The sequence below is a fragment of the Salmo salar genome, chromosome 05 (genome assembly GCF_965601325.2).
Source record: "Salmo salar chromosome 05, fSalSal1, whole genome shotgun sequence".
Classification (NCBI taxonomy): Eukaryota; Metazoa; Chordata; class Actinopteri; order Salmoniformes; family Salmonidae; genus Salmo; species Salmo salar.
In genome coordinates this window covers 70,352,962-70,493,141 of record NC_138295.1, presented here as the reverse complement: position 1 = coordinate 70,493,141, position 140,180 = coordinate 70,352,962, and the positions used below count along the sequence as shown (strand labels likewise).

General features: G+C 43.6%; 12 protein-coding genes and 1 pseudogene across 24 annotated transcripts in view; 2 read left to right on the top strand and 11 right to left on the bottom strand.

Moving 5' to 3' along the window:
* The window catches only part of LOC106605589 (cell surface glycoprotein MUC18), a 13,400-nt gene extending 4,287 nt beyond the window's left edge, over positions 1–9,113 (bottom strand). The window contains exons 1-6 of one of the 2 annotated variants that reach the window (XM_045718678.2): positions 8,950–9,113; positions 5,357–5,478; positions 4,777–4,981; positions 3,758–3,903; positions 2,167–2,311; positions 1,039–1,223 (exon numbers count right to left, since the gene is read on the bottom strand). In XM_045718678.2, the coding sequence (XP_045574634.2) occupies positions 1,039–1,223; positions 2,167–2,311; positions 3,758–3,903; positions 4,777–4,981; positions 5,357–5,478; positions 8,950–9,007 (861 nt within the window). In that variant the 5' untranslated portion in view covers positions 9,008–9,113. The remainder of the gene's footprint in view (positions 1–1,038; positions 1,224–2,166; positions 2,312–3,757; positions 3,904–4,776; positions 4,982–5,356; positions 5,479–8,949) is intronic. The other variant, XM_014201395.3, reaches the window with a different exon arrangement.
* A 2,257-nt stretch (positions 9,114–11,370) lies between these two features.
* Positions 11,371–17,260, bottom strand: LOC106605590 (uncharacterized). The gene is made up of 3 exons (XM_045718677.2): positions 17,019–17,260; positions 16,559–16,733; positions 11,371–16,418 (listed from the first exon to the last, which is right to left on the bottom strand). Exons 1-3 carry the CDS (start codon positions 17,043–17,045, stop codon positions 14,941–14,943), a joined length of 1,680 nt encoding a protein of 559 aa, XP_045574633.1. The 5' UTR covers positions 17,046–17,260; the 3' UTR covers positions 11,371–14,940.
* A 330-nt stretch (positions 17,261–17,590) lies between these two features.
* LOC145879546 (uncharacterized) lies at positions 17,591–33,199 on the bottom strand. Of its 2 annotated transcripts, none has more exons than XM_082975471.1 (4): positions 33,139–33,199; positions 31,548–32,417; positions 21,052–22,034; positions 17,591–20,881 (listed from the first exon to the last, which is right to left on the bottom strand). In XM_082975471.1, the coding sequence occupies exons 2-4, from the start codon at positions 32,410–32,412 to the stop codon at positions 18,500–18,502; spliced, it is 4,230 nt and encodes a 1,409-aa protein (XP_082831597.1). In that variant the 5' UTR covers positions 32,413–32,417; positions 33,139–33,199; the 3' UTR covers positions 17,591–18,499. The 2 variants fall into 2 exon arrangements, with proteins under 2 accessions (XP_082831597.1, XP_082831596.1); XM_082975470.1 differs by having other exon boundaries at positions 32,893–33,181.
* A 318-nt stretch (positions 33,200–33,517) lies between these two features.
* Positions 33,518–35,495, bottom strand: LOC106605592 (uncharacterized). The gene is made up of 3 exons (XM_014201402.2): positions 35,318–35,495; positions 34,784–34,867; positions 33,518–34,639 (listed from the first exon to the last, which is right to left on the bottom strand). The coding sequence occupies exons 2-3, from the start codon at positions 34,824–34,826 to the stop codon at positions 33,642–33,644; spliced, it is 1,041 nt and encodes a 346-aa protein (XP_014056877.2). The 5' UTR covers positions 34,827–34,867; positions 35,318–35,495; the 3' UTR covers positions 33,518–33,641.
* A 66-nt stretch (positions 35,496–35,561) lies between these two features.
* Positions 35,562–46,685, bottom strand: zn576 (Zinc finger protein 576). 2 transcript variants are annotated; one of them, XM_014201381.3, is made up of 5 exons: positions 46,545–46,569; positions 45,402–45,567; positions 40,288–40,403; positions 38,698–38,841; positions 35,562–37,558 (listed from the first exon to the last, which is right to left on the bottom strand). In XM_014201381.3, the coding sequence occupies exons 2-5, from the start codon at positions 45,547–45,549 to the stop codon at positions 36,710–36,712; spliced, it is 1,257 nt and encodes a 418-aa protein (XP_014056856.1). In that variant the 5' UTR covers positions 45,550–45,567; positions 46,545–46,569; the 3' UTR covers positions 35,562–36,709.
* A 272-nt stretch (positions 46,686–46,957) lies between these two features.
* Positions 46,958–56,239, bottom strand: LOC106605591 (uncharacterized). Of its 2 annotated transcripts, XM_045718676.2 has the most exons (8): positions 56,135–56,239; positions 55,288–55,420; positions 54,979–55,152; positions 54,191–54,697; positions 49,700–53,992; positions 49,412–49,598; positions 49,058–49,280; positions 46,958–48,877 (listed from the first exon to the last, which is right to left on the bottom strand). In XM_045718676.2, exons 2-8 carry the CDS (start codon positions 55,400–55,402, stop codon positions 47,453–47,455), a joined length of 6,924 nt encoding a protein of 2,307 aa, XP_045574632.2. In that variant the 5' UTR covers positions 55,403–55,420; positions 56,135–56,239; the 3' UTR covers positions 46,958–47,452. The 2 variants fall into 2 exon arrangements, with proteins under 2 accessions (XP_045574632.2, XP_014056875.3); XM_014201400.3 differs by having other exon boundaries at positions 54,979–55,420.
* A 7,329-nt stretch (positions 56,240–63,568) lies between these two features.
* On the bottom strand, positions 63,569–81,229 carry LOC106605593 (uncharacterized). 3 transcript variants are annotated; one of them, XM_014201405.3, is made up of 2 exons: positions 80,694–81,229; positions 63,569–67,420 (listed from the first exon to the last, which is right to left on the bottom strand). In XM_014201405.3, exons 1-2 carry the CDS (start codon positions 80,812–80,814, stop codon positions 66,009–66,011), a joined length of 1,533 nt encoding a protein of 510 aa, XP_014056880.3. In that variant the 5' UTR covers positions 80,815–81,229; the 3' UTR covers positions 63,569–66,008. The 3 variants fall into 3 exon arrangements, with proteins under 3 accessions (XP_014056880.3, XP_014056879.2, XP_014056878.2); XM_014201404.3 differs by lacking the exon at positions 63,569–67,420 and adding an exon at positions 72,473–78,225 and having other exon boundaries at positions 80,694–81,213; XM_014201403.3 differs by lacking the exon at positions 63,569–67,420 and adding an exon at positions 72,473–78,185 and having other exon boundaries at positions 80,694–81,213.
* A 230-nt stretch (positions 81,230–81,459) lies between these two features.
* Positions 81,460–87,578, bottom strand: LOC106605594 (uncharacterized). Its single transcript, XM_014201406.3, has 2 exons — positions 87,136–87,578; positions 81,460–86,670 (listed from the first exon to the last, which is right to left on the bottom strand). The coding sequence occupies exons 1-2, from the start codon at positions 87,527–87,529 to the stop codon at positions 82,787–82,789; spliced, it is 4,278 nt and encodes a 1,425-aa protein (XP_014056881.3). The 5' UTR covers positions 87,530–87,578; the 3' UTR covers positions 81,460–82,786.
* Positions 87,579–87,830: 252 nt separating this feature from the next.
* LOC106605595 (uncharacterized) lies at positions 87,831–96,755 on the bottom strand. 4 transcript variants are annotated; one of them, XM_045718669.2, is made up of 5 exons: positions 96,588–96,755; positions 92,817–92,947; positions 91,804–92,530; positions 91,208–91,633; positions 87,831–91,081 (listed from the first exon to the last, which is right to left on the bottom strand). In XM_045718669.2, exons 3-5 carry the CDS (start codon positions 92,057–92,059, stop codon positions 90,144–90,146), a joined length of 1,620 nt encoding a protein of 539 aa, XP_045574625.1. In that variant the 5' UTR covers positions 92,060–92,530; positions 92,817–92,947; positions 96,588–96,755; the 3' UTR covers positions 87,831–90,143. The 4 variants fall into 4 exon arrangements, with proteins under 4 accessions (XP_045574625.1, XP_014056883.1, XP_014056884.1 ...); XM_014201408.3 differs by lacking the exon at positions 96,588–96,755 and adding an exon at positions 93,046–93,190; XM_014201409.3 differs by lacking the exon at positions 96,588–96,755 and having other exon boundaries at positions 91,208–91,606; positions 92,817–93,194.
* A 1,676-nt stretch (positions 96,756–98,431) lies between these two features.
* Positions 98,432–99,687, bottom strand: LOC106605578 (trypsin-3-like; annotated as a pseudogene). The gene is made up of 2 exons (XR_014392386.1): positions 99,448–99,687; positions 98,432–99,293 (listed from the first exon to the last, which is right to left on the bottom strand). The product of XR_014392386.1 is annotated as a trypsin-3-like (transcript).
* Positions 99,688–99,886: 199 nt separating this feature from the next.
* On the top strand, positions 99,887–101,706 carry LOC106605596 (CD209 antigen-like protein 2). The gene has a single exon (XM_014201410.3). It carries the CDS (start codon positions 100,557–100,559, stop codon positions 101,403–101,405), a length of 849 nt encoding a protein of 282 aa, XP_014056885.1. The 5' UTR covers positions 99,887–100,556; the 3' UTR covers positions 101,406–101,706.
* Positions 101,707–102,322: 616 nt separating this feature from the next.
* On the top strand, positions 102,323–103,840 carry prss1 (serine protease 1). Its single transcript, XM_014201411.3, has 5 exons — positions 102,323–102,480; positions 102,640–102,802; positions 102,922–103,175; positions 103,311–103,447; positions 103,602–103,840. The coding sequence occupies exons 1-5, from the start codon at positions 102,441–102,443 to the stop codon at positions 103,749–103,751; spliced, it is 744 nt and encodes a 247-aa protein (XP_014056886.1). The 5' UTR covers positions 102,323–102,440; the 3' UTR covers positions 103,752–103,840.
* Positions 103,841–111,835: 7,995 nt separating this feature from the next.
* LOC106605597 (uncharacterized) lies at positions 111,836–124,218 on the bottom strand. Of its 3 annotated transcripts, XM_014201416.3 has the most exons (5): positions 123,576–124,218; positions 117,678–117,798; positions 117,148–117,322; positions 116,872–117,004; positions 111,836–116,650 (listed from the first exon to the last, which is right to left on the bottom strand). In XM_014201416.3, the coding sequence occupies exon 5, from the start codon at positions 116,417–116,419 to the stop codon at positions 112,679–112,681; it is 3,741 nt and encodes a 1,246-aa protein (XP_014056891.3). In that variant the 5' UTR covers positions 116,420–116,650; positions 116,872–117,004; positions 117,148–117,322; positions 117,678–117,798; positions 123,576–124,218; the 3' UTR covers positions 111,836–112,678. The 3 variants fall into 3 exon arrangements, with proteins under 3 accessions (XP_014056891.3, XP_014056890.3, XP_014056888.3); XM_014201415.3 differs by lacking the exon at positions 116,872–117,004; XM_014201413.3 differs by lacking the exon at positions 117,678–117,798.
* Between the last annotated feature and the right edge of the window lie 15,962 nt (positions 124,219–140,180).

The window sequence follows — 140,180 nt, the reverse complement described above, 5'->3', positions numbered from 1 at the left end:
ACGTCAGCTCTTTTCTCTAACCTGTAAGTAGGTGGGACTGGGGTCTGAACGTCAGCTCTTTTCTCTAACCTGTAAGTAGGTGGGACTGGGGTCTGAACGTCAGCTCTTTTCTCTAACCTGTAAGTAGGTAGGACTGGGGTCTGAACGTCAGCTCTTTTCTCTAACCTGTAAGTAGGTGGGACTGGGGTCTGAACGTCAGCTCTTTTCTCTAACCTGTAAGTAGGTAGGACTGGGGTCTGAACGTCAGCTCTTTTCTCTAATCTGTAAGTAGGTGGGACTGGGGTCTGAACGTCAGCTCTTTTCTCTAACCTGTAAGTAGGTGGGACTGGGGTCTGAACGTCAGCTCTTTTCTCTAACCTGTAAGTAGGTGGGACTGGGGTCTGAACGTCAGCTCTTTTCTCTAACCTGTAAGTAGGTAGGACTGGGGTCTGAACGTCAGCTCTTTTCTCTAACCTGTATGTAACACAATATATGGTCTATACTTGGCATGTATGTTTCTAACTTATAGGTGGCACAAATTGGCATAGGGGAATGGGTAGGGAATATGCAAATTAAATACTGTAGTATTTACTTTAGTTTAAAAAAGTGTTGTGTTTTTGCGGACATTACTGTAGTATTTACTATAATATTCTACAACATACTACACATGATTGAGGGATACTACAGTGTGTAGTATAGTATTGTACAGTATACCACAGAATTCTACAGTAAGTACTGTAGTATTTTATAGTAAGCTGTAGTATTTGTTCATGTTGGCAGGGAAGAGATCAGGGAGGAAGTCAGAGACTGGGTCGAGCTGGTCACCATCACTGGGACGAAGCGGCCTACAAGACCACTAACACACACTGTAAATCCACCTTAGCCTTGGTACCATCGTAAGAGTCAGAGTGAAATATAAGACAATAGATATAATATATTGGCTATAACCTGGGATAAATGGAAGAGGGGAGGGGAAGGAGATAAAAGAAAGGAGGGGGCACCACACACACACAGAGAGAGAGGTGAGGAGGGGACTGTGCAACAGAGCTCAGCACTCACATGGGTCCCTTGGTGTTCTTGGCCTGCTTCGTCCTGCGGACCAGGAAGACGGTGATAGACAGGATGAGCACCAGGAGAACCGCCCCCGCCACGGAGGTCATCAACACCAGGTTGGTGGAGTCGTACCAGGCTTGGTTGAGACGGCTGTTGGTGGCTGCAGGCCGGAGAGTCAGACACACTACAGGCTTTAATAGCGGATGATTCACAGACGGTTTATTTTGTTAGCCTCGCTCCATACTGTCCATGTTGTAGTGTATCCAACTCTTCTGGATCAGATGGTTATAATCTGACCCTGCTGGTCATCTATGAACGTTTCAATGTCTTGAAAAACGATCTGTCCTTAATGGCCACATGCATCGCCAACCGGTACAGCCAGAAGAGCCTGGTTAGCTAGGTTTCTTCCTAGGTTCCTACTTTTAAGGGAGTTTTTCCTAGCCTCTGTGCTGCTCATCTGCATAGCTTGCTCTCTGCGGTTTTAGGCTGGCTATCTGTAAAGCACTGTGACAACTGCTGATGTAAAAAGGGCTGTATTAAATACATTTGATTGATTGAAAATAGTGTAAGATTTAGAGCAATTGATTGTTCACTTCGATTATTCACTTCCACTTAATACTGAAGCAGTTTCTTTACTGTTATAATTGACATGCATCCAGTTTGATTGGCGTAACTGACTTGGAGGCTAGATAATTGAAACGATTGTAATCGCAATGATTCAAATTGACTCTATATTGGCGATATGATCGTTTGGAAAAACCCGTGACCATTAATGCAGCGTAATCATCTCGCAGGTCGCTGATAAAAATGAACAATGATCAGTATGATAAATTGGATTAGCTGTAATATAATGAGTCCTCTTCTTCAGTGACATATTTAGTGTTCTAAGAGACGTCATCTGCAGTGGCCAATTCCCGCCTCCATCACATAGCCGTAAGACCCTCGCCTTGATGGGAGCTTCTCGCTAGACACTCCCCTCTACCCCTCCTCCCCATATGTGCGTTGGCCCTTATATCTGTACCTCTCGCCCTCCCTCTTCTCCTTCCTGCATTCTAACCCCTACACATAATGTCCCTCTTCATAACCCCTGACCCCTGTAGTCCCCCCCTTCCTAACCCCTGACCCCCCACCTACCTGTCAGCACAGTTATGGAGATGGTGCTGCTCCTCTTCAGGCTGGACAGGGTGGGGTGCTCAGCCATGCAGGTGTAGTCTCCACCATCCTCCATCCTCACATTCTTCAGCCTCAGCTTGGAGGAGGGCACGATCCAGTCCTCTCCCTGATAGAGGGAAGGATGGTGGGTGAGAGAGAGAGGGGGGGAGGGGGTGCGAATGGAGGAGAAAGCGAGCGAACAAGTCAAGAAAACGTTTCTCAGTGGAGTTACAGTATGCTTGTCCCTGTGAGAGAAGCGATAAACTCCCAGACAAGGTGTATTTACCTGAACAGTAATCCCACTGAATAAATTCCACATAAACCCCATTCACTGACCTAGATGGGGCAATCAGCAAATAATAACACAGCAACACTGTTAACAACACATAATGAGAAAATGGCAGGCACTGTGGACACAGAACTAGATGCTGCGCTATTATTAAGAGGGAGAGTTAGACACAGTAGGGGAGAAATAATAGGAGAAACCGAATAGAAACAAACAAAAAAAAGACATTACACCATGCAAATGATTTGGCTCCTGGGATCTCACATTTTCCTGCCAAGAAAGTACATTTCAATCTGAATGGGGGGCTGAATTAAGAGGATTTCCAGGAAAGGCCAGGTTTGGCCAAAACAGCATTCTGTATGCAAATCCACTGGCTCAGATGCATCGAGCCTCCTGCCTGCCTCCCATTGACATTACTAGAGACCAGGACTGTGCAGTCAGTCAGCTGCTGTCCATCAAATGGCCCATACTGTTTGTTTCTCTGCCCCCATAATTCCTCCCATCCCCATCCTTGAATACTTTCTACCACTTGTCTAGACCTCAAACTATTAATCCTCTGTAAGTGGGCAAGCTGCCCTCCAGAAAGAGGAGGGTCCAAACCAGGGAATACCAATGAATACTGAGCAGAGGTGCTGAGAGAGAAAGAGGAGACATGTAGAAACAGTTATGCAAATAGTTATGAATGTGTGGACAGACCGGTTCAAAAGGTAGATGGAGGACATTCACAGCGATGGATATTGGAGGGTGGAGGGCTATTCTTTCTAAAGACATTCAAATTCAGAAAAATGGATGAAAATGAGGACTAACTTGATTTTAAAGGTGTGAAATTGTATCAGGTCTGAAATAGTGGACCCACAATGTGCTGAAGTAGTGATACCTTATTTTACCACTAGGGGGCAGCAAATCAATTCACCAAGGTCTTATTGTTGCCTACATGGCCATTCGGAGTTTGACATTTAGCATTGAGAGGTCTTAATTCCCCTGGGTATTTGGTTTGTGGCTTTGGTAACAGCAAGTTGAATAATTCAACAATGGTGAACTGAACATTGAAAAATCATTAGGAATCTATCCACAGAATGGCTTTCAGGTTGAATGCCACCTGTCTAGACCTCATTAAACTATTAATCCTCTGTAAGTGGGCAAGCTGCTCTCCAGAAAGAGGAGGGTCCAAACCAGGGAATACCAATGAATACTGAGCACCTCTTATGGTGCTGAGAGAAAGAGGAGCGGGACAGAGAGTGAGAGATCGAGCGATAGAAGACCAGATCCTGACAGACCCAAACTCACATATTTCTGCCAGAAGTATTGTGGTGCCTCGGAGGCTGTGGTGGAGCACTCCACCTCCACGTCGTCGCCGAGTGTCACAAGCAGGTTTTCCTTGATGAACTTCCGGCTGGAGGAGGACACATCGTACACAGACAGCTCACGCATGTCTGAACAGGGGATCAGAAACAGCAGGTTCAGGCAGAAATCAAGAAGAATGCATGCGTGATGGTTTTAAAGAGGTTTGAGTGTGTGTGTGCAGCTGTGCGCACGGTGTACAAGCATGCATAGACATCAGTCAACAGAGCCATATCCCTGAGTATACTGCAGTATCGTGCCTCAAATCCTCTACAAATTGCCCATGAGGGAACAATCAGATAATGGTAATTGCCTTCATCTTCCTAAGTCCTCACAATGGTGCACTGTGGAGTGTGACGGTTAATTTTCTCCCGCTCTACGTCACCGGAACCATCTCCATGTGCCTTGGGTTCTCTCCTTCTGTCCACACAAATAACTCCCCATTATCGATTGCTCCACAGGCAAAGAAGCCTATCAAAAGACATGACGGACGATTTGATCCCCCCTGTAGCGGAAGGGAAAATAGGCCTCACGCTATGACCACCCTTTCATGTGCCTTGTACAGTACAATATGTCTCTTCTTCTGGTTGCTTTGTATTTCTATCTATCCGCTGTGAATTTCCGTTTCTGGAACATTGTTTTTGAAAACAACGAGGAGAATAGATATACTGTACGGTGGAGTGGATAGCAGGCGCTCCTCCTGGAGAGCTACTACTGGGTGTGCAGGGGTTTGTTCCAGCACTACACTTACCCTCCGGATTCAGCTAATCAAGGTTCTGGGGAGCAGCTGATACAAATCAGGTGTATTAAAGCAGGGTTGTACTAAAAGCCTGCATACCCAGCAGCTCTCCCGGAGGTTTGGTCTTTCCTGCAGTGCCGACTTATCGGCCATCGCGCCATTAAAAATAAATAAAAAACAGCTGTTACAGAGATGCATGTGACTATATAGCCCACCCCATACTCACAGTTGATGGTGATAGCCAGGGGCTGGGAGGAGTTGTCGGGTGCCGTGGCGTTGTCTGCGACACAGCGGTAGAGTCCCTGGTGGAAGTAGCTGTGGATGCTGTGGATGGACAGAAGCAGTTGGCTCACCTCACGCCTCAAGATAACACCAGGGATACATCGGTGGTATATGGGCTCCTCCTCCAGCCGATACCACTTATTCATGTACTGATGGAGAGTAGGAGAGAGAGGAACAGTGAGAGAGAAACAGATTTTCCTAATCTGCAAACAGCAGTCATATGGGGGACTGGCACAGTGATATGAGTAGTAGCGAGAATGATTACCTTCTTGGTCTGCACACATTGGTCATTTTATATGCAATAAAATGTTTAAAGCTGAGCCCTGTTGACATAATTAAACATACTGCACTAACTGAAGTCGAGTTCAAGTCACGTTTCGATAAGTGCAGCGCCTCAACGCGCTTTACTTCACATAGTACAGCAACAGAATCGGCAGTCATATAACCCAATTAGAAGTCAGAATCGGCAGTCATATAACCCAATTAGAAGTAAAGTCAGAGGTAGATGTAGCCTGTGTCCTGACCTTGGAAAACTTCTCAAAGTGGACTTGGCTGGTGTTGAGCTCCGAGTCGGAAAGCAGACATTCCAGGGTGACTTCATCGTTCTCCAGAACAGGCTTGTCTGGTCCCTTTATGACCAGAGTCGCTAGACAGGACAGAGGAAGACAACAGGGACCAAATCAACACCCTCATCATACACTTTATTTGTCAATGCTAGTTTATTGTTTAGCTAATCTCATCCCATGGCTGGTAGTAGATAAGATTATTGTTTTGCCCACCGATTGCTATAGTCATTCCAGTGGGGTTTTTGTTGAGAAGTATTTTGATACACTTCAGTGGATGGACTGGTGCCTAACAATCAGGCCACATATAGGGCATTAGACTGGGCTGTTGCAGCAGCTTACTGTTTGAGTGACAAATACATTGTTTTATTTTTATACAAGCTCTTCCTTTTCCTTCTTGTTGACTGATTCAAACCAGACTGGCAATTAGCCAAACACAGCCAGAAGAACAACAGGTTTGTCTACTTGACTAGGAGATGCTGGTAACAAAAGGTTAGTAAGAGGTCCCCTGCTGGACAAAGCGTTTTAGTGCAAAAACACAGACCAACCACGCACTTGCATTACTTGTCAGAGGAGCTGAACAACACGTGGAAAGCACACCATTTCACAGGGATGACTGTGGCATTATCAATCCACACCATGGACAATGCTGAAGAAAAGCAATTGGAAACATGTCTTTAGATAGTTTTTTTTTTCACTAACAGTGACTTAAATTGCTTTTCTCCACAGGCGTTGAGTCTCCAAGGTAAATCAAATCCCATGGAGTTGGATAGAGGTGCAGAGATTCATTTGATTTGTCACACTTTCAATTCGTATTCAAATAATTGGCTTTTCAGGGGAGTTCCGCTCTCAATTAATAATTGAATCGATTACCCAGGCACAAACAGAGACAATATAAAAAAATATAAAAATATATATAAACTCAGTAAAAAAGAAACGGCCCTTTTTCAGGACCCTGTCTTTCAAAGATAATTTGTAGAAATCCAAATAACTTCACAGATCTTCATTGTAAAGGGTTTAAACACTGTTTCCCATGCTTGTTCAATGAACCATAAACAATTAATGAACATGCACCTGCGGAAAGGTCATTAAGACACTAACAGCTTACAGACAGTAAGAAATTAAGGTCACAGTTATGAAAACTTAAGACACTAAAGAGGCCTTTCTACTGACCCTGAAAAACACCAAAAGAAAGATGCCCAGGGTCCCTGCTCATCTGTGTGAACGTGCCTTAGGCATGCCACAAGGAGGCAGGAGGACTGCAGATGTGGCCAGGGCAATACATTGCCATGTCCGTACTGTGAGATGCCTAAGACAGAACTACAGGGAGACAGGACGGACAGCTGATCGTCCTCGCAGTGGCAGACCACATGTAACAACACCTGCACAGGATCGGTACATCCGAACATCACACCTGAAGGACAGGTACAGGATGGCAACAACAACTGCCCGAGTTACACCAGGAATGCACAATCCCTCCATCAGTGCTCAGACTGTCCGCAATAGGCTGAGAGAGGCTGGACTTAGGGCTTGTAGGCCTGTTGTAAGGCAGATCCTCACCATACACCACCGGCAACAACATTGCCTATGGACACAAACCCACCGTCGCTGGACCAGACAGGACTGGCAAAAAGTGCTCTTCACTGACGAGTCGTGGTTTTGTCTCACCAGGGGTGATGGTCGGATTCGCGTTTATCATCGAAGGAATGAACGTTACACCGAGGTCTGTACTCTGGAGTGGGATCGATTTGGAGGTGGAGGGTCCGTCATGGTCTGGGGCGGTGTGTCACAGCATCATTGCAGGCAATCTCAACGCTGTGCGTAACAGGGAAGAAATCCTCCTCCCTCATGTTGTACCCTTCCTGCAGGCTCATCCTGACATGACCCTCCACAGCCCCAGCTCGTTCTGTGCGTGATTTCCTGCAAGACAGGAATGTCAGTGTTCTGCCATGGCCAGCGAAGAGCCCGGATCTCAATCCCATTGAGCACGTCTGGGACCTGTTGGATAGGAGGGTGAGGGCTAGGGCCATTCCCCGCTGAAATGTCCGGGAACTTGCAGGTGCCTTGGTGGAAGAGTGGGGTAACATCTCACAGCAAGAACTGGCAAATCTGGTGCAGTCCATGAGGAGGAGGATATGCACTGCAGTACTTAATGCAGCTGGTGGCCACACCAGATACTGACTGTTACTTTTGATTTTAACCCCCCCTTTGTTCAGGGACACATTATTCAATTTCTGTTAGTCACATGTTTGTGGAACTTGTTCAGTTTATGTCTCAGTTGTTGAATCCTGTTATGTTCATACAAATATTTACACATGTTTAGTTTGCTGAAAATAAACGCTGTTGACAGTGAGAGGACGTTTTTTTTGCTGAGTTTACATACACATCTGCGTCGCCTGATTTTACGCAGCACTTGAGATCGTTTCAGCGCGACCAAATAAACACTTGCAAAACCGAGAACAAAATAATCTCTTTCCCATAATACAATAATATACCAACCATGATAACACACCATGTGCAGGTAATGAGATAATGAGTGCAAGTTAAATCTGAGTATAAGCCCTTATGTGATGCCAACACAGCTGACCTACAATATCTTGTCAAGCAGTGGTGGAAAAAGTACCCGATTGTCATACTTGAGTAAAAGTAAAGATACCTTCATAAAAAATGACTCAAGTAAAAGTCTAAGTCACGCAGTAAAATACTACTTGAGTAAAAGTCTAAAAGCATTTGGTTTTAAATCTACTTACGTATCAAAAGTAAATGTAATTGCTAAAATACACTTAAGTATCAAATGTAAAAGTAAAACTATGAATCATTTCAAATTCCTTATATTAAACAAACCAGATGGCAGTGGTGGAAAAAGTACCCAATTGTTATACTTAAGTAAAAGTATAGATACCGTAATAGAAGGTTACTCAAGTAAAAGTAGAAGTCACCCAGTAAAATACTACTTCAATAAAAGTCTAAAAGTATTTGGTTTTAAATATACTGAAGTATCAAAAGTAAAAATCACTTCAAATTCCTTCTTTTGAGCAAAGCAAATGGCACCATTTTCTTGTTTTTAAAATGTACGGATAGCCACGGGCACACTCCAACACTTAGACATTATATACAAAAGATGCATTTGTGTTTGGTGAGTCACAGATCAGAGGCAGTAGGGATGACCAGGGATGTTTTCTTGATAAGTAAGTGAATTGGACCATTTTTCTGTCCTGCTAAGCATTCAAAATGTACTTTTGGGTGTCAGGGATAATGTATGGAGTAAAAAGTACATTATTTTCTTTATGAAAGTAGTGAATAAAAAAGTTGTCAAAAATATAAATAGTAATGTACAGATACACCCAAAAAACGACTTAAGTAAAAATACTTGAAAGTACTACTTAAGTACTTTACACGACTGTTGTCAAGTAAACTAACTTGAAGGACAATGCTGAACAGAGTTCACATTTGCAGTTGAATTAAAACGAATAAGCCTACATAAAATGTTAGTGTATAGAGAGAGTAGAATAAAATTAAATTCACTCAGTTAAAGTAAATACAATCATATTTACCAGTAGTGCTGTGAGCATATGCAATTACTAAAATCGCAAAGAGTATAAAACCTCTCATGTTTGTTATTGGATTCTGGGTATTGATGAGTATTCCCACTCTGCTTCACTGTCTGTATCCAAATACTGCAAATCCGTCTGACTGTCGAAAAGAACGTCTGGCACTGTACTTATTGATACTGGGGGAGGCGTGGCTTCCAGGGTTGTCTTTCTTTCAAAGTTTGGAAACAAGCTTTGTGTATATATATATATATATTTATATATACATACATACATACACACACACACACACCTCTTTCTTTCCACGAGCAGAATGTTTTTATTAAAGTGTTTTTTTTTCTGTTTGGTTTTAAATAACTGTTCTCCACTGTTGTAGATATTAAGTAAAACCAAGACTGTGTATATTGATAACAATGGGCGTATACGCTCCAATTACCAATCACTCGTTACTGCGTCACTTGTCTACGTGCGCTCAGGATGTAGGTGTACAGTTTCACGCAGGTCAGTGCTATACGGTATCATTGGAAAGTCCCTACCCTAGCCACAACCATAGCACTTACCTAACATTTTAAAATTCTACTTTAACGGGGTAGGGATGTCCCAAAGATCCCAGATAGCTCTGACTGTGTCATGCATGGCTCTCCAACCCGGTTCCTGGAGAGCTACCCTCATCTAGTGTTTCGCTCAGGACGGTAGCTCACCAGGACCATGGTTGGAGAGACGTACTGCTATCATAAAGCGCTCTTTTGTCACACACAAGAGCTTTTGCCATCTATAGGTCAATTACCTATCATTAACCAAACCTGTCCCAACTTCAGGTGGGTCCGTAAATGGTTCCGTTTACACTTAATTACATATCATGACAAGTGGAAGGACGCGGTCTACGCATGGGGTGCCGTTTTTTACCCATGTGGACTGTTCTGCGTCGCCTGATTTTACGCAGCACTTGAGATCGTTTCAGCGCGACCAAATAAACACTTGCAAAACCTATAACAAAATCATCTCTTTGCAAAAGGTACTGTGAAATGCTGTTAAGTTTCAAGGAACCATTAGCACACTTGAAACAGAGCCTTTTCATGGACACATTTTGATTAGTCAAACTTCCAAGAACGTCCGTCTCATACGTTTAAAATTTTTTCTGTTTCTGGCAAACCAATTCTGCCATTTCTGTAGTGTCATCACTAGTGGCTCGTCATGCTATATGTCTGATATAAGATCTCCCAGATAATTGTACAAGCCTTGCCTGTTGTTGGGAATCCCAGCTGACCGTGGTTTTAGTATCAGTTTAAACCAATTAGTAAACATCTGAGACACTCAGAAGCACATCTGGAGTGAAATTATCATTACAAAAGGCCCTATAGATGATGTTTTTAAACAACCCTGAATGACTGAGGCAATCATTTACTGATAACTGGTCTATGTGGAAAAATAAAAACAGAATACCAAAGAAGGGAAGTTGGCCATACAAAAGTTTCAATAGTTTCAGTGTCTGAAAAAAAAAGACCATAGGCAACAGTAGCATTTGCAAATCGTGGGTGGCAACACAGATATCTAGATCAATGGTTCCCAACCTTTTTCAGTAACTGGACCAACAGCTGAATTGTGCTCGGTCTGGACTACCCCTGAAGCACAGGAGGTTGGTGGCACCTTCATTTGGTAGGATACACTCATGATAATGGCTGGAGCGGAATCGGTGGAATGGTATCAAATACATCAAACAAATGGTTTTCATGCGTTTGATTCCATTCCATTTCATTTACTCCATTCCGGCCATTATTATAATCCGTCCTCCCCTCAGCAGCCTCCACTGCTGAAGCACCCCCTCATGCGCATTTTACCAGTAGGCCTATGGTCACATGAGTCTTCTCAAGTACCCCCAGGGGTCCTAGTACCACTGTTTGGGAACCATTGATCTAGAGAAGGGGTGTCAAACTCATTCCATGGAGGGCCTAGTGTCTGCAGGTTTTAGTTTTTTCCTTTCAATTAAGCCCAAGACAAGTGTGTGTGGTAGTTCCTTAGTAATTAGTGACCGTAATTCATAAATCAAGGACAAGGGAGCAGCTAAAACCCACAGACACTCGGACCTTCGTGGAATGAGTGACACCTGTAGCCTAGACAGACTAGCTTCAGTGCCTGTGTTTCTGCTGCTATGCTTCTAAATGTCCACTAGGTGACGATCTGAAGCAATAGAAAACAGGTCAACAAACCATGTCTGAGAAATGATCCTGATTAAAAATACCTTGTATAAGAGCTCATCTTCCAACAGTGAAGATATTGATCCTCAATAAAATCACTAAACCACTAACATATCAGTTGTCATGAAGTTTAGTACAGTGTGATTTATGCAAATATATATTTTTTATGTACTAGAATGATCTAATCTGAGATCAAAGGCACAATGAGCAAAATAGATAGGCCCGTATATACTTGTGTATATCAGTTTATCGACATACAATATCAGATTCTATTATTACAAAACATATATTACATAATGATGCTAAATACAGCATATCCTCATTTCTGCACTTACGTTTTATGTATTATTTAACCTCTATTTAACTAGGCAAGTCAATTAAGAACAAATTCTTATTTACGGCCTACCTCGGCCAAGCCCTCCCCTAACCCCTAACCCGGATGACGCTGGGCCAATTGTGCGCCGCCCTATGGGACAATGTCTTACAGTATCATACATTTGAGATGATGTTATCTGTGGATTTTGCCAAACCAGTAAAATAAATACAAAAATAATCCAAAGCTCTCAAATATCATCTTTAGTAGCCTAATCATGGTACTTGGCTTTTTGACAAAGAGAAAATTGGACTCCCAAAATGTGAACACTATCGCAAAAGACTTCCTTAGGCCTGCAGTGCATCTTTTAAAGTGGAAATTCAATCTGAAATATGTCATAGATGCCATTGATAGAGACACTTAATTTTTCACTTTATCTTCTCACCTCCCTTCACCGCCATGGCTTTACGCATTTTTCCTCCTCGATGAGTCTCAAGCTTTCAGTCTCTTCTCACCTCTCCATGTTCCCATTCCAGTTTTCCCACCTCTCACGGTCTGTGCATATTTGCAAACAACAGCTGGTGCACGGAATCTAAGGAAGTCTCTAGATTTTGCTCGCCTGAAGTAGAGTATATTGTGATAAATTGCAGGCCACACTACTTGCCTAGAGATTTCTCAGCTATACTTTTCATGGCTGTTTATTTACCACCACAGACAGATGCCGGCACTAAGACCGCACTCAGCCAGCTGTGTAAGGAAATAAGCAAACAGGAAACCACTAACCCAGAGGCGGTGCTCCTAGTGGCCGGAGACTTTAATGCAGGGAAACTTAAATCAGTTCTACCAAATCTCTATCAACATGTTAAATGTGCAACCAGAGGGAAAGAAATTGTAGATCAACTGTACTCCACACACAGAGACGCGTACAAAGCTCTCCCTCGCCCTCCATTTGGCAAATCCGAACACAACTCTATCATCCTGATTCCTGCTTACAAGCAAAAATTAAAAAGCAGGAAGCACCAGTGACTCGGTCTATAAAAAAAATGGTCAGATGAAGCAGATGCTAAACTGCAGGACTGTTTTGCTATCACAAACTGGAACATGTTCCGGGATTCTTCCGATGGCATTGAGGAGTACACCACATCGGTCACTGGCTTTATCAATAAGTGCATTGAGGACGTCGTCCCCACAGTAACTGTACGTACATACCCCAAACAGAAGCCATGGATTACAGGCAACATTCCCACTGAGCTAAAGGGTAGAGCTGCCGCTTTCAGGGTGCGGGACTCTAACCCGGAAGCTTACAAGAAATCCCACTATGCCCTGCGACGAACCATCAAACAGGCAAAGCGTCAATACGGGGCTAAGATTGAATCATACTACACCGGCTCCGACGCTCGTCGGATGTGGCAGGGCTTGCAAACTATTACAGACTACAAAGGGAAGCACAGCAGCGAGCTGCCGAGTGAAACGAGCCTACCAGACGAGCTAAATCACTTCTATGCTCGCTTCGAGGCAAGCAACACTGAGGCATGCATGAGAGCATCAGCTGTTCCGGATGACTGTGTGATCACGCTCTCCATAGCCGACGTGAGTAAGACCTTTAAACAGGTCAACATTCACAAGGCTGCAGGGCTAGATGGATTACCAGGACGTGCGCTCCGGGCATGTGCTGACCAACTGGCAGGTGTCTTCACTGACATTTTCAACATGTCCCTGATTGAGTCTGTAATACCAACATGCTTCAAGCAGACCACCATAGTCCCTGTGCCCAAGAACATAAAGGCAACCTGCCTAAATGACTACAGACCTGTAGCACTTACATTCGTAGCCATGAAGTGCTTTGAAAGGCTGGTAATGGCTCATATCAACACCATTATCCCAGAAACCCTAGACCCACTCCAATTTGCATACCGCCCAAACAGATCCACAGATGATGCAATCTCTATTGCACTCCACACTGCCCTTTCCCACCTGGACAAAAGGAACACCTATGTGAGAATGCTATTGATTGACTACAGCTCAGCGTTCAACACCATAGTACCCTCAAAGCTCATCACTAAGCTAAGGAACCTGGGACTAAACACCTCCCTCTGCAACTGGATCCTGGACTTCCTGACGGGCCGCACCCAGGTGGTGAGGGTAGGTAGCAACACATCTGCCACGCTGATCCTCAACACTGGAGCTCCCCAGGGGTGCATGCTCAGTCCCCTCCTGTACTCCCTGTTCACCCACGACTGCATGGCCAGGCACGACTCCAACACCATCATTAAGTTTGCTGACGACACAACAGTGGTAGGCCTGATCACCGACAACGATGAGACAGCCTATAGGGAGGAGGTCAGAAACCTGGCCAGGTGGTGCCAGAATAACAACCTATCCCTCAACGTAACCAAGACTAAGGAGATGATTGTGGACTACAGGAAAAGGAGCACCGAGCACGTCCCCATTCTCATCGACGGGGCTGTAGTGGAGCAGGTTGAGAGCTTCAAATTCCTTGGTGTCCACATCAACAACAAATTAGAATGGTCCAAACACACCAAGACAGTCGTGAAGAGGGCACGACAAAGCCTATTCCTCCTCAGGAAAGTAAAAATATTTGGCATGGGTCCTGAGATCCTCAAAAGGTTCTACAGCTGCAACATCGAGAGCATCCTGACCGGTTGCATCACTGCCTGGTACGGCAATTGCTCGGCCTCCGACCGCAAGGCACTTCAGAGGGTAGTGCGTACGGCTCAGTACATCACTGGGGCTAAGCTGCCTGCCATCCAGGACCTGTACACCAGGCGGTGTCAGAGGAAGGCCCTGAAAATTGTCAAAGACCTCAGCCACCCTAGTCATAGACTGTTCTCTCTACTACCGCATGGCACATGTACTGGAGTGCCAAGTCTAGGACAAAAAGGCTTCTCAACAGTTTTTAACCCCAAGCCATAAGACTCCTGAACAGGTAACCAAATGGTTACCCGGACTATTTGCATTGTGTGCCCTCCCCCTGCTACTCTCGGTTTATCTTATATGCATAGTCACGTTAACTATACATTCATGTACATACTACCTCAATTGGGCCGACCAACCAGTGCTCCCGCACATTGGCTAACTGGGCTATCGGCATTGTGTCCCACCACCCACCAACCCCTCTTTTACGCTACTGCTACTCTCTGTTCATCATATATGCATAGTCACTTTAACCATACCCACATGTACATACTACCTCAATAAGCCTGACTAACCGGTGTCTGTATATAGCCTTGCTACTCTTATTTTCAAATGTCTTTTTACTGTTGTTTTATTTATTTCTTTACTTACCTACACACACACACACACACACATACCTTTTTTTCCACACTATTGGTTAGAGCCTGTAAGTAAGCATTTCACTGTAAGGTCTACACCTGTTGTATTCGGAGCACGTGACAAATTAACTTTGATTTGATCCAACAATCTACTGCATCAAGCTTCCATCTCTCCCTCTCCCTCCTCCCTCTCTCACCCCTCCCCCTCAGTGTCCCCCAGGTCATCCTCCTCTACACCTTCTGTAGAGTAGTGCACCAGAGTTTGGTGTCTGTTTCTGGAGGGAGCGTCCCCAAAACGCAGCCCACAGTCCTCACATGTGTACAGCTGAGCCCTCCCTTCCCTGCTACTGCCTGGTTCTGCTCTCCTGGAGGGGATCTTCACACCGCTAGACTGGAACTGGGGCTCTTTGTCTGAGGTTACAGTCGGACCTGACCCTGGAGGAGCAAGGAGAGACCCAGGGGAAAGGATTTTGGTCGGGGCAGGAGTAATGCTGGAGCTCACGTCAGTATGGGGGTTATTGCGTATCCTGTTTGGATTGGCACTGAGGCGTCCCACAGCAGCTGAGCTGTCTAGACTCTGTCTCCCCCTATGGGACCCACCGGCTCCTCCACCCCCGCCCATATCCGACACCATCCCATGGACAGTGCGCTGGTGGAAGCGGATGCCGGAGCGGTTGGAGAAGCCCTTCCCACAGAGGCTGCACACAAACGGCCGTTCCCCGGTGTGGATCCTTGTGTGGATCTTCAGTGCCCCCGACTGGGTGAAGCACTTCCCACACTGGGTGCAGCGGTAGGGCTTCTCACCTGTGTGAGTCCTTTGGTGGGCCCGGACCCCGGCCAGGTGGGGGAAGCCCCTCCCACAGTAGGCACAGGCATAGGGTCTCTCCCCAGTGTGAATGCGCAGATGGATCTTCAACGCTCCTGACTGGCTGAAGCTCTTTCCGCAGTCAGGGCATGAGTAGGGCCGGGAGCCGGTGTGTACGTTGAGGTGGATGCGGAGGTTGGAGTGAGAGTTGAAGGCACGCCCGCACTCGGTGCACAGGAAGCCGCCGGCCTTGTGAGCGTGCTGGGTGCGCTGGTGCTGTAGCAGCTGAGAGGGTCGGGGGAAGGAGGCTGTACAGTGCATGCATGGGTGTAGGGTGGGGGACACTGTGGTCACCCCTCCAACATGGTTCTGGGGGGGTTTGTGGCCCTGCTGGTGGCGGAGGAGCTGGGAGCAGGAGGGGAAGGAATGCTGGCAGGACAGGCAGGGGAAGGTGCCAGGGGCCAGGCCAGGGTGGGAGTGGTGGAGGGGCAGGCAGGTGGTAAGTGGGCAGTGGTGGTGGTAGTGGGTGTGCGTCTGGGAGAATGGAAAGTCTGCTGCCCCCTGTTGGTGGTGCAGTAGCTGGGTGCATGTCTGGAAGCCCCGGCGGCAGCAGAAACAAGGGAAGGTGGGGATTTGAGGCAGGGGGCTTGGTGAAGAAGTACCCTGGTTAGTGGGAGTGGTAGGGGCTGGGCTGGGGCTCTGGGTGCTGGTCTCCTTGTCCTGACTCTGGGGCTGACTGAGCTCTGGGCTGTAGGTGCTGCTGGGCTCGGGCTGTGAGGACACAGTGCCTCTGGGCTTTATGGTCTGGAAGGAGGAAGATGAGGAGGAGTATGGGCAGCCAGGGCAAGTGCAGGTATGGTGCTGAGCTGTGTACAAGTGGGGGGAAAGACAAAAGCAAGAAAATACATTTATTATAAAGCCAGACAAGCCATTACCTACGAAAACAAAATCTGTTTCCTTAGTATTCCCTGTCCTTTCCTATTACTCCACAATGTTCTCCACTCACCTTGTTGTCCACTGATGTCTCTAGCCTCTCTAATGCTCTCTCCCTTGGCCTGGACCTGTCTGGGCTGGGCTGAGCCTGGGGCTGCTGTTGGGGCGTCTTTTAGCCCCAGAGCCCCCCCAGAGACCATCAGGTCTCCAATGAACTGGTGCATCTCCAACCAGGAGCACGAGTCATGCTGGGTGGGGGAAATGAAGAGGGAGAGGATAGGTGTCAATTGGAAAATAACAATGAGATTGCTTATACTACAACATAATATTTAGTTTATGACTTACATATACATTAGCAATAGTAATCAGTTTAACAAATATTTAAACTGTATTATATATTTTTTTACAATAATACTTTTTTTAAATCCAAGACTGTGCTTTTTGGTTCCTTTTTTATTATGGATACAAATAAGCTACACAACCATATTCACTTCTTCAAAATATGCATTTTATTGACAGGCCTATATACTTACGCTCACAGCGAACTTGTCTTTGTCCATGTAGAATAATGTGTACAGTTATACGAAGTTTTTGCCGTCTGTTCCGTTTCATCAGCCTACATTGCGCGAAGCAAGAGAAAGGAATTTGAGCTACGTAACCCAACGGTCTTCCGATCGACACTGAAAGGGATATCGATTGCAAGCTGTAGTGTATTCTTACGCCCGCCACATTTCCCTACTGTGTTATTATCTTCGCCGGATTTTACAAATTATTTCCGGGCTTTCTTACCATGTGACAGGATTTGTAGTCTTTTCTTCAACCGAGCTCTTTACTGTGCGCATTAGCACTATCCAACTGTCTCGAGGAGGTAGGCCTATATAATTATAGACCTACTTAGCCGAGTGCATAATTTATTAACATTTCAAAACGCAACACTTGAATTACAACGCTTTGGTTAAATGTTATGTTATATTAAGATTTATAACAGTGTGTTTACAGGTAGATAAACACTTACCATAGTGCCTTCCCTGCTTCCTCTCCAGCACTCAAGTAAGAGTGTTCTGTATATGTCAATGAAAGAAGGCTTTCCAAGAAAATCCCTCCATACCATTCCAATACGTTGATCTTTATTTGTATCCTTTAAGATCCCAATTTCAGAACAGAATGTTTTAAAACTCTACAAAACACTGCAACCATTCAGTTGAAGTTGGGGTAAGACATTCAACGTGATAGAAAAAGATATACAAGTCAATTTAACATTATAATTGGACAGCACATATTTCTTGCATATTTTACCCATTATGGAACTCAAATAAAACAAAAACCGAGCTGTTGAGAAACATTTCTCAGAAAGTTGACAGTACATTAAATCCTGGCTCCCAAACACTCCCCATCAGTACCTGAATAAGAAACCTTGGCGACTGAAGTCCCATACAGCAGCTTACATAGAATAGAAACTACAAAAATTACAATGACATTCAATTGAAGACTAACTAGACAACCTATAACAAAAAAAACAAATAAGTTATATTGGTATAGTCAAATAGATATGGAGTGTTTGGAAAGGTGTGCGGTAACACTGGAAGAAGTGCATGATCCTATTGCCAACATACGCAACTACTGTAATATAGAAAACAATAGCCACTATTTACCCTAATCTCAATCTCTTGCCACACAGTAACCAGCTAACAACAAGGATTGTTAGCTAGCTCAGTAAGCACTAGCAGGTACATTAAACATAGACATTGCAAGTCTTCAATAGCCAACAAAAAAAATCATTGGAATACAGGAAAGCAACCAAATCCCGAGGGCAAATTAATGTAGAGGCATGGTTTATCAAAATCACCACTAATTCACAAAATGTGTTGCTATTATGATTTCATAACAAGCCTAGTATGAATTGTTTTACATTAGGCTTGGTTATGTTGTCCTCTGTTCCTCGGGCCATTAAAAAGCAGCCTAATTAACATTGTTGTCAGAAATCTTATTTTTCACTCTGTCTAAAGTACTGCCCTTATAATAAACAGTCGTGTAGGGATCTAGGCTTTTCCCTTGTCCTTAGTGACCTTCGTCTTTTACATGGTGGTGAGGAGGGAGGAGAGGGGATGGGAGAGGAGGGGAGCTGCGTCTCTGGGTTATGGGCTGTGGGTTCATCAACAGGTGCGTCAGTCTCCTCCGTTCCATCCTTCTCCTCCTTCCTCTCCTCCGTTCCATCCTCCTCCTCCTTCCTCTCCTCCGTTCCATCCTTCTCCTCCTTCCTCTCCTCCGTTCCATCCTTCTCCTCCGTTCCATCCTCCTCCTCCTTCCTCTCCTCCGTTCCATCCTTCTCCTCCTTCCTCTCCTCCGTTCCATCCTCCTCCTCCGTTCTATCCTCCTCCCCTTTCCTCTCCTCCGTTCCATCCTCCTCCCCTTTCCTCTCCTCCATTCCATCCTTCTCCTCCGTTCTATCCTCCTCCCCTTTCCTCTCCTCCGTTCTATCCTCCTCCCCTTTCCTCTCCTCCGTTCTATCCTCCTCCTCCTTCCTCTCCTCCGTTCTATCCTCCTCCCCTTTCCTCTCCTCCGTTCTATCCTCCTCCCCTTTCCTCTCCTCCGTTCCATCCTTCTCCTCCGTTCTATCCTCCTCCCCTTTCCTCTCCTCCGTTCTATCCTCCTCCCCTTTCCTCTCCTCCGTTCCATCCTTCTCCTCCGTTCTATCCTCCTCCCCTTTCCTCTCCTCCGTTCCATCCTTCTCCTCCTTCCTCTCCTCCGTTCCATCCTCCTCCCCTTTCCTCTCCTCCGTTACATCCTCCTCCGCTCCATCCTTCTCCTCTTCCCTCTCCTCTGTTCCATCCTTCTCCACTTTCCTCTCCTCCGTTCCATCCTTCTCCTCCGATCCAGCCTTCTCCTCTTTCCTCTCCTCCGATCCATCGTTCTGCTCTTTCCTCTCCTCCGATCCACCCTCATCTGCTTTCCTCTCCTCTGTTGCTCCATCCTTCTCGCCACCCTCTAGCTCCTCCTCTACACAGTCTCCTTCCATGTTCCTTTCCTCTGCTTTCTCCGCCACATCACAACTGGCTGGGTTCCCTCCATTCAACCTCAAGTCGAGCACACAGCCTGGGGTGCCCCCATCCCATCTCAAGTCCAGCCCCACGTCTGGCTCCATCTTCCTGTTCAATGCTGTCAGCGGGCTGTACGAACAGAAGTCTGATCTCTGTGTTCCACTGTCAGCCTCTAGAGACAGTGGTTCCTGCTTTATATGGACTAAGCCCCGAAGGATTTTGGAGTGCAAAGAGCTGACTGACTCGATTTTCAGCTGATTCACTGGATCCACTTTGGCAGTGTTCTTCTGTTTGACGGTCAGGAGCTGTAGTGTTGACGGGACTCCCGGCTTTGGTGCCTTCTTCATTTGAGACTTCGCTGTTCCATCATCTCTGCTGTCATTTTGCCTGTCGTCATCTCCACTCCCTTCTCCATTTTCCCCCTTCTGAGCCATAGCCTTAATTTTAGAATCCTCCCCTGGCTCCCTCTTACTCTGAAAGACTATTCCCTTTTTATCACCTGTTAAACTTGTGAATAGTTCTTCCTCAGTCTCGTCTGCAAACCCAGGGTCTCTCGGTTCAGTCTTGACTACAAGGTTAGCAGGAGGAGTGGAGCAAGTCAACTTGTTAGACAGATCAAGAGGTAGTATATTAGCAGGCTCCTGTTCGTAGTCAGCTGTCTTTAAGGCCAGATCCAGCGGAGCATCAGAGGAGTAGCGCCGGTTTGCCCCTGCTATGAGGCTCAGACCCGGCTCAGAGGTGAAGCTGGACTGGCACAGCACCGGAGGAGGGGCTCCTGGATTTGGTGCTGGGTTGAGTACCTTCCACTGGGGCTGGGTGCCTGAGAGGGCTGGGAACTGGGGGGTGGAGGATGGGCCAGAGAGGCCAGAGGCCAGAGGGGTGTTGGCAGGGACAAACATGACCAATGACACCCCAGGAGGCGGCTGTTTGTCCAGGCTGAGCTTCCACAGCCCCTTGGTGGGTTGGTCAGGGCTCACCACGCGGACAGTGGTGGTGTTATGGACTCCCATTGTGACTCCAGCAGGGGCAGAGTCTGGCATTCTCACTGGGGTAGAAGCAGGGACTCCCATAGTGACTCTGGCAGGGGCAGAGCCTGGCATTCTCACTGGGGCAGAAGCAGGGACTCCCATAGTGACTCTGGCAGGGGCAGAGCCTGGCATTCTCACTGGGGCAGAAGCAGGGACTCCCATAGTGACTCTGGCAGGGGCAGAGCCTGGCATTCTCATCAGAGTAGGAAGTGGTGCTGACGCTTGTCTCTCTGGTTTCTTCACAGGAGCAGGAAGATGCCTTGGAGCGAGCTGGGGTAGGGGTTTGGAAGGAGCAGCAGGGGGGTCCTTCCGTGGTTTCTTTGGAGCCATCTGCCCAAAGAGAGAGTTACAACAGTGAACAGAAAGCTACTTGTACCCTTCTCTATCCAATCCAACTTAAACTAAAATAATATGAAAATACTTTTCTTCCAAAGAGCCATATACAGTGACAAACATATCAGTGTATTGCAACAGTCCTTAGGGGGGTAACCCATACTCACCACAGGAGGGGGTTTGCGTCCACAGTCCTTGAGGTGGCTCTCGTAACCCTGCTGGTGAGGGAAGCCCAGGCCGCAGTTCTTACACAGACAGGGCCTCGACCCTGCGTGGCCCCCCATGTGTGACATCAGCATCAAGGCCGAGCGGAAGCCCTTGCCGCACTCGGAGCAGGTCATCACCCTCTGGTGGGCCCCGGCGTGATTCTTCAGCTCGTCAGCCGTGGAGAATGCCTGGCCACACTCCATACAGCGGATCTCATCCCCCTTGGTCCCCTGCTGGCCCCAGCAGCCCGTCTCCCTTTTGTGCCTCTGGAAGTCGTTGTGGCTCTGGAAGACACCCAGGCATGCCACGCAGTGGAGCCGCTCCGGCTCACACTCGTGCTTACGGTAGAGCCTGGCCAGGCGGAAATGTGCGCGGCACTGGATGCAGGTGTAAGGCAGCAGGCCCAGGTGGGAGAAGCTGTGCTTGAGGAGGGCATTTTTGCGGCTGAAGTTCATGGGGCAGTCGGTGCAGCGATAGCTGCGGACACAGCCCCGCTCCTTGTGGCGGCGGAGAGAGCGGCGCAGGCGGAAGCGGCGGCAGCACTGCAGACACACGTGGTCCGCCAGCTCGCGCTTGTGCTCCTCCAGGTGCTCCTCACACTTGGTCAGGCAGGTGAAGATGCGCTTGCATGCGTCACACTCATAAAACTCCTTTTCAAAGTGGGACTTGGCTAGGTGGTCCTTCAAACCCTGCTCAGAATCGAAGCCCTTCAGGCAAACACGGCAGCGGAGCTGTACGGGTGGGACTGAGGTCTGGGGCTGGGCGTGCGTCCGCAGGTGGGAGCGGTAGTTGGCCAGCTGACAGAAGCGCTTGCCACACTCGGCACAGCAGTAGGGGCGTGCCCCTGTGTGCAGGTTCATGTGCTCCTGGAGCTGGAAGCTGGAGGAAAGGACGAGGTCACAGACGCTACAGCGGTGTTCGCCTGAACCTCCAGGCTCTGCTTCTGAAAGGCAGAGGGGGAAGGATGTTAAAGGTCCAGCACAGTCAAAACATTTTCAGGAAATTGATGATATTTGGATGAAATCAGATCAAACTAGGACACCTAAAGTATGAAAAATGACTGTTGCTTATGCATTGATAAAGTTTGATCATAAAGTTACTGGTCCCCTCCCCAATGTCAAACACCAGGATTCAAGAGGCGGGAATATTAAGAGCATTTTATGACATCACAAAATCTCAAATTTGAATACACCAATGGTATTGTCATATTCTCTTAGCTCGTTTAAATAAGTACCGCCTTGTAACCAACAATTGCAGAAGGGTGTTCGCAGAGGGGCGTGGTTTACATAGCTAGGTAACTAGTCTACTGGTGCCAAAATTTGACTCTACTGTCTTTGCTGACACAGTGCAATTAGAGATTTTCCCTATTCATCTAAGGCAAAGATACTTAGAGGTTTCTGCTTTCATCTGTGTCTTGTGTTAGCTAGTAGCTGGCTAGCTAGGTCTTCAGACAGCATGAAACAAAAGTGGGGGAAGGGTTGCCAAAAACTCAGACGCAGTTGTCATGTCATTACATCAAGAGACATGCTAAATGGAAGATTCATACACACTTCTTGACATTGACAGCAGAGGTGTGGACTCGAGTCACATGCTGTTCAGCTAGCTATAGGAACGGATGCTTCGCTAACATGCAGCTCCAAAAATGTTTGGTGATCAAGAATATTAACTGTTTACTTTGCAAGCTCACCAGCAATGTGGCTTCAAGCAACTAGCATAGGCCTACTGGTCTCTTGGTATGTCAAAATTGCTTGAAATTAATAATTTACTTGCATTTGGAATTTGTTGTTAAAATTAATAATTACATAATCAAAATATGTTAGAGACAAAATAATGAACAACTTATAGTTGAACAAGTATGTATAATTTTTTTTACTTGACGTTCGACTCAACTAGCTCTTAGAACACATGACTTGGACTTGACCCAACCCATTCTACATGGGACTCAACTTGAGAACCGGACCTTGTGACTTGAAACACGAATAATAATGACTTGGTTCCACCTTTGACTGACAGTCATGACATATGAACATTGTCTGGTAGTCAATATACAGAGTGTACAAAACATTCATATTGAGTTGCACCCCTTTTGCCCTCAGAACAGCCTCAATTCGTCGAAATGGTTCAAAATGGGATGCAGGCCCATGTTGAATCCAATGCTTCCCACAGTTGTGTCAAGTTGGTTGGATGCCCTTTGGGTGGTGGACCATTCTTGATACACAGGGGATACTGTTGAGCGTAACAAACTCAGCAGCGTTGCAGTTCTTGACACAAACCGGTGCGCTTGGGACCTACCCCGTTGTAAAGTCACTTAAATCTTTTGTCGTCTCGCCTATTGAAACTTAAATGGTACACATAGAAAATCCATCTCATTTGGCCAGTGGAGTAAAAAACCCGCATATCTATAAGTTCCATTTAGTCAGCATATAAAACCGCTTGCCCAGGCCAAATATATACACATTCCTTTTTTCTTGAAACATTAATATCTCATCGCCTATTGAAACCTGGGCTTCCTACTTTACTCGTAACATTACTAACTTTTACTTGCGTAGAAAAATATTTGTCAGAACTTGGTCAGAATTTCCTGCCTGGTAGGGAAGAGTGGGGGAAATGTTTGGAAAGTTGAATGCTCACTATTAGTATGGGGAGACCATGGGAAATTGTAAAAACATTTATATATATATACACACACACACACACATACATACATATATATATATATATATACACACACACACACACACACATATATATATATATATACACATATACACACACACATACATTTTATATATATATTTATATATATATACACACACACATACATTTTATATATATGTGTATATATATATATATATATATATATAAATGCTTTTACAATTTCCCATATATTGTAGACAAACATAAAAATGCAACAACAAAAAAATTTAATGAGGAGGTGCGTCCAAACTTTTTACAGGTACTGTCTCTGTGTGTGTGTTGGTGTACACGCGCGCCCACACACACACACACACACACACACACACACACACACACACACACACACACACACACGATCCCTTCGGAAAGTATTCATATTAAAAAAAAATAATAATCTACACACACACGCAACACCCCATAATGACAAAGCAAAAACAGGTTTAGACATTTCTGCTAATTTATAAAAATAAAAAAATAAAAAATTACATAAGTATTCAGACTCTTTACTCAGTACTTTGTTGAAGCACCTTTGGCAGTAATTACAGCATTGTGTCTTCTTGGGTATGACGCTACAAGCTTTGCACACATATATTTGGGGAGTTTCTCCCATTCTACTCTGCAGATCCTCTCAAGCTCTGTCAGCTTGGATGGGGAGCGATGCTGCACAGCAATTTTCAGGTCTCTCCAGAGATGTTTGACCGGGTTCAAGTCCGGGCTCTGGCTGGGCCACTCAAAGACATTCAAAGACTTGTCCCGCAACCACTCCTGCGTTGTCTGGGCTGTGTGCCTAGGGTCATTGTCCTGTTGGAAGGTGAACCTTTGCCCCAGTCTGAGGTCCTGAAGCAGGTTTTCACTATACTTTGCTCCGTTCATCTTTCCCTTGATCCTGACTATTCTCAGTCCCTGCCGCTGAAAAACATCCCCAGAGCATGCTGCTGCCACCACCATGCTTCACCGTAGGAATGGTGCCAGGTTTCCTCTAGATGTGATGCTTGGCATTCAGGCCAAAGAGTTCAATCTTGGTTTCATCAGACCAAAGAATCATGTTTCTCATGGTTTGAGAGTCTTCAGGTGCCTTTTGGCAAGCTCCAAGCAGGCTGTCATGTGCCTTTTAGTGAGGAGTGGCTTCCATCTGACCACTCTACCATAAAGGACTAATTGATAGAGTGCTGCAGAGATGGTTGTCCTTCTGGAAGGTTGTCCCATCTCCACAGAGGAACTTCAGAGCTCTGTCAGAGTGACCATCGGGTTCTTGGTTACCTCCCTGACCAAGGCCTTTCTCCCTCAATTGCTCAGTTCGGCTGGGCGGCCAGCTCTAGGATGAGTCTTGGTGGTTCCAAACTTCTTCCATTTAAGAATGATGGAGGCCACTGTGTTCTTGGGGACCTTCAATGCTGCAGAATGTTTTTTGTACCCTTCCCCAGATCTGTGCCTCGACACAATCCTGTTTCAGAGCACTACGTACAATTCCTTCGACCTCATGGCTTGGTTTTTGCTCTGACATGCACTGTCAACTGTGGCACCTGACATAGACAGGTGTGTGCCTTTCCAAATCAACTTAATCCATTGGTCCCGTGTGGCTCAGTTGGTAGAGCATGGTGTTTGCAACACCAGGGTTGTGGGTTCAATTCCCACGGGGGAGCAGTAGGGGAAAAAAAGGAAAAAAAATGTATGAAATGTATGAAATGCTGTAAGTCGCTCTGGATAAGTGCGTCTGCTAAATGACTAAAATGTAAGTCCAATCAATTTAATATTTACCACAGGTCGACTTCAAATCAAGTTGTAGAAACATCAAGGATGATCAATGGAAAGAGGATGCACCCGAGCTCAATTGAGACTCATAGCAAACGGTCTGAATACTTATGTAAATAAGGTATTTCATTTTTTTTTTTTTTTATACATTTGCAAAAATTTCTACAAACCTGTTTTTGGCTTTGCCATTATGGGGTATTATGTGTAGATTGCTGAGGATTTTTATTTACTTAATCCATTTTAGAATAAGGCTGCATTGTAACAAAATGTGGGAAATGGAAGGGTTCTGAATACTTACGAAAGCATACATACAGTGCATTCGGAAAGTATTCAGACCCCTTCCCCTTTTCCACATTTTGTTACAGCCTTATTCAGTTAATTCTGTATAAAAATGTTTTTGCATTGTCATTATGGGGTAGTGTGTGTAGATTGTGAGGGAAAAAAACAATTTAAATCAATGTTAGAATAAGGCTGTAAGATAAAATGTGGAAAACGTCAAGTGGTCTGAATGCTTTACAAATGCACTGTATACAGTGCCTTCAAAAAGTACTCACACCCCTCAACTTTCTACACATTTTGTTACGTTACAGCCTGAATAAAAAATTTATTAAATTTAGAATTTGTGTCACTGATCTACACACGGTACCCCATAATGTCAAATTGGAATTATGTTTTTATAGATGTTTACAAGTTAATAGAAAATGAAAATCTGAAATGTCTTGAGTCAATCAGTATTCAATCCTTATGTTTTGGCAAGTTCAGGAGTAAATATGTGCTTAACAAGTCACATAATAAGTTGCATGGACTCACATGATTTTTAAATGACTGCCCCATCTCTGTACCCCACACATACAACTATCTGTAAGGCTCCTCAGTCGAGTTGTGAATTTCAAGCACAGATTCAACCACAAAGACCAGTCAGTAGATTTTAAAAAAAAGAAGACTTCCCAGGGATATGTGACTCGTGATTAATTACATTTTGGATGGTGTATCAATACACCCAGTCACTACAAAGATACAGGCGCCCTTACTAACTCAGTTGCCGGAGAGGAAGGAAACCGCTCAGGGATTTCACCAGGAGGCCAATGGTGATTTTAAAACAGTGTTTAATGGCTGGGATAAGAGATAAATGAAGATGTATCAACAACGTTGCAGTACTCCACAATACTAACATAAAGCCATGGATTACAGGCAACATCCGCACTGAGCTAAAAGCTAGAGCTGCCGCTTTCAAGGAGCGGGACTCTAACCAGGAAGCTTATAAGAAATCCCGCTATGCCCTCCGACGAACCATCAAACAGGCAAAGCGTCAATACAGGACTAAGATAGAGCCGGTGTAGTACGATTCTGACGCTCGTCGGATGTGGCAGGGCTTGGAAACCATTACAGACTACAAAGGGAAGCACAGCCGAAGCACAACCAGATGAGCTAAACTACTTCTAAGCTCGCTTCGAGGAAAATAACACAGAAACATGCATGAGAGCACCAGCTGTTCCAGAAGACTGTGTGATCACACTCTCTGCAGCCGATGTGAGTAAGACCTCTAAACAGGTCAACATTCACAATTTGCATAACGCCCCAACAGATCCACAGATGATGCAATCTCTATTGCACTCCACACTGCCCTTTCCCACCTGGACAAAAGGAACACCTATGTGAGAATGCTATTAATTGACTACAGACAGCGTTCAACACCATAGTGCCCTCAAAGCTAATCAATAAGCTAAGGACCATGGGACAAAACACTTCCCTCTGCAACTAGATACTGGACTTCCTGACGGTCCGCCCCCAGGTGGTAGGGGTAGGTAACAACACATCCGCCACACTGATCCTCAACACAGGAGCCCCTCAGGGGTGCTTGCTCAGCCCCCTGCTGTACTCCCTGTTCACTCATAACTGCACAGCCAGGCACGACTCCAACACCATCATTAAGTTTGCCAATGACACAACAGTGGTAGGCCTGACCTATAGGCTGTCTCACCGACAACAATGAGACAGCCTATAGGGAGGAGGTCAGAGACCTGGCCGTGTGGTGCCAGGACAAAAGCCTCTCCCTCAACATGATCAAGACAAAAGAGATGATTGTGGACTACAGGAAAAAGAGGACCGAGCATGCCCCCATTCTCATCAACGGGGCTGCAGTGGAGCAGGTTGAGAGCATCAAGCTATTTGGTGTCCACATCACTAACAAGCTAACATGGTCCAAGCACACCAAGACAGTCGTGAAGCGGGCACGACAAAACCTATTCCCCCTCAGGAGACTGAAAAGATTTGGCATGGGTCCTCAGATCCTCAAAAGGTTCTACAGCTGCACCATCGAGAGAATCCTGACTGGTTGCATCACTGCCTGGTATGGCAACTGCTCGACCTCCGACAGCAAGGCACTACAGAGGGTAGTGTGCGAACGGTCCAGTACATCACTGGGGCCAAGCTTCCTGCTATCCAGGACTTCTATACCAGGTGGTGTCAGAGGAAAACACAAAAAATTGTAAAAGACTCCAGCCACCCTAGTCATAGACTCTTTTCTCTGCTACCGCACGGCAAGCGGTACCGGAGCACCAAGTCTAGGTTCAAGAGGCTTCTAAACAGCTTCTACCCACAAGCCATAAGGACTTCTGAACATCTAGTCAAATGGCTACCCAGACTTTTGCATTGTTCCCCCCCTCCTCTCTTTTACACTGCTGCTACTCTATTGTCATTATCTATGCATAGTAACTCTACCTACATGTACAGTCGTGGCCAAAAGTTTTGAGAATGACACAAATATTAATTTTCACAAAGCCTGCTCCCTCAGTTTGTATGATGGCAATTTGCATATACTCCAGAATGTTATGAAGAGTGATCAGATAAATTGCAATTAATTGCCAAGTCCCTCTTTGCCATAAAAATGAACTGAATCCCCCCCCCAAAAACATTTCCACTGCATTTCAGCCCTGCCACAAAAGGACCAGCTGACATCATCTCAGTGATTCTCTCGTTAACACAGGTGTGAGTGTTGACGAGGACAAGGCTGGAGATCACTCTGTCATGCTGATTGAGTTCGAATATCAGACTGGAAACTTCAAAAGGAGGGTGGTGCTTGGAATCATTGTTCTTCCTCTGTCAGCCATGGTTACCCGCAAGGAAACACGTGCCGTCATCATTGCTTTGCACAAAAAGGGCTTCACAGGCAAGGATATTGCTGCCAGTAAGATTGCACCTAAATCAACCATTTCTCAGATCATCGAGAACTTCAAGGAGAGCGGTTCATTTATTCGTTGTGAAAATGGCTTCAGGGCACCCAAGAAAGTCCAGCAAGTGCCAGGACCGTCTCCTAAAGTTGATTCAGCTGCGGGATCGGGGCACCGCCAGTACAGAGCTTTATCAGGAATGGCAGCAGGCAGGTGTGAGTGCATCTGCACGCACAGTGAGGCGAAGACTTTTGGAGGATGGCCTGGTGTCAAGAAGGGCAGCAAAGAAGCCAATTCTCTTCAGGAAAAACATCAAGGACAGGCTGATATTCTGCAAAAGGTACAGGGATTGGACTGCTGAGGACTGGGGTAAAGTCATTTTCTCTGATGAATCCCCTTTCCGATTGTTTGGGGCATCCGGAAAAAAGCTTGTCCGGAGAAGACAAGGTGAGCGCTACCATCAGTCCTGTGTCATGCCAAGCAGTAAAGCATCCTGAGACCATTCATGTGTGGGGTTGCTTCTCAGCCAAGGGAGTGGGCTCACTCACAATTTTGCCTAAGAACACAGCCATAAATGAAGAATGGTACCAACACATTCTCCGAGAGCAATTTCTCCCAACCATCCAGGAACAGTTTGGTGACGAACAATGCCTTTTCCAGCATGATGGAGCACCTTGCCATAAGGCAAAAGTAATAACTAAGTGGCTCGGGAACAAAACATCAATATATTTGGGTCCATGGCCAGGAAACTCCCCAGACCTTAATCCCATTGAGAACTTGTGGTCAATCCTCAAGAGGCGGGGGGACAAACAAAAACTCACAAATTCTGACAAACTCCAAGCATTGATTATGCAAGAATGGGCTGACATCAGTCAGGATGTGGCCCAGAAGTTAATTGACAGCATGTTAGGGTGGATTGCAGAGGTCTTGAAAAAGAAGGCTCAACACTGCAAATATTGACTCTTTGCATCAACTTCATGTAATTGTCAATAGAAGTCTTTGACACTTATGAAATGCTTGTAATTATACTTCAGTATTCCATAGTAACATCTGACAAAAATATCTAAAGACACTGAAGCAGCAAACTTTGTGGAAATTAATATGCGTGTCATTCTCAAAACTTTTGGCCACGACTGTACATATTACCTCAACTAACCGGTGCTCCCGCACATTGTACCAGTACCCCCCTGTACAGTATATAGTCTCACTATTGTTATTTTACTGCTGCTCTTTAATTACTTGTTAATTTTATTTCTTATCCGTATTTTTTTTAAACTGCATTGATGGTTAGGGGCTCGTAAATAAGTGTTTCACTGTAAGGTCTACACCTGTTGTATTCGGCGCATGTGACTAATAAAATTTGATTTGATAAATGACAGTGAAAAGAACGAAGCCTGTACAGAATACAGGCTTCCTGTTTGCAATAAGGCACTTAAGTAATACTGCAAAATATTTGACTAAGAAATGTTTTTTTTTTTTACATCAATACTAAGCGTTATGTTAGGGGAAAATCCAACACAACACATCACTGAGTACCGCTCTTCACATTTTCAAGCATGGTAGTGGATGCATCATGTTATGGGTATGCTTGTCATCGGCAAGGACTGGGACAGGGTTTTTTTTAAGATAAAAAGAAACGGAATAGAGCTAAGCACAGGCAAAATCCTAGAGGAATACTTGGTTCAGTTTGCTTTCCAACAGACACTGGAAGACAAATTCATCCTCCAGTTGAACAATTACCTAAAACTCAAGGCCAAATACACACGAGTTGCTTACCAAAACAACATGGGTGGCCTAGTTACAGTTTTGACTTAAAACCGTATTGAAAATCAATGGCAAGACTTGAAAATGGCTGTCTAGCAATGATCAACAACCAATTTGACACAGAATATTTTTTTAAGAATAAATGGGCAAATATTGTACAATCCAGGTGTGCAATGCTCTTAGAGACAAAGCTCTTTAATCCCTGCCAAAAGTGACTAACATGTATTGACTCAGGGGGTTGAATACATATCTAATCAAGATAGTGTTTTATTTTCCATCAAACATTTTTTGTGTAGATTGTTGACAAGAAATTACAATGAAATCCATTTTAATCCCACTTTGCAACACAACAAAATGTGGAAAAAGTCAAGGGGTATGAATACTTTCTGAAAGTACTATATGTAATGAAAAGTACCCAGACCTCCCCTGTAAAGTGAACTGAAATTGAAACTGAAATTGTCCAAGAAGAACTAGCTAGCTCATCTGATAAGCAGTGCTGACAATTCCTTTTGGGCTAGCTTGCTAAATTATACAGCCAATATTTTTTCTATATGTATGCTGTTACATAACCAAACAGTTGGATACATTTTTTTTGTGTGAAACCATTATGTGATGTATGACGGAATTTAATGTTGCATGCAATTTCAATGTTGTTTTACTTGCTTTTTGCATCAGCAAATTTGCTTGAGATAATCTCACTGCAACCATGTTGCTTGACATGTTTTAAAAAAACTTCACTCAAGGTGAGCTCCTCACCCACTCAGCCTACTAGCTCCCCGCCCACTCAGTCTGCCTTTTCAGACTTCCTGGTAGTTTGACAAATTTTGAGCACTTTTAATCAGGGGAAAAATATTACAGTTGATGTTTTAGTCACTCAAAAGGCTATTTTACAATGGAATCAGAATGACTGTATGGGTGCTTTAACAAACAACATGAATAGGAAATAAGCATAGACGTGTACTTTAACATATGTGAACTTAACTGTTTTAAGCTAAAAAAAAAAATGGTTTGACAATAAGGCAAAAAAAATTTGTTTGACAATAAGGTATTATGATTTGAGAGCTGTAGCCTACCTGGGTCCAGTTCCTCATCCTCCTCTTCCTCTTCGTCATCATCCTCATTCTCAGAAACCTCACTGTCATCTGTTTCTTCAGAATCCTCCTCTAAACTTTTTGCAACTTCTGCTTCTTTCTCTTTCGGTCCTTGCACTTTCCCATCATCGAAAACACCTTTCCCTCCAATTTTTTCTCCTGGTTCTTCTTCCTCAGCTTTATCAGCGACCGCCCTTCCTAGCTTCCCTGTGTTTACAGGTTTTGGAGTGGTCTGAAACATTGCAGCCTGGTCTGCCAGTGACAGCTCGGAATCATTCTTAACGGTTCTTAAGTGTTCAACAGGGGGAGTGAAAGGAGCTGGTACAGTAGTCAACACAGTACCAGCTCCAACACGAGACACAGATATCAGGACAGTTTTAGTTATTTTGGAGTTTTGGTGAAGGCTAGTGCTTTGACCACTTACTAAACTCTTGGGTAGCAATACGGGACTAACAGGCCGTGAAGTGTGTGGCACTGCCACCGGTTTGTGTGTAGAAGGAGGGGGCGGGCAGAGTATTGTCAGTGTCTCAGGGTGCCCAGAGGGATTTGGGGTTACTGTAATGTGAGGGCCAGTCTGTGAGGCAACCTGCTGAACTGTAGAAGCAGTCTGTGAGTCTACAGAAACCAGCTGATCTATACCGACCAGTTCTGGGTCCACAGCTGTGGGGGTGAGTGCAGCAGGAGGCGGCGAGGAACTGGGGGTTTGGAGGTTGGCCAGGGTTCCAGGGGAGATATTGTTAGAGGCCGAAGGCGATGGTGTCTCCTTCACACAGGTTGTTTCTCTGGGCTGCAAGATGTCAGGGAACCCTAGTTCTGTCAGCTGGATATCGATGGTGAAATCTGACATGGTACCTGTGAGACAAATACAATCCATTGATATAATTCTCTAATGCCACCATTTCAGGATCAGGACAAAAGCCATCAGAATTATGTACAGTAAGACCAGACCATAATACAATTAATTCCAATGTCACTAAAAGTAACTGCCATTACAAAACAAAATGTTGAATGCTTTTATGCTAATGTTGGCAGAAAACAGCTAAGACAATGTATGTTTGACACTGATTCTGAAATATAGAAAAAGTAACTAGCCATATTCAAGCAAGTGCAGTGAGCGAACTGAATACATGAACGCACTGACTGTGACGGCAACATTCACCATATTAACTTTGAATTGTAGCTAGCTAACGGTAGCTAGTTACTTAGCCAGCCTAATTAAAATCATAAGCGCAACAATGCCCTACGTCAATAAAAACTACCTAACTACGATAACTATTGACAGAATAAGCAGGTAAATTATGACGACATATGGACTTCCGCAGATCACCTCAGTTTAGATTGCAACAGTGAAGATGGCTAATTTTCAGATGCTCCACCTGGACAGAAACACCTTGTGGCCGTGGAGGCATGCGCTCTTCACTGTCCGAAAAATATCCAGACACTATCTTATGTGACTGATCTGTGATACTGTATAACGCTTGTTGCACAATGTTACTATCTAGCCTAAATACTGGTTAAAACGTATGTTTAATTTATTTTGTAACACACAATTTGTTGTAATTGAATCACTCACAAACCGCGACCGATCTGCTTCCGTCTTCTACAACAACAGTGGGACAAAAACATCCGGCACTTTACACACTTAATGACACCTATTGTCGTGGAGGGGTATTACAATAACAAATAATATTTGACTCTAAGAAGAGGCTCTTATCCAGAGCGACTTACAGGAGAAATTGGGGTTAAGGGCCTTGCTCAATAGCACATTGGCAGATTTTTCACCTAGTGGGCTCAGGATTCGAACCAACTAACTTTCAATTACTGGACAACACTCTTAACCACTAGGCTACCTGCCTGACCTGTGAATGGAACTTTGCACTGAGTGTGAAAATGCATAAAACTACAAGGGGAATATTTAATTGCAGAACATATTTTTTATTATTTTTTGGGATGCGTCTATAAAATTATGATTTCACATATTCTCAACATCTTTTAAAAACTGTATGTGCCTCCTGTTTTCTGAACAAAATGCTGCAATAAAAAAAGTTAAGATTATGATATGCAGTCCTGACAAGACTATGCAGAAGGGGATTCTGCGCCTGAACGATCCATACTCTGCAGCTCCTCCTCCTCATTGCTGGAGTGTAATGAAGAGTCACTGTGATGATGAGGAGTGGTGAAGTTTATCTCCAAGATCTGGAATGTGGCACCTGACCTCTCCCTCTGTGGGTTTGTTGAGTTTGCTCTGTGCGCTGCCTGAGCTGCTGCATATGCTGCCTGAGCCATTGCCTTCCCTATGGCCCTCCAGGAATTGCTGCAGAGGTTCTGGCTTTTGTGCTTGCAGAACAAATTATGGCTGCCGAAATAGCCCCCACAGGTGGTACACTGGACCAGCCGAGGGTTACACTTGTGTTTGTGGAGCACGCCAGGTGACCAAAACTCTCGAGAGCAGGCCTGGCAGACATGAGTAGGTTTGGGGCGGGTGTAGGGTTTCAGCAGCATATGAGCAACGCCTTTAGGCCGGCCTGGGCCACGTTTGGAGAAGGCAGGTCGAGGACGACAAGGCAGCACTAAGCTGTGCATGTTGACCTGGTGTCTGATGAGGAGCATGCCATTCTTGAATATGCGGCAACACATGTTGCATGGATGAAGGTGCCTTTCCTTGACATGATGGTGCAGAAGAATAGGCAGAGCAAACGTTTCTTGGCAGAATCGGCACAGCAAGGGACCCGGGGACACCACATCAGGCTCAGGGGTCTGGAAGACACTCTGGCTTGCCTCCAGGGATGGTGGAAAGGAGAACGAGGAGATGCCCAGATCTATGGCATCAGGAGAGGGGAGCTGAGGTGGAATATCCCAGGTGGGCTTAGCAGTGGTCTGACTCAGGTTTGGTTTCATGTCAATGGAGAGGTTCAGAACAGGATCCCTAAGGACCACAAGGCACTGGACACAGAATGATGAATTTCTAAGGGAATCTCTCCAGCCACAGTTACGGCAGTAGATCTTCTTTGGACTCAGGTCCAATGGCTCTTCCTCCTCAGGAGATGCAGAGGATTGTGGAGCAGTGGGATTTCCTGGTAGGCAGAACAAAATATATATGACAAGGACATCAAATCAGCAAAACAAAACTTTCAGTCATAGTGGGCATTCATAAAATGATGTGCAAGTCCCTGGCATAAAAGGAAGACAGAGAGCTGTGCAATAAAGATGCAAAATACCTGTAAGATCAAACCCAGGTCTCCCTCTGTTTTTTGGTGGCATCTCTAAATGTATCCACCCTCAGGTCGAATATGCTATTGAAGCTGGGTGATTGAGAACACGTGAAACAGGGGACCAAATGAATCAGGTGAGATCAATTGGATAAGTTCAATAAATTATAGGTTTACATTTATTTTTAATAGCTAGATGGCTCTATAAAAAAAAAAAATGGTTCCAATATAATAAAGACTAACTATGTGTGTAGGAAACTGTTTTACAAATCAGCAAGCTCACAAGATACTTTAAGCTTAGATCCATTTTGATAACGCAAAAAAGCAACTCAAAGGTAACTGACTATTTTAGAAACGCAATACTTTATTTTAAACAGCAGAGGGCGTAGTAAACTAAATTATGTTTATCTTGCTATCGGTACAGGGCATCTGCTGTCGTTTTAATTACTTCTTGCGCGACGGCAAAAACCTAATTTCATTTAGATTCAGTTTTTTCGTTTATCTATCATAGTCTACAAATAGCCTGTCCACTTATTCAATTACCTGCGCTAGGTGAGGGATTACGTTTGCGATTGTCCGCAGAAAGATTGGTCACCCGTTGGTTGACCTACGGTCAGTGATTTTTTTAGGGCCTACTTACTGCCTTTAAGAAAGTTTTAATTCCCGAATTTAATTGATAATCGTCTGTCTGTAGTTACAGCTGCTAGGCAATAGCGGGTGACGTCACAACGCACAAATTAATTAAAAATGGGGGTAATGAAGGACACATTGAAAGGCAAACAGACAATTGTATCATTCTGTAGCAGCCCTTGGGGCACCTTTATTACATATTGGCAGTGTCCAGGCATGTTACATGGGGAGAACAATGAAAACAAGAAAACGTCCATTCAGGCCTCTGGTCATTTCGTCATCATGTCAACCTTAAACCAAATAATTTATGTAAAGGTCATTAGAATATTTGACATTTAAATTAAGTATAACAAATCAGAAATACAGGTGACAAGGTGTAGCTGGTGGCCGGATTATCCTAATTCGAGTCATTGATTATTAGTCTTCATTACTACCATTGTTTAGGATGACATTATGTTAAAATCCATGCATGACTCCAAAGAAGAACCATTGGGCCTAAACCAAACGAACTTAAGAGGATAAATACACTGATATTTTTTATACCCTGCGCATTTAACAATAGCAGTATAATTTAGAAGTTAATCATAATTGAAAGTTTGGCATTACAATGCACCACTACATGAACCAGAAACCGTATATAAATAGATGCAATTTCTAAGAGACGTTATGTAACTCCCAAACATTACAATCCATGGTTCACTTATCACAAGAACCTCTTTCAAAAAGTAAATATCCAACAGGTTTTATAAAATGCACGGTGGTTGCATTTCATCTTCTACTACAGAAAACGTACTTAGCAATATAAAAATCATAAAACAAACAAGAAAAGCTCCATGTCAGACAGCATGAAAGCCATTTTACATACAGCTCTAAAAATAATGTAAAAACAGTAACTCAATTCTCATGATCATCATTTAAAGATAATCAAAACAGAGGGAACAAACACGATGCCCGAAACTAATTATTGTCGTTCTTAGTCCAGATAAGAAACAGATGGGTTTAACAAAGGCTTACATCTTTTGGTTAGTAAGTCAGTCAGTCCAAGTGTGATGTGTGCCTTGAACATCCTAACAATCCAAAAATGGCAAATGCTGAACAATCAGTGGGACGCCTCAGGTCACCTGTTAAAAATCCTGCAAGAAATTCCTCACATTCTAAAAACACCTCAAACTTATGATCTAAATTTCACACCCAACCTCAAACCAACAAAAACCCTTGACCAAATTCTAATTCTTTAAAACCCCTCTGATACTTCGTCCCCCCTCCCCAATCACTTTACAGAAAACCCCCCTTCCCCATTCTGAATTATCTCTTGCTGCGGCCCGCCGCCTCTTGCTTCTCCTCCTCCTCTTCCTCCTCTGGGTGGCTGCTCTGCTGGTGGCCCTTCAGGTTGCTCTCTCGGCCAAAGCTCTTTCCACAGGTAGGGCAGGCGTAACGCCCCTTGGTGTGTGCCCGGTTCTTGTGGGCTTCTAGCTGCTCGGGACGGGCAAAGCTCTCCTCACACTCCTCGCAGGGGTGGGCCTTACGTGGGGTGTGCTTTTCCTTCTTGTGGGCGCGGAGCTGGGCCAGGGCAGGGAACGTGAGCTCACACTCAGGGCAGGGGTGTTGCTTGGGCGGAGTGGGAGCCGCTTTGGGTTTCTTCTCCTCTGCTGGGGCTTCACTGTCATCGTCTCTGGCCTCCTCGCCTGCTGCTGCTTTAGGACGGCCCCGCCTGCCACCCCCTGCTGCTGCCGCTTTCCCCTTGGTCTCAGCCGGAGCTGCTGCAGCCTCCTCTGCATTGTTTCCAGTCTCCGCCTCCTCTGTGCCCTCTTCCTTCTTCTTTCTCCTCTTCCCTTTCTTCTCTCCGACCGTTGCATCCTCTGCTTTAAAGGGCCGTCCGCGCTTCTTGGCAGGCGAAGCGCTGCCGTTGCAGTGCTGGTCACCGGCGTGGTTCTCCTGGTGCATTATTAGCTCAGACTCTGTCTCGAAGCCCCGGTTGCACTTCCCACAGCGGTGGGTCTTGGTAGGATCATCTGGCTCATCCACCTCTGCCTCTGGACGGGGGTGCTGGGCCAGGCGGTGGGTACGAAGGAGGGCAGGGCTGCGGAAGGTCTCACTGCAGTCCTTACACACAAATTGCCTCTCTGGACAGACCTGTCTCCTGTGGGTCGTCAGCTGAGGGGGAACAGAGAATGAACAGAACGGAAATGTGAGTCAAGGCTGAGGGAAGAGTCCTGTGATTGACATTAACTGTTCTAGCCACAAGCAGGACTGTGGTTTCACTTGTCTGAAAGCTCAAGTCGCAAAAAAAAAAAAATAAATAGGATCTGTAACACCATGGGCTAAAAGGGTGACTGAAAACTGTGTTGAGTGATGCAAGGAACCACTTCACAAAATAACATTAATTATCAACGCTGGTATTGACAATAGAAGGCCGCTGGTCTCCGATCCCATGTACTACATCTCCTCCTAGTGGCCTTGAGCAAGGCACATAACCCCCCACAAAGTAAAATACTGCACTGATATAAAAGGCTACTGTATGAAATATGGTCCGTCAACCCTCCATCTAGAGAGCTACTGGGTGTGCAGGCTTTTGATCCAACCCTGGTCAAACACACCAGAGTCAAGGTCCTGCTGAGTAGCTGATGTTTTACAATGTGGTGTGTTCAAGCAGGGCTGGATCAAAAGCATGCACTCCCAAGTAGCTCTCCAGGAGGATAATTGGCCACCCTGCAACGTTACAATTACAACCAAATACTTTTTGATATCTTTACAAAATAATTCCCTCCCTCAATGTACCGGGGATCAAATGGCTAAGGTGGGAGAGGTAGTTAACTAAGATGTTTAACTATTTGTAAGGTTCAAATATTCAGTGTTCGGGGAAATGTTGCCAGCATTGGGGTTACTAATCAATTACTTATTTTTATTACTTTGTCAGAATTTCATGGCCAGCATTGAATAGAGAATCCTAGCCAATTTTGAGCTCGAGAGACGGTATTACAAATGGAGTAGGCAGCATTGGTTTCATCAACTGTTTTGTGTTTCGAATACCCGAGCAGACAAGGTGAAAACTGTCGATGTGCCCTTGAGCAAGGCACTTAACCCTTATTTCTCCAGGGGCTCCGTACTATAGCTGAGCCTGTAAATCAACACATTTCACTGCACCTATCCGGTGTATCTGACAATAAAAACACATTTATTTATTTATGTCGAGACCTTGAGTCTGACACTTTACTAGTTTATTTCAAACTATTCAAGCAGTGTTACACTAAACATATATTGGTTCAGAACCTGTGTCCCTCTTCTGCACTCACCTCAGAGAAGGTACGGAAGCTCTCCTGGCAGTGGGGACACTTGAAGGGCTTGTCCTCCTTGTTGTGTGAGCCCTGGTGCTGGGTCAGCTCCTCCGAGGATGGAAAGGTACGGTCACACACATAGCAGGTGAACAGAGTATCTCCCTGGGAAGAAAATACAGACGTGCATAAATTATGATATGCGTTTGCTAAATTGGGGAGGGGGGCACCGCAAATTCCTACTGGTCTAGTATGGAAATAAGCATTTACAGTTGAAGTTGGAAGTTTACATACACCTTAGCCAAATACATTTAAACAAAATTTTCACAATTCCTGACATTTAATCCTAGTAAAAATTCCCTGTATTAGGTCAGTTAGGATCACCACTTTATTTTAAGAATGAAATGTCAGAATAATAGTAGAAAGAATGATTTCTTTCATCACATTCCCAGTGGGTCAGAAGTTTACATACACTCAATTAGTATTTGGTAGCACTGCCTTTAAATTGTTTAACTTGGGTCAAACGTTTCATTTCAACCCCACAACATGATGCTGCCACCCCCCATGCTTCACGGTTGGGATAGTGTTCTTCGGCTTGCAAGCCTCCTCCTTTTTCCTCCAAACATAACGAGGTTCATTATGGCCAAACAGTTCCATTTTTGTTTCATCAGACCAGAGGACATTTCTCCAAAAAGTACAATATTTGTCCCCATGTGCAGTTGCAAACCGTAGTCTGGCTTTTTTATGGCGGTTTTGGAGCAGTGGCTTCCTTGCTGAGCAGCCTTTCAGGTTATGTCGATATAGGACTCGTTTTACTGTGGATATAGATACTTTGTACCTGTTTCCTCCAGCATCTTCACAGGGTCCTTTGCTGTTGTTCTGGGATTGATTTGCACTTTTCGCACCAAAGTACGTTCATCTCTAGGAGACAGAACACGTCTCCTTCCTGAGCGGTATGACGGCTGCATGGTCCCATGGTGTTTATAATTGCCTACTATTGTTTGTACAGATGAATGTGGTACCTTCAGGCATTTAGAAATTGCTCCCAAGGATGAACCAGACTTGGAGGTCTACAATTGTTTTCTCCCGAGGTCTGGCTGATTTCTCTTGATTTTCCAATATTGTCAAGCAAAAAGGCACTGAGTTTGAAGGTAGGCCTTGAAATACATCCACACCTCCAATTGACTCAAATTATGTCAATTAGCCTATCAGAAGCTTCTAAAGCCATGACATCCTTTTCTAAGTTGTTTAAAGGCACAGTCAACTTAGTGTATGTAAACTTCTGACCCACTGGAATTGTGATAGATTATTTCACTTAGAATTCACTGTGTCTGTAAACAATTGTTGGAAAAAATACTTGTGCCATGCACAAAGTAGAAGTCCTAACCGACTTGCCAATACTATAGTTGGTTAACAAGACATTTGTGGAGTGGTTGAAAAACAATTTTTAATGACTCCAACATAAAAGTGTATGTAAACTTCGACTTCAACTGTATGTTGGTCTGAAGCTTATGATATGACAGAAAACATTCTAAGGTAAAAACAGGGCTTCAGTAGGTAATACCTTCTAGAAAGTGTTTTGATTGTTAGGCAGGTTGTGTAGTAACATACCTGCTGGAGCTGCTGCTTGTACTCCTCACGATGGCTCTTCTTCATGTGCCTCTCCTTGGCTTTGGAGTTACAGAAGGTGATGAAGCACTGGAAACACTGCAGGTTCTCATGCTGGTCTGTGAGAAGAGGTCAGCGATATGACAGCTGACGATGCATTGCCTTCCCTAACTACCAGATTGATTTCATTCAACCCAAAGAAAACCTGTGTCTATGTGTAGGGCTGTGACAGTCATTACATTTTGTCAGACGGTGATTAGCAAGCAAATGACTGAAGATCTCAGTAATTGACTGTTAATTAACACACACATTTAGCATCTCCTACAAGCCACTGATGCAGACCTTTGGAACAACTACATAAAAAAAGTATTTTTTAAAAGTCTAACAAATCCATGTAATATCACAAAACCATGACTTATTTTAGACAGGTCTAAAGAAACATGAAGAGATTGTAGTCTAGTTCAGAAGAACAGAAAATCATACTCAGAGTTCTCCTTATGTTAGGCCCTGATCTGGCTATGCCATATGGCCGTGGGCTACACTAGATCATTTGGGAGAAAAGATTTTCTTAGAATTCCATGGCATTATTTTATAGTATTCAGAATACAATTGAAAATAGCTTAACAAAATTGAAAGGATATTTACTCCAAATTATTTGAGAGATTGCGCACATGCGGCTATTCTGTGTCGAACGGTTAACAACAACAAAAACACAGGCACTCCTATATGATTAATTTAGAGTAATGTAACTTTAGTTGCAACAAATGTTGGGTTGTGTTTTGATTTTTAATACATTCTTGGCTGCATGATGCAACTAAAGATTTTTTTTTGAATTTTTTTTTTTTAAGTTGCATGAAAGGCATGAGCTCTGCTTAGTTTTTCTGGCAAGGCTGTACACACTTCATCAGTCCCTCATTCACAATTTGACAAGCACTTGATAATGCCTCGAATTTCCCGGCTGCATCATGTGTGGCCGTAATGCCCCCTAAAATAATCCATGCCTTTTGCAGCCAGTGGCCTTTGTGCCCTTGGGCTGAATATAATAATTATAATTCCCTTCTGCCGGCTGTGTGTCGAAGCACCTCTCACTCGCTCTCCGTCACGTGATCAGGTCTTTTCTCACAGGCAACTGTGCGTGTCCATATCCAGTTCGGAAGTGCATATTGAAGATATTGGAAGAAGTGTCCAAATTTACTTTTCGTCAGCCAACAAGATGAGTAGACCTAACGAACAGCAAACGCACTAGCCTATGTCAACCGACTATCGCCCATAATACAAAAGTTGACCTATTCTATTCTGTGCGAGAAATACATATTCCTAACAGTCTGGGACAGCTGTGGGATGCAATAGATCCCAAATGAATACAACCACTAGCATCAAAAAACCTGTTTCAAGCAATGAGCCTGACGCAAGAGATGAGAACAGTGTAAAATGTTGATAAACTAATAGGCTATTTCTTCACATTATAAGCACAGCAATGCGCACATGGCAGTAGGCTATAAGCGCAAATGTTCCACCCATCACAATTCTTGATTTAATCTTGTCTTCGCATATACTAAATAATATGTGAAATTTGTTTTGATTTAGAACAGACCATTATCATGCACCTGTCTCAAAACAGACGCAGCGAGGGAAAAAAACCACATCATCTATGTACTTAAATAGCAAATGGAGGATGTTTTTCCCATGTTTCATTTTCATGGATGTCAGAGTGATAAGAGGGACAATTGCGTGCGGAGTACCATGCAGTTAGCCAGTTTGGTTGGTTACTAATAACCATCAGCAGCATCAGAGCTTGGAGAAGCCCAATTGCAGTGACTAAATGGTCACATGGAATTTGACTGCAGCCATGACTCGTGACTGCCGGTGTGGCGGTAATACGGTCACCGTAACAGCCCTATCTGTGAGTCATTACAAAAACTTCAAACAGTAGAGTAACTGACACCCAATATGTGTGCATCTTTTAAGGTCTTTGTATAATAAGTAATTTCTTGTACCCCATAGCATATGTTAACATTGTCTGTTTGTATACTTCTTGTACAGTGAGGGAAAAAAGTATTTGATCCCCTGCTTATTTTGTACGTTTGCCCACTGACAAAGAAATGATCAGTCTATAATTTTAATGGTAAGTTTATTTGAACAGTGAGAGACAGAATAACAAAAAAATCCAGAAAAACGCATGTCAAAAATGTTATAAATTGATTTGCATTTTAATGAGGGAAATAAGTATTTGACCCCCTCTCAATCAGAAAGATTTCTGGCTCCCAGGTGTCTTTTATACAGGTAACAAGCTGAGATTGGGAGCACACTTAAAGTGAGTGCTCCTAACCACAGCTTGTTACCTGTATAAAAGACACCTGTCCACAGAAGCAATCAATCAATCAGATTCCAAACTCTCCACCATGGCCAAGACCAAAGAGCTCTCCAAGGATGTCAGGGACAAGATTGTAGACCTACACAAGGCTGGAATGGGCTACAAGACCATCGCCAAGCAGCTTGGTGAGAAGGTGACCACAGTTCGTGCGATTATTCGCAAATGGAAGAAACACAAAAGAACTGTCAGTCTCCCTCGGCCTGGGGCTCCATGCAAGATCTCACCTCGTGGAGTTTCTACTGATCATGAGAACGGTGAGGAATCAGCCCAGAACTACACGGGAGGATCTTGTCAATGATCTCAAGGCAGCTGGGACCATAGTCACCAAGAAAACAATTGGTAACACACTACGCCGTGAAGGACTGAAATCCTGCAGCGCCCGCAAGGTCCCCCTGCTCAAGAAAGCACATATACATGCCCGTCTGAAGTTTGCCAATGAACATCTGAATGATTCAGAGGACAACGGGGTTAAAGTGTTGTGGTCAGATGAGACCAAAATGGAGCTCTTTGGCATCAACTCAACTCGCCGTGTTTGGAGGAGGAGGAGGAATGCTGCCTATGACCCCAAGAACACCATCCTCACCGTCAAACATGGAGGTGGAAACATTATGCTTTGGGGGTGTTTTTCTGCTAAGGGGACAGGACAATTTCACTGCATCAAAGGGACGATGGATGGGGCCATGTATCGTCAAATCTTGGGTGAGAACCTCCTTCCCTCAGCCAGGGCATTGAAATTGGGTCGTGGATGGGTATTCCAGCATGACAATGACCCAAAACACACGGCCAAGGCAACAAAGGAGTGGCTCAAGAAGAAGCACATTAACCTGTTAGGGCTAGGGGGCAGTATTTGCACGGCTGGATAAAAAAAATGTACCCGATTTAATCTGGTTACTAATCCTACCCAGTAACTAGAATATGCATATACTTATTATATATGGATAGAAAACACTCTAAAGTTTCTAAAACTGTTTGAATGGTGTCTGGAGTATAACAGAACTCATTTGGCAGGCAAAACCCTGAGACATTTTCTGACAGGAAGTGGATACCTGATGTGTTGTATTACCTTTAAACCTATGCCATTGAAAAACACAGGGGCTGAGGAATATTTTGGCACTTCCTATTGCTTCCACTAGATGTCACCAGCCTTTACAAAGTGTTTTGAGTCTTCTGGAGGGAGATCTGACCGAACAAGAGCCATGGAACGATGATGGCCCATTAGACACCTGGCGCGCGAGTTCATGTTGGGTACCCTCGTTCCAATACGTTATAAAAGAGTATGCATTCGTCCACCTTGAATATTATTCATGTTCTGGTTAAAAAAGGCCCTAATGATTTATGCTATACAACGTTTGACATGTTTGAACGAACGTAAATATATTTTTCCCCCTCGTTCATGAAGTGAAGTCCGGCGGGCTTATATCATGTGCTAACAAGACGGAGATTTTTGGACATAAATGATGAGCTTTTTTGAACAAAACTACATTCGTTATGGACCTGTGATACCTGGAAGTGACATCTGATGAAGAGAATCAAAGGTAATGGATTATTTACATAGTATTTTCGATTTTAGATCTCCCCAACATGACGACTAGTCTGTATCGCAACGCGTATTTTTCTGGGCGCAGTGCTCAGATTATTGCAAAGTGTGATTTCCCAGTAAGGTTATTTTTAAATCTGGCAAGTTGATTGCGTTCAAGAGATGTAAATCTATAATTCTTTAAATGACAATATAATATTTTACCAATGTTTTCTAATTTTAATTATTTAATTTGTGGTGCTGACTTGACTGCCGGTTATTGGAGGGAAACGATTTCCTCAACATCAATGCCATAGTAAAACGCTGTTTTTGGATATAAATATGAACTTGATAGAACTAAAAATGCATGCATTGTCTAACATAATGTCCTAGGAGTGTCATCTGATGGAGATTGTAAAAGGTTAGTGCATCATTTTAGCTGGTTTTATGGTTTTGGTGACCCTGTCTTTGAATTGACAAAACATTACACACAACTCTTGTAAATGTACTGTCCTAACATACTCTAAATTTATGCTTTCGCTGTAAAACCTTTTTGAAATCGTAAAACGTGGTTAGATTAAGGAGATGTTTATCTTTCAAAGGGTGTAAAATAGTTGTATGTTAGAAAAATTTGAATTTTGACATTTATTTGGATTCAAATTTGCCGCTCTTGAAATGCACCTGCTGTTGATGGAGTGCACCACGGGACGAGGTTAAGGTCCTGGAGTGGCCTAGCCAGTCTCCAGACCTTAATCCCATAGAAAATCTGTGGAGGGAGCTAAAGGTTCGAGTTGCCAAACGTCAGCCTAGAAACCTTAATAACTTGGAGAAGATCTGCAAAGAAAGAGGAGTGGTACAAAATCCCTCCTGAGATGTGTGCAAACCTGGTGGCCAACTACAAGAAATGTCTGACCTCTGATTGCCAACAAGGGTTTTGCCACCAAGTACTAATGAGGGGTCAAATACTTACTTCCCTCATTAAAATGCAAATCAATTTATAACATTTTTTACATGCGGTTTTCTGGATTTTCTTGTTGTTATTCTGTCTCTCACTGTTCAAATAAACCTACCATTAAAATTATAGACTGATCATTTCTTTGTCAGTGGGCAAACGTACAAAATCAGCAGGGGATCAAATACCTTTTCCCCCCTCACTGTATGTATAATGTTTTTTTCTGCAATAAAAATACAATTTCAACAAAAATAAATAACTGCCACCCAACTCACATGGTTGAATGGTGGGTGGAGGCGGTGCTTTGAAGGAGGAGATGGGTTTGTAGGGTTCTGCTGGTTTCTCAGTGGTCAGTTCTGCAGGGGGATCTGGTGGACCCTTCCCCATCACTATCTCCTCTATATTCAGTATGTCTGAGTCCATCGTGGGAGACTGGATGTCCTGAAAAGTTTAAACATAAAAGGATGATAGAGTTGGTCAGCCAGGGAGGTACATTATGTAATTTAGCCAGATGGGCTTTAATATAGCTAATAGTAAATTATCACATTGCAAGCTAGACAACTTCAGTTATGACAGACATTTACATTCATTTTAAATAACTAAGTCTTGTGCACAGGCGTATCTCAATTAAATCCCACTTATTTGGAATGAATGCTAAAAATAAAAAAGGTTCACTGCCTTTATGGCTGGCTGGCTAATTCATTGTTAGTTGCGAACTAAGTTGTTGACTAGTTAACTACATACCCAGCTGTTAACTAACATTAATTAACTACTGCTAGCTAAATGCCCATAATTGATTTTATAGCTTTAACTTGCTTGCAAAAGTTATAAATAAGAACGTTAAAACATGCACAGCTAGCAGCTCAAGGCGCTAACGTTAGCTGAAATAGGCTCCCAAACCAACAAGGCCCTAAAGTTAGCTAACGGTGAGAAGGATGCCCATATCAGCTAACGGTAGCAAGTTAGTCGACATTAGAAGGATAGACTGCAAGTTTCCCCGGAAACAGATTATAATTTTCACTAAGTGAAGCAACGGTAGTTATACTTTGGCTAGATGTATTTAATGTATATAGTATGCCAATAGACATGTTACATTTGTACTAATGTTAACGTTGGTTGTCCAAACAGGACTTCGCTAAAGTCCTGTTAGCTAATGGTTGGAAAAGGCTACACCGACACGCCTGATACACAGCCCGACATTTTTGTTAAGAATTTATAAAAAAAAAAAAAAATGGTTAGGGGTCAGTTTTAGGTTCTTGCTAGACGGTTTAACAGTCAGCTGTGTCTTTATCTTAGTCTTCTCCCTCAATGGTTTGCTGAGCTAACACCAAGTTCGAATAACAACCTAGTTAGCTACATTAGCTGGCTGGCTGGCTAACAATTCAAACGGAGAAATAACAATTTAGCATATTACGAACACGTTTAGTTCACGGAAACCAACTGCCCCACCGTGATATGGTAAATATGTAGGCATAAGTCTTAAACGATATTAGCAAAATAAGGTTACAGCTAAACATGAATTGTGAACAAGCCGTTAGCCACCTACCTCAAACCGCTTCCAGTACAGTGAATGTGGAAATTGAATTGCCCCTTGTCACGTGACAAGGGCAATATTTTGGTCTTCAAAACAATTCCATTTTGAATGCTTCTCTGCTCTTTCTCCTTAACTTGAGCAAATGCATAGACACGTGTTTGTCTATGATTGGGTGCAGTTGATTTGGTAAATAATCGAATTAATTCGCTGTTTGTAGCTAAAGATTTGATGAATAACTCCGGTGAAAAATGTACCTTGAGAGCAGCAGGTGGACCAATACAATTCACAACCCAAACAGTCAGGAAACGTACATGTATTTGCTCCAACAGTATTAAATAACTAAATTATTCAATTTACAAAGAACGCCAAAAACACATGCAAGATTCTTGGCATATAAACAACAAAACAAGGTTCAGAAAAAAAATGCAGCACTATTTTAAATTATAATTTCAAAAACATCTTCAAATGTATTTTCACTTGGTTTCAGAAACATTGACTTTATGGTTAACATTAATTCTCTTCTCACATTTTATTTTGTAGGCAAATTCATACAAAAGCCATTGCATACATTAAGATTACATTTACACAGTCGGCTAACAAGGGACCAAGTTCCTAATTTGCTGCACAGGACTGAAGCCGACACTGAAAAGAGAGAAGTACTCAAAAAAAATGTAGGTGGGAGAAATATGAAATCAGAGCTTCTAACCTAAAAGAAAAAACATATTTAAAGAAAAGCTAAACATAGCATTAAATAAAACATGCACCACTTAATAAAAATAAATCTTATCAGCTTCAAAAACTCCCTTGACTGTGGAAATTCAAGAAGCAGTTGTGGTTACGAGAGATGCAGAGAAACACGCAACACTTGAGGCATCGTACTCGAGACAGTCGCTCACAGCCTCCGAAGCGGCACCTGCCATCTTCTCCCTCCCCAAGCTGCTCCGGCCAGTGGCCAGAACCGTCGTACCGCGTGGCCACGTCAGGGAGAGGACTATCCTGTAACAGGCCAGGATCTGGGGCTGTGCCCGGGGAGTGTAATTTCTGAGGAGGGGGGTGAGGAGGGGCTGAGTCCTGGGTGTCTGAGCCACTAGAGAGGATCAAGGCCTTGGAGACCTCTAGCCTGAATGCCATGAGGTTCAGAGGCTCAGGAAGAGGAACATGATCCTGCCGGTACTGCATCCATGAGTTTACCAGAGCCAGATCTGTAAGGTACCACAGAACAGCCTGTGGCCAGCTAGTTGGTGCTGAGGCAGAGAGTGGGGAATGGTAGAGATTCAGTAAGTCTCTATTGAGGCTGGCTGCTTTTTGAGCCTTCTCGAAGCTGTCGACGAGAGATGCCATGTTCTGCTGGGCCTTCCCTACAGTAGAGAGGATGAAGCCGAGATGGTACCTGTGTAGCATCAGCCGCCCGTCAGAGCTAACAAACTCATCACCCATCTGTCCTTTGGCTCCTCCCACCTTGCCCGCACCATGCACCCCAGAACCAAGGAGGTGCTCCAACATGGCGGGAGTAGAGAGCTCCTGCTTGCAGAGATACACCATCCCATCTCTGGGCACCATTTTCTCAACAGTGGCCTCTTTGTTGGAGAGATCCAGACTAAGGTTGAAATCTAGGATCAGACCATCAGATCTAACTAAGACCGTGCTGTGCAAGGAGGGCCGCTTGTTGTTGACCGCTCTACATGTCAAAGGGAGAGGGTATTGATCGACTCCATGGTCACCCTCTCTTCTCAGCATCAGGCATCCGGCCTGAACGTGGTCCATCAACGGTCTAACCCTCCAAAGGGGGTCAGTTTTAAAACTAAAACAGTCCTGGCTGGATGGTATGTCCCCACACCTCTGCCAAATGCTGTGAGGGACTGTGGACGTCTGGGTTGTGGATTTTGCAAACACAGACTTGGAGCTAAGAGCTTGTATTTGACTGTGGCTGCATGTAAGTGTGTGGATACTGCCATCCAGTTCACCTCTAGTTGTGCCAACTGTAGGGTTAACTGGGGTGTGTAAAGCTCTGAGTGGGTTGCGTGTGGGGTCTCCCTCCTTAGGCCTGTCTGGATTACGACTGTGTCCAGCTTCCTGGGTGTTCGTGGGATCCCCTGCTGGTGTTGGAGATGCCAGTTGCAGTTTGCAGGAGAGTTGGGAGAAGCGGGAGGCAGACATGGTGTCAGCAACCAGAGGCACCCTGGTGAAGTCCTGCCAGTACAGCTTGAGACTGGGGAACTAGGAGAGGAGAAAGACATTGAAGACAATGTTAGTTTATGCAGCGTTAGATAGTGTGCTCATAAGAATGACTGTAGACATTCAAAAGTGCAGAGATTAGCATGAGTTTGACCCAATAAGCCTAACTAGACGCCACATGAATAAGATTCAGAATATACGCCAATACTTTCATGTACATACCTTCAATGTTCCCATGGCAATGTGGATTCCAACAAACTCGGCCACCTCTTTTGCCGTCACTGCGTTCGATAGATGGGACACTTTATTTGTGCACCGGGCAATCTCTGCCCAAGCGTCCCAACCAAAATAATTGGAGAAGTAATCAATGGGTTTCCTGTAGCCAGTCCCTGTCTGGGACCCTCCCATAGATCCTGAATGAGCCTGGCTTTCTGTGGTTGGCAAGCTGAGGACATCAATTTACATCAAAACATGTCCTTAAGGATACATACAGTATATGACAATAAAAAGTAGAAACTTTAAAATTAAATTGTACGGTGTAGTCATGATGAGTAAAATGCAAATTACAATACTTACTTGTTTGGTATATAATTTGAATGCAATGAGGCATGGTTTTGGCTGTCATGGAAACAGGCCATAACTACAGCCTCAGGGTCAGGCTGCGGGTCAGAACATTCAACAACCTCTGACTCCACTTCGTCAGAATTCTGAAGTAGGAAATCAACAAGCTCCTCAGTGTCTTGCTGCTCAAAGTCCAGGTCACCTGGAAAAAAGAAACAGTATTTAGTTACATCTATGGATAACTTCACTATTGTGTATGAAAATGTACATTGCTACAACACATGACTCATGTTGAGATCTTACCGTCTCCATACTCATTGATCTCAGATCCCAACTTTGCTGCTCTCCTGTTCACCTCATACTCCTCTACTGCAGGGTTGGTAATGGATAGAGTCTCCACTGGATGGTTGAGTTTGGCCTCTCCAGGCACCACCAGCGCTGGTACTCCCTGCTCACTTTGAGATGGCTCCTCCAGAAGCTCCCTCTCCTCCTTCACTGGGTAGAATATGCACTGCCTGGTACTGCTGTGCTCCACATTCAATTGGGATTGACCTTGACTAACCTGGGGGTCATTCAAAACCAGGTTGTTTTCCTGTTTCACCAGATACATCCTGACCCCCCTCTGCTGCACTGTGTGTCTGGCATGAGAGGTGTGTGGCACAGGAACCAAATCTGAGATGTTCTCCTCCACCTTGACCTCCTGACCTCTCAAGTCTGCCATGAGCACCACTCCATTCTCCCCCTCTGCTGCCTCTCTCTGCCTTGAGGTGAGAAACCTCTCCAGTATGATGCCTGGGGACTGGCCAGTGTCCCTGTCGTCCTGGTCCCCTGCTATTCCCTTCATCACCATCCCATCTTCGGTCTTCAACACCTCCACTACACTGGTGGTGACTGACTCTAGCTCAAACACTACCTGGTCCTCAGGGTCCTCCTCAAGCGGTGAGATGCAGGATCCAGATGGACATGGAGCTGTTAGCATGTTTTGCTCAGAGATAGATCTGATCTCGGTCTGTAAACTGATGGAAGATGACTGACCAGGATGGAGAGTAGTGACGTCTGCTTCATCCTTGATTTCAGTATCATTATTGAGTGAATACAGCTGGTAGACTACCTGACATTCATCAATTTCTTTCTCTGGTTCAATTTCTCTCATGCCCTCTCCTTCTAGACTCTTCCTTGTGGCTGAACCTCTCCTCCCACGTCCAACTCCTCTTCTCCTGCCCCTGGTGTAATTCTTTCTGCCCACTCCCCTCTTTTCCACTTCTCTTCTCTGCACCATAATCTCCTCCTCTTCTTGCTTGATCTCCAGCGGGTCAGAGGGGCAGGATTCGGTCTGTACATTTTGTGTTGTTACGGTTCTATTCACATTTTCAATCTGAGCATGTGCAGATAGTGCATGAGTGCTGTTGTTTTCATGAGTGCTGTTTTCATGAAGGCTGGATCCCTCATTTGGTGAACTGTCTTTATGAGGTGAGCTCTGGTGTTCCCCCTCATTTTGGTCCCCATCCCCAACAGTGACCAAATCCACCTCAAGTAGTAACTCCTCTTTAATTTCATCCTCAATAGGCCCTAGGTGCTCAAATCCAGAAACAGTACGTATGAGAGCATCAGCAGTGTCATTCATATTGCCCTGATTCTCTGACTTAGTGTCCGCTGTTTGGTGACAGCTGTGGAGGGGGGCTATGGGTGTGAGGTGAGGAGGAGAAAGATTCTCAGACAGAAGGGGTTTGACCTTGTCAGATGTGGCCAGATAAGGGAATTGAACTTGTGGAGGGGAGTAAGATAGAGTTGAATTTGGGGCCATATGAGAAAATGATTCCATCCCCTCTGAGGTTTTATCCATGCTCTTCTCACTTTCCTTCTGTCCACCTTCAACAAGCGCAGCAACCAGAGGCAGAGAGGGGGAAGGGTTTAGGGCTGGGAAAGAGACTCGCTCCCCTCTTTCTCCCAACCCTATCCCTCTCATCTCCGCCGCCATATCCCAGTCAGATGCTACCTGCATTCCAAACGCGTTTTGACCCAGTGAATTTTCAATGACCTCTTCAGTCACCTTTAGTGGAGGCTGGCCTAGATCTGACCCAGAAACGCCCTCAAAGATGTTGCCGTTAGTGTAGGTGAGACCAGGGCTCTCCACTGCATGCAGGGCTGCCTTGTGCTCCTGGAGGGACGAGACGTCAGAGAACCTCTCACCACAGTCCTTACATTCAAGGGCTCGCCGGGAATGAGAGCCACTGATGATCCCCTCGGTCTCCACTTTTTGGGCCTTACGTTTCCTGCTGGTCTTTGGATTGGTCGGAGATGTGTCAGAAGAATGAGACGTAGTCTTTAAAGGAGCCAACACAGAGAGCGCTGTGTGGTTCTTTTTGGGTCTCCCTACTCTTCTTTTCCCTCCAGCAGCTAGCATTTTTAGTTGCTTGCTTTTTGGCCCTTTCTTCTTATGGATGGGATGGGTGTCTTGGTGGAGATCTGTTTGACCTTGGGGGGCTTTTGAGGCATCTAATTTGTAAACTTTCAATTGGGGCTGTTTGTGACCCTTCAGTAGGAGTAGGGACTGTTGCTTTATTTCAGGGTCGGGCATATGTTCTGATATTGGGCTTGCTTCCACAGTCGGTTTCTTTGTTTTTCTCCCTGTTTTTGACAGCTTTTGGCCCTTTGTTTTCTTAGGCTGGTCCTCCTGCTGTATCTTCTGCTGCTTTTTCTTTTTTGGCTTGGGTGGAGCGATCACCTCTTGCTCGCTAATCGGTTCAGCGCTACTCTGCTCAGAATAAGTCTCACTAATTACATAGTTTTGCTTTTTTACTTTCTTCTTCCTCGGCTTCACTTGATGCACCTGCTCGTCTACCTGCAAGACTTGCTGCACATGTGGGTCACACAATATAGATGGGGATTTGATTTTTGACTTGGAAATATTGTTTTTCTTCTTGACCTTTTTTTCTTTACCAACCTTTAAGGGCAATTTCTTGTCAGGTAGAGTTGAGACACGCATTTGGTTCATATCCTGAATCTGGTCTCCTTTCTGAAGCAGCTTAGATGGTTGTGGAAGTTTATTCTGGTTTTTAGGCTTCTCTTTAGGACCAAACTTCACAACAAGATGAGATTTCGTTGCTCTTGGTCGTTTAGCAGGCTTCTCTTTCAACTCAACCGTCTGCTGTTGCATATTTCCTTGCATTATAGAGTTCTTTGGCTGCTTTCTCTTCCTCACTTTTACAAATTCTTGTACTGACATCAAATGCACAGGCAGTTGTGAACTCTGTGGCGCCTTCTTTGACTCCGACGGCGGAGGGAATATTTCTGACGTCTGAGTACGAGGTTGTATCTCTCTGCTGTTCAGTGCGTTGTGAGAAGCAGACTTATCTATCAGTGTCTGCAACTGCTCTTGTGATGTCTGTTTCTTTCCTTCGCAAGGATTTTCTAAAATGTGCTGCTGCTCATTCTCTGTGTTTTCTAGAAGAGGTTTCTCAACTGATCCTCGCTGTCCTATTCCAATCTGTTGTGTCTGTCCAATACTGGAATAGACCTGATCTAACTGTAATGTTTCCATCTGTGTGGCCGTCTCTCCTACATGGCTTGTTTGTCCAGGAGGAGTTCGGTCAAACTTAACTGTTGGTACCAATGAGGAAGTGGAGAGTTCTTCCTGCTGATCAGTTTTTAATGGCGTCAGCTTTAACTCCACTGTTGGTATGAGTGACGGGACAGACATATTTCCCTCCTGAACCATTAGATTCTGTCCAGAAGTCTGTTCAAATAGAAATGTTGGTAGTGAGGAAGCAGACATAAGTCCATGTTGATCGGTTTGAGTCTGTTCCAATTCCAGAGTTGGTATCAGTGAAGGAGTGACTTCCAACACAACCGTTTGACTTTGTTCAGTCGTTTCCCTGAGCTCAACTGTTTCACTGTGACAGAACACCTGTTCCACTGATACAGTCTGAATCATAGTGTTCTCTTCTTCAACTGTCTGACCAGTCTGTCCAAGTAACTGCTGAGGAATCATCTCTCCTTCATGCGTTTGTTTTAATCCAGCATGCTCAGCGTATGTAACTTCCTGTGTGTGTGAAAGTAATGGGGTCTCCATTTGTCCAACTGATATAACAGGTTCCAATGTAATAATTGGTTCCAGTGATTCACATTGTGGCTTTGCCTGTTCCAGTCCCATTGACTTAGTCTCTCCACCCCCAGTCTTTTTCAGCTCTATAAACTGTGGTTGAGTAAAGCGGAATTGCAAATGCTCCCTCTTTCCCTGTAGCCGCTGTAGAGCCAATGGTTGACCGTGTGGCAGCACCTGTCCCAGTATCACCACCTGGTTCACTTTGCGCACGTTCCCCAAAGACTCTATTAGTTTCCGGATTTGTTCAGTGTCTATGTTGTCCACCTGCTGGAGGGGCCCAAGGGGTTCCATTTGGAGAAAGGTTGGCTGGCCCATAGGAGCCTGGGTTATGATGGGCTGACCTGGCTTCACCTGTTGGCCAGCTAGTGTGATGCTGCTGCTGGGTGCTGTAACACACAGGTTGTGCTTGTGTTTCATGTGATGCAGCCGTGTCTTGGCAGTCTTGAAGGTTGCCTTGCACATGGAGCAGGACAATTTTACCACTGCAGTGCCTAGATACAAAGAATACAGATGAAAGTTTACATCTTGGTGTAAAAGGTGAAGTAGTCATTTGTCACTAACAAAAAGGTTTGGCTCTGCATAGAATCACTAGCTTTATCACTGTATAGTGTATATCACTAGCGTTTCACTGCACATCCCAGTATGGGAAGTTGTATGACATGAAAACAAACATGTTTTTCAGTACTCACCACTACTCTTCTTTAGTTGTGCCTTCGTCAGTGGTGTGATCCCTCCACCTCCTTCCGGCGAATGTGCTAGTGCGTGTTTCTGGAGGGCCTTGGACATGCTAAACCTCTTGCCACACTCCTTACAGACATAGGGCCTCTCCCCTGTGTGCGTGCGGCGGTGATACTTCAGTAAGGTGAGTGTCTTGCAGGGTTTTCCACAGTCTGAGCAGGTGTATCCGTACAGACCGAAGTGAAGCTTCTTATGGAGGGTGAGCTCAGAGGAGCGGCTGAAGGCCTCACCACAGATGGGGCACTTGAAAGGCGTCTTTTCCGTGTGTGCACGCTGATGAAGCATGAGGTCACTGGAGTTGGTGAAGTGGCGGTCGCAGACGTAGCAGGCAAACAGGGCATCCCCCAGCATGCACTGCTCGTACTCTGCCGGGTGACTCTGCTTGAGGTGGCGCTCTTTGCTCTTGTGGTCGCTGAAGATGATGTGACACTCCAGGCACTGCAGAGAGATCTGGGAAGCTGGGGGGGAGGGAGAGGGGATTAGAGGACAGAACTCTTGTATCCCAGCTTCAAACCTATATTAACACACAATGGAGGTTATTATAAGAGCAAATTAAATGAATGAACTGTAGTAATAGCGTAAAACTGCTTATGAAAGAACTACAAATAAAATCACCTGAAAACACTACAGGGGACATTATGAGATTCTGTCTGCAATACTAAAGCCTTGAAAGATAAATACAAAAATGTATTACATGGTAACCAATCACAGCAGACTATCAGAGAAGTTCAATACTCACATGTGAGAGGTGTCACCATTTTTGGTGGCCTGGACATGTCCATCTTGAGTGGCTCCATTCTGTTCTTCTTGGGGGGAATATTTTTTCTGTCACAAGCAGCCACGTCATCCACATGGGTCTCCTTCTGTGTATCCTCAGGTTGGCCCAGTTCCCACTCTTCAGGAGCAGCAGACTCTAGAGGGACAGCGGATAGTTCAAGTATTATCTCTGTAGAAGCAGAGGGGTCTGAGACACACTCCAAAGCCTCTTCTACTGTGGCAGGTAGCAGTTCACTCATTGGTTGTTCTTCGGTTTCCATGTATTGTTCACCTGTAACTATTGGTTGTTCCTCGATTTCTACTGCTTGTTCAACTGTCTCCACTGGCTGTGTCAAGCGCTCCATGACCAACTTGGTTCCTGCCTCCACTATTGGAGGTTCCTCCATGTCTGTAAAACAAATTCCCTGCAAAGAGTGACAAGTTCAACAACACTCTCGCACAACATACTACATCTGCATTAAGGTAAAACACAATGGTGTGGAAAACAGTGAAGCACACACTGCACGCTAGCAGGCTAAAACAGGCTAAAATAGAGACGTTTTATTTATTTATTAAAAAAGACAACGACCCATAATGTGTGCATGTAAAGCCACCGACTCTTTATGCTAAAGAGAGTATACGCCCATAAAATGGCCATCCCAAACTAAGCCTATAAACTCTGATTCCAAGGGAATCATGACATGCTGCTGCCTTTATCGACAGCTGGCAGGCAGGCAAATTAATGGACACTATATTTGTATGACAAAGATGCTCTCAGAGGGATGGATAATAGGCTACAAGGATGGTATTTTACATTGCGCTTGAACAGAAAACCAACAAGCCTACAACCAGGGGTACTTTACTGCTGCGCAAATGACGGGCCGACTAAACATGCCAAATACTGACGACGAATGTTATTGCTCACAACTAACTGGTGTCCATCCATCATCTTTAATTATTCGGATGTCTTGCTGCTAGGCTACTGGACTGCTCAGAAACGGCATTGATGAAAGGCATACAAATAGCCTATATTGCGTGGATTTAAAACATTTGCAACGCTCAGCATTACACACAAGCGGCGTATGTATCGTCGTGTAGCTCATATGATCACACCACTATGTGTAAATCTATAACGTTACCTATGCTGGTTTCTTCTGCCCAGACATCTCCGCGTCGCTTCGCACAAAGCCAACAGAAACGAGCTGCAAAGATCATGGCGTCATACACAAACCAGGTTGCAGAATGGGATTTGTAGTTTTTCCTGAGATGCATTTATTCGTTGCTCAGCCTTAAAGGCCCAGCGTGGTAAATCTGCTGTTTGGATTGGCCGTGCAGCATGCCATATGTTAGCCTAGAGATACCTTCAACCTTGGTTATTAAGACTCTTCCTTTACAAGATAAGTCCCTCTGTAGCCATTGATTTAGCTTCTTCTGTTTTTTTTAAATAAGGGTTACAATTTAGTAAGCCTTTAGACTTCTGATCCTTTGTAATGGTTATGCCTAAATATGTAAGTTCTTCTTTCACTGGAATACCATAATATGAAGGTGTCACACAATCTGCCATGATAATAAATATTAGCCATGAGTTAATATTTATTAATGTTAAGATATATACCAGATGCTTTGGGAAAGGATTGTATCACATTGATCAATATGGGAATTTGGTTAGCATCTTTCAGAAAAAGTGTGGTATGGTCAGCCAGCTGGCTCATAATAATTTCTTTACCAGCTATGGAAATACCTTGTACAGGACAATTATTTAAAGAATTTGTAAGAAGTTGGGTGATTAATAAAAACAGATACGGAGAGACCTTGCCTAATTCCTCTCTTTAACCCCAAATCTAGGTGTGGTGCCATGTTTCAGTTTGATAGAGCTGTTAACATTTATATAGAGAGTCTTAATAGCCTTACAGAAAAAATCCCCAAAGCCAAATTTCTCAAGGGAATGGAAGGGGAACTGATCCTTTGCTGTGTCAAATCCTTTATAAAAATTAAAAAATAATATGAAGCTATCCTCGGCTATTAGGTCTGAGTAGTCAAGTATGTCTAATACTAGTCTGATATTGTTAGAAATATGTATGTTCCTCATATAGCCAGACTGTGTTTCATCAATGATTTCATTCAGGACTTCTTTAATTATTTTTGCAAGTAGTAAGGCTAATATCTTATAGTCATTATTAAAAAGACAAATTGGACGCCAGTTATTGATGAGCAGCACTTATTTTTTAGGCTTTAGGTATCATTGTTATTAACCCCTGAGTCATTGTAGGAGGGAGAACATTGTTTTTAATACTCTCTAAAAACGACATCAAGTAGGAAGGGAGCTACTTGGTCAGAAAATAATTTGTTAAATTCTGACGTAATTACATCAACACCTGGGGATTTATTGTTCTTTAGATGTTTGATAGACTCTATAATCTCTTCAACTTTGATGGGTTCATCACACTGTTTATATTCTGTATCACTGATAGAGTGAACATTATTCAGTGAGTCAAAAACATATCTGTGGATTCCTGAGAGTACGTAGAGCTATTCAATTTTCTGTAGAAATTGCTACAGTATTTAGCGATTCATTTTTGGTTCATCTGTAATAACACCATCAATGTTTCATTTATGGATAGTGTTATTTGTAGAGTGAAATCTCTCAAGTCTAAAGAAATAGGATGAATTCTGTTCTCCCTCAAGTTATTTATTTCTAGATCTAATAAAGGCTCCTTCTGCTTTTATACTATATATATATTATCCAGTTTATTTAATCTATATATATTATCCAGTTTACTTAATCTATACATATTATCCAGTTTATTTAATCTATATATATTATCCAGTTTACTTAATCTATACATATTATCCAGTTTATTTAATCTATATATATTATCCAGTTCCATCTTCTCCTCCCCCCATAGGCCGGCTGGGGACCACTGAGAAAGGGAAGTTATCTTAATGATCACCTTTTCCTCCTCAGCTCTTCTGGTCTTAGCAACATTACTACCATATTTTCTAAGGTATTTGGACACCTCAAATGTAAAGAGCTCCCAGTTCTTGCAATGAGATTTTTCTTCACAAGCCCTTTCCCAAAAGTGTGAAAGCAGATCTTTAACCTCAAACTTAACTATATAATTATTTAATAACGAGCTATTTAGCTTCCAGTAGGATGCTCTACCAAGGTTAGTACTAGGGGTAAATATTTTGATATCAATGTAAATGGCCCTATGGTCTGTGAGGGGAGTAGTACAAATATTTGTAGTAACACACTCACTATCAATACATTTGGATATAAGCCACAAATCTATTCTGGACTGTCTGGAACCTGTTTTGTTACTCCTAGTAAACATCAATCGGCCAGAAACCTCTCTCTCCATATATCAGTAAGATCAAACTTTTCCATAAAAAGTATTAAACCCAAATTCTGACTGGTTGGCCTACATAGGGGCCGTCTATCAGATTAATTATCTATAGTAATGTTAAAGTCCCCCTCCTATCAAATAAATAATAACGAATTTGGGAAATGTAGATAACCAATGAAGTATATGTTTCTCTATAGATTCAAGCAACTCATAATTTTAATGTTTGGTGTTGTACCCGTCAGGGGCGGAAATCCCGGGGGGGACGGGGGGGACACGACCCCCCCATCCTGGGAAAAATATGATTTGTCCCCCCCAATATATCACTGAAACATAACTATGTAATTTAAATAATGTTAATAATACGCAATGAAAGCAATTGTGCTGATTATAGACACTTAATAGCTCGTTTTTAAGTTTCAAAAGATTGCGACCCCCCCACCCTTTGCCTCACAATGGTTTGATCCACTGCCAGTTCCTTAGCTTGCGAGGTAACGTAGAGGTCGTATCTACTGTCTGAAAGGCATTCAATGCACGTAACTGACGTGAGGTTAATCCAGTCAATCGCGCACACACACTAGCTGAATATGCAGAGCTAGCGCGCAAATATTAACTATTAAGCTCGCTAGTACCTATTACATTTATGTGGCATCGTCAAAGATGGAATCTTTGCTATCGTCAATTTATTCCAAGATCAGCATGCATGTAAGTTAGTGCTTCAAAGTCCCTGTGATAAGGTTAGCGATAAACTGAACAGAACTACACTCTCTTCTACCATTGTTTTAAATATATTTAATGGTCTCGTTGCAAAAGCTAAATTGTCGCAAGGGAACTTTTATTTATATATTTTATTTCACCTTTATTTAACCCGGGTAGCAAAGATTATAGCAAACACCACTGAATTGGTGCTCGCTAGCTTTGCAAATTCAGCTATTGTTAGAAGCCAGCCAATATGAAACAAACGATTAAAATTACAAAAGGTTGCAGCATATGTTGTGTAAATGGTGAACTCATACAGCTGTCAACTCTTGTCACTGCAATCCGTTTCACATTTGCTAGCTACCTTTTAAATCGAAGCCCATATAGAATGATAGAAGATAAGATGATAGAAGCCCATCTCCTACTGTAAATAACCTACATACTGTGTGTGTGTAGCCAACCAGGTAGAAAAATGGCAGAAAAATGGCAGAAAAAAGACAGACATCAGAGTATTTTTCAGTACACCAAAACGCAAAGTAAGAACCCTAGTAGCCTAATATCTCAAAGACTAGTTGATAAAATGTTAATAAGAAAGAAATGAAATTCTAATGGAAATGTTTCACAATGATGTCATTAGGCAGAGCAGGCAACAGATGGCACACAGACAGCAGAGTTGGGGACATATCTGTCCCCAACTCTGCTGTCTGCAGGGACAGACTGGCAGAGACAGGGAGTCTCAGGTAAGTTTGTTGAGTCTTTGTTTGGCAACATTATGAAAGGTTCTCCATTTTTTTGACTTGTAAAATAGGAACATAATTGGAAAATGCCATGGATACCCCCACTCTCAACTTAAACTGGTGACTGAACTAAGATTTGTTAAAGGCAATGGTATTGCTGTTGTGATTAGTTGTGTAGTTTTGGGTACCGGTAGTTAGGAGTACGTCAAACACTTTATTTCTTTGGTTCCTCAATATACATTTACCATATTAAACGTGTTACAGCACTACTTTTGGTGTCCCCCTCAGGAATTGCTCTTGAGAAAATGTAATGTAATTGTCCCCTCCAAAGTTGATATCAGATTTTCGCCCCTGGTACCCGTAGTAGTTTACAGTAATGAGCGTAATCTCAATGTAACTGATAACAACACAAATAAAGTGACCAAAGGGGTCACATTCGGAGTGTTGAATATTACCACCAAAGGCAATTTTCATTGTAGCGTTAAGATCCATCGGAAAACCAAACCTCGTTGCCCCACTGTGACCCCCAAAAGTTGGCATCAGCAGAAATTGAGTGAGACTCTTAAAAAAGAAAAAATCTGTTCGAAATTGTTCAGCAAATAAAAATAAGGCCTTGCGCTTGCATGGGTACCTCATCGCTGTGAGCCTCTCAAATGTTGTAAGACTGCGAGGGGCTCCGTGTAGTTCTGCATTGACATGATTGGTTTACGGTAGCTGAGGGCGGGAGGTCCTGTATAAACACAAACTCACTTACATGACAACTTCCTTCACAACAGCTTCGCGAAGCGCAAGAAGTATGAATGCCCTGCTCTTCTGCAGAGGCCATGTCACCGTAAATGCTGCACGGCTCAAAACAGCAGATTTACTATCACTCTCTCTTATAATTTTGTTGTCTAAAGTCCTCTCTCCTGCGGTCTGAGTGTATGTAACATAATATAGAAAAGGTATATCCATCTGTGTCTGACCCGGAAAAGAACAGGCCCAATGGATATGGTCATTGTAGTTAATTACCAAGTTTCTGCTCTGAAATAGGTTGAATATTTGCTCAATGAAAACTATAATTGCCTTCAGCCCAGCAACCCATATAGTGCTTGACTTCATTTCTCTTGTGAATTATTTTATTTCTCGAGAGCAGGTATTCACAAACTGGGGGGTACGCGCAATGCCGTCGGGGGTACTCAAAATAAAAATGTGATTCACAATTTCAAACAGTCCATTTATATTTTCCATGGGGGCTATGGATTTAGGTGTTTTTTTTCTCGCCTGAGCAGCCTCGTTTCACTGCCAAAAATAAAATTAAACCATCTAGCGTTCAGCGAATAACAACGCAATATCAAATACAGGCAGCCTAGTCAAATAATTAACATCCACTCACATTAACCGTTACTCTCTCGCGGGAATTCCACTAATGGTCCGTATGTAGCCAAACGTAGCTGCTGGTTATGTTGATATCTGTACTGATGGCACAAAAGTCATGACAGGGAGACATAGTGGAGTGGTAACGCATGTGCAAGCAGTTGCTCCCGACCCCACAACATACACCGAGAGGCTCTTGCTGCCAAGGCAATGCCTGGCAGCTTGAAAGACGTTTTGGACACTACAGTGAAAATGGATAACTTTGTTAAAGCAAGGCTCCTGAACTCTCGTGCCTTTTCTGCACAAGGCAATAAGGGCAGCGGCCATGTAAAGCTTTTACAACATACAGAAGTGCTCTGGTTATCAAGGGGCAAACTATTGACACGTTTTTTTTGCATTGAGAGACGAGTTTAAAGTTTTCTTTACTGACCATAATTTTCACTTGTCTGACCGCTTACATGATGATGAGTTTGTCACACAACTGTCCCATTTGGGTGATGTTTTTTCTCACCTGAATGATCTGAATCTAGGATTACAGGGATTCTGCAACTATATTCAATGTGCGGGCCAAAATTGAATATATGATTAAGAAGTTGGAGCACTTCTCTGTCTGCATTAACAAGGACAACACACAGGTCTTTCCATCATTGTATGATTTCTTGTGTGCAAATGAACTCAAGCTTACGGACAATGTCAAATGTGATATAGCGAATCACCTGAGTGAGTTGGGTGCGCAATTACGCAGGTACTTTCCCGAAACGGACGACACAAACAACTGGATTCGTTATCCCTTTCATGCCCTGCCTCCAGTCCACTTACCGATATCTGAACAAGAGAGCCTCATCGAAATTGCAACACGCGCTTCTGTGAAAATTGAATGTAATCAGCAGCCACTGCCATATTTCTGGATTGGGCTGTGCTCAGAGTATCCTGGCTTGGCAAATCGCGCTGTTAAGACACTGATGCCCTTTGCAACCACATACCTATGTGAGAGTGGATTCTTGGCCCTCACTAACATGAAAACTAAATACAGGCACAGAATGGTGTGTAGAAAATGATTTAAGACTGAGACTCTCCAATACAACCCAACACTGCAGTTATGTGCATCCTTTCAAGCACTCCCTTCTCACTAACCTGTGGTGAAACCATGACTAGAGAGACTCAATGAATACAGCAAAGAGGAGCTGTTTTTATAAGTTAATGTTTAAGTTGTGCACTGTCAACACTTTGATAAGCCATAAAATGTGCATTCTCCCTACTTCCACTCATGCTACAACAAGCACTGCAGCAGCAATGAATGAGTATAGCAGTGTTTTAAAGTGTTTTTATAAACTTGCATTGTTATTATTTGTTGCTTTTAATATCGAGGAATATTTCACCTTCTCTGGTCATAGTAGTAACATGAATTGGTGCATGAGGCAGAAATAATGCAGTGTTACTTGAGTTTCACCATCAGCAGGAAGACTGTCCTGTTTTCTCAGCAGATTGAGGGAGAGTGGAGGGACGGTGAGTACGGTGAGGCACTCACCACTGCTCTCTCCCGCCCCTCAGATTGACCATCGGATGCAGGCTATCAGTCCAGTAAAATAAAAAACAAATTATTATGCTCACTCAGCTGTGCCTCAAGTAATACAACACAATATCTATTACCAGTGTGATCATATACTTACAATTTTGAAATATACAGCCTACTGCACAAACCTCATTGCTACAGAACTGTATTTAATAGGTTAATGTTGCATAAGCTTATGTTTTTTAAGTCGTGTTTAAAAAACAAAATCTGAGCGGTAGATCTCTGCTTGCTTTTGGACTCAGAAAGCGATATTGACTCAGAAAAGGTTGGTGACCGCTGATGTAGTTGGAGCTGAATTCCACAAAGCCTGGTCTCTGCACAACTCCATTGGAGTTGAGTTTAGTCAGCTATGATTTAGTGAGCTTACGTTTACATTTTAGTCATTTAGCAGACGCTCTTATCCAGAACGACTTACAGTAGTGAATACATACATTTCATTTCATGCATTTTTTATTTTTTTTTGTACCACTTATAAAGCATGACAACATACTTGGTGATAAATGTATGTTTGATTGCTATAGCAATATTCATATTGTAAAATAAATAAGATGAAAACTTAGCATCTGTTCAGCCATACATCAACCAGCAATCAAACATTACTTATCAGACAGGTTCCTCAAAACCAAGAATAGACTGGAGTCATCCAGTGACTGGAGGAATGCACATAGGCCAGTAGATGTCGCCCTTTGCGCCACACAGAGCAGAAAACGTGCCTTATTATGCACACACAAATGCAGGGTTGGAGCCTAAAATGGCTGAAATACTTATGACATACAGACATTACAATCTGAATCTAGACGATAGTGAGAAGATAATTGTGATGTAAAATCTCATCTATGTAAAGTGCACATACAAAGAGAGGACTCAAAATGCATTTAATTTATTATCACATAAATTACAATTCTATTACAAAAACCGAAATTTAACAACAAAAAAATCCTATGCAAAGTATTTTTTTTTTTAAACATACAGCTGAATAGGTTATCAGACTGACAGAAAAGTGAGTGATATGGTTGTATCGAAGAACAATTCCTGGTACATACTAGATTACATGTTAATGGAATCATAGCAACTACTACAGTAGGCTGGATATACAGTACCAGTCAAACCTTCACAACTACTCATTTAAAAAAATAACTATTTTCTACAATGTAGAATAATAGCGAAGACATCAAAACTATGAAATAACATATGGAATCATGTAGTTACCCCCAAAAAAGATGTTAAACAAATCAAAATATATTTCATATGAGATTCTTCAAAGTAGCCACCCTTTGCCTTGATGACAGCTTTGCACACTCTTGGCATTCTCTCAATCAGCTTCATGAGGTAGTCACCTGGAATGCATTTCAATTAACAGGTGTGCCTTGTTAAGTTCATTTGTGGAATTTCTTTCCTTCTTAATGCATTTGAGCCAAATCAGTTGTGTTGTGACAAGGTAGGGGTTGTACACAGAAGATAGCCCTATTTGGTAAAAGACCAAGTCCATAGTATGGCAAGAACAGCTCAAATAAGCAATGACAAAGTACACTCCATTACTTTTAGACATGAAGGTCAGTCAATACGGAAAAAGTGCAGTCGCAAAAACCATCAAGCTCTATCATGAAATTGGCTCTCATGAGGACCGCCACAGGAAAGGAAGACCCAGAGTTACCTCTGCTGCAGAGGATAAGTTCATTGGAGTTACCAGCCTCAGAAATTGCAGCCCAAATAAATGCTTAACAGAGTTCAAGTAACAGACACATCTCAAAATCAACTTTTCAGAGACTGTGTGAATCAGGCCTTCATGGTCAAATTGCTGCAAAGAAACTACTACTAAAAGGACAGCAATAAGAAGAGACTTGCTTGGGCCAAGAAACACGAGCAATGGACATTGGACCGGTGGAAATCTGTCCTTTGGTCTGATGAGTCCCAATTTGAGATTTTTGGTTCCAACCGCCATGTCTTTGTGAGATGCAGAGTAGGTGAACGGATGACCTATGCATGTGTGGTTCCCACCGTAAAGCATGGAGGTGGTGGTGTGATGGTGCTTTGCTGGTGACACTGTCAGTGATTTATTTAGAATTCAAGGCACACTTAACCAGCATGGCTACCACAGCATTCTGCAGCGATACGCCATCCCATCTGGTTTGGGCTTAGTGGGACTATCATTTGTTTTTCAACAGGACAATGACCCAACGTCTCCAGGCTGACCAAGAAGGAGAGTGATGGAGTGCTGCATCAGATGACATGGCCTCAACACAATTGAGATGTTTTGGGATGAGTTAGACCGCAGAGTGAAGGAAAAGCAGCCAACAAGTGCTCAACATATGTGGGAACTCCAAAACTGTTGGAAAAGCATTCCAGGTGAAGCTGGTTGAGAGAAAAACAAGAGTGCGCAAAGCTGTCATCAAGGCAAAGGGTGGCTATTTTGAACAATCTCAAATATATTTTGATTGGTTTAACACTTTTTTGATTACTACATGATTCCATATGTGTTATTTCATAGTAGAAACCTTGGAATGAGTAGATGTCAAAACCTTTGACTGGTATAATATATATGAAATAATTCAGACAATGTCTTCCCATTACTGACAAATGAAACACCAAAGTTTACTTCAAAAGAATGCTAGATTCCATAATGAAAAACATGATAGAAATAGACATGATTGAATCAAATTGAAGAGGGAGAGAAAGAAAGCAAGTTGTTTCTAGATTACATTTCAGGGAACCCGGCAACACTAAATCTAATCACAGTTTTATCAAATTACAATTAGCTTTATGGTCGGTGTAAATACAAAAATGAAGATCTCTCGGATTGAAAATGGGTGTGAAAAACAAACGGTAATCTACCTTGTCTTCTATCAATATTATGTATAGATAAGCAGAGTTGAAGAATTTAAATTCTAGAAATCTAAGTCTAAATTGTATTTATTTTTTAAATTAAAATAAATAAAACAAAATCGGCAATATACCACTTTCTTACCAAAAAGGCACAAAAACTATCTAATCTAAATGTAAAGACAAAGTAGCAAGAAAAAAAGCTAACTTCCTCATGGCCTTCAACTCATACAACTAAATTCACCCATTCAACCCACACTTCAAAACATTTAAACTCGGGGCCAGAAAAAAAACAGGGCAGAAAAAAGGACAAAAATAAGTCATACTGGTGATCAACAATTGGGAGAGGAATCATTAGGAATTATCTTCAGTGTTCTTCAATTCAAGGGATCAGCAGGGACTCAATTCTGAAGTAGTAGAAACACATTGAACAGTGCCCAACTCACCAATAATTTCACAGCTAATCTCACCATGTACTGGGCCGTCATTGTACTGGCAGCTCCCCACTGGCATGTTTCATATAGTGCAGGTGCAACGCTGACTCTTGATCAAACCCTTCACCACATTCAAAACACTCCCATTCTTTAGGTCTTTTCTGTTGCACTGCCACATGTGCTTCCAATGCGGTCTCTTCTTTCCCCTCTTGCTGCTCCTCCTCCACTCCCGATCCAGAGGAATCAGAGTCGTCAGAGGAATCAGATCCAGAAGAGTCTGATGAATCTGATTTTGACGATCCCGACCCCTCAGCGCCAGAATCTTCAGAACTAGACTCAGACCCCGACTCTTCTGATCCAGATTCCTCCTCACCCACCTCAAGATCCTCTTCTTCCTCCTCCTCCTCTTGATGTTCCTGAAGCATATCTATCACCTCCGCCTCCTCTGTGCTACCCATCCCTGTGAACACCAGCCTCTTCATCTCAGTCACCCTTCTCCTCCCAGCAAACAGGTGGTTCCTGGGTCCCAGTGGCGTCTTGCTGGCCCCGACGTAGACCCCTACGTGCTTCTTCCGATGCGTGATGAGGTTGCCCAGCTGGGAGAAGTTCTTCTTGCAGAGCGTGCATTTGTAGGGCTTGGCGCCGGTGTGAGTATTGTAGTGGTAGCGGAGCTCAGCGGGCACGCGGAAAGACTTTTCACAGAGGTCACACTTGTGGCGCCTCAGGTTGTGGCCCTGTAGGTGTTTGTCCAGAGAGAGCTCATCCCTAAAGCCCTTAGCACAGGCCAGGCACCAGAAGGGCTTCTGCTTGTGCAGGTCCATGTGGATCAAATACGTCTGCAGGGAATTGAAGTTTTTTACACACTGATCGCACTTCAGAGTGGAGGGTTCCATCGGCACGGGAGGCCTGTGCACTTTCAAGTGAGTCACCAGAAGGGATGGGCGAGCAAAGACCTTCCCACAGTCCGGGCACTTGTTCTCTGTGGGTTGTTTTTTTTCTTCTTTTTCATGCGTCTTCTGGTGATTTCTAAACGACTCGAGGTAGGAGTAGACCTTCCCACAGATGGAGCATGCGTAGACCCTGTGGGAGCTGCTGAAGACTGGCTTCTCCTCCTCAGACAGCATTGCGACGCGCGGACGAACTGTGACGATCTCGGATGGTCTGACCTGCCAGGAACTGTCAAAGAACTCTTCATCGTCTTCTTCATCACCTTCCACATCTACGTCACTGTTCTCTTCGTAATCATCACCGTCGTCATCATTTTTCTGCTTTTTCTCAGGTGCTGCCGACTCCACATTGCCATTGCTCCCGTTCATCTCCAGAAATCTCTTAATGCCCTGCCTTCGTTCCTCCTCCTCCGCCATCGCCTCCTCCAGGACATGCTTGCGCAGGTGAGTCTTGAAGGCCTCCCAGCGAGTGAACTGCTGTCCACAGTCCTGACACCTCATGCTGGCTAGTTTCACTGTGGAGGAGAGAAAGGGAGCATAAATTAGGACAATATAGTACCATGAAATGCCTGTAATTTTGCTAAACTTTCCACAATTTATTTGAACTTGTTTAAATCCTTTTGTGAAGATAGTTTATCTCAGATTGAATTGCCAAACTATCAGCAGCATCGCCATGGAATTTAGGATGAAGGGGCATATTTTTCACAACCAAGATGTTTACACCTATTGACACATTTTTAGCATAGGCACAGCACAACCATATCGTGTTTTAAAAAGGTGCAACATGCAGAAATCGCTCTGCCATTTCCTGGTTGCTAAAATTCTAATAGTTTGCCTAATTTCAGTGTGTGGCAAAATAAGCAATGTATAGTGTAGAGAATCATTGTAACATTAAACCACTGTGAAATACCTTTTCAAGAACCAGAAATATAGTATTTTCAGCTGTTTGAAATACAAAGCCGAAAGTAAAAGACGCAAAAACAAAGCGTAAGAACGGGAAGCATAGAAATAGCACACAGAACAGATCTACCGCCTCTTCGACTTGCTTTCAATGAGAATGACAGCTCCTTAACTCATATTTCAATGCGATTTCGGTCAGGTCTCCCAAAAAGTTACATATTGCAATTTTAAGTGCACCAGAAAACTCAAACTTACAGGTATGTAGTTGTTCTCTCCACTGCTAGGATCAATTCGCTCAATCACACTCCTTTTCACCACAAAATATTCTATATTTAGGCTCATTAATAACTAACATGATTGGATACATACTTAATTAGAATACACTGCAAGACTGATCACATAATACAAACCCACACCACTTACACCCCCAACATATAGAGTGAGCTACAAAAATATTGGGAGTGTGACGCGTTGTTTTGGCTCTCTACTCCAGCACTTTGGACTTGAAATGATACACTACATATAACATTTTTTGTAGACACCTTTTCAAATTAGTGGATTTGGCTATTTCAGCCACACCCGTTGCTGACAGGTGTATACAATTCAGCACACAGCCATGCAATCTCCATAGAGTAGACAAACATCGGCAGTAGAATGGCCTTACAGAAGAGCTCAGTGACTTTCAACGTGGCACCGTCATAGGATGCCATCTTTCCAACAAGTCAGTTCGTCAAATTTCTGCCCTGGTCAACTAAGTGCTGTTATTGTGAAGTGGAAACATCTATGAGCCACAACGGCTCAGCTGCGAAGTGGTAGGCCACACAAAATCACAGAATGGGACCACTGAAGCGCGTAAAAATCGTCTGTCGTCGGTTGGAAAACTCACTACAGAGTTCCAAACTGTCTCTAAAAGCAACGTCAGCACAATAACTGTTCGCCGGGAGCTTCATGAAATGGGTTTCCATGGCCGAGCAGCCGCACACAAGCCAAAGATCACCATACGCAATGCCAAGCGTCGGCTGGAGTGGTGTAAAACTTGCCTCCAATGGACTCTGGAGCAGTGGAAACGCGTTCTCTGGAGTGATGAATTACGCTTCACCATCTGGCAGTCCGACAGACAAATCTGGGTTTGGTGGATGCCAGGAGATTGCTACGTGCCCCACGTAAAGTTTGGTGGAGGAGGAATAATGGTCTGGGGCTGTTTTTCATGGTTCGGGCTAGGCACCTTGGTTCCAGTGAAGGGAAATCAACGCTACAGCACACAATGACATTCTAGATGATTCTGTGCTTCCAACTTTGTGGCAACAGTTTGAGGAAGGCCCTTTCCTGTTTCAGCATGACAATTCCCCTGTGCACAAAGCGAGGTCTACACATAAATAGTTTGTTGAGATCGGTGTGGAAGAACTTGACTGGCCTGCACAAAGCCTTGACCTCAACCCCATCGAACACCTTTGGGATGAATTGGAACGTGGACTGCAAGCCAGGTTTAATCGCCCAAAATCAGTGCCTGACCTCACTAATGCTTGTGGCTGAATGGAAGCATGTTGCAACATCTAGTGAAAATCCTTCCCAGAAGAGTGGATGGAGGCTGTTATAGTAGCAAATGAGGGGAGGGGGGGGACCAACCCCATATTAATACCCATGATTTTGGAATGAGGTGTTCTACGAGCAGGTTTCCACAAGCATTTCGCTACACCGGCAATAACATCTGCTAAATATATGTGTATGTGACCAATAAAATTTGATGTAGTGTGCAATGCCTGAGGTTAAAGTGCAGACTGCTTTAATTTGAGGGTATTTCCATCCATATCGGGTGAACCGCTTAGAAATTACAGCACTTTTTGTATATGGTACTCTAAAATGGGGGGACCAAAAGTATGGGGACACATACAGTACCAGTCAAAAGTTTGGACACACCTACTCATTCAAGGGTTTTTCTTTGCTATTATTCTACAAAATAGTAAATATAAAAACCTCAAAACTATGAAATAACATATGGAATCATGTAGAACCCACAAAAGTGTTAAACAAATCAAAATGTTTTATATTTTATATTCTTCAAAGTTGCCACCCTTTGCCTTGACAGCTTTGTACACTCTTGGCATTCCCTCAACCAGCTTCATGAGGTAGTTAACCTGGAATGCATTTCAATTAACAGGTGTGCCTTGTTAAAAGTTAATTTGTGGAATTTCGTTAATTCTTTAATGCGTTTGAGCCAATCAGTTGTGTTGTGACAAGGTAGCGGTGGTATACATAAGATAGCCCTATTTGGTAAAAGACCAAGTCCATATTATGGCAAGAACAGCTGAAATAAGCAAAGAGAAACGACAGTCCATCATTACTTTAACACATGAAGGTCAGTCAATCTGGAAAATGTAAAGTACTTTGAAAGTTTCTTCAAGTGCAGTTGCAAAAACCATCAAGCGCAATGATGAAACTGGCTCTCATGAGGACGCCACAGGAAAGGAAGACCCAGAGTTACCTTTAATGTACTTATCCTCTGCAGCAGAGTTACCAGCCTCAGAAATTGCAGCCCAAATAAATGCTTCACTGAGTTCAAGTAACAGACACATCTCAACATCAACTGTTCAGAGGAGACTGCGTGACTCAGGCGTTCATGGTCGAATTGCTGCAACGAACAACTACTAAAGGACACCAACAAGAATTAGAGACTTGCTTGGGTGAAGAAACACAAGCAATGGACATTGGACTGGTGGAAATCTGTCCTTTGGTCTGATTAGTCCCAATTTGAGATTTTTGGTTCCAACCGCCATGTCTTTGTGAGACGCAGAGTAGGTGAACGAATTATCTCCGCATGTGTGGTTCCCACCATGAAGCATGGAGGAGGTGTGATGGTGCTTTGCTGGTGACACTGTCAGTGATTTATTTAGAATTCAAGGCACACTTAACCAGCATGGCTACCACAGCATGCTGCAGCGATACGCCATCCCATCTGATTTGCTCTTAGTGGGAATATAATGTCTTTCAACAGGACAATGACCCAACACACCTCCAGGCTGGGAAAGGGCTATTTGACCAAGAACGAGAGTGATTAATGCACTACCTCCAAAAAGTTAGTGCATTCGGAAAGTATTCAGACCCCTTTCCCTTTTTCCACTTGTTACATTACAACCTTATTCTAAAATTGATTCAATTAAAGTCCACACACACAAATACCCCATAATAACAAAGCGAAAACAGGTTTTTAGAAATATATATTTTTTATAAAAATCAGAAATATATCTTATTTACATAAGTATTCAGACCCTTTGCTATGAGCCTTGAAATTGAGCTCAGGTGCATCCTGTTTCCATTGATAATCCTTAAGTCCACCTGTGGTAAATTCAATTGATTGGACTTGATTTGGAAAGGCACACACACCTGTCTATATAAGGTCCCACAGTTGACAATGCATGTCAGAGCAAAAAACAGGTAGAGGTCGGAGGAATTTTTGTACAGCTCCAAGAAAAGACTGCGTTGAGGCACTGATCTAGGGAAGGGTAAAAAAATAAATAAAATAAAAATTATAATAAAAAAGAAGGGCCTTGGTCAGGGAGGTCACCAAGAACCCGATGGTTACTCTGACAGAGCTCTAGAGTTCCTCTGTAGAGATGGGAGAATCTTCCAGGACAACCATCTCTGCAGCCCTCCACCTTTATGGTAGAGGCGAGATGGAAGCCACGCCTTAGCAAAAAGGCACATGACAGCCCGCTTGGAATTTGCCAAAAGGCACCTAAAGGACTCTCAGACCATGAGAAACAAGATTCTCTGGTCTGATGAAACCAAGATTGAACTTTTTGGCCTGAATGCCAAGCGTCACGTATGGAGGAAACCTGGCACCATCCCTACGGTGAAACATGGTGGTGGCAGCATCATGTTGTGGGGATGTTTTTCAGCAGCAGGGACAGAGAGAATAGTCAGGATCAAGGGAAAGATGAACAAAGAAAAATACAGAGATCATTGTTGAAAACCTGCTCCAGATCTCAGACTGGGGAGAAGGTTCACCTTCCAACAGGACAATGACCCTAAGCACACAGCCAAGACAATGCAGGAGTGGCTTCGGGACAAGTCTCTGAATGTTCTTGAGAGGCCCAGCCAGAGCCCGGACTTGAACCCGATCGAACATCTCTGGAGAGACCTAAAAATAGCTGTGCAGCGACGCTCCCCATCCAACCTAAGAGCTTGAGAGGATCTGCAAAGAAGAATGTGAGAAACTCCCCAAATAGAGGTGTGCCAAGCTTGTAGTCATACCCAAGAAGCCTTGAGGCTGTAATCGCTGCCAAAAGGTGCTTCAACAAAGTACTGAGTAAAGGGTCTGAATACTTATGTAAATGTAATTTCTGTTTTTTTATTTTTTAATAAATTAGCATTATTATTATGGGGTATTGTGTGTAGATTAATGAGGGAAAAAACGATTTAATCCATTTTAGAATAAGGCTGTAACGTAACAAAATGTGGAAAAAGGGGTCTGAATATTTTCAGAATGCACAAAACATACTGCAGCTTTAACATCTATAATGTAGTGATATGTTTCTCAACCATTTCCAATCAACGGTAAACATGACTCTTCCTGACTGAAAACCCACTAGAATCTATTGAGTTAAGCTTAAAAGGTCCATTAACACCAGTAACTCAGTCAACACAATGAACCACACAGGAAATTTAACTACAGTTTTAACCATTTACTAAAACTCTTCATGTCTGCATTAATAAGACACCAGTAGTAGTTTAAAGGTACAAGGAAAAGGTTACATTGAAATTAGTTATCATAAAGGTAATGACTTCAAAAGATTAGCAATAGTCTAAAAACTTTAAGGTTTCATTTAACCCAACAAGGTACATAACTCCATGAACAAATGCTATATCTGTTTGTTAAATCAAAGTCATTACGATAGATACATTTTTACACAACACAGGAAAGTAAAATAAAAGTAACAATCAACTGTATTTGGGAACTTTGGTAGTGAAATCCAGGAAAACATTCAATTTTCTAATTATTAATGATACAATGTTAGTGTGGTAATATTTTGCAAAAGAAAACAGACAAAAATAGGTACTAATAATACTATAAACATCCATCTTCTATAGACATGTTAAAGCCAGAACTTAATTAATTTCTCAAAATAAAGTCAAGTGCATGTTACTGAAAGTGGGTGACTCGCGTTCTCCCCTTGCATACTAAGTCAAGCAAAACAAAACTTAAATTAGTGCCTACCTTGACAGAGAAATCGCTGTACTTGACAGGATGTAATAATTTCTCGGCATGGAGAAACATAGCACCATTTTCTAAATGAAACTGCAGTTAGCAAACTTTCTCTATAACTACACAATTCTACACCAAGAGGACACATTTCAAATCAGGGGAACTGATAAAAGGAGTTTTCTTTAGACATTTTTACATTTATGTACAGGTCCAGTGTGAAATAAAGTCTGAGAAAGTTAAAATAATGGTGTCAAGAGCTAAAAGAAGCACTTAGTGGATATATTTCTAATAATGTTAACAGCATTCCATAGATATAATTAGAATAGTCAAATTAGAATAGTCAAATTTAGGAAGTCTCTTGACACTTAGTCCTTGAAAAATACCCTGGAGAAAAATGTCCACCTTGGAAATGTAAGTTTAGTAGAAAGAGGTGCATAAGTGCATGAAAAAGTAAAATTCCACCTCTATCTCCTGACTTGTATTAGTTCCATTGTTAATCTAATATGCTCCACGAGCATGTTCAATGTAGTGCTGGTGCAACTCCAACTCACGACTGAAACGCATTCCACATTCAATGCAAGTAAGGCCATCGGTGTCTCTTGAGGAGACAGCGGTGTAGGGATCTCTCTGCCCTTTGTCATCACCCATACATTCCTGGTGATGGTCAATGAGGTCCCGAATCTCACTGAAGGTCCGGGGACAAAGGGAGCAACGGTAGGAGCCATCGCTGTCGTGTTGAGCCTCGTGTTTATGCAGAGCACCTGGAGATAGAAACGCTTTTCCACAGTGCTGGCACTTGTGGCTATTCTGTGGCCGGGAGGGGGGTGTAGGTAGTGGCTTGAGGGATGACTTCGCCTTCAAATCAGGCAGAGGGACATTGATTTTAGCGGGCCCTGTGCTTACAGAAGCACTGAGTCTGTAACGAAGCTCTGTTGGTAGTCGCCGGCGGACCTCGTCATGCCAGGCCAGGTGCTGTTGCAACTGAGTCTCAGTCCAATATCCACGGCAGCACAGGGCGCAAGAGTGAGGTCGGCTCTTTGCCAAGTCCTTGTGGGCTCTTAGTTGCTCTTCAGTTGGGAAAGCTTTTCCACACTTGTCACACTTGAAGAGGCATTTGATTGTCTGCTCATAGAGGCGGGTTGGTGGTGAGGGTTCCTCTTCCACTCCTGGATTAACTTCCTGCTTGAGCACTCCACAGACCTTCTTGTGATTATAGAGTGCCCCAGAAGAACTGTATCTCTTCCCACAGTCAACGCAAGGGATGGATTTGAAACCCGGTCGACTTTTCTTCCTTCTGCCTACAGCATTCTTACTCTTTGTAACAAAGTGTTCGGTTTTGAGAACAGTGCCTTTGTTTTCTGTAACTAAGTCCTTACTCTCATTAACCAGTTCATTTTCCTTGGTTGCCAAGGTGTTAATGGCAACAGAGCCCCTGCTGTCAGCCAAAGTGCCCTTGCTCTTAACCTTCTTGCCCTGGGAGTGGGCCTGCCATTTGTGGGCACGCAAGCCTCGAACCTTCAAGAAGCTCATATCACAATGAGGACACTGGTGAAGATTTAATTTAAGCTTTGGCTTCTTTAATGGAATGGCTTCAGACTTGCTGTGTGACGTGGCAGGCTGCTCCGGGACCTCTTCAATGGATATGGTCATGGACTGGTCCCCCTGAAGATCTGCAGACTCAATGGGTTTGTTATGCTCACTTTCATAGTGAGCTGCTAAAAGTGAGCCCTTGATGAAAGTTTTGTTACATTCTGGACATGCAAATTCAGCGTGTGAGGGTTTGCGGTTGCCTTCCATGCTGGTGTCAGCTGCAGGCTCTGGTTCGGCTTTGGTCTGACATGGCGGATAATACAACTGGTGTCGGCGAAGAACACACAGGTAAAAGAAGCCCTTACCACACTTGTTGCACTGAAAAGGTCCTTCATCCACTGACTTGTGCCCAACAGAATTTGTATTGTCATCTTTTATTAGTGACCCAGCAAACTTCTTATCTGTGTGCCACCGTCTGTGAGTGCCAAGGGCTGCATTGGAGATAAAACGTCTTCCGCATTCTGGACAACAGAATTGGCCTTTAGTTGTTTGCTCTACCTTTTTGGGTTGCTTGGGTTCTTCAGGGATTGCGCCCACTTTAAATTTCAGCTTTGGTTTTACTTTAGACTTGTGACCCAGAACATGAATCCTTTTATGGAAATTCAGTGCTCCTACAACGGCAAAGCTTCTCTCACACTCTTTACATTTGTATTTCAAATCAGTTGTGTTGATTGTGGCAGCTTTCAAGGTTTGGGACTCATTGGTCTCCTTTTGTTCACCACGTTCCTTCTCAGTAACAGATTTAGTAATTTTCTCAGTGCCTGAGTTGTTTGACCGAGTTGTTTTCACAAGGTCTTTGACAATGCACTTTGTCACTTTCTCTAAACCTCCTTTCACTTTGGCATCCAAGCCTCCAACTGCCCTCGGCTTGCCACATTCTTTTCGATGATACTGCAATGACAGTAAATTATTGAAAAGAGAAGAGCAGGAGGGACATTTGAGCTTCTTCGCCTTAGGAACTGTGTCATGTTGGGCAACATCCTCCTTGTAGCTTTTACTGACAGTCTTTATCTTGCCACACTGTTTTCGGTGAGTGTGCAAGGAGGATTTGTTGCTGAAATGGGAAAGGCATGTTGAACACTTCAGCCCCTCTAGCTCAAGAGCAGATTTAGGCGATGAGGCAGAGTAGTCGGTCTCATAACCATGGCTCTTCATGTGGAATTTAAGTGCCTTGGCTCGTGAAAACAGTTTTCCACAATCAGGGCAGCTGTATGCGTTCTTCTTCACTTGTTCTACCTGATGTTGAAAAGACTTGATAGGAGGCGGGAGGATTTGAGCATTATGTACAACCTGGTGCCTGAGGAGGCTTGAGAACATGCGAAAAGACTTGCTACAAAGTTCACATCTATGATTCCCATTCTCGTGCTTCCTCATATGAGATTTCATAATGCCTTGGTGACCAAATTTCTTTCCGCATACAGGGCAGGCAACTTTACCACGAACATGTGGAGGGCCATTGACAGAATGTGAAGACACTGTTAGCTCATTCTTCTCCTTCAAATGTGCACACTGAGCTTGATTCTGCTTGTGGTGAGCGTAAGCACCCAAAGACCAGAAGCCCTTCCCACATCGCTCACAATAATAAACCTTTGGGCCTAATAAAGTCTTCTTTGGATTAAACACTTCACTTTTAGTGTCTGATACTTCATCTTGGGTGGGGGTTTGAGTGTGGCAGCTTTTGCGGTGGTTGTACAAACCACTGGCATTAGAGTAAGTCTTCTCACAATCTGGACATGGATGAGCTTTGCTTTTTGGATGCTGTCGCTGATGAGAGTGTAGGGCAGACATGCGTGAGAAACACTTTCCACACACCTCACATTTGAAGCTATTCTTCTGTAGTCCGGCAAGCTGGTACAATACACTCTTGTGGGGTTTTCGGCCATCGTGTTTTCGCATGTGATTGTGGTACGTTTTGCGATGTGTAGTGTCAAACCCACAAACATCGCACTTGAAAATATCATTTTCAGGATTCCATAGTTTTTTGCCATCTACTCTGTGCCACAGTTTGTGAGAGCGCAAAGATGCAACACTGGTAAACCAGCGGTAACACTCAGGACAATTAAATCTTTTAGGTGGGTCTGGTCCCTGAACCTTCTCCGTTTGAGCTCCTTCGCCTGCAAATGGCGGAAAGTCAATTTGTACAATTTTCAGATCAATCTCTGGTTTTGACTTAAGTGTACTAGAGATGTACTCCGTTGGACACAACACAGCATCCATCTCCTCTTTTCCATCCTGGTCTGATTCACACAGTAATTCAAGATCAGGGTTGAGTTCTTGTAGTGACTCTTCTTCATCCCTTACAGAGCCATCTGAGGCACTTATACTGATCACCTCTACATTGACATCATCAGTTCCATCAGCCTCTGCATCTCCATCAGTTTCACAGAAACAGGGGTCTCTCTCGGTCACAAGGGTCTGAGAGGTGTCCTGTGGGTAGACAACGGCCCCTAAAGCAAATGTTTCAGTTTCTGTCTTGTTATCCAGTAATAGCTTATGTTGAGGTAGTGGGGATGTTTGTGTCTGGGATTCTTTCTCAGTCTGTCCAAAAACATCGTTGTGGCAAAGCCGATGGGACTGGAGAGCCGAGGCCCTGGAAAACCGGAGCCCACACTCCTGACACTCAAACGCTTTCTTCTGGAGCTGGCAAACCTGATGAAGGAAAGACTTTGCTGGAGTCTCTTCAGTATGAACCAAACGCTGGTGCTTGTAGTAGAATGTGAGCGTTGTGAAGACCTTGCCACACTCCTCACATGGAAACCTTTTGCCACCACTACCACCTCGTTTCATATGATAGCGTTGATGGCAGAGCATGCCGGCGTAAGAACTGAAGGTCTTCTCACACTCACTGCAGTCAAATTTTTTGCATTTTCTCTTAAGCTTTTCAGGAGAACATTTTTCATTGTGGCTAAATCGTTGGTGTGTTTTCAGGCCAGACTGGGCGCGAAATGTTTTGCCACATGAACACCCAAACAGATTTTCCTGTGACCCATCTATCTGTTCAGAAGCTTTGTGGCTGTCCTCTGTTGCAATGGCAGGCTCCTCTGCGGGCGATTGCTTCTCTGCACCCCTTTTGCGGGACTTTGGGATTAGTTTGACCTCATGACAACGGCGGTGAGCATCAAGAGCTGATGAACGGGAGTAACAGCGACCACAAGTCTGACACTCAAAGGACTTCTTTTTCAGGTGTGCCAGCTCATGGAAAACTGATTTGGAAGCTTGCTTGTGTGAGCGTGTATGACTGATGAAAGAGCCCATCGAAGTATAGGATCTACCACAGTCTTCACATTCATAGACATACTGCTTAGCCACCCCCAAGCTCTGATCATGAGTTGACTGCTTGAGGGCTTCATTACGGTGTTTGACCTGGTGTGAGTAAAAACCCCTTGAGTCTGCAAATTTGCGCCCACAAAGAGCGCAACATAGTGTCCGTTGGCCCCCACTCTCTGAAACAAGCAAGCCATCCAATTGGGAGTCAGAGTCCAGGCAGACTATTGGGCCATCATGGGTGTGCTCAAGTTGATGCTCCTGGTAGGCCGCCTCCTCCCCAAAGGCTTCTCCACAATCCAGACAGCGGAAAAGCCCATCCCCTAAAAATAGAAAGGGGAAAATGGGAGGTCAGGGCGACTCCTGTTGCCAAAGAAAAGAGAAAAGAAAACCAAACAATAACACAAACAGCACAAATGAATATTTGTCAGATAATGACTATGTGCCTCCATGTACAATTAGGGCTTGCACAATTACCGTATAATCGTGTAACAAATAATTATGGATGAAGACAGTCATGAAAATTAAAATAACCGTTATAACCATCATTTTTTGTGTGGAAAGAACAGCTGACTGAAGACAGGACAGCTGGCATTTAGTCCATTTCTGCAGTAACATGGACTAGTCACAACATAATGAAACTTTGTTGCTCCTTGCTGAACAAGCAAGGTGTTGTAGTAATCAAGTCTTGGGTTGCCTAGGCAACGCCCCCCCCCCCTGCAGCACCACAGCTCAGGAGTGGAGGAGAGGAGAAAATGTTTGTCTTAAAAAAATTCGAACGATTATAAATGGTTACCATCATCCAAAATTCCATTACTGTCAAAAAGAAACAAGACTTAAGCATATTTTATTACAATGATACATATTACCATCAATATTAAAATTCTGCAATGGATACAACTTTTGTTTGGATGGATGTATATTTTGACAGAGACATTTTACTTGACAATTATAAACATCTTTGCTAAAGTGCATATCACCCTAACAATGGAGTCAACTCATTGTGGATAATATACTTTTGAGATGTAATTGTTATAAAAAGACACATTAATGTGTGAAGCAGCCTAATTTAAAAAGGATTTCAACCTAACTTCTGTATTGGGAAAGTTTGATTTAACCTAAATGTTCATCACGCTTTTCAGATCAGTCAAGTTATCCTATTCACTACTGACCTGTGGACAGAGAAAGAATTAGGATCATATGATTTCCCTTGAGGTGAATGGAGCCAAATTTAGGTCTACTCTATTGAGACGCAATAAAGTTACCTAGATCAAAAATTTCATCATGTTTCAAATAGGAGAATCTCACCCAAATATATCGAATAAAATGATCAAAGATTCACCTATTCAGCTCCTGGGAAAATAAGGTCAGACCTTTTGTTTTGCTTATATGATAACTAGCCTATGACAGAGCCCTTTAAGCCTTATTACTCTTAAACAGTAAACATGTCGCCCCCCATTACTCTTAAACAGTAAACATGTCGCCCCCCCACGAATGATGCAGCACTTGGGCCAATTAGTGACAATTCAAGCTCAAACAGGACATATGCTTGTTCAAAGTTTGGAATTTCAGTTGATTACTATAGTGCCCCCTTTGGGCCAATCATTTTAATTGTGTAAATGCCAGATCTATGGCAAGATGCATCATACACCCAAGTTAAGACAAAATCGTGTGACTAAAGTAAGTACAAACGCAGACATATCGATAGTCCCCCCTTCCAATTGAAAGGTGGGTAGATGTAGCTCAATATGGCGACCTGAGTATGGGCCAGCGGGTGTGCCGAAAGGAAAGTAGTGGGCGTGTGGAAATGAGTGGGTGTGTCAAAAGCGCCCTGCTATACGTTAGACGGTTTTGATTGAGCAGTGTTTATTCCCTTCCATTTCTTACTACAACTACCATACCGTGAGTACTTCTGTTTTGAAGACAGCGGATTAGTATGAGTCTCATTTCAAAGTTTCAGTTCTAAAACTGACGACTGTCTTTTTTATTAAAAGTACTGATGACGGGTGTACTGTTTCTTCATGCGTTAGCTACCGCAGGCGACAGGACCATGATATCCAGTAGGGCGCTTCCTGAGTATCACAGTCCGGTATCAGGTCGGCAGGCATGTCCATACAACACAGATGCACTGGTCGCCGGCTTATCGACTCGTCATGCAGCCCAATCAGCAACGCAAAACGGTCTTGAGTTGCAACATATAGTATCTTCCCTAAATGGGCAGCAGCTACCCAATATTTAATCGTGGGGGGCATCGCCTACGGGTAAGTTCCAAAACATTGCGGAGGTGATCACGCTAGTCCAGGGGCGTAATCATTAGCCAAACGTTCATTTTGCAACTAAAACGAGTTTCTAATGGACAAATTGAGATAGGTCCCCGTTTCGTTCGCTTCAGGAACGTTTTGCAACAGAATAGGCGTAATAAATATGCCCCAGTATTATTTATCACAATATGACAGCCTATTGGATTTCACGTAACATTGAAGAAACCGTAAGATCAAAGACTAGAGGTTTAACTATAACAGTACTAATGTCATTCGGATGATCGACTATTTACCCTTGCTAGCAACCCAAAGTAACGTCACCGACTACACGCACAGCTTCTTAGTCACCACTAGTTAGCTACTTTGCTAGCTAAAAATGTGAACAATATAAAATGGGACAAATTGACTTATCTGGTCAATGGCTACCTAACAATAACTGCAACCGTAGCTATAATCATGTTAGAATAGTTCGCTACCCTTAATTAGCTAACTAGCAAACAGCATGTTGTAGCAATAGTTAACGTTACGTTAGCTGTGTTTAGATGATTGTGAAAGGATGGGGTCACTTACCATCGGTACTGTCATCTTTGGCAGACTTGTTGGCGCTGTTTTCGGTCTTCTTGGTTAAATGTTCACTGACATCTTCCGACTCCTGTTCATCTCCGATCGTTACAGCGGAGACATCCTCCATAGCTAACACCCAGCGTGGTGCTTGGTTTGCTGTTACTAGGCCACTGCAACTTGGATCTTCGTTGTTAGTGTTTACCGCGTCTATTACCTATGTTCCCCTGAGTTTTCTCCAAGGGCGGGCTCGTCTAATGCATGCAAAAATAAAACTCCTTTCACGGAGTAAACAATGACATAGGAGGCCTCGAATGCTGTTCGGAGCGCCTCTTACTCTTCCCCTCCGAACTGTTGTTGCAGTGGTTCCGTCCTAGGAAATTACGACAAATGACAACTTCCTTTCCACAGATCTGGCGCGAGAACATCAGCGAATCATGACGCGTTCAAAACAACTGAGAACTGCGTTCAACAACACAAATGAAAACTCGGAGAAAAACGAGCTGGGAAAAATGGTTTTGAACGGTCATCCAACTCGAAATTACAAAACGGGAACTCGGGCCTCTCTCTAGACTCCGACTACTGACGTCATGATTTAACTTCGTTTTTTCCAAGTTCTCATTCGTCTTGAAAGCACCATTAGACCCAGCCGTTAGTTCTCTACATACAATGTAACGGATATTAACGCTTTTTTTAATGAAAACATCAATTTGGTAGACTGTTTTAATTATTGCAGGACTATGTCATTGTGTTTTATTGAATACAGACGACAATATTACATTTGTTCCCCAATGATTTTTATTACCAGGTATTTACATATTTAAAACTACTGCTAATGCACAGATGTAGTAAAACGTCAAATATATTACATTATGTTTTGCCAGAAGATAACGACTCTACCATTACGTTGATTTACACTGAGCAGCACTGGGGACTGAACACAAGCATGGTTACATTAAGACGCCGTGGATCCGGTGACATATCCCATCCTTGCATAGAGGTACGTTTTCTGACCCATATCTCGCGTCTGCTCCACGGTGTCTTAATATAACCATGATTGCTTTCCGATCCCAGTGCAGCTCAGTGTAAACAAGCGTATCTTCTGGCAACGTTGTCATGTTGCTGATACAATTTCACAAACCCAACAGGTAAAGTGAGTTATTAGTTATTCATTTTAATACAATACATTCATTTGTATACTAACCCATGCCACACTGTTTGGATAAAATGTGTGCTCCTCCCAATAACCCTAATTTCATAACTCTAGCACCAAAACAAGATAAATGTTCACCCAAATTAAGACAGAATAAGAAATGACTCATACAAATGACTCATTTTTCAGACCTGCCAATTTGAATAACACCCACTACAACATTAAGAGAGAGCAGAAAGAACATGCAGAGTGTTTTGAAACAATAAAAGGCACAAATATACAGTGCAACACAGGTGAAATCCACTTGTTTGAGGAATACATTTAAATGGTGTAACGAAGACAGAGTGTACACAGAAAAAAAACTAACAAAGATCCATAAGTTGACATACACACTTAGCGGCCAGTTTAAGGTACACCCACCTAGTACTGCTGACTGTTTTTTACACCATTCTCAGTAAACCCTAGACACTCATCTGTGAAAAACCCAGGTGGCCTGCCATTTCTGAGATACTGTAACCACGTTCAATTGAATAGTAACTGGATGCCTGCTTTATATAGCAAGCCACGGCCACGTGACTCACTGTCTATAGGTGCAAAATATTTTTGTGAATGGCTGGTGTACCTAATAAACTGGGTAAATCCATGTTATGTTTACAACACAGTAAATATGATGGTACTGGCCAAGAAATCCATTACACAGTCATATTTCTAAGTTCTTTGCAGTTCAAGGCAAAGCTGTGAACTCAGAAAACTGACAACTGTGCTTGATAAAGTTAACAAACTATACACGTTTTGAGAGTATCTAACCCTTTCTTATAGAGTGAGAGATCAACAACATGGACGATGTCCAAAAAGGACACAAAACACAGCTAAATTGCTATAGTTATACAATAAATGTACATTAAAAACATTTGGAAAAACAGACTAGTAGACACACTCTTTGCCAGTGTCAAATCTCTCCCTGTGCATGCTGCATGTAGTGCATTTGCAAGTCTAACTCCCGGGGTAGAGAGCACCCACAGATCATGCACTGGAGAAGGCGGTCTGGGACATAAGGCAAACGGCCCAGTTTGTGAGGAACAGGCCGTGGGGCTAGCTGAGGTAGCGACAGGGTCTGTGTCATGTGTGGCCTCTCACTCATGACCGCCTGTGGCGTGAAGAAAATGTTTGGGTGTGGAGGCCTTGGTAGAGAGCCGACTGCTACAGAGTGAAGAGGGTGTGAGCCAGGCAAACTAAGAGGAGGGAGCGGAGGGAGAGGAGAGAAGAAAGGAGAGGTCTGATTTATGATGATTTGAGTGCCTGTTACCATTGGCTGCTGCTGCGGGCCAGCTGGAGTGGTTTGGAAACCCCACACAGTGGGTCCCACCCCGTGAGTGAAACGTTGTGGGTCATATTGAATGGAGATGGGAACATTCTGGGTGGATGTGGGTACATTGGTCCAGCTGGAAGATAGATGTTTTTGCTGCTGCTGCTCTAACTCCTGGCTAAGGCCTGATTTGTTTGAGGGGGATCCTTTGAAATCCCAGGGACTACCTCCAATCCCATGAGATGGAGAGCTTGAAATTGACATGACAGAGCTGTGGCCCATCTGAGCTGAGGAGGATGTACTGAGTAGAGCTGGAGACCACTGTTTCTGCTGCTCACGCCCACTTCCAGCTTTCTCTGATGAACTAACAGTTGGGGACATTACCAGAGGTGCATTAAAGTCCCAAACTCTAGTGTCCTCTTTTCTAGGAGGTGTGGATGATTCATTAACAGCTTTCTGCATTGGCACTGAGACGCTCGACCATCTTGGTAGCTTAAGCTCTTGGCCCAGCTTGTTTGATGCGCTCTGGGATGGTGGCACTGCTGGAGAGGTCCTCAGTCCACCCCACAAAGCAGCCCCATCCATGTAAATGGGGGACCCAGGGAAGTCAAGCTGAACAGAGCTCATTGTGGGGACTGGTGGTGTAGTGGGTGTGTTACCCCAGCTCATGGGCTTCGGCTGTTGCCGGTGTTGCTCCTGCTCACTCACAGCTAATGGGCTGGGGTTTTGTGGCCCGGCCACTGGGGGTGTTTTCTTACCCAAGGGCATGGTCCCTCCACTTTCTCCTGGAGGAGGGGTTTCTAGGCTCTGAGATGCACTAAGACCAGGCTGTGACGTTGTAGGTGCCTCTGCCCTGCCTGAATTCCTCTGCTGTTGTGGGGGTGGCCGAGGCAGGCCATCTGAGTGCCACTGCTGGGGTTGCTGTGGTGGGGTGGGCCGGGGCTGAGCATCTGGTAACCAGGGCAGCTTTTGCTGGAGCTGGAGCAAGTGTCTGGCAGGCTGCCACTGCTGCTGTGGTACTGGCTGGGGCTGGAGCTGTCCACCTGGTTGCTGCCACTGTAATTGCTGTTGGATCAGCGGAGACTGTAGATGATGCTGAACCTGCTGTTGGCGCAGCTGCGGATGTAGATGTGGCTGTAGCTGTAGCTGTAATTGTACTTGTTGTTGTATCAGTGGAGACTGTGGTACCTGCTGTGTCTGTGTTTGTGGAGATGGCTGCTGTTGGACAGGCGCTGGTTGTCTTTCAGGATCCTGAGATGGTTGAGACTGGTTAGGTAGTGGGACAGGCCTCAGTTCTCCACCTTCCACCCGCCACTGTTGGTGGACTGGTGGAGGCCTTCTCGCAGACGTCTCCCCTGGCTGCTGCATATTCATCTGGGATGAAAACATTGGTGGCTGTGGCTGGGCCGGCCTCCTCTGCCACTCAGGACTCCTTGACATTGGGACTTGATATGGAGGTGTTTGTTGGGGCGTGTCCATACCTGATCGCCCCATTCCACCCGACCTGGGCCAGCCTGATGCCAGCCTGCCTCCGCTCCGGCCCCTGCTACCCTTGCCTCTTATCCTCATTGCCATTGGAAAAGAGTAAGGCTGACTCGACCCCTGGCGCTTTCGAGCGTGGATTTTCTGATGCACCAGCAGGCTGCCGAGCCAGGGGAATGTCTTGTGGCACTCCTGACAGCGATGGGGCCTCTCGCCTGTGTGGGTGTTCAGATGGTCCCGCAGCAGGTAGGCCAGCCCAAAGCTCTTTTCGCAGAGGTGGCACTTGTGGGGCTTTTCGCCGTTGTGTGACAGCAAATGGCGCTGAAGCTGATTCTCATCGCTGTATCCCTTACGGCACTTTGTGCAGCGGAACGGTTTCTGTGTGTGCAGCCTCTGATGGGTTCTCATGTTCTGCAGGAAAGCAAAGTCCTTGCTGCAGTCTGGGCACTTGTATGGTTTCTCCCCGGTGTGAATGATCATGTGCTGCTGCAGGTAGCTGTTGAATCTGAAGGACTTGTTGCACACCCTGCACTGGTAAGGCTTGTCCTTGGAATGAATACGCATGTGCAGCGTTAACACAGAGCGGTGACGGAACGACTTGCCACAGTCTGGACACTTTAAAGGCTTACTACTCATCTCCTCCCTATGCCACCTCCCTGGAACGTTGGCAGTGTTAGGTGGAGCAGATCTCCCTACTTCAAGTCCATTACCCTGCCTCTCTACACTGACCCGGGCAGACGTGTGAGTTGTCAGGTGGGCCATCATATTAGACTGGTCAGAGTAGGTGGCAGGACAGTGGGGACAGGTGTAACAGTTTGTTTCCCAGTCTTTACACGCCCCGTTCTCCATCCTCTCATGCTCTGCTTCATGGATCAGCATGTGAGCCCTCAGGTCAGCTGGTGAAGGAAAGTTCTGAGGACAGAGGGGACAGTTGAATATCCGTTTTGGCTCCACCCCGTGGTTTGTGTTCTCCTTGTCTAGTCCCCCGACTGTCTCGTGGCATGACACGTGAGCCTGCAGACTGCCCTGGTCGGGGAAAGTGAGGGGGCAAATAGAGCAGGCGTGAGGGTGCCGTCTATGCTGGCGGCAGTGCGCCTTCATGTTCTGGGCTAAGGCAAACGTTTTGCCACAGTCTGGGCAGCGGAAGGGTTTCTGGCCTGTGTGAAGGTATTGGTGCTGTTGCAGGAGGCTGGAATACTTGAAGTGCTTCCCACAGATGTTGCACTGGTGGGGGCCTTGTGTGTCCTCTGTGTGCTTACGACGGTGGTCCTCCATGACAGAGCGGTGCCTGAACACCATGCCACACTCGGGGCACGCGTAGGGCTTGAGGGAGGCATGGGAGCCCTGGTGGTCACGCAGGGAAAATATGTCAGAGAAGCTCTTGTGGCACTCCTGGCAGCGGAAGTGGTGGGTTCTCAGGGAGTGGCTCTGCATGTGGCTGGTGATGGAGATCTTCATGCGGAACTCTTTGCGGCACAGGGGGCAGCGGTACGCCTTATCCGGGGCACAGTTGCAGGTGTGGAGCCTAAGTTTGCTCAGTGATGGGAAAGTCTCTTCACAGTGGTCACACTGGAAGCCTGGCCTCTCCTCCTTGTAGACTCCCTGTGGGCTCCTTCTCCTCTTCCGCTCCACAGGCTGTTCAACCTTCTGTTGGTGCTCACTGCGGTGCTTGATGAGGCTGCTGCGGTGATGGAAGGTAAGGCCGCACTCCTTACAGGTGAGTGAGGCCAGTTCATCCTGGTGAGCGTGGAAGTGACGATGGAGGTTGAATGTCTCCCGACGGGTGAACCTCTTCCCACAGTCTTTGCACTCCAAACTACATTTCCTCCGTTTAACTGTTTGGTCCTCTTCTCCTTCTTCCTCCTCCTCCTCCTCTTCCTCCTCCTCCTTTCCTCCATTACAATCTTGTTCTTCACCTGTGTCTGTTGGTACATCCATCTCCTCGTCAGAAGGTGATTTTTCTTTTTCCACATCCTCTGCATCTGAGATATCTTCAGTAATCTTATCCTGCTGCACCTCAGTCATCCCCATATCACCATTACGAACTGTAAATACAAAAGAAATACAACATTGCCATTGTGAAGCGTTCATGAGTAAGCATGAATACAAACGTTTTGAGACTAAATATGAAAACAGGCCTACTACAAAAATCAATCTCCACACAAATATTATGAATAAAGTAATTTGACGTCGAAGGCTAAGGTCAGTGTACTATTTTGAGTCGACTGTATGATCAATATCCTATTGGATAAACGGTTGGCCAATAACAAAGCTAGCTCACTAAGCGCATGAGACAACTAGCTAGCATCTTGGCAATTAAAGTGAGCATGAGCACATTTACAGTCAATGCTGCATCCTGCATGTTTCCAGGGATACCACGTACATTTCAGTCTGTTTTTGCACACGACTGTTTTCCAAAATAGATTGACGAAACTTAGATAGCTAATATTAATAAGGCAGGCTATTCGAAGAAAGAAACAGTCAACGCTAGCTAGCAAACATAAACTTACCGTCGTTTCCATTCTCTTTTGCACCCGTGCAGTCTTCCTCGTCCTCCGTCTCAGACCAATCGAAATGCCGCTGTTTGTTGAAGGAAACATCGGTGTTGTGGGTCTTTTCTTCAGACGATGTTAAATCTACCAACTCATTACATATCTCTGATCTATCATTAGCTCGAAGCGCAATGCTACTTTCAATCTGGCTAGCAAGCCCATCGGTAACAATACTAGATTCTCTATTTTCATTGGAGTCCTTGGGAATTCTGTCTATTTCAACAGCAAAAGTGTTATCGGGGTCTGTCGATTTATAGTCAGATGATTCGCGTTTCTGTGCTACACTCCCCGGGTCCCCCAGCTCATCGTTGGGGTCGCCCTGGCGTCTCTCTGACGAATTCACAGCAGCCATGTTTTACCCATGCAGCCCTCTTCCAAAGATGGTTCTCTATGACCCCTCTTCCTCAACGTGAAGGCAGAAGGCGAAACGAATTGTATATTATGTTACTGGCCGCTAGAGTGTGATGGTGTGAAGTGAAAGGTCTTCGCCTGCCCTGCATTCTGCAGGTGATGTTATGTTTATCCACTTCAGATTGTCATGAGTATTGAAACGAAAGCTTTACATTTATCCATGAGCATTCACTCACATCAGTCACCAGATTGCACCATCAGCACTTGTCCGAATAAAGAGCTATTAAAGAGCTGTGATGAGCTATAGTTCAGGGTTGCCTTTATTAATCTTTACTCAATACATGTCTCAGAACAGAGTCAGACCCTTCAACTATATTTAGGTATATAAATTGTGCAAAATGGTACACAAATGCTTAATTTGTTTACAGATCCCTTGCATTTTGTCTACACATCAGACACTGCATGCAAGATAACACATACATCATAGTTGTAGATAATGCTTAATAGATTGATAACATCACGAGAAACAAATAATGAAAATCTGAAGCAAAATACATACTGATGCAGATTTTCATTTAAGAGCTATGCAGGGAAACATTTCCATATCTTAAACATTGTAGCCCAATTATAATGATTTATCATCACATGTTAAATACACATTGTATAATAGTTTTTTCTAAGATTTGCATGTGTATGTCCAGCCTGTCACACAATGCATGTTTAATATGTATCATAAAACTGGAAGAGCATTGGTATGTTACATTTCAATGGTCATTTACTAATATGATCTAATGATAGATTGCTGCAGACTCCAAAGTGCTTTCTGTCAATGTAATGCTGATTGTCTATCTACAAGATTTGGACAAAACAGAAATCGCTGACATTTCTTGGTTCTATTGCAGCAACTTCCAACCAATACATTATGCTAATATATGTGGACGAGTGCTGAACCTTCAATTAGCCTACTGTGTTTAGTTTGAATAATATATACAGTGCATTCGGAAAGTATTCAGACCCCTTGACTTTTTGCATATTTTTGTTACGTTACAGCCTTATTCTAAAATGTATTAAATTGTATTTTTTTTCTTCCATCAATTTTTTTAGAAATGTTTGCAAAAGTATTAAAAATAAAATACAGAAATACTTACATAAGTATTCAGACCCTTTACTCAATACAGAGCACACCCTACTTATTTTGTTGAAATACCATTGGAGCGCGGTTACAGCCTCGAGTATTTTTGGGTATGACTCTAAAAGCTTGGCACACCTAGATTTGGGGAGCTTCTCCCATTGGATGGGGAGCGTCGCTGCACAGCTATTTTCAGGTCTCTCCAGAGATGTTCGATCAGGTTCAAGTGCGGGCTCTGGCTGAGCCACTCAAGGACATTCAGAGACTTGTCCCAAAGCCACTCCTGCATTGTTTTGGCTGAGTGCTTAGGGTTATTGTCCCTTTGGAAGGTGAACCTTTGCCCCAGTCTGAGGTCCTGAGCGCTCTGGAGCAGGTTTTCATCAAGGATCTCTCTGTACTTTGATCTGTTCATCTTTCCCTCAATCCTGACTACTCTCCCAGTCCCTGCAGCTGAAAAACATCCCCACAGCATGATGCAGCCACCACCATGCTTCACCGTAGGGATGGTACCAGGTTTCCTCCAGACGTGACGCTCGGCATTCATACCAAAGAGCTCAATCTTGGTTTCATCAGATCAGAGAATCTTGTTTCTCATGGTCAGAGTCCTTTTAGGTGCCTTTTGTCAAACTCCAAGCAGGCCGTTATGTGCCTTTTACTGAGGAGTGGCTTCCATCTGGTCACTCTACTATAAAGGCCTGATTGGTAGAGGGCTGCAGAGATGGTTGTCCTTCTGGAAGGTTCTCCCATCTCCACAGAGGAACTCTGTCAGAGTGACCATCGGGTTCTTGGTCACCTCCCTGACCAAGGCCCTTCTCCTCCAATTGCTCAGTTTGGCCGGGCGGCCAGCTCTAGGAAGATTTTGGTGGTTCCAGACTTCTTCCATTTAAGAATGATGGAGGCCACTGTGTTCTTAGGGACCTTCAATGCTGCAGAAATGTTTTGGTACCCTTCCCCAGATCTGTGCCTCGACACAGTCCTGTCTCGGAGCTCTACAGACAATTCCTTTGACCTCATGGCTTGGTTTTTGCTCTGACATGCACTGTCAACTGTGGGACCTTAATTTACCACAGTGGACTCCAATCAAGTTGTAGAAATCTCATGGATAATCAAAAAGGATGCACCTGATATCAATTTCAAGTCTCATAGCAAAGGGTCTGAATACTTATGTAAATAAGGTATTTCAGTTTATTTAAAAAAAATGGCAAACATTTCTAAAAACCTGTTTTCGCTTTGTCATTGTGGTGTATTGTGTGTCGATTGATGAGGAAAAACATTCATTGAATACATTTTAGAATAAGGCTGTAACGTAACAAAATGTGGAAAAAGTCAAGGGGTCTGAATACTTTCCACACTCTACATAACAAATGTACTAAAGAAACACAACTTTTTCAACTTTGGTTGAAATTAGAGGGACACAATTATTTCAAATCAGATTGTATAAGAGAAAATAAATAAAGTACATCAAAGCTTATTTACATCTCTTTATCTAACGCCTTCTTCTTCGTCTATGGTCAACAATTCTGCCCCGCCTTGGCCGTTGGACGGTTCCATTAATGACTGCGGGTGGATCTGGACGGGTGGTACCATCAAGAATATCTGGGGGTGGTGGTACAGAGGCAACTGCTAAAGTTGGTTGATTAATTGGACTCTGGGGGTGTTGCTGCTGCGGTTGCTGTGGTAGCAGTTGGGGTTGCTGTAGTAACAGTTGTTGCTGTTGTGGTTGTATCTGTTGTTGTTGCTGCTGCACCAGTTGGGGTTGCTGTAGTAACAGTTGTTGCGGTTGTATCTGTTGTTGCTGCTGCGGCTGCTGCTGAATTGGTTGTTGCGGCTGTGGTTGCTGCTGCTGTAACTGCTGTGGTTGCTGCATTATTGACTGTTGTGGCTGTTGTTTTTGGGAATGATGTGGCTGCTGCTGTGGTAGTGGTTGTTGCTGCTGCTGCTGTGCCTCTAGGACTCCCAGCAGCCTTTGCAGGAGAACATTGTTTTGCTGTAGGCTGGTTGCCAGTGCCTCTTGAGAGGCCACTAATGTTCTCATATCACGTCTGAATCCCTCCCCAAACTCCCGAAGACTCTGCTCCACCCGATCCCCCAGCTGCAGAGCTGCCTCCCCCACGCCGCGGAGCTCGTCCTCCAGCCATAAGCCGCGAGGAGGAGCCTCCAATGGTCCCTGCTGGGCCCCTAGTGAGGGCTGGGGACTAGGCTGAGGGGTCCCATTGAGGAAAGGGGCGCTGTAGAGGGGGGAGGGAGGCAGCCAGCGTTCCGAGTTAGGGGGAGGTCCTATCCCCAGTCCCAGTCCTAAACCCAGCTTTTCCTCCATACTGCTCTCTGCCCCCTCGCATTCCGCCTCTCCCACCTCCCCTTCCCGCTCGCCACTATCCTCATCCTTCTCAAAGCCATCCCTCTCCAACCCTTCACCTCCACCCACTGCAGTAAACAAAAGGATATAGTAGAAAGCAGTGGTTAAAAAGTGCAGTTTTTATATGCATTATCTGAATGTTCCTACAAGGCTTGAATCTAAGGCTTTACCTCATTGTTAGTGTTCAGATTTACCTGGTTCTGTATCAGTGAAGCACGTGAAACTGGCCTTCCCTCTGGTGCTTTGCTTCTGTCTGGCCTGGTGAAGCCTGGGGCTTGCCTGAGCTGACCGTCCCAGCATGGAAGCCCCTCTGTTGGATGGCAGGTAACAAGTGCGGTGCCTAGCGTCTGCCAGCCTGCCTCCATTGCGTCTCTTCAGGTCGTCCCAGCGCTTCTTGACCTCGCGGAGGGTACGAGGGACTCTGGACACAGCGTTGACCCGCTCCAGGATCCCTGCCCAGATCCTCTCTCTCTCCCTGCGCCGGAGCCTCCCAGCAGGACCAAAAAGCTCTCCCTCACACCGCGTCACCTCAGAAACCAGCACCTCCAGCTCTGCACCGCTAAAACGACTCTTCCTCTTTCCTGCACCCCCCGCTGCCAACACAGAGGACATACCTCTGTCTACAGAAAGACAGAGTTGATCTATAGGTGTTTACTATGTGTCATATGAGGTGAAACATAAAAATGTAATAGTCAAAACATATTTATCATAACAGTACAGAGCACCACTGCAAGCATCAATATTGAACAGTAGACATGCGTTTAATAGCTAAAAGTTGGTTAAAGCTTACGCTGTTCCATGGATAGGAGGTCATCTGAGGACATGCCAGGGGTCATGATGTTAGGATGCACCACCACCACGTTGAAGGGGAGTCCACCAGGCAGCCCACTGCTTTGGTCACAACTGCCTTCCGAGTCCTCATCCTCCCTGGGAAAGCCGTCCTCTGAGACGCCCCCTCCGAAGGGTCCCTCCGGAGACTCCACTTTGATGTGCATGGGAGGTGAGTGCTCGTACAGCAGCCCCCCCTCCTCGTAGTACTCAGTCATGAGTCAGGCCTGGTCTACAGACGGACCAACTGACAGTTCCATTCACACTGCGACAGATGGCCGGCCGTACCACAGCATTGTTGGGGACGTGAGCAATATCTACCTGACAACTAACTAATCTTTCAGTGGGGGCAGCATAAGGCATATGTTCACAGGATACAACTAAGTGGCACATAAAAAAAATAGGGGCGCTAGGAGAGCATCTTGTGCAGGGACGTACTGAGATCAACATTCACTATAATGTGCGTTCGTTTGCATAAGATATTATTCATTCATACCAGGTAGCCTACAGCTAAAGTCCTGGAGCAGACGTTCATCAACTGTAAAATATGGCCAAGAGAGACATGCACTCTCTCTGAAAACTAGAATTTAAATGATTTTATATTAGTGCAAAAACAACTATATTACAGTACCCATCAGAGATATGCAAAAGTGCAGATACACTTGAGTAAATAGAGGATCGAGGGAATTCTACAAAAGAGAGAAATATAATACATGTTACCAAATAGTTTCACAAATTACAAATATCAAATAATTTACAACATAAGTTTCAACTTGATGATTTCTAGCCACTTTATAATTGCGTTTGTCGCAGCGATGCGCATTTTTTTCTGCACCACATCCGCAATGGTTGCGCATTCCGCATATATTATGGGTGATGCTGATATATCAATGCAGGGCAATGCGCTTCATGTTAGCTAGCTTTAATCTCGAAAATGTCAATACAGTTAGTGGGATAAAATCTTATTTTACTCACCTAACGTTTATAAGACACATTTGATGCAGTTGTCCTAAACGTAACCCTCCCATCAAGCTTGAAATTGTACACAAACCGTAGAGCGTCGCTGAATATTGACGTCACAATTCCACTGTCACATGTTCCCAGCGCTAGATAAAGGGAATAGGAATATGTGAGGCATTTGCTATAAGGCAAGAACAAGATGTATGTCAGGAGAAGTGCAGTATTATCATAAGGAGACGTATACTTTGAATGCGGAGGAGGAATGGAGGTCTAAGAGAGAGAGCGGGAGGAAGAGGGTGAGCTTGAGTCGGTTAAAAATGGCGGAAAAGGGGAGATGGTTTGTTAAAACCTGTTGAGGACAGACGTTCCGCTAGCGCAGTGCTTCTCAATTATTTTCTGTTACGCCCCCCCCCTAGGAAGAAGTAAACATTTCGCGCCCCCCCCCCCCCCCCCCCAACTCTCCGCCGCGACTGTAAATAGTATCATTTGTCTAGAAAATTGTTATAAGTACACTTCTGCATAACATTGTATCCGTATTAACATTAAAGAAAAAAAGAAAGAAATATAGATCAACTTACAACAAAGAATAACTTTATTAACATTGTTTTTTTTAGTTTGTAACAGAAAAGACTTCAAGTGCATCAATTTGTCTGAAATTTAAAAAAAAATTCAACCCTTATTTAAACTGTAAACATTTTTTGACCATTTGACACTGAAAAATAAAATTAATTATAATCAATAAATAATAATACATTCAAATTGATCAGCAACATTAACTCAGGAGCACAATATATGAAACATTTTGACCTATAAAACAAAATTGAATAAAACTATTTCTGCTGATTTTTTTTTTTAAATCAAAATGAGGAAGTCAGGATTAATGGCTACAATGAGCACGTTTTGCAGAGCACTACTTTTCGAAGCGGGGTTTGAAGCATGATACTGCAACTCTCAGCTCCTGCTCAATGTTTAGCTGGGACCTGTACTTGGTCTTCAGTGCAGCAACAGCAGAGAAGCCAGTCTCACAAAGATAAGATGTTGCAAAAGGAAGAAGAATGCCCATGGCCCTCTGCCCTAAGAGTGGATACTGCCTCTCTACACTCAGCCAGAATTCACTCAGTGTCTGTGATGTGAACCTCAGTCTGAATGTGGAGTCAGACGTCATATCAATGAACTGGTCCTCTGCAGAGCTGAAACCAGTTGGAGCTGGTGCATTGAAAGGATCTCTCACCCAGTCATATTGGGAACTGTTTTCAGGGAAGTACTTTTTAAAGAATCCCATCAGTGATGAAATATGCTCCTTAATATATGGAATCACTGAGGTGGCATCATAGTCAGTAGTGTCAACAAATTCATGCAGGTTCTGGAATGAATCAATCAGTATTTCCTTCATCAAGTCGCCTGCCCCACATTGCAAGCTTTCGAGTGAAAGAGCTGATCTTGTCTGTGACCTGAGGGAGGTGTTTATCTTTCCCTTGAAGCTGTAGATTTAGTTCATTTAGCTTTCCAAATATGTCACTCAGGTAGGCCAGTTTTGCCAGGAAGTTCTCATCACTACATTTTTCTGTGATGCCATACTTGTGCTCCTGCTCCAAAAACATTCTTATCTGCTCTCTGAGCTCAAAAACTCAGGACAAGACTTTTCCTCGTGATAGCCACCTTGCTTCACTGTGAAACAGCACAGCTTGATGTTCAGCTCCCATCTCCTCACAGATAGCAGAGAAGACTCTTGTTTTTAGTGGTCTGGTCTTTATAAACTTGACTACACCTACAATGTCAGTCATAACCTCACTTAATTCAGAGGAAAGGTGCCTTGATGCCAGTGCTTCTCTGTGTATAACACAGTGTGTCCACTTAGCATTAGGTGAGGCCTTCTTGATGAGTGCCCGAAGTCCTTTTCTCATCCCTGCCATGGTCTGTGCACCATCACTGCAAACACCAATGCAGTTCTCCCACTTTAGCCCATTCTCAGTCAGGAAGCAGTCCAGCATTTTGAATAGCTCTTCAGCTGTGGCTCTGTCTCTGACATATTTACAAAAAAGTAGATCCTCACACAGGGAGTTTGTCATGTCAAAACGTACATAAGCGATAAACAAACAGTCTTTGTTGCTGTCAGTTGCTTCATCGAACTGTAAGGCAAAACGTTTGTCTTTGAGTTTATCTGCCAGCTGTTCTGTAAGATCGTTAGCAATGTCATTTATACGTCTGGCGACAGTGTCATTGGACAGAGGGATAGTTTTTATTTTTGCAGCACTTGCGTCATCCAGCATGACAGAGACCATGTCTAATGCTGCAGGCAGTATCAACTCCTCTGCTATGGAGTGGTTTTTTGTTGTTGCACTGAGCAATTTGGTACACCACCTTATATGATGCTAACAGTGCTCGCTGGTTTACTGAAGAAGCATTCACAAAGCGGGACGATTGTTGGCAATATTCGGCACGTTTTCGCTGACAAAACTCAAGCGGCTTATCAGCGTGATTGGGGTGTAATGTCTTTAAGTGACGCCTTAATTTATTTGGCTTCATGCTGTCCGCTGCCAACATTTTTAGACACAGTAAACATACCGGTCTTTCCTCGTCTCCCACCGTAGTCACAGTGAAGCAAAGCGCTACATAGGCTTTGTCATATTTCCTCGTCTTAGCTTTCGGGAGACTTACGTTTGTCTCATTATCGCCGTCTCTCTCCGCCTTTCTTTTCAACCCTGTTAAATATTTTTCCATGGTGTCTCTTAAGGGTTTGTTATCTGCACTTCATATCTCCTGCTCTGTGCTGTGTGCTCTTGTTCGGTAAAAAAAAAAAACTACTCCCCGCGGCAAGAAAAAGCATGTTCCCCGGGGTCACGCGCCCCCCCCCCCCTGGCATCGCTCCGAGCCCCCCCAGGGGGGCGCGCCCCACTATTTGAGAAGGACTGCGCTAGCGGAACCCCTAGCCAACAGCTAATGGGATAGCAGGGCGCGAAATACAAAACATAAAAAATCTAATAATTCACATTTCTCAAACATACGACTATTTTACACAATTTTAAAGATACACTTTTCCTTAATGCAACCACATTGTCTGATTTCAAAAAGGCTTTACAGCGAAAGCAAAACATTAGATTATGTTAGGACACCACCTAAACAAGAAAAGCCACACAGCCATTTACCTAGCAAGGAGAGGCGTCACAAAAAACAGAAATACAGCTAAAATGAAGCACTAACCTTTGACGATCTTCATCAGATGACACTCATAGGACATAATGTTACACAATACATGTATGTTTTGTTCGATCAAGTTCATATTTATATCCAAAAACAGCATTTTACATTGGTGCGTGATGTTCTGAAAATGTTTGCCTCCCCAAACTTCCGGTGAATGTGCATATTAATTTACAGAAACACTCATCATAAACGTTAACAAAATATATAACAATTATTTAAAGAATTATAGATACACTACTTCTTAATGCAACCGCTGTGTCAGATTTCAAAATAACTTTACGGAGAAAGAAACATTGTTCAATATTCTGAGTACAGAGCTCAGCCATCAATGCAAGCTATACAGCTACCCGCCAAGTCATGGCATCAACAAAACTCGAAATTAGTGTTAAATCTTTCCTTACCTTTGCTGATCTTCGGCGGAATGCACTTGCAGGACTCCCACTTCCACAAGAAATGTTCATTTGTTCGATAAAGTCTATCATTTATGTCCAAATACCTCCGTTTTGTTGGCGCGTCCAGAACACTATTCAAAAGCACGATGCGGGAGCGCAAATCAATAGACGAAAAGCTCAAAAGTTCCATTACCGTTTGTAGAAACATGTCAAACGATTTTTACAATCAATCGATAATATTCCAACCGGACAATAGCGTATTCATTACAGAAGAAAAAATAAATAAAATGCTAGCCATGTGTGAAAGCGCATGAAGTAACTACATGACCTCAGACAGTCTACTGCTTGAACCGGCTGTTATTCCCTCAAAATTCACCACAGAAGCCTCAAACAACTTTCTAAAGTCTGTTGACATCTAGTGGAAGCCTTAGGAAGTGCAAAATGACCCCACAGACACTGTTGTTTCAATAGGCAATGGTTTGAAAAACTACAAGTCTCAGATTTCCCACTTCCTGGTTGGATTTTTCTCAGGTTTTTGCCTGCCATATGAGTTCTGTTATACTCACAGACATCATTCAAAAAGTTTTAGAAACTTCCGAGTGTTTTCTATCCAAATCTACTAATACTAGTTTCTGGGCCCGAGTAGTAGGCAGTTTAATTTGGGTACGTTTTTCATCCGGCCGTGAAAATACTGCCCCCTATACCTTAACAGGTTTTAAATAAGAATGTTAGAAAGTGTAAGCAGAGCCAGCTTAAGACAGGAGGAGAAAGGGAAGTTAATGAGGTCGAAGCATCGGAGGTGGTAGGGGTGAAGTTTTCAGGGCCGAGGGTCAGATTAAAGATGAGTCTGTGATTGTTGGAGTGACGTGTTTGTTAAAAGTGGACCCTTGCCTTTTGGGTGATCCATTTGTGGTTTCAGGGTGGGTGAAAACAGAGTTTGGTGCTGTGGAATTAGTGAGGGTAACCAGAAGTGGTCTGTGATAATTGTTTGTGTTTCTGCTGGTCAGAGGGAGAAGGCTCTCCACGTTAAGCGAATGGAGGCAAGAAATGTGAATTGTTTTGCTCTCAAGAAAAGGACCCCATTGAAAGGAGTGATTACTGGGGTAGCAGTAAATGTAGAAGTTGACCAACTGAAGGGGAAGATTCCCAGTGTTTGTGATGGTCGTCGTTTGTTGCGACGCAGACATGGTGGAGGGAATGGTGAAACAGAAGTCATTGTCTGTTCTTTTGAGTTTTGATGCTGTCTTTGCCCGACAAAGTGATGTAAGGATACATTATCCTGTACGAGCTTTTGTGCCGAATACATTACTTTATTACAGGTGTCAAGCTCATGTGGCAGCAGTGTGTAGGAGGAAGGTTCCTAGGTGTGAGAAGTGTGCAGAAGGGCATGAGACAAAGGAATGTGTAGCATTGGGGAAAGTAGTGGTATGTGTTTATTGTAGGGGTGCCCATAAGGCTGGGGATTAGAAATGCCCCATACGAGAGATGTAGGTTGAGGTTTCCAGGGTCAGAGTAGTGCAGAAGTTGTCATATGCTGAGGCAGTGAAGTAGAGGAAGATGGGTCAAGGGGAGGGATCCTGAGAGGAGTGGTGTGAGTAGTAGATCTGTACCAGTACAGAGGGATAGGCCAACAAGTGATGTTTCAGTAAGATTGGATTTGTAGCAATGGTTATCAACTGTACTGCAGGGATGGAATGTAAGTCACAGAAAATTGAGGTTGTGGTGGCAGCTGCAGAGAGGTATTTGGGTGTGTGAGACTTGACAGAGTTACAGGCTGTGTTAAGTGGTGGTGTCCCATCCTTTCCGGTTGTTGGCCTGAGGAAGGACTAAATAGATTTAAATGGTGGAGTATGGTGGTGTTATTTGAGTGTAGTGTTAGATGGTAGGGTATTTATTTATTCAAGCAAAGTATAAGGGAGTTGTACTCCAGTCTAGTAAGTGGTGGTAATGCAACATTTTTTTGGGATGCCACCCGCCGTTAAACCTCATCGAAGAGGCATTTGCCATTTGAAGTTCACCAATTTAAGTCAACAGACAAACGAACACAAACCTTTATTCATTATCTGTCTTAGCTGAATAGCTACACATTTAGGTTAATTGTATGCATATTGTCAAAATATTCTACTTCATTTAAAATGTTTTCTGCACTTTATTCAACCAGGTAGGCTAGTTGAGAACAAGTTCTCATTTACAACTGCAACCTGGCCAAGATAAAGCAAAGCAGTGCGACAGAAACAACAGTTACACATGGGATAAACAAACGTACAGTCAATAACACAATAGAAAAGTCTATATACAGTGTGTGCAAATGTAGTAAGATTAGGAAAGTAAGGCAATAAATAGGCCATAGTGGCAGCTGAAAGACTACATTTGTGTAAGTTTCATTAATTAACCTATGAAGAGATGAACAAAAGTATGTTCTACTCATGTCTATTGTAGTTGCTAGTTCACAAGTCATCATATTTCCACTGACAGAAGTTCATTCTCATGTCATCATGTTTCCAGGAAACGGCTTACCAGCTAACAGGGCATTTTTATCATGGAGAGGAAACATATAGGACAGTGCACAATCAGCATTAAAAAGATTTAGCTGTTGTCTGCAACTCTTGCTTTACAAGTTACACATAATAAGCACTAGCCAGATACCTGTTTCATACCTTCCTAAAAGCACATATTGCACTTTAAAATAATTAGTCAAAGACAGCGTTTATTTTCTCATACCAGTTATCATGGGTTTCTGTCTTAGAGAATATGTCTCTTCCAGTCTAAATCAATTAGTTGGAAGACATGGTGCTGCTGATCCAGGAGGTGTAGACACCAGGCTTGTTCCTCTGGTCACAGCTGTAACCCCAGGATACAGCACCCTGCAGCTGCCCACCACGGGGCCACCGGAGTCTCCCTGACAGAATGAAGATTGGGCAAGAGAAAGGTGGTTAGAGGTGCATCTTTCAATATTGGTTGAAGCTGGTTAATCACAACAGATGAGAGCTTTTAACAAATCAAATGAAAAGGACAACAGTAGAAAGGTGTAGTATGAATTCAACTCTGCTTACCTGGCAAGAGTCCTTGCCTCCCTCCATGAATCCAGCGCAGAACATGTTGGAGGTGATCTGTCCAGGGTAGGTGCTGTTGCAGCTGCTGCTGCTCAGGATGGGGAGATCCAGGCAGAACAGTGGGTTGGGGTAGAAGGCTAGTATATCAAACATTCTCCCTTTGGTTCTGAGTGGTCAGTGATATAATTTGTCATTAGTTTGATAAACAACAAATACCAAAAGTATTTATGGGCATATTGTTGATGCCCCAGCCGCGGGAGGGCCCCGCCGCGGTGCCAGAGCTGGCACAACTGCAGGGCATGACCACGGTGCACATGTAGCTGTTCAGGGAGGCAGGCTTGCTCAGCTTGACGCCGTTGTCCAGGTTGCGGCTGTTGTAACTGGGGTGCATGATGACCTTCACTGAGTTGAACTGCTCAGTGCCCTCGTTGACGGCAATGTTGTGTGGTCACCTAGACACACCTGAATGTGGCTGGGGAGGGTTAATCAGATGTACAAATACAGTTATGTCAAACATACTGTAGAGGGCTTTGTTAAATGTTTTTGAAGAAAGTTTCATCAGTCACGACTTGTAGCAGTGAGCAGCAGACACCACCCATGTGCTGGAGATCAGGGAGCCAACACAGAAGTGGTACCCAGACTGCAGAGACACCTGGTAGAATGCAGAGTTCTTTCTGCACTCATACCCTCTGACAATCTTGTCATCCTCAAATGGGGGCAGCGACTGAACTACAGACAGAAAGAATCAGTGTGAAATTGCATGGAAATACAACTCATGCAAACAGAACGGTTCAGCAAATACTTCTGTGAACAGTAGGCCTATATCTGACGCTCAGACATTACCCTACCTGGGAAAGAATTATGTCCACCGGAAGTGACAAGCATCTGCATGTTTGTTATTCTTATTTTCATACACGCAACTTAGGTTGACAGCTTAGTTTATATATTCTAACACTTTCAACAATTGCATGGTGGGTGGTTCTGTTGTCGTTTCCTTTCTGAAACATGTAAAAATGTCTTCCTGTTCCCTAAAATGTCTTCCTGTTCTTAACCCCAGCACAGTGAGTAGAGACACATTAGAATACAGTGTATGTTATAGTTGAATTGGAATGACAGAAGAAAAGATGATGATGTCCGAGTTTATCATTGACAACACAAAATGCTTTAAAGGGGAGGAACGAGACTGTGGTGATTTTGATGAGTGGACTACGGTCATATTTGTCAGTGCAGAGACCATGAAAGGACATGATTCTGGTACCAAGACAGAAGACACCACACCAAAGAGTAGACCTGGAGAAAGTAACTACGGCTCTGAGGGCTCGATGGGGAGACGCTCCAGAGATGCTGCAGCGTTTCTGGGTCTGCTGTGTCTTCTCCTACTGGCTGGGACCATGGTCCTGTTTGTCTACTATAATGGAGTCACTGTCAGTTTGGAGGAGAGGTTGTTAGTTTATAGAACCAGCAACAACAACCTGACTGCACAGAGAGACGAGCTACAGGTCCAAAACAAAAACCTGGATAAAGAAAAGGCCGATCTAAAGAGAAGGTACAATATGCTGAATCCAACCTGCCTTGAAGCCTGGAAGAAGTTTGGTTCCAGTTTGTACTACATCTCTGACAGGACTGAATCCTGGGATGAGAGCAGACAGAACTGTCTAAAGAGAGGAGCAGACCTGGTGATCATAAACAACAGAGCGGAACAGCAATTCATCTGTACATTTCGAATGTTTTTCTGGATTGGTCTGACTGACAGAGAGACAAAGGGGACTTGGAAATGGGTGGATGGGACACTAATGACCGCAGGGTTCTGGTCTCCTGGTGAGCCAAATGGTGCCACTATCGACTCTACTGAGGACTGTGCTGAGGTTAACGGCAACAATAACCCAGAGAAAAACTGGAATGATCTCCGGTGCAGTAAACGGCGGCACTGGATTTGCGAGAAATTGGCTGATCAGTAGCTCAACTTGGTACATGCTTCAGATAAACACACCTACATGTCACACACCACCTGTAAGACTGGAACAATTCCCCATGACATCGTAATCTCACTGAGCAAACAGTACCAACTGTTCTTGTCCAGACTAAACAGCTATTCTATTTGTGTTCACACTGTACCAAACATATTAACCTTGTTACATTTATTTTTGTCATATATGCCATGTTTTTCCTGTAATATACCAAGAAAAATTCCTAACGTATAATAGAGCATTACATTATTCTATTTCATTTAAATACATTCTAGTGACAATCTAAAAACAATTTCCTGTCCCTGAATATTGAAAAAGAAAGCCTTTCATTCATTTATATGCAATCAAATACATTCTGAAAATGTACAAATTATGAGTGACATTCTGCTGTATTTGTAACACCATCTATTATACTGTACAGCATCTATAGGTATTTCTGAGGTCAATACAACAATTAGATATCATGATCATATGATGAATGTTGTTATACGATCCATGTTGTTATACTGTTTGTTTTATAGCTCTTTTTATATCTAAGAAACAGGCTCAGTAACTAACAGCCTATATTGATAAATTACGCTGAGGAACCCTTAGACACACTCCTTTCTGACCAATACTAGAAACCAGTTGCAAAATGCCAGGCTTACTTCAAATGCTACGTCATGAAACTCCCCCTTGTGGTCTCATAGTGAATCTATTTTGGAGAAACTGTGACACAAAACCAAGCACTGTATGAATACACATTTCTATATTCCTTCAATGAGGAGTCAAAAAATGTGGGCAAATGTCTATTCATTTTAACATTCTAGGAATTTACATAGGGATGTAAAGTAATGCCGTTAAGCACACATCCTCAGCTGAGGAGCCTCGTTAGCCATATGTCCGTTCACACGCAAGTTACTGTTTGACAGGTACCAATGGAAATGTATACATGTATGCCCTTGAGACTGACCAATGGCAGAGGACAGAGTGGGTTTATAAGGGGGCTCTGACAGTGGCTCAGTACCGAGGCAAAAACAGACAACCATGAAGGTCATTATTCTTCTCGCTCTGTTCGCTGTGGCATGTGAGTACCGGTTAATTCAACAGGAAATAATGTGGGCCAAAAGATTGGCGACTGCATGAAAATACAACTCTGGATGAAGCTATAACTATACACTGCTTAAATAGTTTGGTATATTTGACCTTTTTCTTTACAACGATTTCTCCTTTACATCCCACTCAGTTGCTGCCCCCATTGACGATGAGGATGACAAGATTGTTGGAGGGTATGAGTGCAGAAAGAACTCTGCATCCTACCAGGCATCACTGCAGTCTGGCTACCACTTCTGTGGTGGCTCCCTGATCTCCAGCACATGGGTGGTGTCTGCTGCTCACTGCTACAAGTCGTAAGTGACTGGTGAAACTTTCTTCAAAAACATTTACCAAAGCCATCTACAGTATGTTCAACATGAAACTGTATTTGTCTGAGTACATCTGATTAACCCTCCCCTCGCTCTCTCCCCAGCCGCATCCAGGTGCGTCTGGGTGAGCACAACATTGCCGTCAACGAGGGCACTGAGCAGTTCATTGACTCAGTAAAGGTCATCATGCACCCCAGTTACAACAGCCGCAACCTGGACAACGACATCATGCTGATCAAGCTGAGCAAGCCCGCCTCCCTGAACAGCTATGTGAGCACTGTGGCTCTGCCCTCCAGCTGTGCCAGCTCTGGCACCCGCTGTCTGGTCTCTGGCTGGGGTAACCTATCCGGCAGCAGCAGTGAGTAGCATTAACAATATGCCCACAAAGACTTTTGGTATTCATTGTTTCTCAAACTGATGATAAATTATATCACTGACCACTCAGAACCAAAGAGAGAATGACAGAGACTAATCCTCTTCTGCCCGTCTCTAGGCAACTACCCCGACACTCTGAGATGCCTGGATCTCCCCATCCTGAGCAGCAGCAGCTGCAACAGCGCCTACCCTGGACAGATCACCTCCAACATGTTCTGTGCTGGCTTCATGGAGGGAGGCAAGGACTCTTGCCAGGTAAGCAGAGTTGAAGCACTTCCACTGATCCATTAACAGAATTAATGAAAATACGATTCTAGAATTTCCAAAAACCATCCTTCAACCTAGATTGACTGATACCCTGAAACAAATCTGCTCGCCTTTAATTTCTGTCTCCCCATCTCTCTATTAGGGAGACTCCGGTGGCCCCGTGGTGTGCAATGGTCAGCTGCAGGGTGTTGTGTCCTGGGGTTACGGCTGTGCCCAGAGGAACAAGCCTGGTGTCTACACCAAGGTCTGCAACTACAGATCCTGGATCAGCAGCACCATGTCCTCCAACTAATTGATCTAGACTGGAGGAGACATCTTCTCTAAGACAGAAATCCATGATAACAACTGTCATGAGAAAATAAATTCTATTTTACTTTTAAACACTGTCTTCGGTTATTTTTTCACTAACTGGTTGGATTCTGCATGTTCTACAGGAACATAGACTATATATACAAAAGTATGTAGACACCCCTTCAAATTAGTGGATTCTGTTATTTCAGCCACACCCATTGCTGAGAGGTGTATAAAATCGAGCACACAGCCAAGCAATCTCCATAGACAAACATTGGCAGTAGAATGGCCTTGCTGAAGAGCACAGTGACTTAAGGTGGCACTGTCATAGGATGCCACCTTTCCAACAAGGCAGTTTGTCAAATTTCTAGGAGCAACAACCGCTCAGCCACGAAGTGTTAGGCCACACAAGCTTGGGACAGGCGAGTGCTGAAGTGCGTAGCGTGTAACTGTTGTCTGTCCTCGGTTGCAACTAGGGCTGTGGGGTTCATGATTATCAAGCAAATATCTGTCGGTCTCACAGTAATTGACCATTAATGAACATAAATACATTGAGCATCTCCTGGCTTCCACACATGGCCTACAAGCCACTGATGCAGACCTTTGGAACATACACATTTTAAAAAGTAAAAAAAATCCATTTAATATAGCTTACACCATCATAATAAATCCATTATTTATTTTAGACAGGTATAAAGAAACATGATATGAAGAAAATGTAGTCTATTTCAAAAGAACAGAATAGAATGTTTCTTATGTTAGGCCCTGATCTGGCTATGCCATATGGCTGTGGGCTACACTAGTTCATTTAGCAGACAAGATTTGCTTAGAATTCCGTAGCATTATTTTATAGTATGAAGAATACAATTGGACATAGCTGAATAAAACAGAAAATATATTTTCTCCAAACAATGAGGGAGTGCGCTATTCTGTGTTGAGCGGTTAACAAAGAAACAGGTAGTCCTATATGCTTAATTTTAGTTGTGATACAAATATTGGGCTATATATTTAGATTTTAACACATTCTAAGGCTGCGTGATGCAACTCTAATGATGATTTGAAAAAAGTTGCATGAAAGGCATGAGCTCTGCTTTGTTTTTTGCGTAGGCTATACACACTTCATCAGTCTCTGATTCACAATTTGAAGAGCCTTGAATTTCCCGGCTGCATCCCCTTTGTATGGCCGTAAAGCCCCCTAAAACAATCCATGCCTTTTGCGGCCAGTGACTGTTGTTCCCTTGGGCTGAATACAATAATTATAATTCCCTTCCCTGGCTGCGTGCCGAAGCTCCTCTCACTCACATGGCTCGCAGTCACGTGATTGGGTCTTTGTCACAGGCTACAAGTGAAGACAGACACAATTGCACGCATCCTTATCCAATTCCGAGGGGTATATTGAAGATATTGGAAGAACTGTCCACATTTACTTTTCGTCAGCCAACAAGATGAGTAGGCCTAATGATCTACTATCTGCCATAGTACAAAAGTTGACCTATTCTAATCTGTGCGAGAAATAAATATTCCAAACATAGTCTGGGACAGTTGTGGGATGCGATAGATCCCAAATTAATACAACCACTAGCATAAAAAAAACTGTTTCAAGCAATGAGCCTGACGAAACAGATTAGAACGTTTAGCTTAAAAAGGTTGATAAATTGTTAGGCTATTTCTTCACATTATAAGCCCAGCAATGAGCAAACAGCAAAAGGCAATAAGCACAAATGTTCCCTTAGCAGGAAAGCACCATTCTCAAAAGTGACCACAAATGAAAATATGCATACAATGCTTTTATTATGAAGGTGCATTTTTTATGGTGAAAATTACCTTCCCCAAACTGGAAACTCACGCGCTGCATATGTATGCCAGTTAGGCTCTACACCCGTAGTAAAGCGGATTAATGTGCTTCATTTTAAGAAGTTATTTGGCCACTTTAGTTGTGATACAAACCTTATCAAAGCATATAGGCCAGGCTACATGAGGTGTGCAACTATGATTTGAAAAAGTTGCAAAATAAGCATGCGCTGTTTGCGTTAAACTGGGCATCATTCACAAGCGCTAAGATTTCACTCAAAAGTGATAGGCTGATATTGTCACCAATCACACTATTCTTGATTTAATCTTGTCTTTACATACAGTGGCTTCGGAAAGTATTCAGACCCCTTGACTTTTTCCACATTTTGTTACATTACAGCCTTATTCTAAAAAGGATTAAATAGTTTTTTTCCTCATCCACACAAAATACCCCATAATGACAAACAAAAACAGGTTTTTAGAAATGTTTGCTAATTTATACAAAATTAAAAAACTGAAATATCACATTGACATAAGTATTCAGACCCTTTACTCAGTACTTTGTTGAAGCACCTTTGGCAGCGATTACAGCATTGATTCTTCTTGGGTATGATGCTACAAAAGCTTGGCACACCTGTATTTGGGGAGTTTCTCCCATTCTTCTCTGCAGATCCTCTTAAGCTCTGTCAGGTTGGATGGGTAGGATTGCGGCACAGCTATTTTCAGGTCTCTCCAAAGATGTTTGATCGGGTTCACGTCTGGGCTCTGGCTGGGCCATTCAAGGACATTCAGAGAGTTGACCCGAAGCCACTCCTGTGTTGTCTTGCCTGTGTGCTTAGGGTCGTTGTCCTGTTGGAAGGTGAACCTTTGCCCCAGTCTGAGGTCCTGAGCGCTCTGGAGCAGGTTTTCATCAAGGATCTCTCTGTACTTTGCTCCGTTCATCTTTGCCTCAATCCTGACTAGTCTCCCAGTCTCTGCCACTGAAAAACATCCCCACAGCATGATGCAGCCACCACCATGCTTCACCGTAGGGATGGTGCCAGGTTTCCTCCAGACGTGACGCTCGGCATTCCTACCAAAGAGCTCAATCTTGGTTTCATCAGACCAGAGAATCTTGTTTCTCATGGTCTGAGAGTCTTTAGCTGCCTTTTGGCAAACTCCAAGCGGGCTGTCATGTGCCTTTTACTGGGGAGTGGCTTCTGTCTGGCCACTCTACCATAAAGGCCTGATTGGTGGAGTGCTGCAGAGATGGTTGTCCTTCTGGAAGATTCTCCGATCTCCACAGAGGAACTCTAGAGCTCTTGTCAGAGTGACCATCAGGTTCTTGGTCACCTCCCTGACCAAGGCCCTTCTCCCCCGATTGCTCAGTTTGGCCAGGTGGCCAGCTCTAGGAAGTCTTGGTGGTTCCAATCTTCCTTTTAAGAATGATAGAGGCCACTGTGTTCTTGGGGACCTTCAATGCTGCAGACATTTTTTGGTACCCTTCCCCATGTCTGTGCCTCGACACAAACCTGTCTCAATTCCTTCGACCTCATGTCTTGGTTTTTGCTCTGACATGCACTGTCAACAGTGGGACATTATAAAGACAGGTGTGTGCCTTTCAAAATCATGTCCAATCAACTGAATTGACCCCAGGTGGATTCCAAAATAAGTTGTAGAAACATCTCAAGGATGATCAATGGAAACAGGATGCACTCAAGCTCAATTTCGAGTCTCATAGCAAAGGATCTGAATACTTATGTAAATAAGGTATTTCTGTTTTTATTTTTATTACATTTGCAAAAATTCTAAAAACCTGCTTTCACTTTATCATTTTGGGGTATTCTGTGTAGATTGCTGAGGAGCATTTTTTAAAATCCATTTTAGAATAAGGTTGTAACATTAACAAAATGTGGGAAAAGTCAAGGGGTCTGAATACTTTCCTGAAGGAACTGTATACTAAATAACATATGTGTGAAGTGTGTTTTGATTTATAATGGACCATTATCATGCAACTGTCTCGAAACAAGGTTTGCAGAAAAAAATACATGTCATCTATGCACTTAAATAGTGAATGGAGGACGCTTTTCTCGTGGTTCATTTTCATTCCAGCCAGATAGGCTATACTCCTGTTTTAAAGAGAAGCAATGTGCTTAATATTAGGAAAGTTGAGAAATAGATAGTAGGCCTAGCCTATTGAAAGCTGATGGGATCCTCCTCTTTTTAAGAGGCCATCACTCTGTTTTCTCAATTGCATAGCCTATAGAAATGTTGCACAACATGAGCTAATGGGCTCTCATTAAGTGTTTGATAAAATTTTTGATTACATTTGCATTGATGTCAGAGTGATAGAAGGACAATAGAGTGCCAGGCAGTTAGCAAGTTTGGTATGCTACTAATGACCATCAGCAGCATGAGAGCTTGGAGAAGCCTAATTACCATGACTAAATGGTCACGTGGAATTTGACTGCCCTCATGACACGTGACTGCCAGTGTGCCGGTAATATAGTCACCGTAACAGAACTAGTTGCAAAACTCACTACCGAGTTCCAAACTTCCTCTGGAAGCAACGTCAGCACAAGAACTGTTCATTGAGAGCTTCATGACATGGGTTTCCATGGCCGAGCAGCCGTACACAAGCCTAAGATCACAATGCCAAGCATCAACTGGAGTGGTGTAAAGCTCGCCGCCATTGGATTTGGAGCAGTGGAAACACATTCTCTGGAGTGATGAATCACGCTTCACCATCTGGCAGTCCGATGGATGAATCTGTGTTTCGCGGATGCCAGGAGAACGCTACCTGCCCCAATGCATAGTGCCAAAGGTAAAGTTTGGTGGAGGGGGAATAATGGTTGTTCATGGTTCGGGCTAGGCCCCTTAATACAAGTGAAGGAAAATCTTAACGCTACAGCATACAATGACATTCTTGACGATTCAGTGCTTCCAACTTTGTGGCAACAGTTTGGGGAAGGCCCTTTCCTGTTTCAGCATTACAATGCCACCGTCCACAAAGCGAGGTCCATACAGAAATGGTTTGTTGAGATCGGTGTGGAAGAACTTGACAGGCCTGCATAGAGCCCTGACCTCGACCACATCGAACACTTTTAGGATGAATTGGAACTCAGACTGCGAGCCAGGCCTAATCGCCCAACATCAGTGCCCGACCTCACTAATGCTCGTGGCTGAATGGAAGTACCCACAGTAATGTTCCAACATCTAATGGAAAGCCTTCCCAAAAGAGTGGAGGCTGTTATAGCAGCAAAGGGGGGACCAATTCCATATTAATACTCATGATTTTGGAGTGAGATGTTCGATGAGCAGGTGTTCACATACTTTTGTTCATGTAGTTTACATGTCGTAGTACAGACATTATTGCTATCAAAATGATCAAAAGATGGTTTGGTCTGTTTTCATCTTTAATCATGGTACAGGAGAAACACTTTTTTTTCTGTGAATCTCTAATAAATATGGTCAGGCTTTTATTTTGAAAACTACTCCATTTTGATACCAGTATCATGGCAAGGAAACAAAACACGAAGTGGATTTAACTTCTTTGGGGAAACAGCCTTGAAGTTGGAAACAAACATTATGTTTTTATCCAGAATCACGTATTTATTTTCAAAGCTTATAGCTTGGATAATAAAAGGACCAAAGAGTCCGGTCTGCTTCATGTTTTCATTTTTGCCATGGAAAAAAATATTGCGATACTGGTATCATCACAGCCCTAGAAGAGGTATTAATTCAAAATATATTTTGTGAAGATTCTGTTGGTGTTGGAGAAAGTTGGCATAAGGGTTGACACTAAGGCCTACAATGAAATGATATTTGATTTATCCTAAGTGACACGTAATTTCTTCATTAAACAACTTTGTAAATAGTTAGTCAAGGCCCTCTTTCCTATATATATATATATATATATATATCACTCCAACTTGCCTCTTGTCCTCTTCATCTTGGTATCTATGCTCCCAGAACCATCAGTGCAGTGTTTGGTCAGGGTGCTTTCCTGTATGAATCTCTCTCCACAGGAGGAGCAGCGATAGGGTCGTAGTTGACCCCTGGCAGGTCTAGAAGTCAGGTAGGCATTCCCTGGTGAAGTAGGTGTCGGGAAGAGAAAGCAATTAGACAGGGTCAGGAGAACCAGTGGATACACAAGTGATGTGATTTGCTGCAAAGAGGAAACATTGTCAAATACAGGTAAATACTGAGTCATTGAAAAGAGAAAATAACAAGATGCATATCATATCTAGAACAGAATAATCAGATTCAAGACAAGTTCACAGAATTCCAAGTACCCTGCAAATGAGAGGTGAATCCATAGCCTAAACAAGAGGAAATATTAATAAAGAACCAGCCTTACCTGAAACTCTGGTTGAATCATTAGAGATTACTGCAGTGCTTCCCTCTTCTTCCTCTCTCACCGCCCTGTCCTCCTCATCCTCCCAGATCCTCTCCTCTCCGTGCTGTCTCTCCCGGTGGCTTCTGAGTGCTGTCAGGTTGCAGAAGCTCTGGCTGCAGTCATGGCACTGCTGTCGTTCAGCCACAGTCCTGCGGCGGCAGGAGTGTGAGCGCTTGTGGGAGGCCAGCTTGCGCAGGCTCTTGAGCGTCCGTCCACAGACCCCACAGACGTTCTGGGACTGGCCCATGTGTCTGCGCTTGTGCATGATGAAGGCAGTGGGGCGGAGGAAGCGGTCGCCACACACTGGGCACTGGAACTCCAGTTTGACCTTGTGGCCGTGGGCGACCCCGTCCTCCCCCGCCATGCCAGTACAACAGTGTCCCGTTAGCTGCCAGGAGGAACTGAAGCAGCGCTGACACAGTCTGCAGCACCAACTGGAGTCTGACCCAGACATCCTCAGTCTCAACAGCAGACCAGCACCTCTCCTCTGTCTTTCCCTTCCTCCTCTTTTTCTCCTCCTCTGCTTCTTCCAGGGTGTCTGTTTCCTCAGGGAGTTGGTCGTCGGGAGCTGGAGTTGAAGCGCGACCGTGATTTAGTGGGATAGCAAGAGTGAAGGAAGAAAATGTGTTGAGAATCAAGGTTGAAAATAAGATTAATATATTGTATCGTGTTGTAAAATTATCAATACTACAATTCCGTTTCTGTGCAAGTGTTGGCTTGCAGGCTCCTAAACACTTATTTGGACCCACCTGTAGTGTCTTGTTCTAGGCCCTCTTCTTGCTCCTGTTTGATGAGCGTGTCAGATGACAGTGGACCATTGGACATCTGCTCCATTTGGTCTTCTTCCTCTTGTTTAACAATGACCATCAGCATGTCACCATCCAATGTCCCTCCTTTACCACATACTGTCTTCATCCTATTGTATTCTTTGAGATTAGTAGGCACATCAATAGGGTATGATCAAAAAGAAATGGCCTGAACATTTGGTCCTTATTGCTAAGGCTTATTATAAACAGTCTGTCAGCTGTAGAACCATACTCTGGTCACCGATCAGACTACTTTTCCTGCATGGTTAAATAACATGTGTGTAATTTCTTCAGTTTATAGCCTTCGCAGTAAAGATAACATATTTTGGTCAAAACAGAACACCTTCACGCAGGATAACTCGGTGACTAATTGGTGCAAGGTTTCATGGATAGAATATGGCTGAGACCGTCAATAACCTCAAATTCTGTCGCCTACCTTGCTTGCTCCTCAATATTCAATGGGTCCTCTGTCCCTTGCGGTTTATTGCAAGGGTGTCAAATATTTCAAAGATACCGGTAAACTACATCTCTTTCTTGCAGTAGAATACACATATTTGCATTATAACTAAATGATATGCATCTTTTTCATGTTTGATGTCAACCCGTGCGCATCCGATGATAGGATTGTGAAGAACATTTTTTTCACCCCAACGCTTTGACGGTGGCGTGACTGATTTACTGCCGCCCATTTGGATCACACCCCATTGTCGTCTGTAACCGTAATAAACTATTAGCGGCGCCTCACCCTTATAATAATGCTTTGTTACAATTTTACACAATACATAAGGGCGCAAAAAAAGGAATTCCTGAATAGTAATTACATTTAGTAACAATTGAAATGAGTTAAAATGTAGTCCATAACACATCAATCTGAATTCAAAGTTAGTCTTGTTGAACCTTTCATTGACTCCCTATCATCTGGGGAAGTTAGCTTGTTCTCCAAAGTGAGCAAACTACAAAACCATTCAATAGTTCTATGAGAGTAGTGCCTTCAAAAGGGCATTCGACAACAAAATCATTCGAACCAGCAAGTGAATCCCACGACGTGTCCTGTATGCCTACATATGTACTTGTGCTAGGCTATATGTCTGCAATTAAATAAGCACAACATTAGAAAGGTGGCTTTTATTTTTGTCTGACACATTAATAACTGAGTGAAACTAGAAAGTAAAATATACAGTATGTAAACAGCTGTCAGTTCATCAGCAACAGAACAAGAACTGCTTTTCTAAACAAAATAACTTTCTGTAAACATGAGGGAATGTAGGCCTATTAGGTAAAAAGACTAGAGTACTGGCAGTGAAAAGATTATTTTTGCATAAATTACAAATGAACACAACCACAGAATAAATGACTAACATGCAAAACATGAGGTTTATCATTTTCTTTTAAATAAATGGACAAAATTAAAATAGATGTTAATCACTTGTATTGGTAGGCTAAATGACATAAATCATCAGTTGAGAATCAGAGTCTGACAGGAAGAGGTTAACAATGACATTAAGAGGTATGACAATGTTCCATGATCAAGCATTGTAATTTACACTCAAACTACCATTGAAAAATATATTGCAGGCCATGATCTGTCCTCGTCTCAAAACCTGCTACAACTACTGAAATATATAAAAGCACTGACCATCTTTTCAGATTAAGGGACACCCGCCAATGAAAAATAAAATACTGTCAATTTAAAATTGATCATAGTGTAAGTAATTCAAATAACAACCAAAAGTAATCAGCTTCCCTAATGACCAACAAGCAACCAGAATAACAATCTCCATTCAACAGAATATTCACTCAAACACATCAATACAACAACCCCTTATGTGTTAAAAATGCCACTTTTGTTGGTTGACATATGAGTCATTTCTAAACTGATAGAGGTAAACCTCTGAGAAAGAGATGGGGGATAATGTGGCTTTGTGATAGAAAAAGGTCCCTCATTTTCACTTCTTACACCTCTCCCCTGGCATGCTGCAAATAATGCTCATAAAGTTGTGAGACAGCAGGAAACTGAACACCACACTCCGCACAATCCAAACCTCTCATTGTCGCCTTGTCCTCCTTGGATCTAGCTGCACGTTTAGTCGCATTCCCATAAATTCTACTCCGCTTCCTGTTTACATTCCCATCTTTTCTGTCAGGGTATGGAACGGTCTCTACCTGTGAGTACAGTGGTGATAGAGGGCTTGCGAGCGGCTGGGTGGAGGCATATGACCGGAGGCCTGGTTGGAAACCTGGGTGTTGCATTGGGGGAGGCACGGGTATAAGGGGTGACAGTGAATGTAGTAGGTCTGAATGATTGGAAAAGTAATGAAGGAGATGTGAACCTTGTGGGTGGTTTGCTTGAAGAGGCGGAGAAGGGTAGTAGGTATGGTGGAGTTCCTGATGGGAGTGTGTTACGCCACTGTTCATGTGAGGGTCAAATCCATTCATGTTGGAAGGTACATCATGTTCATGTGTCGAGGGAGAATAATCATAGCAGTCATCCTGTATCCACATACTGTGGTCAACTGGTGAGGAATGGCAAAGCTGATGATTGAAAAGCAAATCTAGTGTCCTGAAGCTGGCGTTGCACTCCTCACATTGATAAGGCAGGCACTGCTGCTGGTCAAGTCCTTGGAGAGTTTTGTTTGGTCTCTCATCGATCCACTGGTACTCCGGGTGTTCTCGCAGCATGTGCTGCTTGTAGGGCCCAACGAAGCGGAAACCTTGGCGACACTTTGGACATGAGAACCGTCCTAGTTTCTGTCTGTGGACTCGCTGGTGAAGCCAAAGCTTTTTCCAGCTTTCCAGGGTCTTTCCACAGCAGTCACAGGTGTAGCTCTGACTGTGGGCATGAGTTAGCATGTGGGCTCGGAGTCTCCCTGTGTGTCTGAAAAGTCTTCCACAACGTGGGCATAAGTACTTCCTCGGGTCAGATTTACGATCTAGACTATTCAACTTTGATACAAGGGGGGTGAGATTATTTGTGGGTATAATGCATGTTTGGAAGGGGCGCAGAGTTGTAGCAATGGCTTTATTGGCATGTGTTTGTGAAGACTGATGCCCACTTGGTTTTTGCTGTGGGGTAGGTTCACAGTTCAGCAACGAGACAGAGGAAGCTGAACTCTGTCCAAGGTTCTGAAATGGTTGACTATCAGCAGCTGCAGGAAATACTAATTGGGTGACTGGTGAATGACTCTTGACTGGTGAATGACTCTTGACTGGTGAATGACTCTTGACACTTGGTTGCTGCGATCTTTGCTGATTAGGGGCTCTAGGTTTCCAAATCCTAACTTCAGATGTCATCTTCTCCCCCCTAACTTTGTTGCAATATTGGTGGTGCTCTTCAAATTCTGACATCACACTAAACAGCTGGTCACAGAATAAACAGCGAAAGAGCTTCACACCAGCATGGGTTTTCAGGTGGGTTTTGTACTGACGCCTCTGAACAAATCTCTCTTCGCAGATGTGGCATGTAAAAGATATGAAAGGCTTCTTCCGGCTCTCTCTGTCATTACTCTCCCTCAGACCCTTGCAGGGATGTTTTTTTGCAGATGACAACTGAGTGAAACTCTTCCCACACCGTGTGCAGTTGTAAGGCTTAATGGACCAGTGGGTCACCTCGTGAATACGAATTGATGAGCGATTACTAAAGGCTTTCCCACATACTTTACAGATATATGGTTTTTCCCCAGTGTGCATACGTATATGAACCTGCAGACCAGACCAAAAGGGAAATACTTTCCCACAAATGTGGCATTTGAGTATCCCCCCCTTTCCCCTTTTTCTCCTTTCTTTCAGAGAAACAAGGGGTGTATGATTGGCCTCATTTCTGTTATCCTTCGTTTTACTCCCAGACTCAGAGTCCTGGTTCGGGTTCTGCGAGTGCCACCTGCAATGAGCAAGCAATTCCTTTGAATTACTGAACTTCATTTTGCAATAAGGACACTTCAGAGGCCGACAGCGCTTGTTATGTTTCTTGATATGACTTTTTAAGTTAGATAGCTGGGCAAAGTCTTGGTTACAATCAATGCACTTATAGGGCCTTTCGCCTGTATGAGTGCGTAGATGGACGGTATATACAGACACAAAATCAAAATGGCGACCGCAGTACTCACACGTTTTCCCTGTGCCTTTTGGTCTCCCTTTTGGTCGACCCCTAGCCTTCAGGCCACAACTGCTTGTTGGGTTATATTCAGTTTCATCGCCTACACCATCTCTCTCTTTCTTGATTTCTTTACTTGTGAATTCTTCACCTTGTACGACATCTGATTTTAAAAAGGACTCATGAGACATAGTTTCTAACATGTTTACATCAGTGATGATAGGATTTTGGTGACTTTCAGGCAAATCTTTAAATCCTTCATCTGTTGACTTACTTCCATTTGAAAAGCTGTCATTTGTGTTACCCTCATACTCCCAAGCTAACTCGCCACAGTCCATCTCCTCTCCAACATCACCATTGCCTTCATCGGCCTGCTTTGACATGGTGTCTGGATCTCCCTGTGAGGTCACACGTTGGAGTCTACCTCGATCATCAATGGACCTTTTCCTCTTTCCTTTTTTGTATTTAGTTTTTCCAAAAACAAACCGGGACCGCTTTCTAGGAGCAGTGCCAGCAGTTTCTCTGCGTTTGTCGACTTTGAGTGGCTTTTTGAACTCAGTGCCATCACAACTAGTATTACAGGGCTCAACCTTCACACTGCTGTCAGTGTGGCATTGAAAAGACATGAGACAATTTGACTGTGCCAGGGAATTAAAATCACCCAGCTCTATTTCAATATCCTCACACTTCACATTAGAGATCATGTCAGCAGTCCCACCTCTCTGAGAATCAATGCGACTAAGTGACACAGACACATGCCTTGGAATATAATCTGAACGCTCAGTCTCAATATTCTGATGTGGTGGAATGTCCTGGGAATTCACAGATGCTGTAATAGAACATGATTTTCTCTGTGATTTTCTCTGTGCTAATGCAAACTGCCTCACGAGTGTTGTTTTCATTGGTGTTCGTCCTACTCTGTGTTTAGGCTCAACAGGAGCTTCCTCAGGCTGAGGACCAATGTTTCCTCTCTTTTCCTTTTCAGATAGCATCTCATCAGGTTCCTTTTTAATGACCATTTTTTCTTCTGTTACATGGGATTGTTGCACTGAAATAGTGTTCATGGTTTTTCCTGGTCGTTTCTTGGTCGACCCCTTTGGTCGTCCCCTTTTCCTTTTTGGTTCCAAGGGTGAGATAGCCACAGGGCTGGATTCAGCTGGTTGATGGTCTTGGGGGGACGAGTCAAGAACAGACACCACTGTATTGCTTGGTTCACAGTTTAGAGGTATTGCTTTTGTTTCAATAGCTCTGAGAGACGTGTCATCCATGTTTTCTACACAGTTTGTAGTAAAATAAATGTCATTCGCTCTGTCAGACATTGTTTCACTCCAATCCTTTGATTCTGCAGTGCTCAGATGAGAACTCTTCTCTGTTTGTAGCACAGTATGCAGCATCTTTGCCTTCTTGTGAGGGCGACCACGTTTCCTAACAACGTCTACCGCTGCTGGCCTTGTTACACCCACCAGCTCTTTTGTGATACAGTTCAATGTTTGCTCACTCCCAGTAAGTGATAAATGCACTTCAGGATTGGCACTTTCACATTGAAAGTTAGCATGACCAGTAGCATGTGAATTAACATGCATTTTCTCCATGTTTGCCTGCATCTTTGTGTTCTTTCTTCTGTGATTAATGCCACCAGAGTTTACCTCTCCGGGATTAGGAAGGACAGGCAAAACAGGGGTACCTGGTAGTGACTGTGTATCAGAGGGTTCAGCTACCACTTTGTTCTATTGGCTTCTACTTTCCCTCTGTAGTTGGGGTCATTGTAAGGGCTCCTTCATAGGGCGCATGTTATGGCAGTTGTCTACCTCCTTGCTGATCTTCTCTTGAGATGGCTGTAAAATATATATATTTAAAAAGAGGATATAACACGTTAATGCTTTCATTTTGCGCCGGTCTTAGTTTTCATAATCAAATATAGAGAAACAGGCAAACACAGCACATATCACACAAATATATGGGTATATTGTATCAGATACACAGTTCTAGACATGAAAATACCCTGAAGGGGGACACATAGAACAGTAGCGTCTCCATTGCCAGTATCAGCAGTTACCGGTTTCTCGTTAGTCAGGGCAGGCAAGGGTTCAGGAGGGTTGCTATGGGCAGCAGATAATGCTGACTGTTTCCTCATCATTGACTCCTCTACTGAAGGAAATTTTACTTCCCATGTCAGTCAGTCTCTTGCTCTGTATTTTCACATAGGGAAGAGGTGAATTCTCATTAAAACTAGATTCAGGATGGAGTTTTTCTAGCCTCTGTGATACTAGTAACAAGATGCTACTATTTCCAACATACACGAGTGACTTTCTTATGCTATTTTAATACTTACTGTCTTTATTTTTAGGCAGGCTCTCTGGCAGGACTGATGAGGAAAATGTAAATGTTCAACATAGATCCTCCAATAACAGCCCAGGCAAGAACGATCATCCAGCTTTTGTTCAAACCACGCGTCTCCTCTTCCACTACAATCTAGCCAGGTAACCCCCACTACCGTCTCCAGGTACCTTAACAAAAGAAACAGTGCTTTGAGCCATGTGATTCTACATCATAACATCGAAAACTGTCTTGGTTTATCGAACTAAAAGTCATGTTATATTTTCAGATAACTTCCCCTTTGCACGCAGAAATGTTAGTCAGTCTTTCTGGGGCCCCTGGAACAATAGCCAAGAACACCCCTTCTATAGATTGGACAAGACAGGGCTGGGGCTGTGCTACTGACTTTAAATCATAAATAAAAAATGTAAATTTTGCATCTGTATTCCTCACGCCAGATTTAGCAACCTGTGCAACATTTTATCCCCATGCTGTCATTCAAATTTTCTCACCAAAAAACAGCCCACATGCATCTCACATACTCACACACTGATGTAGTGTTGTTCTGTTGGGTTTGAATGTTCCAACTTGTGTCTTCCATGCCTTGAATCAAATTGATAGGTTGTAGGCACCACAACCCATAGAGGCTGTCTGACATCCAGATGATCTAATCGAAGTGAAAAGAACAAGCTACGAGAATTCCCAAATCTATTCCTCTTGTCACTGTAAGCAGCTAGCTACAGTGCCTTCAGAAAGTATTTATACCCCTTGACTTTCACATTTTGTACTATTAGTCAGAATTCAAAATATATTTTTTTCTCACCCTTCTACACACAATACCCCATAATGACAAAGTGAAAACATATTTATTGAAAATGAAATACTGAAATATCTAATAATTTACATAAGTATTTACACGCCTGAGTCAATACATATTAGAATCACCTTTGGAAGCGATTACAGCAGTGAGTCTTTCTGGGTAAGTCTCTGAGACATGTGACAAAGTCATTCTATGGAGGGCCAAGTGTCTGCAGGTTTTCACTCTTTCCTTGATTGATGAATTAAGGTCACAGATTTGTAAGGAGCTCCCCTCACCTGGTTGTCTAGTCTTTAACTGATAGTAAAAAACAAAAACCAGCAGGCACTTGGACCTCCATGTGAATGAGCTTGACTCACCTGCTCGAAGAACTTTGCACAGCTGGATTGTACAATATTTACATTCTTTAAAAAAAAATCTTCAAGCTCTGATAAGTTGACTGTTGATCATTGTTAGACAGTCATTTTAAAAAGTATTGCCATACATTTTGAAGCTGATATAAGTCAAAACTTTAACTAGGCCACTCAGGAACATTCAATGTCATCTTAGTAAGCAACTCCTGTGTATATTTTGCCTTGTGTTTTAGGTTATTGTCCTGCTGAAAGATTAATTTGTCTCCCAGTGTCTGTTGGAAAGCAGAGTGAACCAGGTTTTCCTCTAGAATTTTGCCTGTGCTTAGCTCTATTCCGTTTATTTTTATTAACAAAAAAAAACTATAGTCCTTGCCGGTGACAAGCATACACATAACATGATACAGTTACCGCCATGTTTGAAAATATGAACAGTGGTACTCTGTGATGTGTTGGATTTGCCCCAAACATAACACATTGTTCAGGACATAAAGTTAATTTATTTTCCAATTTTTTTGCAGTTTTACTTTAGTGTCTTATTGCAAACAGGATTCATGTTTGGAATATATTCTGTACAAGCTTCCTTCTTTTCACTGTCATTTATGTTAGTATCGTGGAGTAATTTACAATGTTGATCGATCCTCAGTTTTCTCCAATCACAGCCATTATACTCTAATTGTTTTAATGTCACCATTGGCCTCATGTTGAAATCTCTGAGCAGTTTCCTTCCTCTCTGGCAACTGAGTTAGGAAGGACACCTATATCTTTGTAGTGACTAGGTGTTTTGATACACCATCCAGTGTAATTTGTTCTGAAAGAGCGGCAAAATCTGGACACCGACAAATCAGCTGGGCTAGACAATCTGGACCCTCTCTAAAATTATCCGCCACAATTGTTGCAACCCCTATTACTAGCTTGTTCAACCTCTTTCGTATCGTCTGAGATCCCTAAAGATTGGAAAGCTGCCGCGGTCATCCCCCTCTTCAAAGGGTTTGACGCTCTAGACCCAAGCTGTTACAGACCTATATCCATCCTGCCCTGCCTTTCTAAGGTCTTCGAAAGCAAAGTTAACAAACAGATCACCGACCATTTCGAATACCACCGTACCTTCTCTGCTATGCAATCTGGTTTCCGAGCGGGTCATGGGTGCACCTCAGCCACACTCAAGGTCCTAAACGATATCATAACCGCCATCGATAAAAGACAATACTGTCCAGCAGTCTTCATTGACCTGGCCAAGGCTTTCGACTCTGTCAATCACCGCATTCTTATCAGCAGACTCAATAGCTTTGGTTTCTCAAATGACTGGCTCGCCTGGTTCACCAACTACTTCTCAGATAGAGTTCAGTGTGTCAAATCAGAGTGCCTGTTATCCGGACCTCTGGCAGTCTCTATGGGGGTTCAATTCTCGGGCCGACTCTTTTGTCTGTATACATCAATGATGTCGCTCTTGCTGCTGGTGATTCTCTGATCCTCCTCTATGCATTCTGTATACTTCTGGCCCTTCTTTGGACACTATGTTAAGAAACCTCCAGACAAGCTTCAATGCCATACAACACTCCTTCCGTGGCCTCCAACTGCTCTTAAATGCAAGTAAAACTAAATGCATGCTCTTCAACCAATCGCTGCCCGCACCTGCCCGCCCGTCTAGCATCACTACTCTGGACGGTTCTGACTTAAAATATGTGGACTAGAGGTCGACCGATTATGATTTTTCAACACCGATACCGATTATTGGAAGACCCCCCCCAAAAAAACCCGATACCGATTAATCGGCCGATTGTTTTATTTATTTATTTGTAACAATGACAATTACAACAATACTGAATGAACACTTATTTTAACTTAATATAATACATCAATAAAATCAATTTAGCCTCAAATAAATAATGAAACATGTTCAATTTGGTTTAAATAATGCAAAAACAAAGTGTTGGAGAAGAAAGTAAAAGTGCAATATGTGTCATGTAAAAAAAGTTAACGTTTAAGTTCCTTGCTCAGAACATGAGAACATATGAAAGCTGGTGGTTCCTTTTAACATGAGTCTTTAATATTCCCAGGTAAGATGTTTTAGGTTGTAGTTATTATAGGACTATTTCTCTCTATACGATTTGTATTTCATATACCTTTGACTATTGGATGTTCTTATAGGCACTTCAGTATTGCCAGTGTAACAGTATAGCTTCCGTCCCTCTCCTCGCTCCTACCTGGGCTTGAACCAGGAACACATCGACAACAGCGTTACCGATGTAGAGGAAGGGGAAACAACTACTCCAAGTCTCAGAGCGAGTGACGTTTGAAACGCTATTCGCGCGCACCCGGCTAACTAGCTATCCATTCCACATCGGTTACACCAGCCTCATCTTGGGAGTTGACACGCTTGAAGTCATAAACAGCGCAATGCATTGCGAAGGACTGCTGGCAAAACGCACTAAAGTGCTATTTTGAATGAATGCTTACGAGCCTGCTGCTGCCTACCACTGCTCAGTCAGACTGCTCTATCAAATCATAGACTTAATTATAACATAATAACAAACAGAAACACAAGCCTTAGGTCATTAATATGGTCGAATCCGGAAACTATCATCTCGAAAACAAAACGTTATTCCTGTTACATTGCACAACCCTCAATGTTATGTCATAATTACATAGAATTCTGGCAAATTAGCTCGCAACGAGCCAGGCGGCCCAAACTGTTGCATATACCCTGACTGCGTGCAATGAACGCAAAATTACACAATTTCACCTGGTTAATATTGCCTGCTAACCTGGATTTCTTTTAGCTAAATATGCAGGTTTAAAAATATATACTTCTGTGTATTGATTTTAAGAAAGGCATTGATGTTTATGGTTAGGTACAGACGTGCAATGACAGACGTGCAAATGCGCTTTCGTTAAATCATCCCCTGTTTGGCGAAGTCGGCTGTCTTTGTTAGGAAGAAATAGTCTTCGCAGTTCGCAACGAGCCAGGCGGCCCAAACTGCTGCATATACCCTGACTCTGTTTGCAAGAGAAGTGACACATTTTCCCTAGTTAAAAGAAATTCATGTTAGCAGGCAATATGAACTAAATATGCAGGTTTAAAAATATATACTTGTGTATTGATTTTAAGAAAGGCATTGATGTTTATGGTTGGAGCAACGTGTACCTAAGCGATTATATGCAACACAGGGCAGGCTAGATAAACTAGTAATATCATCAACCATGTGTAGTTAACTAGTGATTATGATTGATTGATTGTTTTTTATAAGATAAGTTTAATGCTAGCTAGCAACTTACCTTGGCTTCTTACTGCATTCGCGTAACCTCGTGGAGTACAATGTAAAGCAGGTGGTTAGAGCGTTGGACTAGTTAACCGTAAGGTTGCACGATTGAATCCCTGAGCTGACAAGGTAAAAATCTGTTGTTCTGCCCCTGAACAAGGCAGTTAACCCAACGTTCCTAGGCCGTCATTGAAAATAAGAATGTGTTCTTAACTGACTTGCCTAGTTAAATAAAGGTGTAAAAAAAAAAAATTTACAAAAGTTTTTTAAAAAACGGTCAAATCGGCAGCCAAAAATACCGATTTCCGATTGTTATAAAAACGTGAAACCGGCCCTAATTAAATCGGCCATTCCGATTAATCGGTCGACCTCTAATGTGGACAACTGCAAATACCTAGGTGTCTGGTTAGACTGCAAACTCTCCTTCCAGACTCACATTCAGCATCTCATATCCAAAATTAAATCTAGAATCGGCTTCCTATTCCGCAACAAAGCATCCTTCACTTATGCTGCCAAACATACCCTCGTAAAACTGACTATCCTACCAATCCTTGACTTCTGCGATGTCATTTACAAAATAGCCTCCAACACTCTACTCATCAAATTGGATGTAGTCTATCACAGTGCCATCTGTTTTATCACCAAAGCCCCATATACTACCCACCACTGCGACCTGTACGCTCCTGTTGGCTGGCCCTCGCTTCATATTCGTCGCCAAACCCACTGGCTTCAGGTCATCGATTAGTCTTTGCTAGGTAACTCCCAGCCTTTTCTCAGATCACTGGTCACCATAGCAGCACCCACCCGTAGCACGCGCTCCAGAAGGTATAGATCACTGGTCATCCCCAAAGCCAAGTCCTCCTTTGGCCGCCTAACTTTCCAGTTCTCTGCTGCCAATGACTGGAACGAATTGCAAAAATCCCTGAAGCTGGAGACTCATATCTCCCTCTCTAACTTTAAGCATCAGCTGTCAGAGCCGCTTACCGATCATTGCACCTGTACAAAGCCCATCTGTAAATAGCCCACCCAACTCCCTCATCCCCAAATTGTTATTTATCTTTTTGCTCCTTTGCACCCCAGTATCTCTACTTAGTCATCTTCTGCACAATCCATCACTCCAGTGTTTAATTGCTAAAGTGTAATTATTTTGCCACTATGGCCTATTTATTGCCTTACCTCCCTAATCTTACATTTGCACACACTGTATATAGATTTTTCTATTGTGTTATTGACTGTACATTAGTTTAACCCATGTGTAACTCTGTGTTGTTTGTGTTGTACTGCTTTGCTTTATCTTGGCCAGGTCACAGTTGTAAATGAGAACTTGTTCTCAACTGGCCTACCTGGTGAAATAAAATAAAAGTAATTAATAACTTCACCATGTTCTAAAGGATATTAAATGTCTGCTTTTTTATTTTTTACCCATCTACCAATAGCTGCCCTTATTTGCTTAGCATTGGAAAACCTCCCTGGTCTTTGTGGTTGAATCGGTGTTTGTAAATCACAACTCGACTGAGGGACCTTACAGATAATTTTGTGTGTGGAGTACAGATGCGGTAGTCATTCAAAAATTAAGTTAAACATTATTTCACTGGTGCCCATGCAACTTATGTGACTTAGGCACATTTTAACTCTTGAACCTATTTAGGCTTTCTATAACGAGGTTGAATACTTGACTCAAGACATTTCAGCTTTTCATTTTGAATTCATTTGTAATCATTTCTAAGAACATCATTTCACTTTGACAGTATGGGGTATTGTGCATAGGTCTGTGACAAAATCTCAATGTAATCAATTTGAAATGTAGGCCATAACATAACAAAATGTGGGAAAAGTCAGGGGTGTGAATACTTTCTGAAGGCACTGTATGTAGCTGTGTCAACTAATGTTAGCTATAGCGAAATTCTGCAGGTAGGCCGACATGTTGGAAAACATGCTCTAACTCCAGTTAGTTAGCTAAAGAAACATGCACGCAATAGCAAGATAGGTTAATGTAAGACTCGCAGTTACTCACCCAAAAATGTCTTACTGCAAACTTGTCCTCGAACCACCAGTTAGATAGCTGTCGACATGATAAGCGCTACTAGCTAGCTAACGTCAACATACCGTGTTGTAGACCAAACCCGACAAATATCAATATTTATAAATGATGCATTGCACATAACATTTATGTTTTCGCCAACGTTCAGCTACATTGGCGAGTGCCATAATTTTAAATGTTAGCTTATTGTATTCGTGATTCAATTGTTTTTTCTTCTCACTCAACATCCGGTAGGCCGGAAATGGCGTCGCGGTGCCTGCCTACCTCATCAATGGTGGACAACCGGTGTAAAATAAAAAGTTTCCCCAAAAAATTCTCATGATAGCAAAATATTATAAAGACAACCCCTATTTTTGTGTGCTATGTGCATTCACAAGTGACAAACTATGTCTGAGAGCTATCCCAAGCAATCAGTGAATACATGATCTGCATTTCCATCAAGCTCTCTTGGCAGAAGCTATAAAACAGACCCTGAGTTGTAAAACAACTAACCAAAATCTAAAACTGTCTCTTACCTTAACCCTACCTCTAACCGTAACCCAATTTTAAGTAACTCTGGAGAAAACAATTTTTTTGCAGGTCAGGAGTGTCCATATAGGCTTTTCCAGCTATCACTTATGGCTGCAGCTATTGCTTTGGTCCCTGAAATACGAAAAACACAGATTATTACACCTTAGTTGCTACAAAGGAAAGGGAGAGAGCGGAAACAAAATATTTTATTCCAAGACCAAGGAAATGGCTAAAAAGCACCAACATGTTCTTGTGATATGGCCAATGCTGCTTATACCAAATTTTAAGTAAAGTTACTGTACAAAAAACAAACAGCATTTTCAAAAGACAAACTTTCATACAATGTTTGTGGTTATCTGAACTATACAGACTGATTTGATACTGCATATGTAACATTTCCAATATCATTTGACACACATCTGATCTTTTTTGTTGTTGAAAAAACCTAGGCTACTGACAGATTAGTTGTAAATTGAGTAGTTAGATTAGAGTTAAACTGGTACCTGACAAAAAGGACCCATACCCATAGAAGATGTTTGTCTGTTGCAAATGCAGAGGGTTCACATTGGGAATGCTTTTTGCACTGTTCATGTCTGTAGTACTGGGAGGGAAGAGGTTAATTGTTGGTATGACAGCTGACTTGGGTTTGGTGAAGGAGCTTTTATGCCGCATTCACGTACTAGTCAGAACTAGGAAACACGGACATTTCCGACTTACTAACCGGTTGTTATACATGTGCCGTGTTCAACCAGTCAGCAAGTCGGAAATTTCAGAGTTTCCTAGTTCCGACTAGCACGAAAACGCATCCTCAATCACAAAACAGTCATCATCTGAAACCTCAGTTTTTACAGAAATGGCAGACAACCCGGTGCCCCTATCCGGGCCTACTGCCTTGTGGTCGTATATAGTTACATTCGCTGAAGTTTGAATGTTGAACGCCAGGTCCTTGTCACCATTCCTTTGAGGAAAGGAGTATGGGCTGGTCCCCTCCTTCCCTTTTCTGTGACCATTGAGCTGTTTGCCAGACGTCAGACCCAGTTCCTGCGCAAAAAAGGATGCTGCCATTGTGCAACGGTGCCTCTCGAGCAGCTTGACAGTTTGGAAGGGCTCCTGACAAACTCTACACTTCAAGTATTTTGTTCCAGAAGTCCCTGGAACGGGCTGCTGTGAGACCATATGCATCCCTAGCTGCAGCTCCCCATTGAACGGGTCAGGACAGTGCTGACGCTGGACAACCTTAGCATACCCCACGGGCTGTTTCCTGTTACTCAGCACTGTGGCAGTGGTAAATCTGGTTTCAGGAGTTGCCCGATATGAGCCACACTGGTGGTGGCCAGGCTGTGGTGACTTGTTATTGCTGAGCAGAAGAACCCCGCACCGCAGGCAGCCATGGACTTTATTTCTTGCATGAGTGTTGTGGTGCCATACGAGTAAGTCTTTTGTTGCAAAGCCCAGTTCACAGTAGGCACACCTGTAGGGCTTTGTCCTTCCAAACTTGCGCAAGGTCTCCACCAACACCACTGGCTGGAATTGGTGCCAGAGGTCCGTTGTTGGGGCACTTGGACCAGGTGGAGGCTTTGTGGCTCGTGGCATAGGGGCCGATAGCATCGGAGTCGGTCCAGGCTGAGCCCAGCTTCCCTGCCCCGCCGTCAATACCAGCCTCGAAAGCTGCTCCTTGTACTCTCTCTCCCTCTGATATTGTTCCTTCTTTATGGTGCTATAATTAATTACAGTGTGGCCTGGTTCATGTAACCCACTGTGGTCCATCATGTCAACATACATGGAGAACTCTGTTCCACAGGAGCAGATGTAACCAGCCGCAGGACAAAAGTGGTCATGAAATGAGGTTTGGTCTGGAAAGATCATTTCACAACTAAAGCAAAAAGGGGGTCCACCATCACCAAGCTCCCTTTCACCTCTCACATTGTTCCGCTTTTGCATCTTGACCGGTCCTCGATGCGATGATTCATGTAGAATAGGGTCTCTCTGGAGTGTCTGAGGTAACGAAAGGATAATCGTTTAGAAAGCCTGTTCAACTTTACTGTTCACAAATTATATATCAACAGGGAAGTATTGCATAAAAACCGGGGCACATATTTCAGCAACACAACATTAGGTAGCTGTAGGGCGTGCTAGCCTTTAGACTTAAATAACTTGTTAAGTAGTGTGATATTGATAATTTCACTATGTAGCTAGCTAACACATTGGTCGTGAATCACTATGAAACGTCGTCACCCCAAGCCCGGCGCTGGCCCACATTTGGGGGTCTTTGTTTCTTGGACCAGCGGGGTGTTCAAAAGCTTAAACCCAATTTGCAAACTAAAGCTTAATAATACATCGACACAAGTAATTATATTTGACATATATACCAAGCTATGTTGCTAGTTAGCTATCCAGCCTAGGAAATGTTTTTGTTAGTATAGCTAGCTAGCTAAAGTCAGCTATCCATCCCAAAACATAGCTAGCCTAGCTAACGTTAGCAGCATTACCTTACACCGGGGAGTCACTGCTGTCCACGTTCATATTACTGCCATTGATATAAAATTCGGACATTTGTAACTTTGCTATAATATTGCTACGTAGCTTTATTCATATTTCATAACCTTATAGGCTGAATTTTGGAACGCATCCGCGGCAGCGAGGTGGAAAATACAACTTACTTCGTTTCGTTGGCGGGTAAACTTCCAAATGCAATGTGACACTGCCGCCTGTCGGGTTGGAGTATGCAAGTGACTAGTTGAGTCAGAGATGAAGAGGCGAAGCGAGAGGGTTTACTCAGCCCAAAATCTGTCCACAGAACATTAATTATAAAGCAAGGGAGGAGTTTTTGTATGGGATCACTGTGTTGAATTTAGTCAAGATAAAATGAATAGCTGTTTTGATACGTGAGGTTTACTTGATCTAATAGAAGATTCGTAATGCTTAGGTTGTAAAAAGTGTAACTACATAAGTGAGAGGCACGGGACATCCCGGCAACTGTGAAGTTATCCCTAGTGAAATTTGAGACTGTCTATGTATATGAGGCCAGCATAACATCTCAATCTCCACTGAAGACAGACGGTTGACGTCAACAAATATATATATCAAAATGACGAGTTGTATCCACCAATCCAAAGAGAATAGGCGGGAGCTTGAATGCCCGCTGTTCCACTCTGTGGACAACGAATCTCATTGTTAGGGCAGAGACAAGCATCGTGTAATTATTTCCTAAATCCCCATCAAAAGTCTAGTTTAAACTTGAGATGTTTTTTTTGCATTGGATGGATCTCAATCCACCGCATCCCCCAGTGTCGCACTTCCGCATCTGCAGTGAAAGAGCTTGAGTGCCGTTTGTCAGACCATAAGACAAGTCTTCTAAAAAACTTCTGTAGAGTGAACGGTTTGACCGAAACAACTATTATGACCACTTTTTGGAAAGGGGATACTCTCACAAACACCACAAGTGTCAAGACTCGTCTGAAGTTGGTAAGGTCGACGTGTACACTCTGTATGGTAGCGTTCAAACTGTTTGGGTGCTTTTTAAGTTATGTACCAAATACATTTAACAGGTTTCCATTGCATTAACTTGTGTGGCATTTTACCAAGACATTTGCTGTTTCCATCAGGCCTGTCGTGAGTATATATCTGCATCAGGTAATTCATACACAAAATGGTTGGAAACCTGGTTAGTGACAACAATCAACTCAAATCTTTCATCTCTAAATGGGGCTTTATTAAAACAAGGAGCAACACACACTACATGCTATTTCCTATACATTTCTGTTTTGATGGAAGTGTTCAAATATATACACACAAAAGTATGTGGACAGCCCTTCAAATTAGTGGATTCAGCCATTTCAGCCACACCCGCTGCTGACAAGCGTATAAAACCAAGCACACAGCCATGCAATCTCCATAGACAAACACTGCCAGTAGAATGGCCTTACTGAACAGCTCAGTGACTCAAAGTAGTACGTCATAAGATGCCACCTTTCCAACAAGTCAGTTCGTCAAATGTCTGCCGTTAGAGCCACCCTGGTCAACTGTAAGTGCTTTTATTGTGAAGTGGAAACATCTAGCTCACAGAACGGAATTGCCAAGTGCTGAAGCGTGAAAAAATAATCTGTCCTCGGTTGCAACACTCACTACCAAGCTTCCAGAGGCAGTTTGGAACAACATCAGCACAAGAACTGTTAGTCGGGAGCTTCATGAAATGGGTTTCCATGGCCGAGCAGCCACACACAACCCTAAGATCACCATGCGCAATGCCAAGCGTCGGCTGAAGTGGTGTAAAGCTCGCCGCCATTGAAGCAGTGGAAACGCGCTCTCTGGAGTGTTGAATCACACTTCACCATCTGGCAGTCCGAAAGACAAATCGGGGTTTGGTGGATGCCAGGAGATTGCTACGTGCCCCAATGCATAGTGCCAACTGTAAAGTTTGGTGGAGGAGGAATAATGGTCTGGGGCTGTTTTTCCATGGTTGGGGTTAGGTCCCTTAGTTCCAGTGAAGGGAAATCATAATGCTACAGCATACAAAGACGTTCTAGACGATTCTGTGCTTTAACTTTGTGGCAACAGCTTGGGGAAGGCCCTTTCCTGTTTCAGCATGACAATTCCCCTGTGCACAAAGCGAGGTCCATACAGAAATGGTTTGTCAAGATCGGTGTAGAAGAACTTGACTGCACAGAGCCCTGACCTCAACCCCATCGACCACCTTTGGGATAAATGGGAACGCCGACTGCGAGCCAGGCCTCATCACCCAACATCAGTGCCCGACCTCACTAATGCTTGTGGCTGAATGGAAGCAAGTCCCCTCAGCAATGTTCCAACATCTACATGAAAGCCTTCCCAGAAGGGTGGATTCTGTTGTAGCAGCAAAGGGGGGGGACCAACTCCATATTAATGCCCATGATTTGGGAATGAGGAGTTCGACGAGCAGGTGTGCACATACTTTGTAGTGTATATTCACAAATTGTTTTCTCCAAAATGCACTGATAGCAACCACACTAAGATATAACCATCAATGTTTTTTCACAACCTAAAATAGCACTTGAACAATAAGTGGTACATTTTAATAATGGCTGAAGAGGAGTTAACAGTATACTTCAGGATTTTGGCAATGAAGCCCTTAAATTTACTTCCCAGAGTCAGATTAACATGTCGATACCATTTTTATGTCTCTGCATGCAGTTTGAAGGAAGTTGCTAACTAGCATTAGCGCAATGACGAAGTCTACGGTAACTACCTCGAACTTCCTTCATAGTGGGGATGTAGATAAAGGGCTTCATTGCCAAAATCCCAAAGTATCCCTATAAGAACAAGCTAAGAACATCATTGCATTTTACAGCACAATACAACAGTTTACAACTATGGCCATGAAAATAGTTCAAGTGAGCAAGAAAAGTCTACTGATAGACAGTGAAAATAGAATCAAAGTAGAATACTACAATAATGATTATATATGGTTACACAAGACAATTAATCCCTCAAATCAATAACAGATTTAGCTAAAACCATTGTTCATATGTTCTGTTGGATTATAATTTTCAGAGTATTCATTCTCATTGTGTAACCTGCACTGTGTCTCCAGACAAAATGCAATGGACCTTTCTGCGGTGGTCTTTCAGTGACCGTAGGCTGGGATAGAGGCGCTGGCAGATGAGGCAGCGAAACGAGTTGGTCTGGTCGTGTGTTTGCAGGTGTTTCTGGAGTCCCTCCACAGTGCCAAACCAGCGCACGCACACAGGGCAACGCATGGGCTTGAAGGCAGGCTTGCACATTCCATTTAGCTGGTGAAACTTGAGGCTGAGGCCATTGGGGAAGTCCATGCTGCAGCGGGAACAGTGGTTTGCCTTCGCTAAAACAGCTCCTTTGTCACCTTTACACCGATTCCAGGAGAGGTGCTTTAGCAGCGCGCCCCGACTGCAAAAGGTGTTGCTGCATCGTATGCACACACAGCGCGGCTGTGGCTTCCTAGGCTTCCGCAGAGGTTGTTGATTTGGCTGAGGGCGCTGTGCTGGCAGAGAGTGTTGCGGAGGCGTATGTCGCTGCTTTGGCAGGGGCTGCCGACGTTGACGTGGCTGCTGTGGAAACCTCAGCAGTAGAGGTGGAGAGCGCTGCTGTTGCATTCCCCCATACATCTGGTGCCGAGGCTGCATGTGCACTTGTAGGTGGACTTCATAGTCTGCCCAGGAACTCAGTGTCTCACCGCATGTGGGGCAGGTATAGGACTCCTGTGCATGCTTTTGCAAATGCTCTAGGAGGAGCCGTGGGGAAGTGAAGCCTGCCCCACACTCACACGTCACTCTCCTGGGAAGAACATTGGGCAATGACATAATACCCCAATTTGCCCCATTATCCTCCAGATTTTTACTACTTTGTGCCACGAGACGTTGCGGTGCCTGGGCTGCTGATATGCCCTGTTGTAAAAGCCCATTATCATTCTTGGCCACGGTTCTACTTAACTGGCACTTCTTCCTATGAATCAGCATGTTATCTTTGCGGTTAAAGCCCCTCCCACAGACATAGCAATCGAATTGGAATTGACCCTTGTTGATTTTCTGTGCTACCGCCCGGAAGGTAGATTGTGGCAGAAATGACCTATTTCCACACAACCTTTGATGCTTTTTTAATGTGCACCCTCGACTGTACGTTTTCTGACATCTATAGCAGGGAAAACGTCTAGCACCATCTTTTATGAAATAAGGCACGCCATCCTTTGTGGACTTGACATGACCCTGAGAAATAGGTTCTTGTAGCATTAAATCATCGTCGTCTTCTGCATCTACTGCCTCAATCAGCACGTCGATCTCAGAATCATCTAAAGGCATTGTCCATTCTCCATCTCTCCCTTCTTGTTTAAAACTACTTGCTGCATTGTCCCCTTCACCTACTCCATCTCCTTGCTGTAGTGTTGCAGATCCTGAATCAATTTCTCCTGGTGTTACTTGCTTGGAAACTTTGGGATAGAAGGATGAGAAGCTTTTAGGTGAACCGGACCAGAGCAAATCAGGAAACTGTGGATATGACCTTGATTCTGCAGAAATCACTTCCTCCTTTATCTGACGAGTGCTGTCAGTGCCCACACTGATGTTTTTGGAGATTAGAGGGCTCTGGTTGACGCCTGTGACAGGCTCCCTTGCTTTAATGTTTTCCCCAAATGCAGTATTTTGGTACAGGGCAGAGTTGGGGGCATGCTGAGGAGGATGGGGTGGCCCCTGACACTTGTGCACATTGAGATTATACCTACGGGCATAGCTGTGCTTGCACACTTGACAAAAGTAAGGCGTCCTAGCTTTAACACTTTGGAAGCTTCTTTGCGGTTGTTGCTTCTTTTGCTTCAGGAATGATGCAGTCTTTTTGATAGAGTAGCATTTACTCCCCACTGAGCTAAGGTGGTGGGGAGCCAGGGGACAGATGTGGTTGTCTGGAAGGGGTGGTTTTCCAATCATCAGTTGTTTACAGTGACGACAACACTTCACTATCTCTTTCCTGTGTAAGGCATGGTGCACTGTCAAGCTGTCCAAGTCCTGAAAAACACTTCGGCAGCGGCCACATTGATATCTCCCCTGTGTGGCCCTATTTCTAGAATCAATAAGCTTTTGGCGGGTCTCAAGAACTACTACAGGGCAGAAGGTCTGAGTCAAAGATATGATACCACTACTGCCAGATGGACGGGCTATTGTCTTTGCACCAGACTTTGTAAACAGGTGTCTTAACTGGCCAATAGAGGGCCCTGGTGTGGAAGCTGCTGTTTCTATGGATTGTGACGTCACCTCCACTGGTATAAGCTCTCTTTTGGGGACCACAAGTCTCTTGTGCCTTAATGGGTAGTGTTGAGCAGGTTGATAACGTTTCATGTAGGCATTTGCGATCATCTTCATTATTGTCTCATTCTTAGGTGCGCCAGCATCTTCTGAAGATGCGCCGCTCGTAACGGGACAGTCTGCATCCTCAGGAGTCTCATCCTGGACGGATTGTGGCGAGGGTTTATGTGCAGTCGAGATGTTCTCAGGTTGGTCAAGCTCATCAGGCTGTAATTCTTGCTCACTTGCGCCTGGAGGGAGGTTGTTCAGCTCTGGAGGTCTGGTTAGGGCAATAAACCCCTTATTTGTATAGACTTCAGGAACGGTGGATGTGCTATTAAGCTGTGGGAGAATTGAACTAGGAATGACAGGAGATAGTGGTGAGAGATGAGAGGGGGGACTGAGGCCCAAAATGGTTTGGCTAAGGGTTGGCTGAGGGGAGACTGGTTGGGCAGGTTCAACCAGACTGCATTCTTCTTGGCTCGAATATCTGGCATCAGTTGTCTGGGTCTGCTGCTGGGGGGTTGAGACATGAGATCTTTTATGCTCCAGCATTTCATTAAAGTTCTGAAACTCATCCCCACAATCACAGATAAAAAGAGAAGGAGCCGGAGTCTCAGGTAGTGCCTTGCAGCAGTGCTGGTCTTGGAGCTCCTTGTTTGAAAACACTTCACCACAGTGAGTGCAGAGAGGCTGCTTCTCAGAATGTGGTGGTTGCTTGTCATATTGAACTGCATGAGAAGCTTGGTGCACCAACAAGGATGCCAATCCAGTAAAGGTGGCTGAACAAGCCACACAGCGATACATTTTAGGGGATGAGGTACTTCCCTGAAGGCCAAGCATTGTGGTACAAGACAGTCACAGTACAAAGGGGGGCTCAGGTGTCCTCAACTGGCTGATCTTGGGTTGTCAGTTTCCTGAAAAATAAAGAAAACACATTTGTCAGGAATATCTGACCTAAGTATCTCCTCAAACGATGAATGTGGTAAATGAGTGAATCTCAACTCTCAACAATATGTATATATATATATATATATATATATATATATATATATATATATATATATATATATATATATATATATATATATATATATATATATATATATATATATATATATATATATATATATATATATATATATATATATATATATGTATGTATGTATATACTGCTCAAAAAAATAAAGGGAACATTTAAACACATCCTAGATCTGAATGAAAAATAATCTTATTAAATACTTCTTTCTTTACATAGTTGAATGTGCTGACAACAAAATCACACAAATAATCAATGGAAATCCAATTTATCAACCCATGGAGGTCTGGATTTGGAGTCACACTCAAAATTAAAGTGGAAAACCACACTACAGGCTGATCCAACTTTGATGTAATGTCCTTAAAACAAGTCAAAATGAGGCTCAGTAGTGTGTGTGTGGCCTCCACGTGCCTGTATGACCTCCCTACAACGCCTGGGCATGCTCCTGATGAGGTGGCGTATGGTCTCCTGAGGGATGTCCTCCCAGACCTGGACTAAAGCATCCGCCAACTCCTGGACAGTCTGTGGTGCAACGTGGCATTGGTGGATGGAGCGAGACATGATGTCCCAGATGTGCTCAATTGGATTCAGGTCTGGGGAACGGGCGGGTCAGTCAGTCCATAGCATCAATGCCTTCCTCTTGCAGGAACTGCTGACACACTCCAGCCACATGAGGTCTAGCATTGTCTTGCATTAGGAGGAACCCAGGGCCAACCGCACCAGCATATGGTCTCACAAGGGGTCTGAGGATCTCATCTCGGTACCTAATGGCAGTCAGGCTACCTCTGGCGAGCACAGAGGGCTGTGTGGCCCCCCAAAGAAATGCCACCCCACACCATGACTGACCCACTGCCAAACCGGTCATGCTGGAGGATGTTGCAGGCAGCAGAACGTTCTCCACGGCGTCTCCAGACTCTGTCACATGTACTCCGTGTGAACCTGCTTTCATCTGTGAAGAGCACAGGGCGCCAGTGGCGAATTTGCCAATCTTGGTGTTCTCTGGCAAATGCCAAACGTCCTGCACGGTGTTGGGCTGTAAGCACAACCCCCACCTGTGGACGTCGGGCCCTCAAACCACCCTCATGGAGTCTGTTTCTGACCGTTTGAGCAGACACATGCACATTTGTGGCCTGCTAGAGGTCATTTTGCAGGGCTCTGGCAGTGCTTCTCCTGCTCCTCCTTACACAAAGGCGGAGGTAGCGGTCCTGCTGCTGGGTTGTTGCCCTCCTACGGCCTCCTCCACGTCTCCTGATGTACTGGCCTGTCTCCTGGTAGCGCCTCCATGCTCTGGACACTACGCTGACAGACACAGCAAACCTTCTTGCCACAGCTCGCATTGATGTGCCATCCTGGATGAGCTGCACTACCTGAGCCACTTGTGTGGGTTGTAGACTCCGTCTCATGCTACCACTAGAGTGAAAGCACCGCCAGCATTCAAAAGTGACCAAAACATCAGCCAGGAAGCATAGGAACTGAGAAGTGGTCTGTGGTCACCACCTGCAGAACCACTCCTTAATTGGGGGTGTCTTGCTAATTGCCTATAATTTCCACCTGTTGTCTATTCCATTTGCACAACAGCATGTGAAATTTATTGTCAATCAGTGTTGCTTCCTAAGTGGACAGTTTGATTTCACAGAAGTGTGATTGACTTGGAGTTACATTGTGTTGTTTAAGTGTTCCCTTTATTTTTTTGAGCAGTATATTTTCTCAACGTTTATGATGAGTATTTTTGTAAATTGATGTGCACATTCACCGATCGTTTTGACGGGAATACATTTTCTGAACATCACACGCCAATGTAAAATGCTGTTTTTGGATATAAATATGAACTTTATCGAACAAAACATACATGTATTGTAACATAATGTCATAGGAGTGTCATCTGATGAAGATCAAAGGTCAGTGCTTCATTTAGCTGTGTTTTGGGTTTTATTGACACGTCCTTGCTTAGAAAATGGCTGTGTGATTATTTTTGTCTATGTACTCTCCTAACATAATCTAATGTTTTGCTTTCGCTGTAAAGCCTTTTTGAAATCGGACAATGTGGTTAGATTAACGAGAAGTTTCTTTAAAATGGTGTAAAATAGTTGTATGTTTGAGAAAGTTGAATGACATTTTGTTGTTTTTCAATTTGCCGCCCTGATATTTCACTGGCTGTGTCCCGCAGGTAGGACGCTAGCCCATAGACGTTAACTATACACTCATGTACATATTACCTCAATTGGGCCGACCAACCAGTGCTCCCGCACATTGGCTAACCGGGATATCTGCATTGTGTCCCACCCACCAACCCCTCTTCTACACTACTGCTACTCTCTGTTCATCATATATGCAGTCACTTTAATCATATCTACATGTACATACTACCTCAATCAGCCTGACTAACCGGTGTCTGTATGTAGCCTCGCTACTTTTATAGCCTCGCTACTGTATATAGCCTGTCTTTTTACTGTTTTAGTTCTTTACCTACCTATTGTTCACCTAATACATTTTTTGCACTATTGGTTAGAGCCTGTAAGTAAGCATTTCACTGTAAGGTGTAGACCTGTTGTATTCAGCGCACGTGACAAACTTTGATTTAATATGAGGAATTTCAAAAATATTTACACCTTTACTTTTGATACTTAAGTATATTTCAAACCAAATACTTTCAAACTTTTACTCAAGTAGGATTTTATTGGGTGACTTTTAGTTGAGTCCTTTTCTATTACAGTATCTTTACTTTTACACAATTATGACAATTGGATACTTTTTCCACCACTGGTTAAAAGATCCTGAGGCCCATTGTTGTGCCATTAATCCACCACTTTTGCCTCAAGTTTCTGCATGATAAAGTACGGCCCCATGACGCAAGGATCTGTGCACAATTCTTGGAAGCTGAAAATGTCCCAGTTCTTACATACTGATAGGGTTGCAAAGGTTCGGAAACTTTCTGGAAATTTTAATTGGCAAGTTAAGCCCGGGAATTTGTAATTTTGCTTAAATGCACCAACAACAAAAAAAGAGCTCATAACAGTGAACCTTTTTTGTGCGATACATAAGGCAATTCTAGGTCTTGTGGCATATTTGCAAACACTGTGCCAAATCATGTGAGGAATGCAACGAAGATGCAGAATCATCTGGCCAAGTGCATAAAGTTCCCTCAACTCTCACAACCTCTGACAAAAGACCCTCTACTTCTATGCGAGGTGAAAATGACGACTCGGACACCTTATCGATAGCAACAGCTCGTGGTCCTCCTGGAATCAGAAGTTTCTTTGACTCAATGGAGGAACGTAGCCTGAGAAATGCTGATGAATGTCTTGCTCGAGCTGTGTTTGCAACTGATTCACCTCTGATGCTCACAGGCAATGTGTATTGGAAGAAATTTCTGAATGTTCTTCGACCAGCATACACCCCTCCAACCAGACATGCTTTATCTACTCATTTGCTGGATGCAGAGTTCAAGTGAAGGTCAAGCAAATCAGAGAAAGCAGACTATTGCAATCATCTGATGGGTGGTCGAATGTTCGTGGGCAAGGAATAATTCATTACATCATCTCCACCCCTCAACCAGTATTCTACAGGAGGACAGACACCAGACACACTGGTCTCTATATTGCAGATGAGCTGAAGGCAGTCATCACTGACCTTGGACGATAGAAGGTATTTGCACTGGTGACAGACAATGCTGCGAACATGAAGGCTGCTTGGTCTAAAGTGGAGGAGTCCTACCCTCACATCACACCAATTGGCTGTGCTGCTCATGGATTGAATCTACTCCTCAAGGACATCATGGCACTGAAAACAATGAATACACTCTACAAGAGAGCCAAGGAGATGTTTAGGTATGTGAAGGGTCATCAAGTTATAGCAGCAATAAACCTCACCAAGCAAAGTGAGAAGAATAAGAGCACCACATTGAAGCTGCCCAGCAATACCTGTTGGGGTGGTGTTGTCATCATGTTTGACAGTCTCCTGGAGGGAAAGGAGTCTTTCCAAGAAATGGCCATATCACAGTCTGCCGATATGGATAGCCCCATCAAGAGGATCCTCCTGGAGGATGTATTTTGGGAGAGTGGTAAGCAGCCCGAAACTCCTGAAACCTATAGCAGTAGCCATTGCACAGATTGAGGGAGACAATGCCATTCTGTCTGATGTTCAGACTCTGCTTGCAGATGTAAGAGAAGAAATCCATACTGCCCTGCCCACTTCACTGTTGCTCCAAGCAGAGGAAACTGCAGTTCTGAAATGCATCAAAAAGCATGAAGACTTCTGCCTCAACCTGTTATGGCTAGGGGGCAGTTTTTTCACGGCTGGATAAAAAAAGTACCCGATTTAATCTGGTTACTACTCCTGCCCAGTAACTAGAATATGCATATAATTATTGGCTTTGGATAGAAAACACTCCAAAGTTTCTAAAACTGTTTGAATGGTGTCTGTGAGTATAACAGAACTCAGATGGCAGGCAAAAACCTCAGAAGATTTCATGCAGGAAGTGGCCTGTCTGACAAGGTGTCGTTCTTCTTGTCTCTGTTTATTGAAGAGTGAGGATCTTAGCTGTCCCGTGACACTTCCTACGGCTGCCATAGGGTCTCAGAAGGCGGTAAAAAGCGGAATCCTGGCTTTGCAGGCTCTGGCTGAAAAAAAGTAGCGCGTTTGGGTAGTGGCTGGTTACAGTACTGTGAGACTCAGGCTCGTGCCCGCGTCGACCGAAAGCTTTGTTTACTTTCCTCTGTTTAGCTAAATGGACATTCCCGGTCGGAATATTATCGCTTTTTTACGAGAAAAAAATCAATTTTTATGCAATTTAAACAGCGGTTGACATGCTTCGAAGTACGGTAATGGAATATTTAGATTTTTTTTGTCACGAATTGCGCCATGCGCACGACCCTTATTTACCCTTTCAGATAGTGTCTGGAACGCACGAACAAAACGCCGCAATTTGGATATAACGATGGATTATTTTGGACCAAACCAACATTTGTTATTGAAGTAGCAGTCCTGGGAGTGCATTCTGACGAAGACAACAAAAGGTAATCAAACTTTTATAATAGTAAATCTGATATTGGTGAGTGCTAAACTTGCCGGGTGTCTAAATAGCTAGCCCTGTGATGCCGGGCTATGTACTTAGAATTTTGCAAAATGTGCTTTCACCAAAAAGCTATTTTAAAATCGGACATATCGAGTGCATAGAGGAGTTCTGTATCTATAATTCTTAAAATAATTGTTATGCTTTTTGTGAACGTTTATCGTAAGTAATTTAGTAAATTGTTAGCAAATTCCTCCGGAAGTTTGCGGGGGGTATGCTAGTTCTGAACGTCACATGCTAATGTAAAAAGCTGTTTTTTGATATAAATATGAACTTGATTGAACAAAACATGCATGTATTGTATAACATAATGTCCTAGGTGTGTCATCTGATGAAGATCATCAAAGGTTAGTGCTGCATTTAGCTGTCTTCTGGGTTTTTGTGACATTATATGCTAGCTTGAAAAATGGGTGTCTGATTATTTCTGGCTTGGTACTCTGCTGACATAATCTAATGTTTTGCTTTCGCTGTAAAGCCTTTTTGAAATCGGACAGTGTGGTTAGATAAAGGAGAGTCTCGTCTTTAAAATGCTGTGAAATAGTCATATGTTTGAAAAATTGAAGTTTTTGTATTTTTGAGGAATTTGTAATTCGCGCCACGCCTATCATTGGATATTGGAGCAGGTGTTCCGCTAGCGGAACGTCTAGATGTAAGTTAAGCCCCAAGTATGTTAGACCCCAAGTATGCTGGCAAGAGCATCCTGTTTGGTGCAGAGATCAACAAGGCCTATGGTGTCATCACTACTGTGTCTCTCCACCTTGGCAGTCTGGCAAAGTACACTTCCAAGCAAGGGCTTTGGGATGGAGATGCAATATGGCAGTCGTGCCAACATATCTCATCAGCCACCTGGTGGAAGGGACTGTGGATCTGAGGCTCTTTCCCCTGTTGCCTCCATCACCCCCCAAATCCCACCAACATCAGCCGCCTCAGAGCGCAACTGATCTTGTTCGGGAACAGACAAAAGCAGGCAACAGGCTGACCAATACAAGGGTTGAAAACTTTGGCGGCCACCCGGGCAAATTTTGACGCTTTTTAAGCCTGACAACGAGCCATCCTCAACAAGGTTGGAAAGTGACAGTGAAGATGAGGCCTTAGAGTCTGATGTTCAAGAGGTGGACATTGAGGAGGTCCAGGGAGAAGACATGGAAGCCTGGGAGGAAGACAACTAAAGCTTAAGTTTCTAGACTATCATTTTACAGATTTGTTAAACGTTTTTGAAGATGCGATGATCATTCAAAATTCCCTTTTGTTGTTCAGTGAAATCATCCCATGTGAAGAGTCAACTAATTTAATTAAAGTTCAATTCGGAACAATTGTCTTTTATATTTCTATTGGAAGGATTTAATCATTTGCAATTATGTCTACTTATAGTAAAAGGTTTATGTTTCCGTCTCCATATGATATGGTAAATATATCCAATGCAGAAAACATCTACATTTAAACGGTATTAATATTAATTTGTATATCTGTTAATTCCCATATTCCCCACGTTAAGTTTCCACCTCTGAATATTCCCCAAAATGTGCAACCCCACACACTGACCAGACATGTCACGCATTGAGCATGTTTGGGATGTCCTGGATCGACGTGCATGACAGCATGTGCCAGTTGCCACCAATATCCAGCATTTCGCACAGCCATTGAGGAGAGGGACAGCATTCCACAATCAACAGCCTGATCAACCCTATGCCAAAGAGATGTCTCTCTGCATAAGGCACAACAGACACTGACTGGTTTTCTGATCCATGGCCTATTTATTTTTTTTTTTATCTGTGACTAACCGATGCATATCTATATTCCCAGTCATGTGAAATCCGTAGATTAGGGCGGTAGGGTCTAATGAATTTATTTCAATTGACTGATCCTTTTATATACTGCAACCCAGTAAAATCTTTGAAATTGTTGCGCTTATATTTTTGTTCAGTGTACTCTTTTTACAGTTCCACTGGATGATGTAAATATTGTTTGTTGAAACGTTAACTATCAACGTGACTTGTGTCATGTGATAGGTGGCTTATTGTTAACGGTTTCCTATATACTATTGGCTGCCTAGTGATCGCAACATTGTATAGTGAATAGTTGGCAATGATGTTTCGTTTCCAAGTGCTACTGAAAAAGCTTTAGTGAAATGCACTAATTTCGTGTGATACACATTATTACTCTACTGTAGTCTA

Excerpts from the sequence above, each read along its gene's own strand:
- LOC106605590 (XM_045718677.2), bottom strand. The coding sequence starts at position 17,045 with ATGGACAAAGACAAGTTCGCTGTGAGC. Across the intron at positions 16,734-17,018 it reads AAGACAAGTTCGCTGTGAGC|CATGACTCGTGCTCCTGGTT; the intron begins GTAAGTATATAG and ends TCCCCCACCCAG. Across the intron at positions 16,419-16,558 it reads AGACATCAGTGGACAACAAG|CTCAGCACCATACCTGCACT; the intron begins GTGAGTGGAGAA and ends ACTTGTACACAG.
- LOC145879546 (XM_082975471.1), bottom strand. The coding sequence starts at position 32,412 with ATGTCAGATTTCACCATCGATATCCAGCTGACAGAACTAGGGTTCCCT. Across the intron at positions 22,035-31,547 it reads GGATGAGGAACTGGACCCAG|AAGCAGAGCCTGGAGGTTCA; the intron begins GTAGGCTACAGC and ends TCTGCCTTTCAG. Across the intron at positions 20,882-21,051 it reads GACGCAAACCCCCTCCTGTG|ATGGCTCCAAAGAAACCACG; the intron begins GTGAGTATGGGT and ends CTCTTTGGGCAG.
- LOC106605592 (XM_014201402.2), bottom strand. The coding sequence starts at position 34,826 with ATGCCACCAAAAAACAGAGGGAGACCTGGGTTTGATCTTACAG. Across the intron at positions 34,640-34,783 it reads ACCTGGGTTTGATCTTACAG|GAAATCCCACTGCTCCACAA; the intron begins GTATTTTGCATC and ends TCTGCCTACCAG.
- zn576 (XM_014201381.3), bottom strand. The coding sequence starts at position 45,549 with ATGGACTCAGACATACTGAATATAGAGGAGATAGTGATGGGGAAGGGT. Across the intron at positions 40,404-45,401 it reads TCCACCCACCATTCAACCAT|ACCAGCATGAGAACCTGCAG; the intron begins GTGAGTTGGGTG and ends CTCTTCTCACAG. Across the intron at positions 37,559-38,697 it reads GCTTCCGTACCTTCTCTGAG|CTGACGACCCACAGGAGACA; the intron begins GTGAGTGCAGAA and ends GTTCCCCCTCAG.
- LOC106605591 (XM_014201400.3), bottom strand. The coding sequence starts at position 55,402 with ATGGAGGAACCTCCAATAGTGGAGGCAGGAACCAAGTTGGTCATGGAG. Across the intron at positions 53,993-54,190 it reads ACAACTAAAGAAGAGTAGTG|GCACTGCAGTGGTAAAATTG; the intron begins GTGAGTACTGAA and ends CTTTGTATCTAG. Across the intron at positions 49,599-49,699 it reads GATCAATGAGTATGGAGACG|GTGACCTGGACTTTGAGCAG; the intron begins GTAAGATCTCAA and ends TCTTTTTTCCAG.
- LOC106605593 (XM_014201403.3), bottom strand. The coding sequence starts at position 80,814 with ATGGAGGATGTCTCCGCTGTAACGATCGGAGATGAACAGGAGTCGGAA. Across the intron at positions 78,186-80,693 it reads CAAAGATGACAGTACCGATG|GGGATGGGCTTTTCCGCTGT; the intron begins GTAAGTGACCCC and ends TTCTATTTTTAG.
- LOC106605594 (XM_014201406.3), bottom strand. The coding sequence starts at position 87,529 with ATGGCTGCTGTGAATTCGTCAGAGAGACGCCAGGGCGACCCCAACGAT. Across the intron at positions 86,671-87,135 it reads AAAAGAGAATGGAAACGACG|TTCGTAATGGTGATATGGGG; the intron begins GTAAGTTTATGT and ends TTGTATTTACAG.
- LOC106605595 (XM_045718669.2), bottom strand. The coding sequence starts at position 92,059 with ATGACTGAGTACTACGAGGAGGGGGGGCTGCTGTACGAGCACTCACCT. Across the intron at positions 91,634-91,803 it reads CCTCCTATCCATGGAACAGC|ACAGAGGTATGTCCTCTGTG; the intron begins GTAAGCTTTAAC and ends GTCTTTCTGTAG. Across the intron at positions 91,082-91,207 it reads CTTCACTGATACAGAACCAG|TGGGTGGAGGTGAAGGGTTG; the intron begins GTAAATCTGAAC and ends TGTTTACTGCAG.
- LOC106605596 (XM_014201410.3), top strand. The coding sequence starts at position 100,557 with ATGACAGAAGAAAAGATGATGATGTCCGAGTTTATCATTGACAACACA.
- prss1 (XM_014201411.3), top strand. The coding sequence starts at position 102,441 with ATGAAGGTCATTATTCTTCTCGCTCTGTTCGCTGTGGCAT. Across the intron at positions 102,481-102,639 it reads CGCTCTGTTCGCTGTGGCAT|TTGCTGCCCCCATTGACGAT; the intron begins GTGAGTACCGGT and ends CATCCCACTCAG. Across the intron at positions 103,176-103,310 it reads TAACCTATCCGGCAGCAGCA|GCAACTACCCCGACACTCTG; the intron begins GTGAGTAGCATT and ends GCCCGTCTCTAG.
- LOC106605597 (XM_014201416.3), bottom strand. The coding sequence starts at position 116,419 with ATGCAGGCAAACATGGAGAAAATGCATGTTAATTCACATGCTACTGGT.